The sequence below is a fragment of the Lepidochelys olivacea genome (assembly GCF_965140295.1).
Source record: "Lepidochelys olivacea isolate rLepOli2 genome assembly, chromosome: 14".
Taxonomy (NCBI): domain Eukaryota; kingdom Metazoa; phylum Chordata; order Testudines; family Cheloniidae; genus Lepidochelys; species Lepidochelys olivacea.
Window position 1 is genome coordinate 40429724 of NC_140424.1, and position 120474 is coordinate 40550197.

General features: G+C 50.7%; 3 protein-coding genes across 4 annotated transcripts; 2 read left to right on the forward strand and 1 right to left on the reverse strand.

The window, feature by feature from the left end:
- Positions 1-11120: 11120 nt before the first annotated feature.
- LOC311530919 (zinc finger protein RFP-like) lies at positions 11121-21071 on the forward strand (the record flags this gene model as incomplete). Its single annotated transcript, XM_084647967.1, has 7 exons — positions 11121-11564; positions 13141-13236; positions 15259-15489; positions 15817-15839; positions 16571-16686; positions 19147-19191; positions 20557-21071. The coding sequence occupies exons 1-7, from the start codon at positions 11148-11150 to the stop codon at positions 21069-21071; spliced, it is 1443 nt and encodes a 480-aa protein (XP_084504093.1). The 5' UTR covers positions 11121-11147.
- A 16438-nt stretch (positions 21072-37509) lies between these two features.
- LOC311530810 (uncharacterized protein) lies at positions 37510-47543 on the reverse strand. 2 transcript variants are annotated; one of them, XM_084647748.1, is made up of 5 exons: positions 47295-47543; positions 45083-45170; positions 44414-44540; positions 43794-43907; positions 37510-43458 (listed from the first exon to the last, which is right to left on the reverse strand). In XM_084647748.1, the coding sequence occupies exons 2-5, from the start codon at positions 45104-45106 to the stop codon at positions 41432-41434; spliced, it is 2292 nt and encodes a 763-aa protein (XP_084503874.1). In that variant the 5' UTR covers positions 45107-45170; positions 47295-47543; the 3' UTR covers positions 37510-41431. The 2 variants fall into 2 exon arrangements, with proteins under 2 accessions (XP_084503874.1, XP_084503873.1); XM_084647747.1 differs by having other exon boundaries at positions 37510-43461.
- An 8003-nt stretch (positions 47544-55546) lies between these two features.
- On the forward strand, positions 55547-107969 carry LOC311531002 (uncharacterized protein). The gene is made up of 23 exons (XM_084648063.1): positions 55547-56008; positions 58385-58480; positions 59084-59314; positions 59934-59956; positions 60689-60804; positions 61597-61656; positions 62526-63032; positions 65221-65234; positions 67948-68368; positions 70351-70778; positions 74369-74464; positions 75514-75744; positions 76058-76080; positions 76797-76912; positions 78929-78988; positions 79893-80413; positions 94804-95235; positions 99741-99836; positions 100220-100450; positions 100766-100788; positions 101516-101631; positions 104407-104466; positions 106650-107969. The coding sequence occupies exons 1-23, from the start codon at positions 55592-55594 to the stop codon at positions 107162-107164; spliced, it is 4833 nt and encodes a 1610-aa protein (XP_084504189.1). The 5' UTR covers positions 55547-55591; the 3' UTR covers positions 107165-107969.
- Positions 107970-120474: the final 12505 nt, after the last annotated feature.

A 120474-nucleotide genomic window follows, 5' to 3' on the forward strand; every position in this document is an offset into this window, starting at 1 on the left:
AAAGCAACTTTTCTCTTCTTAGGATCCAATTTGGAGGGATTTGGAGAGTGCGAAAAAGGACGGAGATGAGAATAGGGTGTTTAACAAGAGTGGGAAGAAGGAATATCCAGGAACTGCTGGTAGGTGCCATTGTTACTCACCAATAAATATGCACAGGGATGTTATCAATGCTCAGATCTCTGAGTAACAGGAGAGTAACAGCGAGTTACATGTTCCCCCTGTGAGAGGTTATTTATTGTTTCTTCTGTGCAAAGTATTTTCTGTTCTGGCTTCATGGAAACTAAACAGGAGAAAGGCAAATGGAGGAAATTATATTTGCTTACTGAACAATTGAAAAAGTTTTCTTAAAAATTTGAACAATCTCTGTTAGAGGTTGCTATTCCGCTGTAGCTAAAGTGCTCCGTAATTGGGGCTGACATTTTTCACACAACAATGTCTCTCACCTGAAATTGTGGCATCAGCAAAATCACGGGTTTCCTGGAACTGTTGATTTCACGACATTACCCTAGATTCTGATCAGAAGGCGGAAAATGTAATTTCCAACAGTTGAATCATTTTAATTTCAGTCTAAAATGTCCATCCACATAGTCTGTTTCCACATTTCTGCAGGAAAATATTTCAGAATAGTTCGTTTCGGGAACATTTTCAGTCCCTTCACGTTTCAGTCTGATTCGGAGAGGGAAGTAATTGTGAAAGGTCCGAATTTCACACAACAGGAACATTCTGTTTTCTGACAAACTCTGCCACCACAGTGCAGTTATCGGTCAAGGTGAGGTGACAATTTCCCCTTGAGTTTCTCTGAGATCGTCCCAGCAGGAGAGCGTGTGCGGCTCCCTGCCCTCCCACAAGTGACCTACCCCAGTGACTGTTCTAGGCACTGATCCGATGGTGACCCTGTGCCTGGTCGTACTCTGCTGCTCCCCCTGGTGTTGGAGTGCTCCAGAAGCAGTGTCTACAGTGGCATCTCTTGACTGAGCCTAGGTCACAACCCAAAGAAAGGTAAAAGGTTGAACCCACTGGTTTGCAATAAAACGCTCCCTCCTGCAGGAAAGGGACTATAATTAACTAGCCATTGGAGCAGGGTCCTGCACCTGCATCTTCAACCTCCCTGTGCCAAGGTGATAGAGTCATTGTCACTTTCTCGCTCTGCCCCAGGGACTATTTAATTATTGAGCCAACGTGGAGCAGCTTGATCAGAAGACATTGTGGGAGCCTCACATCAGACTATCCCAGATCCCCATGGTTAGGGCAGTCACCTGAGCGGTGGGACACCTGTGTTCAAACCCTTCCTCCCGATCAGGCAGAGCAGGGAGTAGAACCTGAGTCTCCCATGTGCCAGGCAAGTGCCCTAACCGCTGAGCTCAAAGTTATAAAGGATCCTCTGCCGGCACCTCCCCTGGATTTTGTCAGGAACCCCATGCAGAAGGGGTGCTCAGTGCACTGCTACAGGATTAGGCCCCACCGACAAGGTAGGCTTTCCACTGCCTGCCTTCTGGTTTGAGGATCCTTCTGGGGTTTACCCATGGGGCAGGTGTCTGGACGCCTAGGGTGAGGCAGGAGTGCTCAAACTCAGGAGCAGAGAAATTTAGGAGCCCTGGGAAATGTTCCCGTGGAAATGTTGGTGCTGAGTGAGGTCAGGCGCCTGCAGAGTTCGAGGGAGCCAGGCAGAGGATTTCTGCATGTCAGGGGGGCGGGAAGAGATGGGGCAGAGCAGGCCTTGGAAGAGGTGGGGAGGGAGTGAGGCCTTGGTGGAAGGGGTGGAGTGGGGGCAGAGCAGGGGCCGAGCACCCCCAGGGAAATTAGAAAGATGGCGCCTCTGGGCACTGTTATTGGAGAGCCTCTGCTAAGCAGTCTGGGGATGCTCATGAGCACAGTCGGCTGCAAGTGACAGGGGCTGGAGGATCCATGTCTCCAGCCTCCCCCTCACACCTCCTGGAGACCACTTCTGTTGGCCAAAAATAACTACATGTCACATGTGTGTGACTAATGACTGCAATTTGCAGGCAATATGTTCACCAGCAAAAAAAAACCCCAGCACCAGTGAGATCCTCTGCCTGAGTCCATCCACCAGAGCTGACAGCAGCTGGCTGCCCAGAAGCAGCAAGGCTGGCTAGAAGCAAGTTTACAACCATGTAAGGTTGCATCTGAGGAAGTAAGCTGTAGCTCACGAAAGCTTATGCTCTAATAAATTGGTTAGTCTCTAAGGTGCCACAAGTCCTCCTTTTCTTTTTGCGAATACAGACTAACACGGCTGCTACTCTGAAACCAACCATGTAACCAGTTTGCCTTACACAAGGGTAACAATGTATCTCATCACAATAGGAGTCAGGATCTGTAACAACATTGTACCCAGTTGCTCATGAAGAACCCAGCGGCTTCCCCACCAGCATCTCTGCCCAGCACGCCTTTCCCATCGCAGCTGCAGCTCCTGTTCTGGCTCCAGAAGGCCACTCCCCAGATTCCCTCTTGATCCTGATCTCAGATCCACTCTGCCACAGACGAGTTCTGGCTGCAGGGCCCGGCCACAGGAAACAGCCGCAGAATGAAGGCGTGTGATTGATGGCTACAGATCTCCAGCCATGCATGTGCTGGGTGGGGTTTGGGAGAGGGGAAAGAGCCGTGCCAGACTTCCCTTTAAAGGAAATAATTTCAGCTCACACCGTCCAGCTGCAAAATCATAGGAATTACCCAGTGTAATGCATTAAATAGCTGTACGGCAACTCCTGTAATCAGCCACATGTTTGGTAAATGCTCCCTTATTACCACAGCTGGATTTCCATTTCTGGTCCCAGGTGGCTGCTCCCCAGACTCTCCCAGGCCCCCTCTGTCTGTCCCCAGATCCCCTCCTGCAGCCGGACTGGAAAGGGGCCTGAGAGCCTCGGAGACAGGAGATCTCTGGTTATCCCATCCCCTGTGCAGCGCAGGAGCCCCAGTGTCAGCTCCTCTCACGCCCACTGCCATCTGCAGGGAGCCAGGAGTCCCCGAGAGCTGGGGAGACTGTGCAGGGAAACAGAAGCAGTAGTCACCAGGCTCAGAACAGGTGTGACAGCTGCTCTCTTGGCCAGCACTCCCAGCACTGAACCAGGGACCCCTAGAGCTAAAAGCACAGGCTGCCGCAGCTTATGCTAAATATTCAACCCTTTATAACTGTAACAGCTCCACACACAAACACACACACATCAGTGGGTTCCCCAGGCACCAGAGAGACATGGGTCTGAAAGAGCCTAATGGCCAGGTAGGGAACAGGCAGTAGGAGTCAGCAGCTGTGATTCTCTCCCTCCTTGCCAGGCTGCTCCATCAGATCCTTATGTCAGGCAGTGAAACCCCCAGTCGCTTGTTACCCCTTTTTGACCTGAGTGACTAGTCCAGAGTTTGGGGCCTTGCAGATGTTCCGGAGGAGTTAGTGTCAATTTGGACTCATCACACTTCATTCAAAGGCTCTTTACAGTCCACGGAAAAAGAAATAACTTGAGACCACACCCAGAAAGGAAACACCGAATGATATTCAATCAGTCCATTTCTGAGAAGAAGGAAGGGAAACTAAATTCCTCTCTTGTCTTTTTCCTGCACTAGAAGCCATGGTTGTTATGAATCCAGCAAAAACACTCCAGGATGAACTGACCTGTCCCATCTGTCCGGACTATTTTAAAGATCTGGTGTCTCTAGACTGTGATCACAATTTCTGCCAAGCCTGCTGTGACATTATATGATTATTATATCTCATAAAAATGTGTCACATGGCCAGAAAGGTTAACTAATCAGTAGGCTGTCCTGACCCATGGTTGACCTTTAAAGGCTTGTTAGGAAGCTGTGTAAATAAGAGTTCGGCTCTCCCTTTTAAATCTGCATTGTTAGAGCGTTAGAGTGGGAGGTGTTTGCTCAGGTCTTGAGATGTAAACAAACAATTTTTATCTGTTACTCTAGCATTGATTCAAGATCAAAAGGGAATATTAACAGTTAGGATGACACTTGATTGAAATAGTATTGTCTATATGTCTCTTTAAAGTTTGTGGTAAACTGAATATGAACTGTTTAATGGACAAGTTACCTTGTGCTAAGCTGCATAGCGAATTGCCAGAATATTTGGAAAACAGAAGGTCACATTAAAGGGATATTGTTCACCAGGGACTGAATGGTCAAGAGGCTTCTGGAAATGTATAAAAGTCGGAGGACCTGATTCTGTTTTATCTCATCTCTGCTTGGATGCTCATGGGGAAAGCTGCAAGCCACAAAGAATGAGATCCCAGGATTCCTGGTGCCCCAAAATGGACATTGACTTAATAGGGAGGGTGGATGGCTTACAAGGAATTAAAATCAACAAAGGGGGTGGGTTTGCATAAGGAGAAACACACACAACTGTCACACCGTAGCCTGGCCAGTCATGAAACTGGTTTTCAAAGCTCTCTGATGCACAGCACGCCCGGCTGTGCTCTTCTAACCACCCTGGTGTCTGGCTGCTCAAAATCGAACATCAGGCTATTTGCCTCAACCTCCCAACCCGCCATAAACGTCTCCCCCTTACTCTCACAGATATTATGGACCACACAGCAAGCAGCAATAACAATGGGAATGTTTGTTGCGCTGAGGTCTAACCTAGTCAGCAAACAGCACAAGCGAGCTTTTAAACGTCCAAAGGCACCATTCTACCACCATTCTGCACTTGCTCAGCCTACAGTTGAACTGCTTCTTACTGCTGTCCTGGCTGCCTGTGTATGGCTTCATGAGCCATGGGAGCAAGGAGTAGGCTGGGCCTCCAAGGATAACTCTTGGCATGTCAACGTCACCAATGGTAATTTTCCAGTCTGGGAAGAAAGTTCCTTCTTCCAGCTTTCACAAGAGACCGGAGTTCCTAAAGATGCATGCGTCATACACCTTTCCCGACCATCCCACATTGATGTTGGTGAAACGGCCCTTGTGATCCACCACTGCCTGCAACACCATTGAGAAGTACCCCTTGTGGTTTATGGACTCTTTGGCAAGGTGGTCTGGTGCCAAGATAGGGATATGCATTCCGTTTATCGTCCCATCACAGTTAGGGAACCCAACTGCGTCAAAGCCATCCACTATGTCCTGCATGTTTTTCAGAGTCACCACCCTTCTTAGCAGAAGGGTATTGATTGCCCTGGCTACTTGGATCACAATAGCCCCCACGGTAGATTTATCCACTCCAAATTGATTCCTGACTGTCTGGTGTTGCAATTTTTCAAAGGGGTATCGCCACTCGCTTCTTTACTGTCAAAGCAGGTCTCCTTTTGGTATTGCTGCACTTCAGGGTGGGTGAAAGCAATTTGCAAAGTTCCATGAAAGTGACCTTACGCATGTGAAAGTTTTGAATCCACTGGTCATCATCCCATACCTGCATAACTATGTGGTTCCATCAGTCTGTGCTTGTTTCCCAGGACCAGAATCGGCATTCCACTGTGTCAACATGCCCAAATGCCGCCAGCATATGCCAATTGCTACATTCCATGGTGAGAAGCTATTGACATAAACTGGGACCGTATAGATCATTGTTGCAACCACTGTTATACATTTGCAGCAAATATTCTACAAAGGTTGTCATTGGAGGTGTCTATAAAGAGGTTATGATTTGCTGATTATGATTATGCTGTCTGTACGTGTGTATCATTTTTGTAGTTGAAGTCATGGATATTGGCTATGTACTTGTATCTCAGTGTGTTTTGATTCTAAGTAGTCTCAGTAAAGCATTTGGTCAGCTTCTTGAGAAAGGACTATTCTCAATAAGTGCCCAGTCAAGAAACACTTAACTGACAATGGACTTTGGGAGACACCAGTCCACATCTGAGCTTTCCTGGGAACATTCAAACTAACATGTAAAAATGGCATTGGCCTATAAAGAACTGAGTCATGCATGGACATGTGGCTTGCCCATGTGACTCCAGACTCCATCTTGCTGCTGTGATTTCCACAGTAGGAACGGAGGGATGTCCTTCCACATGGCAAGAGCCTATAAAAGGCTTCTGCATCTCCTCCATCTTGTCTTCAGTCCTGCTTCTGAGCTCTGGAGGGACTTTGTTACAAACTGAAGCTCTGAACAAAGGACTGAATGACTCATCCCAGCTGTGGATGCACTCCAGAGACTTGATTTGAACCTGCAGTTTATTCTACAACTGCTACAAGCCTGAACCAAGAACTTTGCCATCACTGTGTGTAATTGATTCCATTTAACCAATTCTAGCTCTCATCTATATCTTTTTCCTTTTATGAACAAACCTTTAGATTTTAGATTCTAAAGGATTGGCAACAGTGTGATTTGTGGGTAAGATCTGACTGGTATATGTTCCTGGGTCTGGGGCTTGGTCCTTTGGGATCGAGAGAACATTTTTTCTTTTACTGGGCTATTGCTTTTCATAACCATTCCTCCCCATAACAAGTGGCCCTGGTGGTGATACTGGGAAACGGGAGTGTCTAAGGGAATTGTGCCTTGTATGACTTGTGGTTAGCCAGTGGGGTAGAATCAAAGTCTTCTGTGTTTGGCTGGTTTGGTTTGCCTTGGTGTGCAAAAAACCCCCCAGCCTTGGGCTGTAACTGCCCTGCTCTAAGCAATTTGCCCTGAATTAATACTCTCAGTTGTGTCCCACCAAAGCCAGCATCATTACACATGGCTTCCAGCATGTCTGTGTGCGTGGCCTCCTCACATTCTTCCTTACACCGGTGGCTCCTGGCTAGGCTCTGCACATACTGCAGGATAATGTGTGAGGTGTTTGCAATGCTCACAACAGCAGTGTACAGCTGTACGGGCTCCATGCTTGCTGTGGTATGCCGTCTGCGTGGATAACCCAGGCAAAAAGGTGTGAAACGATTGTTTGCCATTGCTTTCAAGGAGGGAAGGAGGGAGGAGGGGAGGCTCACGACATGTACCCAAAACCACCTGCAACAATGTTTTTATCCCATCAGACATTGGGAGCCTGACCCAGAATTCAAATGGGAAGCAGGAACTGTGGGGTGGCTACCCACAGTGCATCGCTCTGTGAGTTGATCCTAGCCATGGTAGTGAGGATGCACTCCGCTGACCTAATGTGCCTAGTGGGGACACGCGCATTCAACTTTATAAAATCGGACGGTAAAAGTTGACTTAAATAAATTTGACCTAATTTCATAGAGTAGATATACCCCTAGCAATGACTCACAGACTTGAGAGGTTCAAGGGACAATTTTGCAGCCACTGAATTTGAGTAATACACAAACACTGAGTTCAACCAGGGCCCTGCATAGGGGGAATTTGTCTCTTCTCATCTTTATAGACTGCAAGCTCTTTGGGGCAGGGACCTTGGTACATGTAAGCCGCTAGTTTATTTTCTTGATATGGTGAGCTGGGCCCATTGCCCTTTTCCATTCATGCCATGCACAGACCCCCAGCTGGGGAGAGGTGGCTGAGCATGCCAGAGCAGTAGTTCTTGGAGGAAACACCCTATTGAGATGAAAGGGGAAGTTTCCTCCTCTCTAACCTATTAGATCAGGCTCTCTGCAGACTCAGGCACACATCACTGTATCAGTTTTGCTTGGGCCACATTTTCAACCTTTTCTTTTCAATCATATGAGCTAGATCCCATGGGGTGGGGACACAGGCAGGGGGCTGCTCTTGGGCCCCCTCCATCTTGGGCAGGTGGAAGGTCAAATTGGAGGCCAGTTGACGAAGGGTTCCCAAGATATGTCTCCCTGGTACTTCTCTAAAAGTGCATAGCTTCTACCACCATTTGTGTTCACTGATAGAGAAAAGCCCAGAGTGGAGCATTTTCCTTCAATGTCTCACTCACTGGAGGGTTACCCTCAGAGAGTGTCTGGGACCAGGGTTGCCAAGTGCGAAAATAATTTTTGTGGACAGTACAGAAAAAAAATTACGGACAACCAAACTCTTTTATGGACACATACTTACATAATATAAAGATGGCTCAAAAGGACAAAAGGGAACAATATTCAGTGTTTTTATTCCTACGTCAAAACAGAAATGTTATTCGGCTACTTTCACCGACTTACTAGCCACATCAGCATCCTCCAAGTTCTCCAGTTTGTGATCATACACACACACGCCCATTCATGAGCAGCTCACAGGCACAGGTATTTCCTGCAAAATTTGCTTTGTCTTTTCAATTCTTTCTGCAGTCTCTGGATCCAGCTCTTCCAGCTGGGCCAGTAGGAGTCGCTCTTGTTCCTCCAGGACATGGTGTAGTTGCTGAAAGTAAGACACAAGTTTCTGCCTTTCAGCTTCTGTCTCTGCCTGTGACATATGACCAGGGAGAGAGCAGAGCAGGGCAGGGACATGGGCAGACTCCAGGGATAACTGATAGACGCTTGCATCCATAGGACAGATCATATCATTGGAAGCCCTTGGGCTTTCCTGAGAATGTGCCTTCAGTTCAGTGGGAAATTCCCCCGTCACTTGCTGTTCCTGCAGCCCTTCCAATCCTGGATATGCAAAGCAGTTGAAGCCTGAGGCCCGCCATGTGGGACTGACAGCCGGAGCCACGTTGTGGGGTTGAAGATGAAGCCCTGTTGTGTGGAGATGAAGTAACAGAGGTCAAATAAAATCGCAGAATCCATGACCTCCATGTTCCACTCATACCAGTGGTTATCATACTATTTTTTATGATCTCATGACCCCCCGTACAAAAGCCTTGCAACCCCCTTTTGGGTCAGGACCCTCCAGTTTGCAAAACACTGGCTGAGTGGTAAGCGCACTCTCCTGAGAAATGGGGGACCCTGGTTCAAATAATGCCCCGACCCCCGGCAGGCAGTGGGAGCATAGACACTGACTTTTATTTTTCCCTGGGGATGCTCTACCCCAACTCTGCCCTGAGGCCACGCCCCCACCATGCCCCTCCCCTGAGGCCCTCCCCTAGCTCCGCCTCTTCTGACCCACTCCGCCTCCTCCCCTAAGGCCTTGCCCTCTGACTGCCTCTTCCCACCCCTGCTCCAACCCCTCCGCCAAAGCCGCAGCCAATCTGCAGCTCGCTGCTCTCTGCCCTCCCACAGGCACCTCCCCCAGCCACCAAACAGCTCATTGGCAGCCCCGCAGAACAGCTGTGGCTGGTGGGTGCTGAGCTCCCCCTGTATTTTTTCCGTGGGGGTTCGAGCTCCAGAGCACCCCTGCGGTCAGCACCTCTGCTGCTTACAAACATGGGACCGAGCAGTGACCAAGTATAAACAGCAACATACAATGAGACTTAGACCACTTCCTGCTGTTAATGGGCAAGTCGGTAAGACCTAAATTTACAGCAGTGGCCTGATTTTGCGTGTCTTGGTTTACCTCCTCGGCATACAGGACTTCAGGGCACATGTTCCACCCGCATCCGCAGCAGCATCTCTGCGCAGGACGGCTTCCCCGTCACAGCTGAATTCCCTCTCCATGTCCCCAATGGCAGCTTTCCAGACTGCCCCAGGCCTCCTCCGTCTGTCCCCACATCCCCTGCTGCAGCCGCAATGGGCAAGTGGCCTGAGAGGTCTCTGTTTATCCCACACCACGTACCCTGCAGGCCCCTAGTGCGAGCTCCCCTCACACCGGCTGCCCTCGGCCATTAGGACCCAGCCCTCACCTGGGGGACAGGAGCTTGGTCTCCCTGCAGTCCCTGGTCTCTCTGCTGGGACGGACAAACAGGGAGAAAATGGGAGCAGGCCTTGCTGGGCGTGGTTGTGTGACAGGTTCACTTGCCCCCCTAGGGCCCAGGCTGAGATCCCAGCACATTCCACAGGCCCCTGAGCCGCCAGCAGATGGACTCTCAGCCTCCGTCCCTGTGGTGGTGGGGGAGGCACTGGGTCATTGCCCTGGGGGAGCTGCTGGGGGAGGGAGGAGATTTACCTGCTCACAGACAATTTTAACGGTTCTAAAGCTTCAACTTTTTGAATCTCAGTGTCTAGTAAAAAGAAAAGGAGTACTTGTGGCACCTTAGAAACTAACCAATTTATTTGAGCATCAGCTTTTGTGAGCTACAGCTCACTTCATCGGATGCATACTGTGGAAAATACAGAAGATGTTTTTATACACACAGACCATGAAAAAAATGGGTGTTTATCACTACAAAAGGTTTTCTCTCCCCCCAACCCACTCTCCTGCTGGTTATAGCTTATCTAAAGTGATCACTCTCCTTACAATGTGTATAATAATCAAGGTGGGCCATTTCCAGCACAAATCCAGGGTTTAACAAGAACATCTGAGGAACAGTTTGGGGGGAAAGGAATAAACAAGGGGAAAAAGGTTACTTTTTATAATGAATCAACCATTCCCAGTCTCTATTCAAGCCTAAGTTAATTGTATCCAATTTGCAAATTAATTCCAATTCAGCAGTCTCTCGTTGGAGTCTGTTTTCGAAGTTTTTTTCTTGAAGGATAGTCACTTTGAGATCAGAAATCGAGTAACCAGAGAGATTGAAGTGTTCTCCAACTGGTTTATGAATAAAGAAAAGGAGTACTTGTGGCACCTTAGAGACTAACCAATTTATTTGAGCATGAGCTTTCGTGAGCTACAGCTCACTTCATCGGATGCGTACCATGGATGTGCAGGTGGACGAGCCTCTGATAGTGTGGCTGATGTTACTAGGCCCTGTGATGGTGTCCCCTGAATAGATATGTGGACACAGTTGGCAACGGGCTTTGTTGCAAGGATAGGTTCCTGGGTTAGTGGTTCTGTTGTGTGGTGTGTGGTTGCTGGTGAGTATTTGCTTCAGGTTGGGGGGCTGTCTGTAGGCAAGGACTGGCCTGTCTCCCAAGATTTGTGAGAGTCATGGGTCGTCCCTCAGGATAGGTTGTAGATCCTTGATGATGCGTTGGAGGGTTTTAGTTGGGGGCTGAAGGTGATGGCTAGTGGCGTTCTGTTATTTTCTTTGTTAGGCCTGTCCTGTAGTAGGTGACTTCTGGGAACTCTTCTGGCTCTGTCAGTCTGTTTCTTCACTTCAGCAGGTGGGTATTGTAGTTGTAATAGTTCTGGTCTGACCAAACTATTGTCTGAAACCCCCAGAATTGATACATTTTTTCACCAAAGCCTCCAGGGGTGAAATTGGTCGGGTCCTTCCTGCTCAGCAAACAGGACGAGTCACTTTCAGGCAAGGAAACACCCAGTTGATGCTGCAGGTGGGGCATAGTGTGAACTCAGGAAACTGAAACTTACCCTGTCCCACTGCCCAGAGGGAGTCATGGCTGCAGCGAGCCCGGTGGAAAGTCTCCAGGAGGAAGCGACATGTCCCCTCTGTCTGGAATATTTCACAGACCCTGTCACTCTGGAGTGTGGGCACAATTTCTGCCGAGCCTGCATCACCCAGTGCTGGGAGGGACCCAACACAGCCGCCTCTTGCCCTCAGTGCAGAGAAACTGTGCAACAGAGAAACCTCAGGACCAACAGGCAGCTGGCAAATATCCTTGAAATCGCCAAGTGGCTGAGTTTCCAGGCAGCAAAGGGAGCAGGAGGGGGTGGGGTGTGTGGGGAACACCAGGAGGCTCTGAAACTGTTCTGTGAAGAGGATCAAACCCCCATCTGTGTGATCTGCATAGAGTCCCGGGCTCACCGTGCTCACGCGGTGGTTCCCATACAGGAAGCTGCCCAGGAGTACAAGGTAGGGAGTTGCTGTCTAGTCTAATGGGTAATAATTTGGATGTTAATTACAGCTTAATGGTGTGACCCTGTCATTCAGCTGTGTGTAGCCTTCATTGCATGAAAGCTGATTGGGGGAGTTACAAGCTGTGGCTGGTATTACTGGTTGTATCACAGTGTTTATTGTTATTTGCATCCCCTGGAGACCCCAGATGAGATCTGACCTCGATTGTGGGGCCTTGCACAAAACCCAGTGGGGGCCAATCCCTGCCCCGAGCCATTTACAGTCTAACCGGACAAGACAGACAAAGGGTGGGAGGGGAAACTGAGGCACAGTGAGAGGAAGTGACTTGTCCAAGGTGACTCAGCAGATCAGTGGCAGAGCTGGATATAAAAACCTGGTTTTCCAAGGCCCACTTCAGTGCTCTAACCACTAGCTACTCTGCCCCTTTCAGCAGCACTGAGCAGTGATGAAGTGCAGACAGTAGGAGGAAAAGACTCCTTGATACAGGTCCTAGGCACGGCAAGGAGAAGAGGTTTCCCACTGGGATTCTGAACTCCTGTCCTGCTCCACGAGGGGTTAAACTCAGATGCTGCCGGCCTGCACTACAGGAGATCACAGGGCTGAACATGGTATGGGACCCCAAGCACCTTCAGTCCACACCCACGAGGGCTCCAGTCAGCGCAGGTCCATGCCACATGCCACTGGGATCAGACTTATCTTCAGCAAAACTAACCCCTGGGCCGCGCGAACCAGTGCCACTCTGACCTGTTCTCGTGTGTTCATGGGCAAGGACCAGCCAACGTGTGTCCGTTAGTCCCACCAGGCAGCCCTTTGAAATCTGCCAGGGACTTTGGGGTCGCTACCCAGAGGCCATTGCCAGGGGAACGGGCTAGGCAAACCCCAGCTGTTCCTAACACAAATCAACACATCTAATGGGGTTTGCCCTAGTCCTTAGGTCAGTGCTGTACAACCCATCCCATCCCCCAGGGTACAGGGCTGAAAGTCAATGGAGTTGGACTCCTTTGAGCATCCCAGCCTACATGGCTGCCCCCGGTGGCTTCTGGGATTGGTATCACTGTTTGCTAAATCTTCTCAAAAACAGCTTTATAGATTCACCACCATGGGACACCAGTTTTCCACTGGTTCAACTCAATGGAGAAAGTGGATGTAATAACTTCAAACAATCTGAATACAAAACCCACCCAATTTCCGTAAATAAGGTTTCATTTCCTTGGTGTCTCTGATGTCCTACCTCGAGAAAGACCCACTGTTATACACACTATTGTTGTAACTGTGTTGGTCTCGGGCTATTAGAAAAACAAGGTAATATCTGCTCATGGGCAGCTTCTGTGGTGAACGAGAAGCTTTCAGGCTTACACAGAGCTCTTCTTCAGGCCTGGGAAAGAGTGTGTTCCCCAGAGCTGAGTTGTGTGTAACTCTTTTACCAACAGGAGCTGGGCCAGCAGAAGGTATTGCCGTACCCAGCTAGTCAATCTAGGAAGACTGACTGTTATGTAGAATTTTGGGTGGAAAACACCTCATCCACCCCCTACAACCCTGAAAATAAACCCACCAAATCATTTCTGTCTGTCAGGAAAAAATACGAGCCCATTTGCAGACTCTGAGGGAAGAGAGAGAAAAGCTGCTGGAATTGAAAGTGGCTGGAGAGGAGAGAAGCCGGGAGTATCTGGTCGGTGCCTGTTGTTCTTCGCCTGCTGGGACATGGAGCTGGGAGGGAAGTTTATTGGTAGATTTCTCTGTGGCCTTGTGTCTGTTTCTCCAGGATCATGAGATTGTGTGTGTTTGTGTGTGTGTGTGTGTGTGTGTGCGTGGGCGTGCGCATATCACAAATATTCTCTCCCTGGAGAAGGACAACAGCGTCTTCTGCAGGATCTAAGATCATAGAATCATAGAATCATAGAATATCAGGGTTGGAAGGGACCCCAGAAGGTCATCTAGTCCAACCCCCTGCTCGAAGCAGGACCAATTCCCAGTTAAATCATCCCAGCCAGGGCTTTGTCAAGCCTGACCTTAAAAACCTCTAAGGAAGGAGATTCTACCACCTCCCTAGGTAACGCATTCCAGTGTTTCACCACCCTCTTAGTAAAAAAGTTTTTCCTAATATCCAATCTAAACCTCCCCCACTGCAACTTGAGACCATTACTCCTCGTTCTGTCATCTGCTACCATTGAGAACAGTCTAGAGCCATCCTCTTTGGAACCCCCTTTCAGGTAGTTGAAAGCAGCTATCAAATCCCCCCTCATTCTTCTCTTCTGCAGGCTAAACAATCCCAGCTCCCTCAGCCTCTCCTCATAAGTCATGTGTTCCAGACCCCTAATCATTTTTGTTGCCCTTCGCTGGACTCTCTCCAATTTATCCACATCCTTCTTGTAGTGTGGGGCCCAAAACTGGACACAGTACTCCAGATGAGGCCTCACCAATGTCGAATAGAGGGGAACGATCACGTCCCTCGATCTGCTCGCTATGCCCCTACTTATACATCCCAAAATGCCATTGGCCTTCTTGGCAACAAGGGCACACTGCTGACTCATATCCAGCTTCTCGTCTACTGTCACCCCTAGGTCCTTTTCCGCAGAACTGCTGCCTAGCCATTCGGTCCCTAGTCTGTAGCTGTGCATTGGGTTCTTCCGTCCTAAGTGCAGGACCCTGCACTTATCCTTATTGAACCTCATCAGATTTCTTTTGGCCCAATCCTCCAATTTCTCTAGGTCCTTCTGTATCCTATCCCTCCCCTCCAGCGTATCTACCACTCCTCCCAGTTTAGTATCATCCGCAAATTTGCTGAGAGTGCAATCCACACCATCCTCCAGATCATTTACGAAGATATTGAACAAAACCGGCCCCAGGACCGACCCTTGGGGCACTCCACTTGATACCGGCTGCCAACTAGACATGGAGCCATTGATCACTACCCGTGATGCATTTTAATGAATGAGTTAATTACGACCCCTTGTGGCATTCACAAAATTTCTCCCAAACCGCACTGACTATATCCCAGTAGACATGGAGACAGCCCTTACAGAGAGATTGGGCCCAAATGGGAAGGGGTAAGAAAATCCTCTCCTTTGTGATCACAGTGTAGAGTCAAGTGTCAGGATGTGAAGAATGGTGGGTTTGGAACCTCAGCCCACAGAGACTCTCATTACAACCCGACCGCTCTCCAGAGCCAGCAGGGGAGGGGCTAGTGGAACTCTGGCCCACCAGCGGATCTGCCTACGAAGCTCCTGATTGGAGCAGACGTTCGGCTGCATGCATTACGCCAGCAGGAGTCACGGGAAGTTGTCCAAACAACTGAGTGAACTCCCGATCTGCTGCTGGACTGGACCCTGATGCTGGCTTGGCCCTGGCGTTGTTTTTCTGACTCAGGTTTGACCTGCAGTACTGCTATCTGACTTTGGCTAGAGCCTTCGCGTGGCTGCCTGACTCCGACACCAGTCCTGATCCCCCTGTGTGACTCCAGACACTGATTCTGGCTCAGCCTTTGGCATGACTTCTGAGCTCGACTGTAGCCCCAACCCCTGGTCAGATCCTGACTTTGACTCCAGCTCTGAGCACTAGGCCTGTCGGCTCATGGCCTGGGCTCTGTACAGATGCGTTAGAGATTGTAAAGAAACTCTCTCTTGTAAGACTGTATGAAAGGTCATCAGGCTCCATCCATGTTCCTGACCAGCCCTTTCCTTATTTCCTCTAGAAACAGACAGAAACCGAGAGGCAGAAGATTGTGTCTGCATTTCAGCAACTGCGGCAGCTCTTGGAGGAACAAGAGCGACTCCTGCTGGCCCAGCTGGAAAAGCTGGACAAGGAGACTGTGAAGATACAGAATGAAAATATCACCAAACTCTCAGAGGGGATTTCCTGTCTCAGTGAGCTGATCAGTGAGATGGAGGGGAAGTGTCAGAAGCCAGCAAGTGAATTCCTGCAAGTGAGACTGAGCTAGAAACATCCCAAATCCCAACACAGGGACAGGACAGCTCCTGAAGTACAGGAACCGGGGTCCAGCAGTCAGAGATCTCAGTGTAACTCAATGTGTGCATTGCTGAAATGTGAATGACTATTGTTCTTTGCAGACTCACAGACACATTGATATTAGAGATGGAAAAGCCCCATTAGCTCAATGAAACCATGGCCCCGGGGCCAGGGCAGGGCTGATTTTCCCTGTATTTACAAAATCCCTTTCCTGGAATCCCAAATGTGTGTCAGGCGGTACTGAGATTTTTTTTAATCTCTCTCTTCTCTCTCTCCCCTCTAGGATGTCAGAAGCACCTTGAGTAGGTACGTGGCTCTCTCTCACTCCCACACACACTTGGCAATGCTGGGGAAGAGCATGGAGATGATGTTAGCACCGCATCTCCACAGCAACATGTGTGGGGATTTTGGATACAAATCTCTCAGATAAACTTAATCCTGAGGTTCTCACCCTGGTACAGAAGACTCTGGAATTGTCCATTCAGTGGGAAAGACTGACCTCATGTGTTTCCTTGAGATGTCACATCCCTGGGGGAGTGGCTGCCTCAGGATTGTGGGGATGGAATATGGGCCTGTCACTACTGGGGCCCTGGTTACCATTCAGCCCAAGGCAGCAGTGGTCAAGAGTCTTTCCCACCTGAGTCTTTCCCAGCCTGAGGACTGTTTGGAGACCTGTATGGAATGAGCTGGGGACGGGGGAGTTGGTGTCTCAGTTTAGTTCCTAGTGGACAGATTTCTACAGCACTTTACATAGGAAACTCCTGTCCCTCAGAGCATGGAGGCCAAGGAGTGAATTGGCCATGGAGACTCAATTCCCCTTTTGTCCCCAGAGCTGAGCTCACCAGACCAGAGTTGAAGAATATTAAGGAGTCCTCAGAAGGGAAGGTTGTTTGGCCATGGGCTGTGTTGCACCTGCTCTGAGGCCGGGAGAAGTCGAGGAATTCGAACTCCAGGCCCATTAGAGCAGCGACTCACTCGCCAGAACTTATCATGAGTCACACAATGAAATATAATCACGTGAAATTGTTTCTCTCCAGGTGTGAGAAGGGGAAGTTCCGGCAGCCAGAGGAGATTTCTCCTGAACTGGAAGAGCGAGTCAGCGATTTCTCCCAGAAAATTATTGAGCTAATGGAGACTCTGAGGAAGTTCAAAGGTACCTAGAAGGGATTGAGGAATGGAAATTGGGAAGAGCCTCTGAGACTGTGGGAAGAGAATGGTGCTGGTCAATTGGTTCACACTTAGATGATGCTTCTATTTAATTGTTGGGTGAGAAAGCCAGACATTTGGGTCCAAGATACTCAGGTTGATGAATTCAAACGTTTCTTTGCAGCAGAAACATGCTTTTCGATTACAGTTACAAAGTAAGAAATGACTCATCGACTTTAAGGTCAGAAGGGACCATCATGATCCATCTACTCTGACCTCCTGCACATTGCAGGCCACAGAACCTCCCCACCCACTCCTGCAATTTACCCGTAAACTCTGGCTGAATTACTAAAGCCCTCATATAATGATTTAAAGACTTCAAGTTACAGAGAATCCACCGTTTTTTCTAGTTGAACATCGGTAAATGATACGTGCCCCATATGGCAGAGGAAGGCAAAAATAAACCCCAGAGTCTCTGGCAATTTGATTTGGTGGAAAATTCCTTCCCTATCCCAAATATGGTGGTCAGTTGGACACTGAGCATTTCAGCAAGACCCAAAAGCCAGACACCTGGGAAAGATTTCTCTCTAACTCAGAGCCCTCCCCGACTCGTGCGCCAACACCAGCCATTGGGATATTTGCTACAAGCCATCGCATATAGAAAGAAGTGCTGGTCAGTTCCCTTCTCCTGGGGCATAGGTGGGTCATGGGGGATTTCTCTTAGGAAGCTCTAATTACCCCTTGCAATGTCTGGAATATTAGACACATCCAAACTGCATATTTACTAGTTCTTTTCCAATCACCTTTGAGTGGTATGAATATTAAGTACCTTATATAGGTCAGATACTACACATGCATGAACACATCATTGGCAGGGCTTTTTTTCTTCAAGTTATTTTCATGTTATTGTTCTCTTCTCTGATTGGTTTATTACCACTGATGATACACACGCCACTCTCACCCTTTTCTCCACACAGGGGGTATTGGACTTTGCTAACTTCTCTGTGGCTGGATGCACAGCCCCCCTCAGCCTGGCTCCAGCCCTTCAGTGACACTCCCCCACCCCACGCCCCCCCAAGCCCATTTCCCTCTAGCCCTTCACTGCCACCCCCCAGTGCACAGCCCTCTCAGCCTAGCTCCAGCCCTTCAAAGCCTCCCCCAACTGCACAATCCCCCTTAGCCAGCTCAAGTCCTTCAGTGCTGCCCCCCCACTGCACAGTCCCCCTCAGACTACCTCCAGCTCTTCAGTGCCACCTCCATATTGCACAGCTCCCCTCAGCCAAGCTCCAGCCCCTCATTGCTACCCCAATCTGCAGAGACCCCCTCAGCCTAGCTTCCCAGGAGCAGCGGGGATGAGGGACAGTGGGAAGCCACTTCTGGGAGCCACCTGAGGTGAGTCCCCCGCACGAAGAATTTGTTCCACCCTGGCCCCTCCTCACAACAGACCCCCGCCCACAGCCAGAGCTTGTCCCTTTGTCCTGGTCAGGAGACAGAGGATGTTCCCATTAACCATGGGATCACCCCTGCCCGGAGAGGGGTGCCCTGGTCACAGTGAGGCGATGGGAAACCCTGCTCCACTGAGAGACCCCCCCTCCTCTGCTTCCCACATCCTGTGACAGGATGGGGGATCTCCCATGTAAGGGACACAGACAGGGGAGAGACATGGGGTAAGCGGTGTAGAGGTGGGACACACACACACACACAGACACAGAGACACTCATCCTCCTGTCAGACATATTATTTAAACAAGAAAAAGAAAAAAGTAGTGACAACAGTGCACTGAAATATGGTTTTAGGAGAAATATTTATTTCAATGCCCCCATCCCAGAAAAAAAATATTGACTGCGGCAGTGAGGGACATTCAAAAACACTCACCTGAGTTGAATTTATTACTATTATTATTGTTTATTATTTATTAACGAGCTAAGTTATGGTTTTTTCAGTGTGGAAAATTGTGCGTTATTTTACGGGTTGAATGATGACTGAATGACATAACCTCCTGCCAATGTCCACCACTAACTCTGGTAATTTTGTCAAGTGTCCGTCGCACAACATGATGCTGCCTGACCCTGGCCAAAGGGACCAAAGTGGGTAAAGTTACTTTTCCGCCAAAGTCTTTGTATGATCTGGGTGTAGGTTATGACAAAAGGCCATGAGAGAATGGGACAAAGCAACTGTAGTTGGAAGGTGGGAGGGGATGAGGAGGGGAAAAGTAAATCTCTCTTACAGATTGTGTGTCCTGGGATGGTTGTGAGGCTGAACGTTGGTTCATTTTGCTGGGAGATGGCTGAATGAGAGAGGAAACAGAAGGCTTCAGTTAGTTTCTATGAAATGCCTGAGTGTGTCTCTCGGCCTCTCAATCTGTTTCTCTGTCATGATGAAAACACAGTTCTATGCGTTCAGAGTGGGGACGCTGTTATAAATATGAAAGTCTGAAATCTCGTCTCTTTCTCCTTTCCCCCGCCAGACACTCTGCCGTCTGCACTGGAATCCCTAGGAGCACACAGACAGGGTGAGTTTGCAGCTGGAGATTGTCTTTACATTAGGAGAAAATTCCAGTCAAAACATCTTCCTGAGATTGTAACGAAAGTTACCAACCAAATGACCAGTGGCCATGACACACACAGCCCTAAAAATAACCTATTCACAGTGAGGAGATCCAGGGGCACTGGAACATGGGGGGCCAGGGGGCCAAGCTCACCCTCTTTTGAACATGGGCATAGTTTGGGGGCAGGGGGCCATGTTGGCCCCCCACACTGCAAGCCTTGGGCAGGCGTGGAGCATCGCAGCATTGGCTGTGCTTCATGGAGGGGCGGCTGATCAACTGCGCCCTGTGTAGTGCAGCTTCTTCCTGGTGCTTGTCCCTCTCAGTGGCCCCACCCCTGCTCCTCTTCCCCCCGGACCCTCCACCTGACCTGGGTGGTGCACGCCGGAGAGTGGGGACATGGGAAGGTGGAGGGTCAGGGGCTCTCCATAGCGGCCAAGGCTCCCAGCCTGGCCAGGGGCAGGGCCTCGGCGGGAAGATGAAGAGTGGGGAGGGCCAGGGAGAGGGCAGGGCCACAGATGTTGGGAACTAGTACCCCCCCTCCCCAACTTCTGCCAAGGTGCCGGAACACCTGGGGAGATCCCAAGCTGACATCACACAAATAATCCTGACACCAACCTGAGTGCTGAGTTCATGCCCATGCTAATGAACAGAAACACTCTCCCTGAGCAGCACCCGAACAGAGCTCAATGCCCTGAGGACTGACACATCCCTCTGCTTTACCCCGGTGCAGTGGGTCTCCCCATTGCTCTTCTCCAACATCCTGCCTTTCCTCTGGGCAGGGCTGGGCTCTCCCATTGGAGCTGCTTCCTGGATTGGGGAGATGCTCTCCCTCTGATGCTGCCAGCTCCTCCCTTCTCTCTGGGCTGGGGATGGGGCTAGCTCACCCAATGCCACCTCCTACTCTCTGGTGTTAATCAGCTCTTCTCCAATGCTGCATCTTCCTCTGTCTTCCCAGCCCTGGGAGTGGAGACCGCATTAGAGGAGGGAGATTTCCTCTGGGCTTCAAAACTGGACCTGCTTCCTCTCCTCCCTCCCCACTAAAACCTTTCTTGGTGTGTCTCTCCTGCTGGGAATGGAGCAGAATCAACAGGGGTAGCTGGGAGCTGATGGTTATGCAAGCAAATGGGAAATTAATGAAGTGGGTCTCCTTACAGAGACTGAGGAAGTGCAGTGACATCTCTGCTCAGTCTCAGGTGCCCAGGACAGAGGCAGCTCCCTGCGATCCAGGCCTGTCCCAGCCAGAACAGGGCTGCTGGGGAAAGCGAGAAATGGTCCCAGCCTCCCCCAGGGCTGAGCTCTCCTCCTAACACTCTGATTCTCTCTCCCCAGCGAATGTGACTCTGGATCCAGACACGGCTCATCCCCAACTCGTCCTGTCTGAGGATGGGAAAAGTGTGAGACGGGGAGACACACGGCAGGATCTGCCCGACAACCCTGAGAGATTTGACACTGAGCGCTGGGTGCTGGGCTGTGGGGGATTCACCGTGGGGAGACATTGCTGGGAGGTAGCGGTGGGGGATGGGCGATACTGGGCTGTGGGGGTGGCCAGAGAGTCTGTGGGGAGGAAGGGACGGATCAGCCTCAGCCCTGAGGAGGGGATCTGGGCTCTGCAGAGGTGGGGGTATCGGTTCCGGGCTCTCACCTCCCCTGAGACCCCCCTGCCCCAGCGCCGGGCCCCCACCAGGATCCAGGTTTGTCTGGACTGTGACCGGGGGCAGGTGACATTTATAGATGCTGGTGACGAGGCCCTGATCTTCACTTTCCCGCTGGGCTCTGTCCCTGGGGAGAGAATCCGCCCCTGGCTCGGGGTGTGGGGGAGATCCCACTTCCGACTGTGTCCCTGAGACCCACAGCAGAGCGGGGAACTGGAAATCAGCCTCTCTAGCCTCACAGACCCCAGTCTCTATGAGCTTGGAAGACTCCCATCTACCCAGCCTCTGGCTCCTCATCTTGATGGCCCATGGAAGCTCCTTCCCCTTCCTCTCTGCAGCCCCAGGCACGGGAGGGGGAGGGGGAGGAACCCCTGGGGCTGCAGAAGGGGCAGAGGGGCCCTGAGGGGCAGAGGTGGGGGCTGGGCAGGGACCCAGCATGAATCAATCAGGGGTTGGGGGGCTGGGGAGAAGCAGCAGCAGGGAGCAGTTTGTGCAGATCTGTGGGATTGGATCTCATGGGGTCTCCCAGCCAGAGCTCCTGCCGCAGCAGCCCAAGTCACTTCAGGAGAACTGGTGACACTGACATGGTCCCACACACATGCGGGGGTGGTGGAGGGGATGGGTAGGGGGTGCAGATTGATGGAAAAACCATTGTATAACCTTTAAAAATCATCGTTCGGTCAGTCTCACGATTTTTTTAAACTCCTGAGGTTGGCAGCACTGTGGCGGGGGGGGGGGGGGGGGGTAGGGACAGGGCGGGTTTAACCAGCGGGAATTAGAAGAAGCAAGAAGGAAAATGTGAATGAAAATAAAACAAGAATAAAGGGAGAGTCCAGGAGAAATGGTGGAAAATACAAATGAGAAGAGTGACAGGAAACTATCCCTGACAGGGGACCCAGCCTGGGGGCGGCAAGAGGGGAGGGGATAAAATTGGGGGTGGAGGGGGGTGGAATGGAGCAGCCATGGGGGCTGATCTGTAACAGGGAGGGGAGGAGAGTGGGAGAAACACAGGAAAATAAACAGGGATCAGAAGTGAGGGAAAGAAAAAGGAATAGAAAAGGAGAGTATGGAAGGAAAGGGAACAGAGAGATTTATGACATGTTACTGAAAGTGAGGCTGTAACTCATTAATTCCCTATATTAATTCCTGGCCATTGGTGCTATTTTAGTGCCATTAAGAAAACTTTTCTCGTAGCTGGGGATCTCCTTTCCATGCTGTGGTTATTAAGGCTCCTTCTCAGCTCCCTTTACTTACCACCTTTAGTAATTACTGTAAATAAACCATTATAAACAATTCTTCTTTTGTTTGTTCCACTTCACTGTCCCAGCTGCAGTTGTCCGGGGCAGAGCCATGGGATTTGCTGCCTGAGTTGATTGTGTCCTCCCAGCCCCCACAGGGAATATCGCGCCTTTAGGAGGAGAGTTTGGGTTTTACTGGGATGTGTCACTCTCCAGCCTGTGCTCTGTCTCTGTCCTGTGCACACCGTTGTCAATCAGGAATTGCTCAGCTGTGCTCTGCAGAGAGGAGAACTGGTTGCACAGGGGGCAATCCATGACTTGGGGTTGCAATGCTGAGCGCCACAGGGCCTAGTTTGTAGGCAACCAGAAAATCACATTCTGCAAAGCTGAGTCAGGTGCCTGAACCCCCTAGACAATGCGTGGGCATCAGAGGCACCTTTCAATGTGATTCACAAAAGCCAGCTCACTAGGCCGGGAGCCATCTAAGCGAGACAAGGGGACATGCTGACAAGGGGGGAGGGGTGTCCTAAGCCCTGCCCCCTCTCACTGACAGATGCCTAAATCAGGGCTGCAGGGGGGCATCGGTCTCTGCTCAGCCGCCCACAGACGGGAACCCAGCGCCTGACGGTCAGCGGCTCAGGCACCTGAGGCGTTTCTTGCTGGAATGAGTCAGGCACCTGCCTCGCTCCACATGCAATGTGAGTGTGGGGGTGGGGAGAAGGTGGAGGTGGGTTTTGTGATGTCACCTGCCTGATAACTTTTACCTCCATGGTGAGAGCCCTCAGGTGGCATGTGGGAGACCCAGGTTTGACTCCACTGTCTAGCGTAGCTCACGAATGTGAGTACCACCCTCAGGGCAAACAGTTACAAACCAGGGTACAAACCCCACGCTAGGTATCAAATGTGAAACTCTCAAGCACCATAACAGCCTGAACATGGAGTCACAGACAGTCCCCTTGGGTTCTCCGGTCTATCTTGCTGCTTTTCTGCCTCCTCCCCTGCTCCATCTCCCCGCTCCCCCTGCCGGGGCTGCCACATTCCCAGCAGCAGAGTCGGGGCAGCTCCTGGCCACAGATGTCTCTGGTTAAAGTCACCAGCTGCTCTATCCTGGCCACAGAGAACAGTGGAAGATGTGGAACAGGAGACAACCTCTCCCCAGCCCTTGAAGAACCATTAATAGAAAACTTCCCACCCCAGGGCAAAGGGAGCAGGAGGTGGCAGCCGTGGAGGGAGAGACTTATCCAGGAACAGGGAGAAGCATCCAGAAAAGAGCCCCCCTCAGCCCAAGGCAAAGGGATGTGGCAGCCCTGATGGGGAGACCTCTCCATTCATGTCTCCAGAACCCACCTGGTCAGAGTTAAGGGGTTTTGGATGCTGGGCACCGAGAGGGTTTCTGTTTAGTGGTGTGTGAGTCTGTATCCCAGACCTGGTGAGGTGCGATCGGACTGCAGTGAGGGGAACCCAAGCATCTGAGCCCCAGGATCCCCAGATAATTCAAGCCTCTGGGACTGGAACAGAGCCCATCCACTGCTCCAGTCTTGGGGTCCCTAGGCACATTCTTTGGGGACTCTCCCCCTATCTGAGGTGTGAAACCCGCTGCCTAACCCCCTGCCTAACCCCCTGGTGTAGAGCTGAGCCTCAGTAATATGTCAGCAGCCCCCCATCAGCTCCCTCCCTCCAGCCCCCAGTGCCTCCCACCTGCCACGGGCCCCACCAATCAGTGCCTCCCCCTCCTCCCCATGCCTCCTCCCTGCCACAATCGGCTGTTTCACATGCACTGGAGGCTTGGGGGGGGGGGGGAAGGGGCAGTGGCCTTGGGGAAAGGGGTGGAGTGGGAGCAGGGCCTGGGTCAGAGCATGGGCTTGAGCAGTGAGCCCCCCCCCCCCCCCCCCCCGGCACATTGGAAAGTTGGCGTCTGTAGCTCCAGCCCTGGAGTCAGGGCCTATGCGCCACCCCTGGTACAGGGAGTCTAGGCCCCTCACTCAGCTTTGTGCATTGCAGGGCTGTTCCTGTGACCCTCTAGTGCCCAGTGTCTCTTGATAAATGTTGTCTCTGATGTCAGGGCCAGCCTTAGGGGTGGGTGGATGGGCGACCAGCCAGGGGTGCCGTTCTATGGGGGGAAACCTCTGGTGCAGGGTGCCCCTCCTCCCGCTGCTGCTCTGCTCCCGTCTGCAGCCACCACTGCTCCTGCACCCCCCCCACCCCCGCCTTGGAGCCGCCCCTGGCCACCCTGTTCCTGGGAACCTCCTGTCTGCTGTGCAGAGTGGTGGTGGTGGGGGTGGACTGATGTTGGGGTGTCCCCCTCTCCCGCCCATGTACCCTGTCTCTGCTGAGCTGGGGTGGGGAGACAGGAGTCTCTGCTGCTGCTTCTGGGTGAGGAGTGGGAGCTGCTGCTGTCTGAACAAGCCTTCACACTAGTGAGTGCTGAGCTTAAAGTGACAGTGCGCTGTCTCTCTCACACACCCACACACTGTCTCTCACTCCCCAGATACACACACTCTCCCCCAACACACACTTGTATTACTGTTGTTGTTACTTCCTGTTGAAATGAGCAAGGCACCTATGTTCTCTGTAATTTTATTCTTTCAAAGTTGGTCAAGGATTGCAGGGCTGTTATTTTAGGGTTTTTTTTGACTGGTCTGCACATTTCATAGTTTTATTTCTCTCTTATGCTTCAATTTAATTCTTTGAGGAGTGAGTTCTAAAATGCCTAACCTGTCCTGGCTGGAGTAATTCTCATGATTACTTTTATTAGCATTTTGTGCTTTGTCATTCATTACTTAGCCCTGGTCTACACTAGGACTTTAGGTCGAATTTAGCAGTGTTAAATCGATGTAAACCTGCACCCGTCCACACGATGAAGCCCTTTATTTCGACTTAAAGGGCTCTTAAAATCGATTTCCGTACTACACCCCTGACAAGTGGATTAGCGCTTAAATCGGCCTTGCCAGGTCGAATTTGGGGTACTGTGGACACAATTCGACTGTATTGGCCTCCGGGAGCTATCCCAGAGTGCTCCATTGTGACCGCTCTGGACAGCACTCTCAACTCAGATGCACTGGCCAGGTAGACAGGAAAAGAACTGCAAACTTTTGAATCTCATTTCCTGTTTGGCCAGCGTGGCAAGCTGCAGGTGACCATGCAGAGCTCATCAGCAGAGGTGACCATGATGGAGTCCCAGAATCACAAAAGAGCTCCAGCATGGACCGAAGGGGAGGTACGGGATCTGATCACTGTATGGGGAGAGGAATCCGTGCTATCAGAACTCCGTTCCAGTTTTCGAAATGCCAAAACCTTTGTCAAAATCTCAGAGGGCATGAAGGACAGAGGCCATAACAGGGACCCGAAACAGTGCCGCGTGAAACTTAAGGAGCTGAGGCAAGCCTACCAGAAAACCAGAGAGGCAAATGGCCGCTCTGGGTCAGAGCCCCAAACATGCCGCTTCTATGATGAGCTGCATGCCATTTTAGGGGATTCAGCCACCACTACCCCAGCCGTGTTGTTTGACTCCTTCAATGGAGATGGAGGCAACATGGAAGCAGGTTTTGGGGACGAAGAAGATGATGATGATGAGGAGGTTGTAGATAGCTCACAGCAAGCAAGCGGAGAAACCAGTTTTCCCGACAGTCAGGAACTGTTTCTCACCCTAGACCTGGAGCCAGTACCCCCCGAACCCACCCAAGGCTGCCTCCTGGACGCGGCAGGTGGAGAAGGTACCTCCGGTGAGTGTACCTTTTAAAATACTATACATGGTTTAAAAGCAAGCATGTGAAAGGATTACTTTGCCCTGGCATTCGCGGTTCTCCTGGATGTACTCCCAAAGCCTTTGCAGAAGGTTTCTGGGGAGGGCAGCCTTATCGCGTCCTCCATGGTAGGACACTTTACCACTCCAGGCCAGTAGCACGTACTCCAGAATCATTGTACAACAAAGCATTGCAGTGTATGTTTGCTGGCATTCTTTATCTCTCTGTGTTATCCTCAGGAGAGTGAGATATCATTCATGGTCACCTGGTTGAAATAGGGTGCTTTTCTTAAGGGGACACTCAGAGGTGCCCGTTCCTGCTGGGCTGTTTGCCTGTGGCTGAACAGAAATGTTCCCCGCTGTTAGCCACGGGGAGGGGGAGGGTTGAGGGGGTAGCCACGCGGTGGGGGGAGGCAAAATGCTACCTTGTAATGAAATCACATGTGCTATGTATGTAATGTTAACAGCAAGGTTTACCCTGAAAGAGTGTAGCCACTGTTTTATAAAATGTGTCTTTTTAAATACCGCTGTCCCTTTTTTTTTCTCCACCAGCTGCATGTGTTTCAATGATCACAGGATCTTCTCCTTCCCAGAGGCTAGTGAAGATTAGAAAGAAAAAAAAATGCACTCGTGATGAAATGTTCTCTGAGCTCATGCTGTCCTCCCACAGTGACAGAGCATAGATGAATGCATGGAGGCAAATAATGTCAGAGTGCAGGAAAGCACAAAATGACCGGGAGGAGAGGTGGCATGCTGAAGAGAGTAAGTGGCGGGCTGAAGAGAGTAAGTGGCGGGCTGAAGACAGGGCTGAAGCTCAAATGTGGTGGCAGCGTGATGAGAGGAGGCAGGATTCAATGCTGAGGCTGCTGGAGGATCAAACCAATATGCTCCAGTGTATGGTTGAGCTGCAGCAAAGGCAGCTGGAGCACAGACTTCCAATACAGCCCCTGTGTAACTAGCCGCCCTCCTCCCCAAGTTCCATAGCCTCCACACCCAGATGCCCAAGAACGCGGTGGGGGGGCCTCCGGCCAACCAGCCACTCCACCACAGAGGATTGCCCAAAAAACAGAAGGCTGGCATTCAATAAATTTTAAAGTTGTAAACTTTTAAAGTGCTGTGTGGCATTTTCCTTCCCTCCTCCACCACCCCTCCTGGGCTACTTTGGTAGTCATCCCCCTATTTGTGTGATGAATGAATAAAGAATGTATGAATGTGAAGCAACAATGACTTTATTGCCTCTGCAAGCGGGGATCGAAGGGAGGAGGGGAGGGTGGTTAGCTTACAGGGGAGTAGAGTGAACCAAGGGGCGGGGGGTTTCATCAAGGAGAAACAAACAGAACTTTCACACGTAGCCTGTCCAGTCATGAAACTGGTTTTCAAAGCTTCTCTGATGCGTACCGCACCCCCTGAGCTCTTCTAACCGCCCTGGTGTCTGGCTGCACGTAACCAGAAGCCAGGCAATTTGCCTCAACCTCCCACCCCACCATAAACGTCTCCCCCTTACTCTCACAGATATTGTGGAGCGCACAGCAAGCAGTAATGACAATGGGAATATTGGTTTCGCTGACGTCTAAGCGAGTCAGTAAACTGCGCCAACGCGCCTTTAAACGTCCAAATGCACATTCTACCACCATTCTGCACTTGCTCAGCCTGTAGTTGAACAGCTCCTGACTACTGTCCAGGCTGCCTGTGTACGGCTTCATGAGCCATGGCATTAAGGGGTAGGATGGGTCCCCAAGGATACATATAGGCATTTCAACATCCCCAACAGTTATTTTCTGGTCTGGGAATAAAGTCCCTTCCTGCAGCTTTGGAAACAGACCAGAGTTCCTGAAGATGCGAGCGTCATGTACCTTTCCCGGCCATCCCACGTTGATGTTGGTGAAATGTCCCTTGTGATCCACCAGAGCTTGCAGCACTATTGAAAAGTACCCCTTGTGGTTTATGTACTCACCGGTTTGGTGCTCCGGTGCCAAGATGGGGATATGGGTTCCGTCTATGGCCCCACCACAGTTAGGGAATCCCATTGCAGCAAAGCCATCCACTATGACCTGCACATTTCCCAGGGTCACTACCCTTGATATCAGCAGATCTTTGATTGCGTTGGCTACTTGCATCACAGCAGCCCCCACAGTAGATTTGCCCACTCCAAATTGATTCCCAACTGACCGGTAGCTGTCTGGCGTTGCAAGCTTCCACAAGGCTATCGCCACTCACTTCTCAACTGTGAGGGCTGCTCTCATCTTGGTATTCATGCGCCTCAGGGCAGGGGAAAGCAAGTCACAAAGTTCCATGAAAGTGCCATTACGCATGCGAAAGTTTCGCAGCCACTGGGAATCGTCCCAGACCTGCAGCACTATGCGGTCCCACCAGCCTGTGCTTATTTCCCGAGCCCAGAATCGGCGTTCCACAGCATGAACCTGCCCCATTAGCACCATGATGCATGCATTGGCAGGGCCCATGCTTTCAGAGAAATCTGTGTCCATGTCCTGATCACTCACGTGACCGCGCTGACGTCGCCTCCTCACCCGGTATCGCTTTGCCAGGTTCTGGTGCTGCATATACTGCTGGATAATGCGTGTGGTGTTTAATGTGCTCCTAATTGCCAAAGTGAGCTGAGCGGCCTCCATGCTTGCCTTGGTATTGCGTCCGCACAGAAAAAAGGCGTGGAACGATTGTCTGCCGTTGCTCTGACGGAGGGAGGGGCAACTGATGACATGGCTTACAAGGTTGGCTTACAGGGAATTAAAATCAACAGAGGGGGTGGCTTTACATCAATGAGCATTTCAGACAGGACTTCACGGAGGGTTCCAATAAGAAATGGTGCACCTAAGTAATTGTTCTTATTGGAACAAACAGGTTGGTCTGGCCTCTGATTGATACATGGCTAGATTTACCTTGCTGCACCTTCTCTGTGAGTGACTGCAGTGTGACCTAGAGGAATGAATCCCCTAGATGGGGGAGTGGGGGAAGCAAATGAGTACAAAACAAATCTGGTCTATTTCTTGTTTTGATCCACTCCATCTATCTTTTACATCTTTGGATGGCAGCAGACGGTGCAGAAGGACTGCAAGCCATCCACATCTCATGGCTGCTCGGCAGAAGATGGTGCAATAGGACTGCTAGAAATCCTCATCTCTTGCCTGCCTGGCAGAAGATGGTACAGTAGGACTGCTAGCAATCCATATTGCCTGCCTGCTCACCATAAGATGGTTCAATAGGACTGACTGCAGGACTAAAGAGAATGACCTGGTCAAGGCACTCCAAATTTAGTCCCTGCGCCCATGTGTGCCCAGGCGCTCCTGGCCGACGTGGCCAGGAGCACCTTGAACATGACGATGACGGCTACCAGTCGTACTGTACCATCTGTTGCCACAAGGCAATGGGTTGATGCTGCTGTGTAGCAATGCAGTACCACGTCTGCGAGCACCCAGGAGACATATGGTGACAGTTACCTGAGTGGGCTCCATGCTTGCCGTGGTATGGCGTCTGCACAGGTAACTCAAGAAAAAAGGCGTGAAACGATTGTCTGCTGTTGCTTTCACGGAGGGAGGGAGGGAACAGGGGCCTGACGATACGTACCCAGAACCACCCGCGACAATGTTTTAGCCCCATCAGGCATTGGGATCTCAACCCAGAATTCCAATGGGCAGCAGAGACTGCAGGAACTGTGGGATAGCTACCCACAGTGCAACGCTCCGGAAGTCGACGCTAGCCTCGGTACTGTGGAAGCACTCCGCCGAGTTAATGCACTTAATGCACTTAGAGCATTTTCTGTGGGGACACACACACTCGAATATATAAAACCGATTTCTAAAAAACTGACTTCTATAAATTCGACCTAATTTCGTAGTGTAGACATACCCTTAGTCTCTAAGGTGACACAAGTCCTCCTTTTCTTTTTGCAGATACAGACTAACACGGCTGCTACTCTGAAACCAGTTTCTTAGTGTAATCCTCAGTGGGATCTGAGGAAAGTGGCCTGTAGAATTTGGTATTGGAGAGTTCTCTGGCAGTCTCCTTTTGGTTGTCAGACCTGTTCATGATGACAACAGCACCTCCTTTATCAGCCTCTTTGATTATAATGTTAGGGATGTTTCCGAGGCTGCAGATGGCATTGCGTTCTGCACGACTTAGGTTATGAGGCAAGCGATGTTGTTTTTTCATAATTTCTGCCTGTGCACGTCGGTGGAAGCATTCTATGTATAGCTCCAGACTGTCATTTCGACCCTCAGGAGGAGTCCATGTAGAGTTCTTCTTCTTGTGCTGTTGGTGGGAGGGTATCGGTGTATCAATGCGCTGTTCAGTGTTATCTTGATCGTATTCTTTGAGTCGGAGACAGCGAAAGTAGGCTTCCAGATCACCGCAGAACTGTATCATGTTCTTGGGAGTGTTGGGGCAAAAAGAGAGTCCCCGAGATAGGACAGACTCTTCTGCCGGGCTGAGTGTGTAGCTGGATATATTGACGATACTGCTGGGTGAGTTAGGGGTACCACTGTTGTGGCCCCATGTGGCAGGTAGGAGTTTAGATAGCTTACAGTCCTTTTTCCTTGGTTGAGAGGTGAAGTGTGTAGTGTAGATCTCCTGTCCTACTTTAGTAAAGTCCATTTGTGTGGAAGGTTGGTTATTTATGAAAGTCTCCAGGTTGGAGAGCTCTTTTTTGATGTTTTCCTGATGCTGATCAGGTGGTTCCTCAGTTTCTTTGATAGTGTGTGGCATAATCTCTCACTGTGGTCTGTGCAGTATGTAGATAGCAATGGATTTTTCACCTTCAGTTCATTTGGTATGATGTCCATCCATTTGCATTTGGAAAGGAAGATGATATCTGTCTGTACTTGTGCAAGTTTCTTCATGAGGTTGATGGATTTCCACTCCGTACGGCTAAATGCAGTGCCTTTCATGGTGTCAAGTATCAGAGGGGTAGCTATGTTAATCTGGATCTGTAAAAAGCAACAAAGAGTCCTTTGGCACCTTATAGACTAAGAGACGTATTGGAGCATAAGCTTTCATGGGTGAATCCCCACTTCGTCAGATGCCTGGAGTGGAAATTTCCAGAGGCAGGTATAAATATGCAGGCAAGAATCAGGCTAGAGATAACGAGGTTAGTTCAATCAGGGAAGATGAGGCCCTCTTCTAGCAGTTGAGGTGTGAACACCACGGGAGGAGAAACTGCTTTTGTCGTTGGCGAGCCAGTCACAGTCTTTGTTTAATCCTGAGCTGATGGTGTCAAATTGGCAAATGAACTGAAGCTCAGCAGTTTCTCTTCGAAGTCTGTGTGTGTGGGCGTGTGTCCCTCTGTCCTCTTCTCCCAGGGTCTGTCGGCAGAGGCAAAGGTTTGCCCAGTAGCGAAGGCGCTAAGGCTACGTCTACACTTGCAGCTGTAGGGCACCTGGAGTTAAACCCGCCCTCAGAGAGACAGCAGCAGGGAAAGCGCTGCCGTGTATTCACACTCTCAGCTCCAACCGCAGTGGCATGGCCGCATTTGCAGCGGCTTTTGGAGCGGTGCATTATGGGCAGCTATCCCACAGAGCACCTCTTCCCATTTTGATGCTGAGACTTGTGGGAAGGGGGAGGGAGGTCACGGGGCATCCTGGGTCCTATCCCAATGCCCCATAGTGCATCACTTCGCATCCCAGAAGTCCGTTCACTTCCTTCCGCATTTGGCGCCATCTTTCAACTTTTTTGGTACAGCGCGCTCCGTCTTGGAATGGATCCCGAACTGTTCAGGACTATGCTGATGGGTCTCGCCAGCACATCACGAATGGCAGTCGAGTTACTCCTTAAGCTACAAAGTGACAGTCAGGAGTCTGACGATGATGTCGACTCGCATAACGCATACGACACGAGATTGCTTGTGGCATTCACGGACATGCTGATCACCAGAGAATGCAGCTTTGGGGCTGGGGAAAGAAGCACCAAGTGGTGGGAATCACATTGTCATGCAAGTCTGGGATGACGAGCAGTGGCTGCAGAACTTTCGGATGAGGAAAGCCACTTTCATGGGACTGTGTGCTCAGCTCGCCCCCACCCTGCAGTGCAAAGACACAATTGAGAGCTGCCCTGCCGGTGGAGAAGCGGGTGGCTATTGCAGTCTAGAAGCTGGCTACTCCAGACAGCTACTGATCGGTCGCTAACCAGTTCAGAGTGGGCAAGTCTACTGTTGGAGTCATGTTGATGCAAGTGTGCAGGGCCATTAATTGCATCCTGCTCAGAAGAAGCGTGACTCTGAGCAATGTGCATGACATTGTGGATGGCTTTGCACAGATGGGTTTCCCTAACTGCGGAAGGGCGATAGATGGGACGCATATTCCAATTCTGGCATCAGACCACCTAGCCTCCGAGTACCTTAATCAGAAGGGGTATTTCTCGATGGTTCTCCAGGCGCCTGTGGATCTCCGTGGGCATTTCACGGAGATTAACGCAGGCTGGTCCAGAAAGGTGCATGATGCACCCATCTTTCGGAACATGGGCCTGTTCAGGAAGCTGCAAGTCATGGGGCAGCACCAGAGCGGCCGTTTGCCACCTACACCTTGTGGTAGGCATTCCGCAGCTCCTTCACGTCAACCCTGCACTGGGTCCCGGTCATGGCGCTTGATATCTGTGCTCTAACTTGCAAGTGTAGACAAGTCCTAAGTTACCCTGAGTAGACCCAGGTTCAGTTCCCTGCTCTGTGTGAACTCAGGCAAGTCCCTTATTCTTCTTCGAGTACTTGCTCGTATCAGTTCCAGTTAGGTGACTCCCAAGCCTGACCTCGGAGGTGGGGTCAGAGTCAAGGTATTGCAGACTGAAGGGTCGCCCTGCCGAAGGCCGCATCCTCACGAGGTTGATGGACAATGGCGTAGCGCGGCGTGAAGGCATGCATCGAGGCCCACGTGGCAGCCCTGCAGATTTCCTGGAGGGGAACGTTTGCCAGAAAGGCTGATGATGCCTGGGTTCTCGTGGAATGAGCCACGGAGGGGGGGGAGACAGCATGGCAGACCGAGACAAACACTCTGTGTGCGTGAGAGAGAGAGATGCGCATTTCCCCTTTAAGTAAGCTGACCTACACTTAAGGACAGTGCCTTGTTAAGTTAATCAGCAAGTTGCTGCCAGGAAGTTCTCTCCGTCCTGAGCCCTGTCATGTGTCCCCCCTGCTCTATGGAAGACAGGGTAAGCAGGGTGCAGGGGGAGGGGGACACCCTGACATTAGCCCCCCTCTTCCTTCCCTCTTAGGGGAGCGGGGAGCTGATGGGGGGCTGCCAGTCCACCCTGGTTCCAAGCCCACACCAGCTCGCTGCAACAGGCTGCTCTTCCTGCAAGCAGTGGACAAAGCAGGCAGCTGCCAAAGGACGTTGGAAGGTAGCATTATACAACTTTAAACAAGCATGTTCCCTAACTGATCAGCAATGTAACAACGTTAACCGGGACGACTTTAAATGAGGAGTTACTGTATTTGCCTTCTGATTTCTCAGAACTTTAAAATGTGACCTGAGTGCAGGTCAGTTTTTCTAAAGTTTTTCTCTGCAACCAAGAAAGCCAGAAACCTCCTTTGTTTAGGAAAGGAAAGCCAAGAGTCTCACCTCATCACATGCTTCCAGGAGCTGGGACTTTAACAAACACAACAAATACAATGAGACTCATTATAGAATCATGAGTGTTGGAAACACCGCATCTTCTTTACACTGAGCCAGAGATGCCTCGGTGTACATGAGAATCGGGCCTTTGAAACATTGATCTCAGCTTAACCTAGGTTTTCTCCTGTGAATTTCATATCACTAGACTTGGCAGGATTAGACTTTTATCGGTGGATGTCAGTAAATGTTGATTTCACGGTATACACACAAACCCAGCAAAAAATACTTGCACTACTAATAACTGAAAGTTACCAATAGGCACAGTAAGAACGATGCTGCCTGAGAACTTATTAGACATTGATTTAAGAATATTTACTTTGCATATTTTGACATGTGATCTTGAAAATCTCTATTTTAATGGTTATGAAGCTTTAACTTTTTGAATCTGTCTCTACGGTCATTAAATAGTTATTGTCTCACCCAAATATTGTCTGATCCCGCTCTAAATCTCCCACCACTATGAACATTTAAATTGATAACTGGAATGAAATGCTTAAAACCCAGATTTTTGTGCAACTGTGAACGTTTAAATCAATAAATATAAAATTGCTTAAAAATAAACATCTGTCAAAATTTTTAATATATATATATATATATATAAATGAATTCTACCAAGCCTGACTATCCGGCCTTAGACACACAGCTCCTGCTCCTACAGGCTCATCCTTACAGGGCGGTTCCTCTGATTGCAGGACCAGAGCCCTAGTGGTACATTTTTCATTAAATGGCCCAGAGGGAGCCATGGCCACAGAGAACCTCCTGGAAAGTCTCCAGGAGGAAGCTCCATGTCCCATTTGTCTGCAGTAGTTCACAGAAGCTGTCACTCTGGTGTGTCGGGCACGTCAGCCAGTGCTGGGAGGGATCCGATACAGTTGTCTCCTGCCCTCAGGAACTGAGCAACACAGAAACGTCAGGCTGAACAGGCAGCTGGCAAACATGGTAGAAATCGCCAGTGGGCTGAGTTTCCAGGCAGCAAAAGGAGCAGGAGGGGACGGGGTGTGTGGGGAACACCAGGAGGCTCCAAAAAGTCTGTGAAGAGGATCAAACTTCGATCTGTCTCATTTGCCATCTGTCCCGGGCTCACAGAGCTCACACAGCGGTTCCCATCGACGAGGCCACCCAGGAGTACAACGTAGGGAATTGCTGTCAAGTTTAATGGGTATTAACTTTGGATTTTAATTACAGGCTAATTTCACAGAAAGTCACCTGGCACAGGCATGAGGCATCATTCAGCTCTGTAAACCCTTCATGGCATGGGAGATGCTGTAACAAAATAACTGATTTGACAGAGTGGCAACAGAGGCAGGTCTTTTACGATACCTGATGTGGGAAAATGTCCTTTGAGATTCTGATGGGGATTCCTGAAAATCTTCACCATATAAAGAATTCTACCAATCCCAATGGATCAGACATGTTACCCACCAAGTTAATGAATACTTCAGTTCTTACCCAAATCCACGCTTACAGCCAATTCTCGTGACCTAAACTACGATTTATTAAAAGAAGAATAGACAGTATTGGCTAAAAGATCATTAGACACAGAGAAGCGAGTAGAGTCCTGAGGTCAGTTTCACCATCGAGATGGCGTGTTAGAATTGGAAAGAGTCCTTTTCAGAATCATTTCTGTTAGGGGGCTTGTTCCTTCACCCTCTCACTTCTTTGGTCCTTCTTGCACGAACGGAGAGCAACAATACCCTCCCACACAGAAACGATACAATATTTTCCTGTGGGGGAGGGTCCCCTCCCTCCAGCAGTACCTCCATGCTGCCCCTACTGCAACCCAGGTTATCCTTCGCCCACACAGGGATGTGTTCCCACCCAGCCGGGGGTGGTGGGAGGGCATGTGCTGCTTTAATGATCGTAGTGGCTATCCCCATAGGAATGGTATCGCCCTGACCGTCCTGCGTCTGCCCCAGTAAACACACCCAATTGGCTAAGTCCAGTACAAGCCCCTGTTTGTGTAAATCTCCTGCCCCCAACAGATGAAGCATATTACAACCCCACATAATCTCCTCTTCCCCCCAGATTCCTTTGATCTGTCCCTACCTCAGGGTTAACTGTGTCTCCCCTCCCGTTGCCCCTACAATTGTCACAGTTCCTTCTGAGGGTCTCCCCTGCCCACCATGTGGTTAAGCTGATGGCTGCTCCAGTGTCTATCAAAAAATCCCTCGTGGGACTCCCTTCGATCGCCCCCTGGAGCGTGGGGTGACCAGATGCGTCCCGTCCTAAACTGAGAACATGGACAGGATGCCTCCCAGGGCACCCCTAAGTCGCAGCACCCACCTCTGTCCCTCCCACAGGGGGACCGGGGGTCCTGGCACCAAACACATTCCTGCTGTTTCCAAGCAAAATTGTGTGTCTGGCATTTCAGGCCGTACCAGTCCCCTGGCCTCTGGGGCCACTTTCCCCCTGATCTGGTAAGATCCTGGGTAGTCAGTTTAGCCTGCAGTCTCTGGATCTGTTGCTGTATAGCTGCCCGCTCGTCCCTGACTACCTCCCCTCCCCCTGCAAAGCCACGGCCTCTCCCTCTACCTCCTCCCCTCCGGGCTGACCCACCCCTTTCCACCTTGTACTGATCCCCCGCAGTAATAACATGGACTGGCTCTCCCCCCGATGCATCTGCCTCCACTCATCTGTCTGTTCCAGAAACTGGGGTAGTTGATTGGGAGCAAGTTCATGATGCTGCAACCTTAAATGCCCCACGAACTGGGGATCGTTCAGCTCCAACCATTTCTCCAGCAACTCCACACCCCTACCCTGCTCCACACCCCCACCAGGTCCCGGTGCCCCTGTCTGGGGCATCACCCATGGATCATCCAGGGGATGCACCCAGCACTGTGCCCAGGCCTGTATGACATTAAGTGTATCCCACCCTGTTTCCCCAGGGCTTCGCTTCATCTTATTCATCCCCGCAGTACGAGAGTACACCCCAAACAACGGTGTTGCCACCTGTCTGGGGATTAGAAATGGATGTGCCACTCCTGCCACATCGATTCCTAAGGTGCCCTGTCCCACAAGACTACGCCATAACATCACCTGGTCCTCACGAGTTAGACCCTCCATCTCCCTGCTCACCTCCACTAGCCACAGCACAAACTGATCCCAATCATCCCGGGGTACCTTTCCCAAGCGGCCCAGTACTGCCTCCCGGTCCTTCAGGGACAAGGGGCGGATTTCTGCCTGTTCTACTACCTGTGGGGCATGGTCCCCCCACCCCGCAACCGGGGCCACTATTCCTGCCTCCTGCAGTTCCTCCCGGGTAGCCTCTCTCGCAGGGGCTGTAACTGTGGATCGCCGGCTTACAACATCCACCGGCAGTGGTGGGGACAGTGATTTTTCAGGGTAGGGTGGTGGAGGTGTCTCCTTCAGTTCCATTAGTGGGGAGGATGGTTTGGGGTCCCCAAGTCCATTGCCCCTATGTTTACATTGATACAATTCCTCCTCTAAGCCTCCTACTCTCCCCAGCAGTTCGTCCCTCTCTCTCCGGATTGCCTCACAAAACTCCTCTGTCTGTGCAGCATCCCGTGCCTTCAAATCTTCAAAACCTCTACTGCTAACACAGATTTTTCTGTTAAAATCCGTTGCTGTTCCACAATTCCCTCCACATCCTTAATGTGTGGGAGGAGATCGGCTTCCCTTTTTACCCAGTATGCCATCCCAGCACACAAACCTTGTCATACCATTCCCTTTTTCCTACACTCCTTTCCCTTGGGTCTCCCAGAAACTCTCCCATCTCCTTCTCAATCTTATCCCAGGTGGACCCCTGCACCTGGTATGGGCCCTGATTCTTCCTTATCCATTTGTTCAAAAAATCCGTTACCCCAGTTTGCCAGAACCCGCAACTACCATCAAGCGTTCGCCATACCCGCTCCAAGCAGCTGCACGGACTGTTGGGGAGGGGGACTTACAGGCTGCCACTCACCTATCCAATGTGATGCATCCGAGTCACAGCACCAAGATGTTAGTGGGCTTATTCCTTCACCCTCTCACTTCCCTGGTCCTTCTCACATGAACAGAGAGCAACACTACCCAAAGTCTGAAGGTGCAAACAATTCGATGTTTATTGGGGTGACCTTCCAGCAAGCTTAAATCCAAGTTCCTTTTCCTTATTTTTGAATCCCAACTTACTTCCTGTTTGCCCCTAATTTATATGTAATATTCTTAGCTATACCTTAACCAGTCAGTCTACTGAAATTTTCCTAACCAATCCTAACATATTGTAAGATGATTAGCTAGCCAATTATATCCCACCACCTTAATTAGTTTACACCCAGCAAAATTAATTAAACAGCAGACAGAAACAATCACAGAACCACACAGAGACCATGCAAATAAACAATAGCAAAATGGGAACTATAATGACAAAACAATACAAAAGTGAGGATTTCACAACTACATCTATAAAGACATAAGGGTTTCCCAGCTGTGTCTATTGATAAGTGAGTTCTTACCAGACAGAAAACTATCAAACTAAATTTCCTTTTACATCTTCTAGGCTCTTCCCTTCCTCTGGAGGTGATAGATCGGATCACCTTTTTATCCCCAGATTGCTTTATTTCAACTAGTTTGGAATGTGAGGAGGTGACCGTTCGCTTCCCAGCTTATGGCTGCCTCTGCTGCTTGGCCAAAGGCCTTAGCCTAAGAACAGGGCCTCAGACCGTCAAGGTCAGAGAAGGCCCTTACACAGATTCTTTCTTTTATACCTCTATAACTAGCTAAATAATAAACATATCCCTAAATTCTTAAAGTATAGGCCTTTACAGACAGGCTTGAATATCTATAGCCTAACAATTTCATCACGTTCTAGTCCAATGTCCAAATGTTCAATATCAGGGCGGTCCAGAGAGGACTGGAGATCTCAGTCTTACGACTCAAACTTCCCACGAATAAAGCTTAAGAAGATCTGAGAGAAACGGATCAGGTCCCAAGAGTTTATATAGACGTTTTTGCAGCCTCTTGACAGCAGGCAGTCCTTGGGTGAACAATAGGTTTTGGAAGTAACCTCCTATTTCCCAAACGTCACAGGTAATAAAACTACATGGATTAATATAAGGTAATTATCCATAAAGCCATTCACAGACAGTTTACCACAAACTTTAAAAAGAGATATATATACAATGACATTATTACACCCAAGTTTCATTTAAATGTTAATATTTCCTTTTGACTTCTGAATTAACAAAATACAGTCCTAGACAGGAACCCCTTGGTTACACTGTTAATCTGTAACAAGATATAGGTAAACAGAGACTTCTACAATTACTGTCTGCTAGGGCAGTCAAGCGATTAAAAAAATTAATTGTGATTAATCATGCTGTTAAACAATAATAGAATACCATTTATTTAAATATTTTGGATGTTTTATACATTTTCAAATATATTGATTTCAATTGTGACACAGAATACACTCCACGCATCTGATAAAGTAGGTTATAGCCCACAAAAGTTTACGCCCAAAGAAATGTGTTAGTCTCTAAGGTTCCACACGGACTCCTCGTTGTTTTCACAGAATACAAAGTGTACAGTGAGCACTTTATATTTTTATTACAAATACTTGCACTGTAAAAAACAAAATAAACAATTTTTAATTCACCTATTGCAATTACTTTAGTGCAATCTCTTTATCATGAAAGGTGAACTTACAAATGTAGAATTATGTACAAAAAAATAACTGCATTCAAAAATTAAACAATGTAAAATTTTAGAGCCTACAATTTTAGAGCCTACAACTTCACTCAGTCCTGCTGAGTCAGTCCCTCAGAAAAACAAGTTTGGTTACAATTTGCAGGAGATCATGCTGCCCACTTCTTGTTTACCAGGTCACCTGAAAGTGAGAACAGGCATTCTCATGGCACTGTTGCAGCCGGCGTCACAAGATATTTATGTGCCAGATGCACTAAAGAGTCATGTGTCCCTTCCTGCTGGAACCACCATTACAGAGGACATGAATTCATGCTAATGATGGGTTCTAATTGATAATGATCCAAAGCAGACCGGACCGACACGTGCTCATTTTCATCAACTGAGTCAGATGCCACCAGCAGAAGGTTGATTTTCTATTTTGGTGATTCAAGTTCTGTAATTTCCCAATCAGGGTGTTCCTCTTTAAAGACTTCTGACAGCATGCTCCACACCTCGTCCCTCTCAGATTTTGGAAGGCACTTCAGATTCTTAAACCTTGGGCCGAATGCTGTCGCTATCTTTAGAAATCTCAGATTGTTACTTTCTTTGCGTTTTGTGAAATCTGCAGTGAAAGTGTCCCGTCATATGCTAGGTCATTATCTGTGACTTCTATATTACGAAATATTTGGCAGAATGTGTGTAAAACAGAACAGGGGACCTACAAGTCTCCTTCAAGGAGTTCAGTCAAAAATGTAATTAATGCTTTTTTTTTTTTTTTAAATGGCCACTGTCAGCATGGAAGCACGTCCACTGGAATGGTGGCCGAAGCATGAACGGACATAGGCATGTTTAGCATATCTTGCACATAAATACCTGCATTGCCAGCTACAAACATGCCATGCGAACACCTTCTCACACTTTCCGGTGACATCATAAATTAGAAGCAAAGCAGCATTCTCTCTCGAAAATGTAAACAAACTTGTTTGGCATAGCGAGTGGCAGAAAAAGAAGTAGCACTGAGTTTTTATTTGTTTTATTTTGGAGCGCACTTATATAATTAAAATCATCTGTGTTTCTAAGTTACACTTTCCTGATAAAGAGATTGCATGGCAGCACTTGTATGAGGGGAACTGAAAAATACTGTTTTTGTTGTGCATGTTTACAGTACAAATATTTGTAATAAAAATAATATAAAGTGAGCACTGTGCACTTTCTATTCTTTGTTGTGATCGAAATCAATAGATATGAAAACGTAGAAAAACATCCAAAAACATTTAACAAATTCCAATTGGTATTCTATTGTTTACCAATGCGATTAATCGAGATTAATTTTTCTAACTACGATGAATTTTTTGGGGTTAATCATCACACGAGTTAACTGCAATTAATCAACAGCCCTACTATCTTCTTCCAGTTTTTTAACAACACCAGTTTACATTTCAAAGTGCTTGTCTCTATTACTTTGAATGGCCCCAAATACCATTTACACACTCTTTTAACATGTCTCTAAAGGTTGAATCTGGGTCAATTAGCCTGCAAGGTTCTTAACTCTTTTGGGCCAGGTGTCACAGAAGTTTAGATCATGTGTGAATTCTCCCGTGTTTAATGAGGTGTGATCTCTGTGTACAACTTTTGCCACAGTCCAAGCACTTATGGAGTCTTATGGATTTTCTGATGTAAAACAAGGACTGATCAGTTTCTGCAATGTTTCCCACAGTCTAAGCAGTTATGGGACCTCTCTCCTGTGTGGATTGGCTTATGTTCTGTAGGGCTGAGGTGTTTCTGAAACCTTTCCCATGGTCCAAGCACTTGACCATGATATGAAACATTCTCCATCGTCTAAGCACTTATGGGGTCTCCTGTGCGGATTCTCTGATGTAAAACATGGGCTGCTCCATATAAAACTTTCCTCACAGCCTAAGCACTGATGGGGTCTCTCTCTCCTGTGTGGATTAGCTGATGTTTAACAAGGTCTGACCACTGTAGGAACATTTTTCCAATCTGAGCACTGATGGGGTCTCTCTCCTGGGTGGATCCTCTGAGTGTAATAAGATTGAATCTTTGTGTGAAACTTTTCACATGGTCCAAACACTCAATTGGGTGTGTTTCTTGTGTGGATTGCCTGATGTGAAACAAGTTCTTTCCTCCATTTAAAAGGTCTTTCACAGGCTAAGCACTTGTGGGGTCACTCCTCTGTGTGGATTCTCTGATGTAAAACAAGGGATGACATATATTTGAAACATTTTTCCATAGTCTAAGCACTTATGGGGGTCTCTTGTGTGTGGATTGCCTGATCTTTAGAAGAGCTGATCTGTTTCTGAAACCTTTCCGAGAGTCTTATGGTATCCCTCTTGTATGAATTGCTTGATGTTTAACAAGGTGGGACCTCTGTCTGAAACTTTTCCCACAGTCTAAGCACTTATGGGGTTTCTCTCCAGTGTGGATTGCCTGATGTATAAGAAGGTCTGACCTCCGTATGAAACTCTTCCCACAGTCCAAGCACTTATGGGGTCTCTCTCCTGTGTGGATTGCCTGATGATTAACAAGGTCTGACCTCCGTATGAAACTTTTCCCACAGTCTAAGCACTTATGGGGTCTCTCTCCAGTGTGGATTGCCTGATGTATAAGAAGGTTTGACCTCTGTATGAAACTCTTCCCACAGTCTAAGCACTTATGGGGTCTCTCTCCTGTGTGGACTGCCTGATGATCAACAAGGTTTGACCTCTGTATGAAACTTTTCCCACAGTCTAAGCACTTATGGGGTCTCTCTCCAGTGTGGATTGCCTGATGTATAAGAAGGTTTGACTTCTGTGTGAAACTCTTCCCACACTCTAAGCACTTATGGGGTCTTTCTCCTGTGTGGATTGCCTGATGTTTAACAAGGTTTGACCTCACTGTGAAACTCTTCCCACAGTCTAAGCACTTATGGGGTCTCTCTCCTGTGTGGATTGCCTGATGATTAACAAGGTCTGACCTCCGTATGAAACTTTTCCCACAGACTAAGCACTTATGGGGTCTCTCTCCTGTGTGGATTGCCTGATGTATAAGAAAGTTTGACCTCTGTATGAAACTCTTCCCACAGTCTAAGCACTTATAGGGTCTCTCTCCTGTGTGGATTGCCTGATGCATAAGAAGGTTTGACCTCTGTGTGAAATTTTTCCCACAGTCTAAGCACTTATGGGGTCTCTCTCCTGTGTGGATTACCTGATGATTAACAAGGTCTGACCTCCGTATGAAACTTTTTCCACACTCCAAGCACTTATGGGGTCTCTCTCCTGTGTGGATTGCCTGATGTTTAACAAGGTCTGACCTCCGTATGTAACTTTTCCCACAGTCTAAGCACTTATGGGGTCTCTCTCCAGTGTGGATTGCCTGATGTATAAGAAGGTTTGACCTCTGTGTGAAACTCTTCCCACAGTCTAAGCACTTATGTCTCTCTCCAGTGTGGATTGCCTGATGTACAACAAGGGTTGACTTCTGTATGAAACTTTTTCCACAGTCTAAGCACTTATGGGGTGTCTCTCCAGTGTGGATTGCCTGATGTATAAGAAGGTGTGATCTCTGTATGAAATTTTTCCCACAGTCTAAGCACTTGTGGGGTCTCTCTCCGGTGTGGATTGCCTGATGTATAAGAAGGTGTGATCTCCGTATGAAACTTTTCCCACAGTCTATGCACTTATGGGGTCTCTCTCCAGTGTGGACTGCCTGATGTCTGACAAGGTCTGACCTCTGTATGAAACTTTTTCCACAGTCTATGCACTTATGGGGTCTCTCTCCAGTGTGGATTGCCTGATGTCTGACAAGGACTGACCTCTGTATGAAACTTTTTCCACAGTCTAAGCACTTATGGGGTCTGTCGTCTGTGCGGATTTTCTGATGTGTAATCAGTGCTGACTTCCAATTCAAACAATTCCTGCCCTCAAGGCACTGAGAGGGTTTCTCTCCCATTTGGCTTCTCCCATGGTTAGTAAGTTGTGAGTGCTTATTATAGTTTTCCCCACAGTCCAAGCATTGAAGTGTTTTCTCTCCAATATTTATTGCCTGAAGTGTAGCAAGCTGTGATCTTAGAACAAATCCTTTCCCATAACCGAGGCATTCATAGTGTTTGTCTTCCTTGGGGGTTGTCTGCCGGGCTGTGGGATTCCTGTGTCCTTCCCCATATATAATAGATTCATCCATTTGCTCCCTTGAGTGGTTTCCCAGCAGCCTCTTTGACCTCTGCCAATTTCCCCAGGCTTCTCCCTGTGCCAAGTACTGGGAAAAAATCCCTTCAGTTCTTCCCACAAAGGTCCCCTGCGGTTCCCCGTCCCATGAAACTTCCTGCTGTTGATTCCCCTCCTTCTTCTCACTCACTCTCTCATCACCTGCTGGGAGAGAGACAATGCAGACAGGAGTCATTGTGCTGAGGAGAAATTAAGAGGAATCACACCGGGGGAAAACCCACCATGCTAAAGCTGCTCAGATGGAGCAATTGGATTCTGCCTCCACTTCCCACCCAAACTTTTACAGAGAAGGAAAGTAGGGAAGGAAACTCCTGCAGGTAACAGGACATGTGGGAAGCGACGTCAGTGACAGATGTTGCCTGCAGCCCTGCTCTGGATGAGATGAGGAAGGAACTGAGGGCACTTACTGATACCTCATTTGGGGGATTCTCAACTTTTTCCTTCATTCACCAGATGGTTTCTGTGTCAGTCCTCACCTGTGTGGGAGCCTCTCGGGATCTCTTTTTTCTCACAGGCCTGAAGATCGGGCACCCATGGCTCTTCCCCTTGTTCCAGCCGCATGATCAGGTCAGGTTTGGGAAGGGGGAATCCTGTGCAGGGGGTGAAATCAGACCAGATCAGGGTTTGTGGAGGATTGAGAGAGCATCTGTCAGAAAGGATATTCCATGGGCAGCACCTGTCCCTTTGCTGTGCTGGGGAAAGTGGAATCTAAGAGGACGGGAACATGGTCACTGAGCCCCCTCGGGGGAGGCAGACGTCTGGGGAAGTGAGGGGAATTGGGACGCACACCCAGCTCCAGTGTTAAACCCCTGCCTATTTCTAAACCTGTGGAGCCCAGAGCCCTCCACATGGCTGGAGCTGTTCCCAAGGAGGAGAGAGAAGAGGGATTCTGTGTGCGACCGAGAAACAACACAGACAGGACAATGCACGGCTTCTCCACCGTGCAAGCTAGGGGGGTTGGGTGGGGATGATTTAGTATGTGCCTTAGGTTTTGACACCCTGGTCTCATTGGAGTGTGATGAAGGAAGAACCTGACCGGTGTCAGACACGCAGACCCCCCCAGCTTCCAATAGCCAAGGGGCCAGGAATCCCTTACCCAGCGAGGTCACCGTCTCGTAGTTCTCCTGCATGACATCCCTGTAGAGGGCTCTCTGAGCAGAGTCCAGCAGAGCCCCCTGACCCTGGGTGAAATACAGAGCCACCTCCTCGAAGGTCACCGGCATCTGAAACAACAAGAGTCCCCCTCTCAGCACCTGCTGCCCCAGCCACAATCCCACTAATCATGGGGGAGGAGGGAGAGAGAAGCAGAATCCTCCCTACACCCTGCTCAGAGCAGCCAGGAGGCTTCAGGGGCTGGGAGACGGTGAGAGCTCCTTGTCCCCCGCAGCACACGGAGCAGGGCAGGGTCTTCTCATTTCCCACATGCCTGCCAGCCACAGACTGACACAGGAAGCAGAGCTCTGAGCCGGGGACGGGGACAGGAATCCCGACAGCTTCCCTTCGTATTTCACAGCAGCCCCAGGCCAGTGGGGTCAGGCTCCAGCACTGGGAGTCTGGTCAGTTTTCCCAGCCCTGCCTAGGGGGCTGTTCCCTAGTTCAGAAATGGAGTTTTCCCCTCCCCCCACCTGCCAATGGGCCTGTTCAGAAAATCAGGCCCAGGTCGATCATGTTCCAGCAGGTTTATCACACCCCGTCCCAAGCCGGGTGATTAACCCCTTTACACTACCCTTCCCCCACCACCAAAAGCCCCCTGAAAATCCCCTACCTGAGCTGGCTCCATCACAGCCATTTCCCTGCCCTGTCTCCTGGAAGACGGGATGATCTGGAGCGAAACGTGGATGCGATTCCTCAGCCTGTCAGAGGAGCAGGGAGATTGATCAGGTTTCATAAGGGGCTGGAGTCCATGTCACTCCCCAAGTCCCCCCAGGCTCTCTCCCTGCAGACAGACGCTCTGATTCTATGACTCTGCCATGCTGGGAACAAACCCAGTTAGTTCATTACCTCCCCGGCCAGCCCCCCCTGCTTAGAACTAACCCACCACGTCCCTTCTAAACCTCCCCAGAGCAGCATCTCTGAGCCAAACGCTGGAAAAAGAGCAGAATCAAAGGAGTCACTTCAGGGTACTGCCCCACAGTGTATTGTGACCCCCTCTAGCTCTCCCCCATCTCCCTAAGTAGCGCGGTGCTCAGCAGAGCGAGCAACTGGCTTTTCCTCTCTCAGCTCCTGCCCTTGTTTCCAGGAGAGCGGACTGCCCCGGGGGTGCAGGGAATGGATCTGGGCAGGGCTGGGAGCTGGGAAGCTCCCTCCCCACTTCTTGTTCCTGCTGCCCTTCAAGTCTCTCCGCTCTCCCTTTTTATCTTCTTCCCTCACCCTGGGAGAACGGGTGACTGTCCCATTGGCGTGAGCCTTTGCTCTCATCAGGCAGCTCAGCCATGGACACTGGTAACAGGGGTTGAACCAGGCTGTGTCACTGAGGGCAGCAACTCTGGGACTCACAGACACAGGGAGCCCCTCCCCTTGTAGGCCAAACTCACCAGCCGGTCCCTGAAAGGTGCCTTGTGTGCATTTCCCTGCCCAGCTCCAGCCCTTTCCCCAAGTCTCTCCATCACCAGCAGGCTCAGGGGCTGGTATGGTCAGAGCGGTTCCAGCCACTGGAGAAAGTGCCCCTGGGCTGGTCTCAGAGGTGGGTGATGAAGCGGGAATGTTCTTAATGTTTTTTCTGAATACTGTGTGTGTGCCTCAGTTTCCCCATGTGTTACACAAGTATCAAACAGGAGGGATACAGGGGTGTGATCATTGTGGAGACCTCTAGAGGGCAGGTGTGACAGCAGAGTGGCTGCCTGGGCGTAGAGAATGCCCCAAATTCTGTATCCTGGCAAGTGATGGTCAGAGCCTGTCCCCTGCAGGGAGCCAGCCGAAGGTGTTGGAGAACAAAGAGAGAGGGGAAGGCCAGATGAACTGCTCTCCTGGGAAAGAGAGAAAGCACGGGGGAGGGCCAGCTGGGCATCACTGAGGATGGGGGGCTGGAAGCAGGATCAGTCTCCCATTTTGGGACTCAGCAGGGAGAGTCCAGGGCTCGGGACTTTGGATTCCCCCCCAGATGGACTTTGCTGAATGCTCCTGATTTCTGTGCTAACTAGCTCTGTTCTATGCTGTCTTCTCAGCGACCAATGAACCCTTCTGTTTTCCAAGCTGGCTGAGAGTCAGAGCCGACTGCGGAGGTGGGGTGCACGGCCCCTGTGGGGGAACGTGTCAGGCTTCTCCTTAGGCTGCCCCTGGGGTTCAGGCTGGGTCCGTATGCACTCCCTGGGCCCCAGGACCGGGAAGGCTGGGGCCACACGCTCAGCGGGTGGGGAAGATGTTGGGGGTGTTTAGGGGCTGGGATCCTGCCCCTACCGTGTGTAGGGGGGCTTGCCTCCCACAGCCCTAGGTTCACCCCCCGCCAGATGTACCTCGTTCTTACCCCCGGCTCCTAGTCCCAGGCAAGGGGGCTGAAACAATCTGGGGGGCACTGAGAGCCATTGAACCAAACTGTAAACCCTGGATAGGATGAAAACCTTTCCAAGCCAGGGGGTGCGGCAGGGCCCCGCTAGCCTAGATCCAGCACCTGTGCTGCCCCCTCCCCCCAGCCCAGATTGTGCCCCTGGGCCCCTCTCCTTCCCCGGCCCCCAGCTGGGGCCCCCCACCCTGCATCCAGTTTGGCCCCGGCCCCCCTTCTGCCCCTCCTTATTTGCCCCCTTCAGATCTCCCTGAGCTGCAGCCTCTGTTCGCACCAGCCCAGCCAGGGGCAGGGAAACAAAGCAGCAAGTGGGGGGGGGGGCGTGATCCTGCCCCCGCCCCGCACACACCGGGAGCTGCGGCAGCTTTCCTGGGCCCGGGGCAGGGAATCGCAGCCGGCTCCGCGGGGAGCAGCCCGGGGCCAAAGCCGCCCCCTGCAGCCCGGGGGTGACCCTGGGGGGGGGGCGGGTCTCTCTTACCTTCCCTCCGAGCGGGGCCCCCCGGGGCAGGGGCAGGGCCCGGGCCGGGAAGGGGCCCTGGCCGGGCTGGGGGCTCTGCCCTGGGAGAGGCTCCCGGGGAGCAGCGGGCAGGGCCCGGCTGGAGGTTCCCCTCTCCCGGCTGCAGCCCGGGCTCCGGGCTCCCAGCACCAGCCGCCGGGGCTCGGGGATCTCGCCGGGAGCCTGGGAGCCAGAGTCCCCGCAGCGGCTGCGAGTCACTTCTTGCGGCTGGGCCTGAGCCCCGCGATCGCTCCCCCCAGAGCCGCCCCCCAGCCGCTCCCGGGTCCTAGCGATCAACCCACCGCCGCTGCAGCATCCCTGTGCCCGGCTCCTGTTACACTCCCAGGCTCCAAGGTCAGAAGGGTGGGACCGTTTTTCATCTAGCCTGGGGAAATAGGTGTCACATTTTCCTAAAATACTTAATTAACTTTAGGAGAAACCAGTAAATATGCAGAGAGGTAAGCAGGGAAATGATCCCGCTATTGTGGGGAACTTTCCTGACAAAAAGAAAAGGAGTACTTGTGGCACTTTAGAGACTAACAAATTTAAACAGCCTCCCTGCCTCCCCGTGGAATCGAATAGCAGAAGGATCTGAGGCCAAGTTTCCTCTTCCCTCACCCAGAGCCTGCCTCACCTTCGGGGCTCCCTTTCCACTCTCCTGTGTGGCAAAGTCCTTATAACCCCGACAAGGCTGGGCCCAGGCTTCCTGAGGGCCTTGCCCCCCAACCTGGTTGTGACCACTCAGGACACGGGCTAGAGCGTCCCCACTCCGGGTCTTCCTCCGCTCTGGATACTTCCCTGACCATTATCTATACCCCAGAACAAATGCAATTTATTAAACAGCAGCTAATAAAAGAAATCAGGAAGCAATGGGAAAGGTGAAAGGAAAACACTTAGCCCCACTCTATGGGCCCTGGGGAAGCACAAACAGTGTCTCTGGAATACCAGGGCAGTTCACAGTCGTCCCTCCCATGTCCCAGGCTTCCTGCCCAGGCCCTGGCTGTGCTGCGGGTCAGACACCTGCTTTGGTGGTGAACACACGCCTTCAGGCTGTAGGTGACAGGACCTTTCTTCCCAGTGTCCCCAGAAAGGAGCAAATCCAGAGGACAAATAAAAAGCCCCTGAACGTGGTAATCTCTGTCAACTGATGGGGAGGGGGCAGGGGGGTGGACGCATGATCTTTGAGCACTTCTGGCTGCTGACCTAGTTCTGTCCCTGCCCTCCCCCAGGGTTCCACGGGGTGCAGGCCATGGACTGGGACACCCCATGGGGGGCGGGGAAATGCCAGTACGACGGGGATGACTTCATCAGCTTCCACGACCAGCCTCAAGCCCCTTACTCCTGTCTGCGTCCCGACTCCCCCCCTCTCAGAGCCATGGCCCTGCTCCCGGCCCCATCTGAAGAAGTTGGGGGGTGCAGACAGGAAGAAGCGGGGGAACCGCACCCCTACTCTAAAAAATGTTCCACTGGGCCCAGAGTAATTCCAGCCTCTCCACCTGTGGTTTGCCGGGCTAAACCCGTCAGGTTAACAGCCGGGATGCTGGGCAGATGCCCATGTTGTGAACTCCTTAACGTGTAACCAGTACAATTTTAATAGTTGAAACAGTTACTTTTCAAATGCTATTTTCATCCCTAGTCAGGATACCTGCCTTGTAGCCTCTGAGCCCTTAGGTGGAAGCCTCCACCAACCCCCAAAACTTCCCTGACTATTTGCAGTAAAAGAATTCCCCTCTGGCTGCTGGGTGGGGCAGCCCCTCCTCCTCTTCTGCCCCATGCGGTGGAGGAGCTGCTCTTGTATCTCTCCCTCTCCTTCTCCCCGACCCCCACCCCCTTTCCCTCCCTTCCCCAGCCAGTCTCCTCTTGCTCCCACAGCCTCCCCTCCCCACATCCCCCCTTTCCTTTGCAGTGACCCCCACACACACTCAGAGTTTCCCTCTATTGCAGCCCTGTTCTCATCTGTCCCCTATGTCTTCCCTGATTCCCCTGCATCTGCCCCTGACCCATCCTTCATCCCCCTTCAATCCCACCTTATCTACATCCCCTTCCCTGCTTCAGCCCGCTTTCAGCTCCCCACCTTGGGAGAAGCTAAAAAAAAAATTAATTGACTCTCCTTCGGCAGGAGGCAGGCAAGTGGGAAATGCCAGCCAGAGGAGGCACATTGTTTTTAAGTGAGCCAAGTAGGCAAGACAGATCAGACTCCTGAAAGAGGTACCGTGGTGGGGAAAGACTGAGAGCCACTGGCATATAGGACCAAGAGAAAGAGCACACTGAAAATCAGACAATGGTGGGCAGACCATTTCAGCAGTTTACTGGACTATAACTGGGGGACAAGAACAGCACCCTGCAGTCCTTCAGGAAGCCAAAAGGAGAGCATGCTTTGCATTCATGAAAAGGGGGATTTCATCAATGGTGGCTGGTGGCCCTAGGAGAATGCTTTAGCCATGGATTTTACCTGTTAAAGTTAAACTTAGCCTATCTGAATCCTGTTATACCTGGCGTTTGGTGTGTAACCTGTTGGTCTTATTGCTTCGCTCACTATCTCTTCAATCTTAGCTAATAAACTCCTGTTTGTTTTCACTAAAAATATATCTCAGTGCTGTGATGTTCTGTTGGCACTGATCCTCAGTTGAATCAAACAAGCTGGTGTTGTCCCGATGGCCTACCTGGGAATTTCTGAGTGTCCAGTGGAGAGGGGGTGGTCACTACAGAAGGACACGTCAGAGGGGCTGGAGACAAGGTTGCGCCCAGTGTTAGTCTGCAAGGCAAAGTTAGGACTGGCAGAGCCCTGATGAGTTTTTGTGGGGAGGTAAAAGGGTGGGCGTGACAGGGAACTGACACCCATTGAAGCAGAAGCACGACTCCCTCGCACTGAGACAGGGGTGGAAACAAGGAGATTCACTGTCCAGGGTGTTGGGACGGTGCTGAATTATTATGAATTACTGCGCTTCCTATTAATGAATGTGGTGAACATGAATGTGGTACGGCTTGACATGTTTGAATTTGCTAGAGGATTCTGGGAGCAGGGCCTTCTGAGCATCAAACGTTTAAAGTGGAAATTCTCTATTCTGCGTGTCTGTTCTGTTACCGACCTTTGTCAGTCAATATGCCGGCTCACTAGGTAAAGAAAACGTATAAACATGAGATCAGTGAGCTTGGCACAAGCTGGCCCAGGGCAAAATGACCAGAATGACCCCTTTGGAAGGCATCGCGCTGACAGCTTATGTGAATGATTGATGAGAGCGTAACCGTGGGGTGATGTCTGGTCGGTACCCCTTCTGCAGTCCCTTCCAAAGTATTAATTAGGAGAAAATTAGTAATAAAAGGTCCACAGGGCATGGGACTCCTTTGGAAACCACTGCCTCGGGGGAATCCTTGATAGACCATGTGCCTGAGACGAGAAGACAATGAAAGAGATAAATCCTCCTCTAGATCGGTAGCTATACCCGCTATGCTAGCCAATCAGAATACTGCATGGGGCCAGCATAAATACTGAGGGTTTGTTTTTGGGGAACTGAGGCTCACTAGGGAGACGTGCATTAGTTAACTTTATACTGTGTCTGTGATTCTTTCTCAAATAAACTGTTTTGCATGGAGTCTACTGAATCTGACTTGTTGACGGGTACCGGGAACATTCTGCCCAGCTGTGAGCCGTTAAAGATCCATTTCAACATTTGGTAGTAGAGGATGGTGACCATGCCAGTGAATAAGTCAACTGTTTCTGAACTGGTTGGATAAGCTAAAATATTGTCTTAAGATATTAGACTCAGTGGCCGGGGAAATGAGGATGGGATCAGATTGGGATCAGATTGGTTACAGATTATTGGGAGAGAGGAAAATACATAGGCACGTGGAGTTGAATTAGTGCTATCTTCAAGTCTATGATGTTCTGCAAGTGTGAGCAAGACGGGTTTACTCCTGAGAAGAAGGGGGACACCCTGAAGCCTCCGGCTATGGTTGATGAGTGCTTGTTAAGATAGGTGTTTAAAAGCTTGGGGTCTATCCATGTGTAACTGCTGCAGTCTCTACACTGCATACAAAAGTGTTGGACAACTTGTTGGGGAATCAAGAGGGCTATTCCCCCAAGAAAGTCCAAACAGCAGCATGAGTCACCTGTGCAATGTCTCAGGCTGTAAATAAGCTCTCAGAAAAGCACAATGCCTGTGAATATGAAATGGAAAATTTGGAACAGGAACAGAAAAGCTAAAATTGCAACGTGAAAATCAGAAACAAAATTTGGGTAGTTGGATGAGGGCGGGGGTCCCAGGGCGTGGTCAGGGAGCAGGTTGGGTTGGATGGCGTTAGGGGTCCCAGGGCATGGTCAGGGAGCAGGGGGTTTGGATGGGGGTGGGGGTGACGGGAGGTGGGCAGGGGGAGTGGATAGGAGGAAGGAGATCCGGGGGGCAATCAAGGGTCAGGGAGTGGGGCGGGGTTGGATAGGGGGCACAGCCTCCCCCAGCCTTCCCTACCTGTCCATACAATTTTGGTACCGGGTGTGGCCCTCAGGCCAAAAACTTTGCCTACCCCTGCTCTAGAGTCATTGTCACCCTCTTGCTCTGACCCAGGAGCTATTTAATTATTTAGCCAAAGTGGAGCACCATGATCAGAAGAGATTGAGGGGGATCCTCACATCAGAATATCCCAGACTCCCATGGTTAGGGCAGTCACCTGAGAGGTGCCAAATCTCTGTTCAAACCCTTCTTTCCCGTCAGGCAGAGCAGGGAGTAGAACCTGAGTCTCCCATATGCCAGGCGAGTGTCCTAACCACTGGACTCAATGTTATAAAGAGCCTCTGCCAGCACCCCCTCTGGGTTTTGCCTGAGCCCTGATCCAAAAGGGGTGCTCAGCACACTCAGCTACAGGATTGGGCCCCACAGGCAAGAGAGGCTTTCCACTGCCGGCCTTCTGCTTGGAGGCTCCTTCTGGGGTTTAGGTGAGAGGCAGGTGTCTGGACGCCGAGAAGGAGGCAGCAGGGCCCAGGCCCAGAAGCAGAAATTTAGGAACCGTGGGAAATTTTCCCCTCGAAATATTGGTGCTGAGTGAGTTTAGGCCCCTGCAGAGTTAGGGGCAGCCAGGCAGAGGTTTTCTGGATTTCAGTGGCACCTAATTCTGGGAGTCAGGGGTCGAAACCTGGGCTTTAGCCACCTAAGTCCCACTGGGGATCTGGGTCGTCACTGCTCTGTGCCTCAGTTTCCCATCTGTGAAATGGGGAGAACGTCACTTGCCTTCACTGTAAAGTGCTTGAGCTCTACAGATGAGAAGTGCTATGTACGCGCTAGGAGAGCACGAGGGTGATGAAATGGCCCATGAGTCTCCACATGACCGTGACCTGCCATCACAGGGAAAGACAGAAGATTAGAGGCAGGAAATTGTTTCTCATTTTGACTCTCTGGGCTTCTGTGTCCGGGACCAAGATCAATTCCTGCTGTCCCATCTGGGGGAACTGGGGGAACTGGACAGGGAGATTGGGAAGAAATTAAGTGAAAATGCCACCAACTTTTCCAAGCCAATATCTCCTCTTTACAAGCCGATCAGTGAGCTGCAGGGGCAGGGCCAGCAGCCAGCGAGTGAATTCCTGTAGGTGAGACTGTTCCAGCCACCCAGACCCCTGCACAGAGACAGGACAGATCCTGAATCCTGGGCGCTGGAGTCCGGCACTCAGAGATCACAGCGTAACTCAGTGTGTGCATGGCAGAGACGGGAATTATTACTGTTCTTTGCAGAGATACAGACGTGCAGATGTTAGAGGTGAAAAGCCCCATTCGCTCAGAGAATCCATGGCTTTGGGTCCAGGGCAGGGCCTCTGTTTCTGGTGTTTGTAAAATCCCTTTTAATCCCTGTTGACGCCTGGCGGTTACCGTTTCACTGGTTTGCTTGTTCTCCCTAATTCTTTCCCTGCAGCCTTTACTGTCCCTGAATAGTCTTGTTTCTTTGGCTCCCTCCCACTTTCCATTCCCAGGACAGGTTGGTTTGTCCTCAGACCTCAGGGCAACCCCTTAGGGAGCCACTGGCTGATTCTCATTCCTGCACTCAGCGTTGTCAGGGCTGTCAGAGGCTGGTGCTGGCCTTGAGTTCAGTGGGCCAGACCCAGCCAGCCATTTTTATGCAGAATTCCCCAGTGTGCTGAGAGCTGCATTGATAACACATGTATCCAGGTGGTCTGCTGGGCTGGGGCCTTTCACGGATTGGATTCAGCAACTGCCAGCACATGGTTTGCTGAAATCTCATCCCCTAATGCTGCTGCAAACTCTGATCCCTTCCCTCATTCTGCATTTGCTGAAAGGAGGATGTAACTTACCAGGCACAGAGCAATCGCCCTGTATCCCAGAGTCCAACAGCCCCACCCCACTGTGAGACATATTAGACCGAGTGCTCTTTTCTCTTCGTTTCCCCTCTAGGACTTCAGAGGCACCTCGACCAGGCACGTGGCTCCTTCTCACTCCCCCTCACAGTTCTTGAGCCTGGGCAGGGGCTTGGCCACCAGGTGAAAGCCATGTCTCCCCAGGGCACCTCAGCACAGTGTGGACAGGAGCCACATTTCCGCTACTTTCATTTTGTTCAAGTTAACCTTGAGGTTCTGGCCCTGTGAACAAAACGGTGGATTTACCCATCCTGTGGGAAAGATTATGAACTTGTTACATCCCTGGGGGACTGGCTGCCTGTAGACACTAGGACCATTAAACCAGGGATGCAGCTCTGGCTGCAGCTTAGGACTTGCCTAGGTGCTGCTAAGGTCTGCATTGGCCCTTGCAGCCACTGAACAGGGGGCCCATAGAACCAGCCCACTCCCTGCCTCAGTTTCCCCATCTATAGAATGCCTGTGTGTCTCTTTGCATTACAGTCTGTGGAGGACAAGGGCCCTATGGTGCTGAGCTCTGAGCAGACCCGAAAAGCTTACGATTCAGTGTCCTGATCCTGAAAGGTCTCAGCATCCCAGTGATGCCAAAGGGACCGGAGTGGGGAAAGTTACAGCCACCATTTACCGCGAAAGGGGAAGAGCACAAAAATGCCACCCCAGCTGTCTGACTGAATGTCTCTAAGTAACCAGCTGCACACAGTACATCCGACAGCCAGGGGAGAGAAATTACAGGTACTATATGTATCATTCCATCTTTTTCCTTTCCGTAACCCTGTACCAAAGCACTGAATCTGCTCTGCTCTGCAACGCTGAGTGAAGACTCAGGTACCTAAGACAGCAGCAGGGGAAAGGTGTTTGAACGATGCTCACAAATCTCAAGCCGCGCGGAGATCAGCAAAAGGGCAGCACTTCACTCCGCTGAGCTGCAACGTCTAGTAACCACGTTGTTAACCTGCTGCGGCGCTGGACCCGGGTAACTAGCTGCATCCGCAGCAGCATCTCTGCGCAGCACGGCTTCCCCGCCACAGCTGAGTTCCCTCTCCGTGTCCCCGATGGCGGCTTCCCGACTGCCCCAGGCCTCCTCCATCTGTCCCCACATCCCCTCCTGCAGTCGCAATGGCAAGTGGCCTGAGAGGTCTCTGTTTATCCCACACCACGTACCCTGCAGGCCCCTAGTGCGAGCTCCCCTCACACCGGCTGCCCTCGGCCATTGGGCCCCAGCCCTCACCTGGGGGACAGGAGCTTGGTCTCCCTGCAGTCCCTGGTCTCTCTGCCGGGACGGACAAACAGGGAGAAAATGGGAGCAGGCCTTGCTGGGCGTGGTTGTGTGACAGGGTCACCTGCCCCCTAGGGCCCAGGCTGAGATCCCAGCACATTCCACAGGCCCCTGAGCCGCCAGCAGATGGACTCTCAGCCTCCGTCCCTGTGGTGGTGGGGGAGGCTCTGGGTCATTGCCCTGGGGGAGCTGCTGCGGGAGGGAGGAGATTTAGCTCCTCACAGACAATTTTAACAGTTCTAAAGCTTCAACTTTTTGAATCTCAGAGTCTACTGTCATTAAATAGTTCTGGTCTGACCAAAATATTGTCTGATTCCTTAACCGCCCCCCGCCCCCTAATTTCTCACAACCATGACAATTTTATTTCGAATGAAAGGCTTAAATCCCAGATTGTTGTGCAACGGTGAAAGTTTTAATCAATAAATGCAAAAATTGCTTAAAATAAACATTATCTGTCACAATTATATAGTATAAAAAAACTCTGCCAAGCCTGATTATCTCGCCTTAGACACACAGCTCCTGCTCCTCCTGGGTCCTAACAGCAGGGGTCATTTTCAGGCAAGGAAACACCCCCTTGCTGCTGCAGGCGGGGCATAGTGTGAACTCAGGAAATGGAAACAAAGCCTGTCCCACTGCCCGGAGGGAGCCATGGCTGCAGAGAGCCCCTTGGAAAGTCTCCAGGAGGAAGCGACATGTCCCGTCTGTCTGGAGTATTTCACACACCCTGTCACTCTGGAGTGTGGGCACAATTTCTGCCAAGCCTGCATCGCCCAGTGCTGGGAGGGACCCGACACAGCCGCCTCCTGCCCTCAGTGCAGAGAAACTGTGCAACAGAGAAACCTCAGGCCCAATGTGCTGCTGGGAGACATGGTAGAAATCGCCAAGCGGCTGAGTTTCCAGGCAGCGAAGGGAGCAGGAGGGGGCGGGGTGTGTGGGGAACACCAGGAGGCTCTGAAACTGTTCTGTGAAGAGGATCAAACCCCCATCTGTGTGGTGTGCGACAGATCCCGGGCTCACCGCGCGCACATGGTGGTTCCCATAGCGGAGGCTGCCCAGGAGTACAAGGTAGGGAATTGCTGTCAGATTTTAGAGGAGCAGCCGTGTTAGTCTGTATTTGCAAAAAGAAAAGGAGGTCTTGTGGCACCTTAGAGACTAACCAATTTATTTGAGCCTAAGCTTTCGTGAGCTACAGCTCACTTCATTCAATGGGTTAACTTTTGGGTTTTAATTACAGGCTAATTTCACTGAGAGTTACCTGTCACAGGTGTGACTCACCATCCAACTTTGTAAAGTCTTCATTGTATGGGGAGATGCGATCACAACATTCAGAGGGGTAGCCGTGTTCTGTATCCACAGAAACAAAGAGGAATTGCAATGGGTTTTTCACCTTCAGTCCATTTGAAGCCCCTCTGAAGAAGTGGGTCTTTACCCACAAAAGCTTATGCCCAAATAAATGTATTCGTCTTTAAGGTGCCACTGGACTCCTTGGTTTTTTTTGATAACAAAATTAATGATCTGGCAGTGTGGAAACAGAGTCAAAATATCAAGTCTTTAAAGCAGGATCTACCCTACCCCTTCCCTGAGGCCCTGCCCCTTCCCCCCAATGCCCCGTTCACTCCATACCCCCCTCTCTCCATTGCTCGCTCTCCCCCACTCTCACTCACTTTTACCAGTTTGGGGCAGGGGGTTGGGTTTGGGGTGCAGGCTCTGGGCTGTGGCCAAGGGGTTTGCAGTGTGGGAGGAGGGATCTGGGCTAAGCCTGGGGCAGGGGGTTGGGATGCATGGTGGGGTGAGGGTGCAAGCTCTGGGAGGGAGTTTGGGTGTAGGGGGGGCTCCGGGCTGGGGCAGAGTGTTGGGGTGCAGAAAATGGTACAGGGTGCTGACTCTGGGAGGAGGGTCAGGGCTGGGGCAGGGGGTATGGGGTGCAGAAGGGGGTGCTGCGTGCAGACGGGTGGCAATGACTTACCTCGGGCGGCTCCCGGTAAGCAGTGCACTGGGGCTAAGGCAGGCTTCCAGCCTGCCCCAGCCCTACGCCACTCCTGGAAGGGGCAAATGTGCCCCTGTGGCCCCTGGGGGGGGCATAAAATCATAGAATTATAGAATATTAGGGTTGGAAGAGACCTCAGGAGTCGTCTAGTCCAACCCCCTGCTTAAAGCAGGACCAATCCCCAACTAAATCATCCCAGTCAGGGCTTTGTCAAGCCGGGCCTTAAAAACCTCTAAGGAAGGGGAATCCACCACCTCCCTAGGTAACCCCTTCCAGCGCTTCACCACCCTCCTGGTGAAAAAGTTTTTCCTAATATCCAACCTAAACCTCCCCCACTGCAACTTGAGACCATTACTCCTTGTTCTGTCATCTGCCACCGCTGAGAATAGCTGAGCTCCATCCTCTTTGGAACCCCCCCATCAGGTAGTTGAAAGCAGCTATCAAATCCCTCCTCACTCTTCTCTTCTGCAGATTAAATAAGCCCAGTTCCCTCAGCTTCTCCTCGTAAGTCATGTGCCCCAGCCCCCTAATCATTTTGGTTCCCCTCCACTGGACTCTCTCCAATTTGTTCTCATCCATTTTGTAAAAGCGGCAAAGAGTCCTGTGGCACCTTATAGACTAACAGACGCATTGGAGCATAAGCTTTGGTGGGTGAATACCCACTTCATTGGATGTATGTAGTGGAAATTTTCCAGAGGCTTATTCCAGAGGTTTATACCTGGCTCTGGAAATTTCTCCTACATGCATCCGACGAGGTGGGTATTCACCCACCAAAGCGTATGCTCCAATACGTCTGCTAGTCTATAAGGTGCCACAGGACTCTTTGCCACTATTACAGATCCAGACTAACACGGCGACCCCTCTGATACTTGATCCTTTCTGTAGTGGGGGGACCAAAACTGGTTGCAATACACCAGGTGTGGCCTAACCAGTACCGAATAGAGGGGAATAATCACATCCCTTGATGTGCTGGCCATGCTCCTACTAATGCAGCCCAATATGCCGTTGGCCTTCTTGGCAACAAGGGCACACTGCTGACTCATATCCAGCTTCTCATCCACTGTAATCCTCAGGTCCTTTTCTGCAGAACTACTGCTTAGCCCAGGGATCACAAACTCAAATCACCAGGACGGCCACATGAGGACTAGTACATTGGCCCGAGGGCCACATCACTGACACCCTCCCCCCGGTGCCCCCAACCCTGCCCCCACTCCACCCCTTCCATAAGGCTCCACCCCGACTCCACCTCTTCCCACCCCTTCCTCGCCCTCATTCCAACCCCTTCCCCAAATCCCTACCTCTGCTCCGCCTCTTCTCTGCCTCCTCCCCTGAGCGGGCGGCTCCCCGCTCCTCCCCTCTCTCTCCTGGAAAACGTTAAGCACCACCAAACACCCACTTCCAACCACCTCTCAAGTATCCAGATGAAACCTCCCAAATCCTTTCTGTTTCCTCAGGAAAGAATCCAGGCCCATTTGAAGACTCTGAGGGAAGAGAGAGAAAAGCTCCTGGGATTGAAAGCGACTAGAGAGGGGAATAGCCGGGAGTATCTGGTAAGGTGCCTGTTGTTATTAACCGGCAGGGACTGGCTGTGGGAGGTCTGTTTGGAGGCAGACTCCTGTGTAGCCTTGGTGAACATGAGCTTGTGTGTGTTTCTCCTTGATCATGGATTGCTGGGTTAGATTCACGTGTAGACAAGCCCTAAGCTTCCATTGCAGTTGATGAGTTAATGTCTAGCCCTTGTGGCTCTCCCAGAAATCCTCCCCAAGTGAACTGAATGTCCCTGTGAGGTGCTGTCCACTATGTCTGGTCATTTTGTGCATTTTTTAAATGTTTGTTTCTTTTAACTCCCCTGGCGTCTCTGTCAGTGTAGTGCTGAGTCCTGCCTCCTGCTGCTCTGGATCTGAATTTCCAGAGACCATAAATAACAGAATAAGCTGACCATGACAAGCATGGAAACATCCCTTTCAGAGGAATACCGGGGCCAAAGGGGAAGGTGTGAGAGAATCCCCTGCCTAGTACCCACAGAATAGAGTCAAACGTCAGAAATCTTAGGATTTTCAAAGCAATTCAGCCTCCTGCACACTCAGCTCTCCATGAAAGGACCCCGGGCTCCATCCATGTCCCTGACCATCCCTTGCCCTATTTTCATACAGAAACAAACACAAACCAAGAGGCAGAAGATTGTGTCTGAATTTCAGCAACTGCGGCAGTTCCTGGGGGAACAAGAGCAACTCCTGCGGGCCCAGCTGGAGAAGCTGGAGGAGGAGATTGTGAGGATCCAGAAAGAAAATGTCAGTAAACTCTCCAAACAGATTTCCCGTCTCAGCGAGCTGATCAGTGAGATGGAGGGGAAGTGTCAGAAGCCAGCGAGTGAATTCCTGCAGGTCAGACTGAACGAGAAACAGAGGCGGGTGCTCCAGGGCAGCCAGCTCCCCCACTCAGTGCTGCCCACCAGCAGCCCCGCTGATCAACTCTTCCCCCTCCCTCCAGCACCTCCCGCCTGCCGCGATTTGTGTGCAGCAGAGGTTGGGAGGGAGGGGGAAGAGCGAGGAGGGAGTGTGCTCACGGGAGGAGAAAGGGTGGAGTGGGAGCGAGAAGATTTGGGTTGGGAGGTGGCATTGTGGGAAGGTTTGGAGTGGGGGTGGGGCATGGGATTGAGCACCTCCAGGGACAATTGGAAACTGGCACTTGTCATTAGAAACATGCCAGATCCCCACACAGGGAAGGGAGGGCTCCTAAATCACAAGCAAGTGGAGTCCAGCAGTTGGAGACCATGGTGTTATTCGGCGCGTGCATTGCTGACATGTGACTAACTATTATTCTTTGCAGAGTCACAGACACAGAGATATCAGAGATGGAAAAGCCCCATTAGCTCAGAGAATCCATGACCCTGGGCCAGGGCAGGGCCTCTCTTCCTCATACTTCCTAAATCCCTTCCCTAGAATCCCCTGTGTGTGTGTGCCAGAGGGGACTGAAATTCTTTTGTCTCTCTCTCTCTTCTAGGATATTAGAAGCACCTTGAGCAGGTAAGTGGCTCTCTCACACTCCCCCTCATACTCCACAGTGCGGGCAAAGAGCTTGGTGGTAATGTTAGCACCACATCTCCCCAGAGCTCTACTGCAAAATGTGTGGGGAATGTCACATGTTGGATACAAATCTCGCTGATCAACTTCATCCTGAGGTTCCCACCCTTGTACAGAAGACTCTGGAATTCTCCATTCGCTGGGAAAGACTGACCTCAAGTATTTCCTAGAGATGTCACCTCCCGGAGGGACTGTCTGCCTCAGCATTGTAGGGATGGAATATGGGCCTGCCACTGCTGGGGCACCGGTCACTATTCAGCCCAGGGCAGCCGTGGTCAAGAGTCTTTCCCACCTGAGGACTGTTTGGAGACCTGTGTGGAATGAGCTGGGGAGGGGGAGTTGGTGTCTCAGTCTAGTTCCTAGAGGGCAGATTTCTACAGCACTTCACCTGGGAACCTCCTGTGCCTCAGAGCATGGAGGCCAAGGAGTGAGTTGCCCATGGAAACTCAATTTCCCTTTTGTCCCCAGAGCTGGTCTCTCCAGACCAGAGTAGAAGAGTATTAATGAGCCCTTTGAAGGGAAGGTTGTACGGCCATGGGCAGTGTTGCACCCTGCTCTGAGGCTGGGAGAAGTCGAGGAATTCTATCTCCAGGCCGTTAGAGCAGCGACTCACTAGCAAAAACATATAATCCGTCACACAATAAAATATAATCACGTGAAATTGTTTCTCTCCAGGTGTGAGAAGGGGCAGTTCCAACAGCCAGAGGAGATTTCTCCTGAACTGGAAGAGGGAGTCAGCGATTTCTCCTGGAAAATGATTGTGCTATCGGAGACTCTGGGGAAGTTCAAAGGTACCTAGAAGGGATCTAGGAGGGGAAACTGGGATGAGCCTCTGAGACTGAGGGAGGTGGCCAATTGGTTCACATTTAGATGGTGCTTCTGTTTAATTGTTGGGTGAGAATGTCACGCACTTGGGGTCCAAGTCACTCAGGTTGATTAATTCAAACCTTTATTTCTACCAAAAATATGTCTTGCCATGACAATTCCTGTTAAAGAAATAAATGACTCAGACTTTTGCCAGTACAGGGGTGAATCGGACTCATTGAGTCAACCTTCCCCCACCTCAATTTCCACATTTATAAAATGGTTTTATTATTATTCCTATTCCTGCCTAAGGAGGACAAGGCCCCGGCGTGCTGCTCTCCGTAGAGACGCTGAGTAAACAGCCCCAACAGCTCACAGTTAGAGTCAGGATTTAGGAAACTCTCAACATCTCATTAGTGTCAAAGGGAGCAAAGTGGGTAAAGTTACTTTTATGCCAAAGTTTTGCAGTCTCTAGGTTTAGGTTATGACAAAAGGCAGCAAGTGAATGAGACAAACCAACTGGAGTTTGAAGGGTGGGAGGGGAAAAGTAAATGTCACTGACAGATTATCCTGGGATGGTTGTGAGGCTGCAAGGATGTTGGTTCCATTGCTGGGAGATGCCTGAATGAGAAAGGAAAGAGACGGTTTCAGACCTTTTCATATTAAATATCTCAGTGTTTCTCTGTCATAATTAAGACAGTTCTACGAGTTGAGAGTGGGAATGCTGTTATAAACATGAAAGCCTGAAATCTCACCTCCTTTCTCCTTCCCCCCTCCAGACACTTTGCCATCTGCACTAGAGATGAAAAGAGGAGGATCCCTAGGAACATTCAGAGAGGGTGAGTTTGCAGCTGGAGATTGTCTTTGAATTATCCGAAAACGTCTTCATGAGATTGCAGCTAAAGTTACCAACCAAACCAATGCCGCCCACGACACACACAGCCCTAAAAACAACACACTGAGCAGTGAGGAGCTCCCACGCTGAAGTCACACAAACACTCCTGACACCAACCTGAGTGCTGAGTTTCTGCCCATGCTTATGAATAGAAACACTCTCCCTGAGCAGCACCCGAACACAGCTCTCTGCCCTGAGGGCTGAAACATCCCTCTGCTTCACCCCAGTGCAGGGGGTCTCCCCCCTTGTGCTTCTCCAACATCCTGCCTTTCCCCTGGGCAGGGCTGGGCTCTCCCATTAGAGCTGCTTCCTGGATTGGGTAGATGCTCTCCCTGTGATTCTGGCAGCTCCTCCCTTCTCTCTAGGCTGGGGATGGGGCTCCTCCACCCAATGCCATTTCCTACTCTCTTTTCTTAATTGGCTCTTCCTACTCTGGCTGGCGAGTGGAGGCTGCATTTAGGGGATGGACCTTCCCTCTGGGGTTCAAAGCTGGTACCTGCCTCCTCTGCTCCCTCCTCACTAAAATCTTCCTTGCTGTGTCTCTGATGCTGGGAATGGAGCAACCCCAGGAGAGGGAGCAGGGAGCTGAAGCCTCAGCAAGCAAATGAAAAACCAATGAAGTGGCTCCACTTACACAGATTGAGGAGCTTCAGTGACATCTCTGCTCAGTCTCAGGTGCCCAGGACAGAGGCAGCTCCCTGGGATCCAGGCTTGTCCCAGCCAGATCAGGGCTGCTGGGGAGAGTGAGAAATGGCCCCAGCCTCCCCCCGGGCTGAGCTCTGCCACTCACGCTCTGATTCTCTCTCTCCCCAGAGAATGTGACTCTGGATCCAGACACGGCTCATCCCCACCTCATCCTGACTGAGGACTGGAAAAGTGTGAGACGGGGAGAGACACGGCAGCATCTGCCCAACACCCCTGAGAGATTTGACACTAAGCCCTGTGTGCTGGGCTGTGAGGGATTCACCTCAGGGAGACATTGCTGGGAGGTGGAGGTGGTGGGTGGGGGAGGTTGGGCTGTGGGGGTGGCCAGAGAGTCTGTGAGGAGGAAGGGATGGATCAGCTGTAGCCCTGACGGGGGGATCTGGGCTGTTGGGTGGTTGGGGGATCAGTTCTGGGCTCTCACCTCCCCTGAGACCCCCCTGCCCCGGCGTCGATTCCCCAGCAGGATCCGGGTTTGTCTGGACTGTGACCGGGGGCAGGTGACATTTATCGATGCTGGAGATGAGGCCCCGATCTTCACTTTCCCTCCGGGCTCCGTCCCTGGGGGGAGAATCCGCCCCTGGCTCTGGGTGTGGCTGGGATCCCAGCTCAGACTGTGTCCCTGAGGGAGGGCGGGGGGTGTAATCCCACTGCAGAACCAGAAATCAGCCTTTCTAGTGTCACACACGCCAGTCTTTGTGACCTTGGAGGACTCCTGTCTACCCAGCCCCTTGCTTCTCATATCTATGACCTGTGGAAGCCCCCCCTTCCCTACAGCCCCAGGGATGGGAGCGGGAGAGGGGAAGAACCCCTGGGGCTGCAGGCGGAGTGAGTGGCAGAGGCGGGGGCTGGGCAGGGGGCAGAACTAACAGCCGGGCTGGGGACAGGCAGAGGTGGGGGCTGGGCAGGGACCCAGCATGAATCAATCAGGGGTTGGGGGGCTGGGGAGAAGCAGCAGCAGGGAGCGGTTTGTGCAGATCTGTGGGATTGGATCTCATGGGGTCTCCCAGAGAGAACTCCTGACGCAGGGGCCCAAGTCACCTTTCCCCTGTAACTACAGGACAGCTGGTAACCCTGTAATTGTCACACTCAGGTGGGAGGGGGAGATGGGTAGGGGTGCAGATTGACCAAAAAACCCATTATATAACCTTAAAACAATCATCATTGTGTCAATCTTATGATTTTTTTTAAAACCTCCTGAGGTTGGCAGCACTGGGGGAGGCAGGGACAAGGCGGGTTGAACCAGAGGGAATTAGAAGAAGCAAGAAGAAAAATGTGAATGAAAATAAACGAAGAATAAAGGGAGAGTCTATGAGAAATGGTGGAAAACGGAAATGAGAAGAGTGACAGTTAAAAATCCCTGACGGGGAACCAGCCGGGGCAGCAAGAGGGGAAGGGATAAAATCAGGGGAAAGAAGGGAGCAGCCATGGGGGATGATCTGTGACAGGGAGGGGAGGAGAGTGGGAGAGTTACAGGGGTGGGAAGTGAGGACTAGAAAAATGATGAGTAGAAAAGTACAGTGTGGAAGAAAAAGGAGAAGGAACGGGAATGTGAGAGGGATGGAGAGACTTATTACAAGTTACTGAAAGTGAGACTGTAACTCATTAATTCCCGGACAACTGTATGGTTGTTGTGCCATTAAGAAAACTGTGCTCGGTAGCTGGGGATCTCCTTGCTGTGCTATGGTTCTTAAGGCTCCTTCTCAGCTGTCAGGCTGGGACAAGGGTGGTCGTGAGAAAGTTGGCAACCCTAATTCTGTAAATAAAACATTACAAACAGTTCTTCTTGTTTGTTCCACTGTACTGTCCCAGCTGCAGCTGCTGAGGGCAGCATCATGGGATTTGCTTCCAGACTTGGTTTTGTCCCCCCAACCCCCACAGGGAATATTGTGCCTGTAGGAGGAGAGTTTGGGGTTTATGGGATGTGTTACTAACCAGCCTGTGCTCTGCCTCTGTCCTGTGCACACCCGTGTCAATCAGGAATTGCTCAGCTGTGCTCTGCGGAGAGGTGACTGGTTGCACAGGGGACAATCCATGAAGGGACTTGGTGTTGCAATGCTGAGCGTCACAGGGCCTAGTTTGTAGGCAACTAGAAAATCACATTCTGCAGAGCTGAGGTGGGCCCTGAACTCCCTAGACAATGCGTGGGCATCACAGATACCGTACAGTGCGATTCACAAAAGCCAGCTCGGTGTGTGGCGGGGGAGCCACCTGAGCTAGCCCATGGGAGAGGCGACAAGGGGGGAGGGGTGTCCTAAGCCCTGCCCCCTCTCACCGACAGGTGCCTAAATTGGGGCTGCAGGGGGGCGTCGGTCTCTGCTCAGCCACCCACAGATGGGAACCCAGCGCCTGACGGTCACTGGCTCAGGCTCCTACAGCGTTTCTTGCTGGAATGAGGTGGGCACCTGCCTCGCTCCACACACAATGTGAGGGGCGGGGGGGAAGGGGAATGTGGTTTTGGTGATGTCACCCGGCTTGTAACGTTCACCCCCGTGGTGAGAGCACTCGGCTGGCACGTGGGAGACCCAGGTTCAGTTCTCTACCTAGAGCAGGGGGTTTTCAAGGTATGGGTCACGGCTGGTCAGGGGAAGGGGAACGACAAACTGCGGCCACTCGGTGCTGCGAACGGTGGTGCCTGCGGACGCTCAGTTAAAGGAAGCATCTTTCCAGCGGCTTTCCCTGACCAGCCATGACCCAGACTTTGAAAACCCCTGGGTCTAGAGTAGCTGAGGAATGTGAGGACCAACCTCAGGGCAGTTACAAAGCAGGGCACAAACCCCCCACTGGTTGTCTGTTCTGTATTTAGATTTCACTCGCCAGGTATCGAGTGTGATCCCCTCCAGCACTAAAACAGTCTTAACACGGGTGGTGGGTGAAGCTTCCCCTGGGGGAGGCTAGTTCCCTGTCCCACCTCTTGCACCCACATGCTACTCCAGGCCACCATCCTGCCCCCGTGAGGGTGGGGGTTGAGAAGGGATGCAGCGAGGTGGGGCGGGATCGCGAAGGGAAAGAGGGGTGAGGAGGGATGCGGCAACTGGTGGGCGGGTCGCCCAGGGATGAGGGTGTGAGGAGGGATGTGACAAGCAGGCGGGGGGGGGGGGAGGTGTCTCGTGGGGAGAGGGTGGGGGAGGGGCTGGACATGGCAGGTGGGGTGTTAAAAGTCACCAGCTGCTCTATCCTAGCTTCAGAAATGGTGGAAGATGTAGAAGGGGAGGTAGTCTCTCCCCAGCCCAGGAAGACCCCTTCCCAACCCAAGGCAAAGGGAGCAGGAGGTGTCAGCCCTGGAGGGAGAGACTCTCCCTAATATAGAAACCGGGAGAAGCATCCAGGAAAGAGCCCCCTTCAGCCGAAGGGAAAGGGATGTGACAGCCCTGAGTGGGAGTCCTCTCCATTCATGTCTCTGCATTCAATATGATATGTAGAAATATTCGCCAGAACTAACATGGTCAGAGATAAGAGTGTTTGGATGCTAGGCAGTGAGAAGGTTTCTGTTTCCCGGAGCATGTGTCCCAGAAATTGTTAGGTGCCACTGGACTGCTGTAAGGGGAATCCTAGAATCTGACCCCCAGGATCCCCAAATAATTCAAGCTTCTGGGACTGGAAGAGGAATAGCTCCCTCTCCTGGAATCCACTACCTTATTCCTTGGTGCAGAGCTGACTCTCCAGACAGCCACATGCTTAAACACACATCTCCCAGAACTCCGCACCAAGGTGAGAGCCTACTGGTTTCAGCTGAACTCTCTCTCTGGAGGCAGGCAGTAGTTGTGAAGCTTTTCACACACAGAGAGACTCTTTGCACATGTCCAACACACTATTGCTCTTTCACTTAACCAGATAAAGCCAAAGAGAGTTCAGATCACATAGCACAAAACAACCAACCTAACTGCAGTGTCCCTCATTACCTCATTACCAGTTTGCCTTACACAATGCTCAAATAAATTGGTTAGTCTCTAAGGTGCCACAAGTACTCCTTTTCTTTTTGGGAATAAAGACTAACACGGCTGCTACTCTGAAACCTAACATTGTATCCAGTTGCTCATGAAGTATCCAGCGGCTTCCCCAGCAGCATCTCTGCCCAGCTCGCCTTTCCCATCGCAGTTGCAGCCCCTGTTCTGGATCCAGAAGGCCACTCCCCAGATTCCCTCTTGATCCTGATCTCAGATCCACTCTGCCACAAACGAGTCCTGACTGCAGGGCCCGGCCACAGGAAACAGCCGCAGAATGAAGGCGCGTGACTGATAGCTATGGATCTCCAGCCATGCATTCCCCAGCAAAACAAAAAGCAGTGCCAGCCTTCCCCTGAAAGAAAATAATTTCAGCTCACACCATCCAGCTGCAAGATAATAGGAATCCCTCAGTGTAATGCATTAAATAGCTGCAACATTGTATCCAGCTGTAGGGCAGCCCCTGTAACCAGGCACATCCATGGCAAGCACTCCTTTCTCACCACAGCTGGATTTCCATTTCTGGTCCCAGGTGGCTGCTCCCCAGACTCTCCCAGGCCCCCTGTGTCTGTCCCCAGATCCCCTCCTGCAGCCAGACTGGACAAGTGGCCTGAGAGCCTTGGAGATAGGAGATCTCTGGTTATCCCATCCCCTGTACAGCGCAGGAGCCCCAGTGTCAGCTCCTCTCACACCCGCTGCCATCTGCAGGGAGCCAGGAGTCCCCGAGAGCTGGGGAGACTGTGCAGGGAAACAGAAGCAGTAGCCACCAGGCTAAGAACCGGTGTAACAGCTGCTCTCTTGGCCAGCACTCCCAGCACTGAACCAGGGACCCCTAGAGCTAAAAGCACAGGCTGCCGCAGCTTATGCTAAATATTCAACCCTTTATAACTGTAACAGCTCCACACACAAACACACACACATCAGTGGGTTCCCCAGGCACCAGAGAGACATGGGTCTGAAAGAGCCTAATGGCCAGGTAGGGAACAGGCAGTAGGAGTCAGCAGCTGTGATTCTCTCCCTCCTTGCCAGGCTGCTCCATCAGATCCTTATGTCAGGCAGTGAAACCCCCAGTCGCTTGTTACCCCTTTTTGACCTAAGTGACTAGTCCAGAGTTTGGGGCCTGGCAGATGTTCTGGACAAGTTCGTGTCAATTTGGACTCATCACACTTCATTCAAAGGCTCTTTACAGTCCACAGAAAAGAAATCATGAGCCCACACCCAGAAAGGAAACGCCGAATGATATTCCATCAGCCCATGTCTGAGCAGGGAATGAAACTAAACTCCTCTCTTGTCTCTGTAGTGGGACTGCTGGCCCCCTACTAACACTCAGAGGGGGTGTTCTGGTTGGCTGGCTCCCAGTACCAAAAGAAAGGGGGAAGGGTCTATGAGAAACCAGGACCCTGAGACTGACAGTCCCCAGGGGCAATGGGGAGAGGCCACTGCTCCAGATCACCCTGATTGACAGGGCGGGCAGGCGAATGAGGCAGGCAGGTGATCAGGGAGATCCCGTCCTCTGTGTGAGCTGGAATCGCCCTGGGTCAGGCAGACAGAGTGGGGCCAGCTAAGGAGAGAGAAGGGGCCCAAGCTGAGCTGGGAGCAGAGCTGGGCCAGCCAGAGATATGGCCCAGGGAGAGCGGATCCTGGGCTGGGCCAGCCGGAGACACGGCCCAGGGAGAGCGGATCCTGGACTGGGAGCAGGGCTGGGCCAGCCGGAGACACGGCCCAGGGAGAGCGGATCCTGGGCTGGGAGCAGGGCTGGGCCAGCCGGAGACACGGCCCAGGGAGAGCGGATCCTGGGCTGGGAGCAGGGCTGGGCCAGCCGGAGACACGGCCCAGGGAGAGCGGATCCTGGGCTGGGAGCAGGGCTGGGCCAGCCGGAGACACGGCCCAGGGAGAGCGGATCCTGGGCTGGGAGCAGGGCTGCAGCCACAAAGCCAGAGGGGCCAGAGAAGCTGCCCAGGGGGCTGGAGGCAGAACAGCAGAGAGTGGAGCAGTCTGGAGCAGGGTGTTGTGAGTAGCTGGGGAGATCAAGGGGGGCTCTGGGCAGCCAAGGGTCCTGCAGGCCGGAGGGGGATCATAACCGGCTGGGGGCTGACGCTGGTCCCCGGAGGGGCCAGGCGGCCTTGGCCACGTGCAGACCGACCCCCGCCCCAGCCCTTTCCGCCAGGTGGAGGGGGAGAGGCAAGACAGTCCCGCCTTTCGGCCCCAACGCAGAAGAGGGAGGCAGGGTAGCCCAGTGGTGAGCTGCAGCTGGTTCGCTCCGGTTGGCTAGAACCGGTTGTTAAATTTAGAAGCCCTTTTAGAACGGGTTGTTCGGCGAGGGAGAACCGGTTCTAAACCGGCTTCTAAATTTAACAACCGGCCCAAAGTGGCTCTTAGGTGCCGACTCCACGGGTGCTCCAGCCCTGGAGCACCCACGGGGAAAATTTGGTGGGTGCAGAGCAGCTCCCCAACCCCAGCTCACCTCCACCTCCTCCTCCCCTGAAGGAGCCGCCCCACTCTGCTTCTCCGCGCCCCCCCTTCCCCCAATCAGCTGTTCGGTGGGAAGCCGGGGAGGGCTGAGAAGCAGGCGGTGGCTTCCCGCTCAAGCCCAGGGAGGCAGAGCGGAGATGGGGGGGGGGGGGGCATGAGGAGGGCCGCCCGCGCCACAGCAGGTAAGGGGGGCCGCGCAGGGGAACTGCTCCCTGCCCCAGCTCCCCTCCGCCACCCTCGGCCTGCTTCTCGGCCCTCCTCCACTTCCCGCCAAACAGCTGATTCGTGGGAAGGGGGGGTGGAGAAGCAGAGTGGGGCAGTGGGTTCAGGGGAGGAGGTGGGGGGTGGCGCGGAGAAGCAGAGTCGGGTGGTCGGTTCAGGAGAGGAGGCAGAGCGGAGGAGAGCTGGGGCTGGGCGTGGGGAGCTGCCCGTGGGGGCTCTACACCCACCAATTTTCCCTGTGGGTGCTCCAGCCCCAGAGCACACAGGGAGTCAGAGCCGAAGGTGCCACTTTTGATGTGATCAGTGGGGGAGCAGCCGCTCCCCCTGCTCCCCGCCTAGCTATGCTCCCCCGCCCCTAGGAGCCAGAGGGACCTGCTGGATGCTTCCTGGAAGCTGCCCCAGGTAAGCACCACCGGGACTCCCCACCTCGCCTCCCAGCAGGTGCCTCTGGCTCTTAGGGGTAGGGTGGCCACCCACTATGGTGGCCCATGAGGCCCTCCTGCCCAGTTCTGGGGGCAGTTAGGGGACAGGGATGGATGGGGCAGGGGTCCTGCGGGGAGGGGGCATCAAGGAACGCGGGGGGGGGGGGTTGGATGGGGCAGGAGTCCCGGGGGCCGGGGGTGGGCAACGACCCCCTCATGGGGTGAGGAGGGAACCTGTTGTTAAGATTTTGGTAGCTCATCACTGGGGTATCCCCTTTCCATCCTGGCTTCCCGTGACAGGGGGCGGTTGGGGTCACCACCAGAGCATGTGTCCAACCTGCAGCATCCCTGCAGCACAGCCAGGGCCTGGGCAGGAGGCCTGGGACATGGGAGGGACAGTGTGTGAACTGCCCAGGCATTCCAGAGACCCTGCTTGTGATGTTCCCTGCCACAGAGCAGTGTGATGTGTTTACCTTTAACCTTTCCCATTTGTTTCCTCCTTCTTTTTTTTTATTGATTGCTGTTTAAATAAATTGTATTTGCTTTAAATTGTATGTAATGATCAGTGGGTCAGAGAAGTGCCCAGTGCAGAGAGAGCCCCCTGGAGTGGGGACACCCTAGCCCCTGCCCTAAGTGACCACAGCAGAGTTGGGGGTCAAGCCCCCCCAGGTATCCTGGGCCCAGCTTTGTTGGGGTTACGAGGACTCTGCCACACAGGAGTGTGGAAGGGGAGCCCTCAAGGTCAGGCAGGCCTCCGGGTAAAGGGAGTGAGGGCGAGGACTCAGATCCTTTGCTAGCCCATTTCACCGGGATAGTGTATAAGCCAAAAAAGTTCCCCACAATAGTGGGACCATTCACCCACTTGTCTCTTTCCAGCACTAGAAGCCATGGCTGCTGCAAATCCAGCAAAAACTCTCCAGGATGAACTGACCTGTCCCATCTGTCTGGAGTATTTTAAAGATCCAGTGTCTCTAGGCTGTGATCACAGTTTCTGCCGAGCCTGCATCACCCAGTGCCGGGGGGGATTCGCTACACACATCTCCTGCCCTCAGTGCAGAAAGACCTTTCCCCAGAGGAACCTCAGGCTGAACAGACAGCTCAGGAATATTGTGGAAGCAGCCAGAAAACTCAGGTTGCAGACAGGGAGAGAACCAGCACCAGAGAGACTGTGTGAGAAACACAAGGAGCCTTTCAAACTCTTCTGCGAAGAGGACAAAATCCCCATCTGCCTGGTGTGTGACAGATCCAAGGAGCACAAAGATCACACTGTGATTCCTGCAGAGGAAGCTGCCGAAGAATTCAAGGTAGGAAATCACCAACTGTTATTTTTATAACCAGAGCCTTGGGGAATTCACCTTCCCCCAGCATTAGAGTTTCCTTTAGCCCCAGACAGCCACTCAGTGAACTCCATTGGAGAGGAATGAGGGGTTTCAGGCTTAAGTAGGTTTCCCAGCAACTGGGAATCCTCCAAAGACTCATGCAGATGGAGAATTTTAGTCCTTGATAAACATCCTAAGTAAGGCTTACACATTGGAGTGAGGGGGAGTGAGGAACCCACACTGCACCCCACCCCTCCTGCTCCCCATACACAGAGTCCTGGGCACTGAATGACCCCCCTTCTCTGCCCTTCCCACTTCCAGCCCTTCCCCAAGCTATAAACACCATGTCTGGGCTCCTCCTCCTTAGAGCTGAGGCAGCAGGAGGTTGCAGCTGGGGCTGTCCTCTTGGCAGACATCCCCTTCGCCCTTTTCCTGCAGAGCTCCTCACGCGGAGAAGAAGAGAGCCTGACCCTCATGAAACTTGGGGAGCGGGAGGCACACAGGAGTGGCGCTCCCATCTTGCAAACCCTAGCAAGTCTGCTTGATATAATTAGAGATGGGATTGCAGGAAGCAGGGATTGGGTGGAAGGGGGCAACAGAGCAATGGGGCACTGTAGCAGGGTCATTGTTTCCAGACTGTCCCCTCATGGCATGGGGTTGCCCTACCTCATTTTCCCTCTGAGGTTCCCAGAAATAATCCACGAAGGCTTTTCTGTGGCCAGTAACACCCCTGCTCTCCCAGCAGTGACTCCCAAGACTTCTAGTCTGGAGTTTGGCCTAATCACCCTGAACAAGATCCCAAGGCCTCCTCTGCCTTCTCCATGGGTCTCCTCCCTCTATTTTACCTACCCCAGGCCTGGTTGGATTACATGACACTCCCCTCTCCCCCAGTCACTGCTCCTTCATTCTCCCCACCTGGGGATGAGAACTGGTTTCTTGCAGGTGGGGCTGAGACTTCTCTCTCTTTCTAGGGCCGGCCAGCCACCCTGTGACCGGCATTGTCCCTCTTCCACATCTCCTGAGGACACGGGGAGACAGTCCCCATCTTTCAGAGTAACAGCCGTGTTAGTCTGTATTCGCAAAAAGAAAAGGAGTACTTGTGGCACCTTAGAGACTAACCAATTTATTAGAGTATAAACTTTCGTGAGCTACAGCTCACTTCCTCAGATGCATATCGTGGAAACTGCAGCAGGCTTTATATATACACAGAGAATATGAAACAATACCTACTCCCACCCCACTGTCCTGCTGGTAATAGCTTATCTAAAGTGATCATCAGGTGGGCCATTTCCAGCACAAATCCAGGTTTTCTCACCCTCCACCCCCCCACACAAATTCACTCTCCTGCTGGTGATAGCCCATCCAAAGTGACAACTCTTTACACAATGTGCATGACAATCAAGCTGGGCCATCTCCCGCACAAATCCAGGCCCTCTCACATCCCCCCCACCCCCATACACACACAAATTCTATGGGGGTGGGGGGGATGTGAGAGGGCCTGGATTTGTGCGGGAGATGGCCCAGCTTGATTGTCATGCACATTGTGTAAAGAGTTGTCACTTTGGATGGGCTATCACCAGCAGGAGAGTGAATTTGTGTGGGGGGGTGGAGGGTGAGAAAACCTGGATTTGTGCTGGAAATGGCCCACCTGATGATCACTTTAGATAAGCTATTACCAGCAGGACAGTGGGGTGGGAGTAGGTATTGTTTCATATTCTCTGTGTATATATAAAGCCTGCTGCAGTTTCCACGATATGCATCTGAGGAAGTGAGCTGTAGCTCACGAAAGCTTATACTCTAATAAATTGGTTAGTCTCTAAGGTGCCACAAGTCCCCATCTTGCAATTTTCAGTTTGGAAATTTGTGGGAACCTTGTGGCCATAAAGGTTTCCATGCTGACATCAATAACAATAATAAGAATTCATAACCAATAGAATGTCCTGATTTCTACTGCGGTAGCATCTCCAGGCCCCGATGAGGGATTAGGGCCCCTTTGTGCCAGGCTCTGTACAGACAAAGTCAGGCAAAGAGCCCACAGTCCCAGTCCCATGAGGACAATATGTAGCAAGTGGATAAAGAAAGAACCAGGGCTGGGAGCGGGGGACAATTAAAGAGGGTTGCGTTTTCATGCACTGGCAGTCGCAATAGGTCATCCATATTTCAAACCTGTCCATTTTCCATGGTGCAGACTTAATTGCCTGTACTTTTCTATGGGGAATGTTTTAGGTGATGGAGTGGCAGCAGGCATGAGGGGGAGTCCATGGCCCAGTCTCTCCTCCCTCCTGTGGGCTTGGGGGGGACTTCGGAATCAGGGTTAGGGAGTTGAGACCCCTTTGGGTGCTGTTTCCCAAATGGTGGCTTGTCACCCACCAGTGAGTCGTGGGAAGATGTAGATGGGTTGTGGGCTTGGTGTGGAGGGGCAGCCCTGTGGGGACAGGAGTGGTAACTCCTGTCCCACAGGGCTGAGTCCAGCTCTCCACAGAGGGAGCCTGTGGAGAAATTCCAGCATGAACCTACTTGTCCTATCTGTCTGGAGTATTTCAGAGAACCTGCCACTCTCGAGAGTGGGACCATTTTCTGCCAAACCTCCATCACCCAAAACTGGGAGTAATCCGATATAGCTGTTTCCTGACCGAGCAATAATTAAGAAAGGCCATTAGGAGGGAAAGATGCCTTGATACAGGACCTAGGCCCAGCAGGGAGAGGTTGTTTCCCACTGGGATTCTGAACTCCTGTGTTGCTCCATGAGGGGTTAAACTCAAATGCTACCGGCCTGCATTAGAGGAGATCACTGGGCTAAACACCCTGTGGACTCCAAGCACCTTGAGTCCTCACACAAAAGGGCTCAAGACAGTGCAGGTCCATGCCAAATACCATGGGGATTAGACTGGGTTGCAGCAAAACTAACCCCTGGGCGGCGGTGACCAATGTCAGGCCGAAGAACTAGCCAAAGTGGTTCCATTAATGGTTCCATTGCTCTCCCACAGTGCGGCATTTTGAAATCTCTCGAACTCTCTGCTTCTGGGAGCTGGGGAACAGGTACCCAGCCCTGCCTCTGTAAGGGTCCAGGACAGAGCTAGGGCAACCCCAGGTGTTCTTGAGAAAAATGAACACATCTATTGTGGTTTGCCCAGATGCCCAAGCCAATTCTATCCAACCAGTCCAGTCCCCAGGGGTTCAGGGCTGAAATTCAGTGGAAATCAGGCTCCTTTGAGAATCCCAGACCATATTTCAAACCCTGGAGGTTTCTGGGATTTGTATCACTTTGAGTGTTAAGCCTCCTCAAAAACAGAATATTTCACACAGTGAAAGAAAAATCCAAGGATGTGATGCCAGAGTCATGTTGGTATAAATCAATGGGGGGGGGAAAGGTCAAAAAATTTTCAGGGAGTCTGAAAATGAAACACTCCCAGCGTCCATTAATATGACTTCACTTCCTTGGTATCTCTGATGTCGGGAACCTACTGCGTTCTCCAGTCATCAATAGAGTGTTGGCTTGTGTTGGAAAAGGTCCCACCCACACTCTCACTCCTAACAAACAGTAACACCACTCAAATCAGTTTCTGTTTCTTCAGGAAAAGATTCAGGCCCATTTGAAGACGCTGAGGGAAGAGAGAGAAATGCTTCTGGGATTTAAAGTGAGTGGAGAGAAGAGAAGCCGGGAGTATCTGGTAGGTGCCTGTCATTCTTAACCTGCATTTGCAATGAACCAGATGGAGGGGCGTTCTGAACCAGAGCAATAATGAGAGGCACGGACAATCTAGAGGCCCAATTATGTTTTATCTCAATCAGTTGGGGGTAAAGCAGAAATCCATTAAGTGGGGAATAATCACAAGTAAATAAAAATTAGTTGTTTTAGCAGAAATTACAAGTTAGGCCTACACCATAAACCAGTGGGTTTCAACCTTTTTGCATTTGATGATTTTGAATTAGGGGTGCAGAGACCCCTTTGGAAATCTATTATCTGTATGGACCACAGGTTGAAACCCATTGCCATAAGCTACTGTAACTATTATTCTTATCTATTGTATATTAACTACTGTTAGCTTAATTAAACTCTCTTCATAGGAAACAATTTACATTAATGAAATAACAGAATTTTGAATTAGAAAATCCAGTGCACTAAAACAAACCCCCGCTGTTACACATTCACACCTCAGTGTCACAGTTTTCATCGTCTGTTAGCTCAGAGTTTGGGGGATGTTCAGTTATATCTTGAGGAATCCCCTTGTGCAATCTTTGTTTACTGTTTTGAGTTCCAGCTTAAAAAGAGACATGTATCCCAGGCTGCGAAGTCTTGGTTACTTGACTAAACAATTATCCCTCTGCTCATTTCTGACTTACAGTCCCGTTGTGCTCTGACAATCTCTCCATTCCTGTAATTCACCTTTTATGCCTGAGGGTGTTGTCCAGATGTGTTGTCTTACAGTCCTTAGTATTTTCTTATTTTCACCTCCCGCTGCTTTGGATCTCCATCTCCAAGGCCATCGATAACGTGCTATTCAGAGCATGTCAGACATAGAAATGTCCCGTTAAGAGATTCTGGAACCAAATGGAAAGATGTGAGATAATTTTCTCTCTAGTAACCACAGGATTGTTCAGAGTCAGATGACTTAGAATTTGGAAAAAAATTCTCCCTCCTACACACTCAGTGCTCTATGAAAGGCCCCCAGGCTCCATCCATGTCCCTGACCAGCCCTTTCCCTATTTTCCTTCACAGAGAAATACACAAACAGAGAGACAGAAGATTGTGTCTGAATTCCAGCAACTGCGGCAGTTCCTGGAGGAACAAGAGCGACTCTTGCAGGCTCAGCTGGAGAAACTGGACAAGGAGATTGTGAAGATACAGAATGAAAGTGTCAGCAAACTATCTGAGGAAATTTCCCGTCTCAGTGACCTGATCCGTGAGCTGGAGGGGAAGTGTCAGAAGCCAGTGACTGAATTGTTGCTGGTGAGACTGAGTTAGAAATACTCCAGATCCCAACACAGGGACAAGACTGCTCCTAAAACATGGGCATGGCCGTCCAGCAGTCAGAGATCACTGTGTAACTCAATGTGTATTGCAGAGATGTGAATGACTACTAGTTTTGAAAAGTTACAGACACTGTGATGTAAAAGATGGAAAAGCCTCATTACCTCAGCTAACGCATGGCCCTGCGGCCAGAACACAGCCTCTTTTCCCCATAGTTGCTAAATCCCTTCTTCTGGAATTCTAAGTGTGTCAGGTGGGACTAAAATTCCCTCTCTCTCTTTCTCTCCTCTAGGATGTCAGAAGCACCTTGATCAGGTACGTGGCTCTCTCTTACTCTCCCAGCATTGCTAAGTGTGAGGGGAAGAGCTTGGAGATGATGTTACCACTGCCTCTCCCCAGGGCTCTACAGCCAAATGGGTGGGGAAGATCATGTTGTTTTAGATACAAATATCTCTGATCAGCTTCATCTTGAGGTTCTCACCCTTTTATAGAAGACTCTGGAATTATCCATTCATTGGGAAAGACTGACCTCCAGTGTTTCCTAGAGATGTCACGTCCCTGGGGGACTGGCTGCCCCAGGATTGTGCGGATGGAATGTGGGCCTGTCACTACTGGGGCCCTGGTTACCATTCAGCCCAAGGCAGCAGTGGTCAAGAGTCTTTCCCACCTGAGGACTATTTGGAGACCTGTGTGGAATGAGCTGGGGAGGGGGAAGTTGGTATCTGTCTAGTTCCTAGTGGACAGATTTCTACAACACTTCACCTGGGAAGCTCCTGTCCCTCATGGAGGGCAAGGAGTGAATTGGCCATGGAGACTCAATTCCCCTTTTGTCACCAGAGCTGGACTCTCCAGGCCAGAGCTGAAGAATAATAATGGGACCTTTGGCGGGGGAAGGTTTCACTGCCAAGGCCTTGCTCTGAGGCTGGGAGCAGTAGAGGAATTCTAATTCCAGACCCATTAGAACAGTGATTCACTACCAAGAATTTGAGTCAATAAATGAAATATAACCATGTGAAATCGTTTCTCTCTAGGTCTGCGAAGGGGAAGTTCCAGCAGCCAGAGGAGATTTCTACTAATCTAGAATTAAGACTCGGTGATTTTTCCCAGAAAATTGTTGCTCTAATGGATACTCTGAGGAAGTTCAAAGGTACTGAGAAGGGATCTAGGAGGGGAAATTGGGATGAGCCGCTGAGACTGGGAATAGAATGGGTCTGGCCAATTGGTTGATAATTAGATGATGGATCTATTTAATTATTTGTACCAAAAGCATGCCTTGCCATTACAATTACTATTAAAGTAAGAAATTACAGACATACTGAAAGAAGTATTGGCCAGTTACCTTCTTCTGGGGCATAGGTGGGTCACAGAGAATTTCCTGTGATGTTCAGATTCCTCTTTACAGATCCACATTAGATATTTATTAGTTTTTTCAATCAATATTTGTAACAATCAAAGATAAGCATCTTCTATAACTAACTCATACAATAAACATGCATGAACATTTTAATTGGCAGGGCTTTTGCTATACAAGCTATTTCCATGTTGTTCTCTTTTCTGATAGGTTTATTGCCACTGATTATGCATAGGTCACTTTGACCCTGTTCTCTGCACAGGGATTTTTGGACTTTGCTAACTACTCCTGGGCGGTACATTTTGGGTGTCTGCTGTCTTTAACACATGGTATGCTCAAAACATCTTTGTCCCACATAGCAACGATTGAACACATCGCTTAATAACAAAGTCACTTAAGGCAACATTTCCCTTATGTCAAGCAAATTGCTCACCAGGCCAAAGCCAAGTCAGTCAGCACAGTCTCGGTCTGTCAAATTTATGTATAAGAAATGACCCTTGTACCAATTCTCAATACTTAACTTAATAACTAGTGAAAAGCAGACAAATGGAGCAGATGTAGCAGGGACCCAGGCATCAGGAAGTCTCACATGAATTCATGATTTACCAAAGGTCACAGCATTCAGTCCCAAATTCCCCAAAATGGCCTAATTTGGGGCACCTGGGTTTCTCTCTCCCAGCTAGAGAGCTGCAGGGCAGGTGCTCCAGAGCCGTGTAGCCTCCACAGCTGCAGGGGGAGTCAGTGGGAGCTGCAAGTGCCCAACCCCTCTGAGAACCAGGCCCCAGGGGCCTAAAGGTCGGCACCCAAAATCTAGACCCTAAATTAAAGGTCATTTGTTAAAGCTGGATCCAGCCCATCACTGTGCCCGGGTCCTGTGTGGTAGCTAGTCATGGCCAAATGGGCGGTAGGGAAGGAGAAAGCCCCTCTCCCACGGTGAGGGATCCCTCCAGCACAGGAGCTTCTTGTGCCTCCTCCCCAGCAGCTGCAGGCACAAGGCGGGTTCCTGAGAGGGCTGGGAATGGGGCAGGTGGATGAGGGACGGAGGGAGGTGGGCAGTGTAAAGCTGGGCCTCTGACACTCTGCCCGCTGGGCAAGGCACACGGGGGCCACTGTCAGAGGGAGGTAGCTCTGGCTGGCTTCAGAACTTCCTCAGCCTGGGCCAAGGTCTGCACCGGCCCCTGCAGCCAGTGAACAGCAGAGTCACAAATGGCCCCTCCCCTCTCTCCTTTTGTCGGTACAAGGGTGAATCTGGCCCATGGAGCCAACCTTCCCCCTGCCTCAGTTTCCACACTGATAAAGTGATTTTATTATTATTCCTATTTCTGCCTGTGGAGGACGAGGCCCTGTCGTGCTGCTCTCCGTAGAGACTCTGAGTAGACAGACCCAACAGCTCACAATTAGAGCCAGGATTTAGGAAACTCTCAATGTCCCGTTAGTGTCAAAGGGTCTAAAGTGGGTAAAGTTATTTTTATACCAAAGTCTTTACAAGCTCTGGGTCTAGGTTACGACAAAAGACAGTAAGTGAACGAGACAAACCAACTGGAGTCTAAAGGGTGGGAGGGGTGATGAGGGGAAAAGTAAATCACACTTACAGATTGTGTGTCCTGGGATGATTGTGAGGATTCATGGATGTTGGTTCCATTGCTGGGAGATGCCTGAATGAGAGAGGAAATAGATGGTTTCAGATTAATACCTGAGTGTGTCTCTGGGCCTCTGCCATAATTAAAACATGGTTCTGTGAGTTCAGAGTGGGGATGCTGTTATAAATATGAGAGTCTGAAATCTCATCTCTTTTCTCCTTTCTCCCTCCAGACACTCTGCCGTCTGCACTGGAGACACAAATTGGGGAATCCCTAGGAGCACACAGACAGGGTGAGTTTACAGCTGGAGACTGTCTTTAAATGATCAGAAAATTCCCATGAAAACATTTTCATGAAATTGTAGCTAAAGTTAAAAACCAATCCAACACCATACTTGACCGCACAGCCCCAAATATAAAACCACTAAGAAGATCCCAAGCTGAAGTCACACAAGCAATCCTGACACCCTTCTTGGTGCCGAGTTCAGGCCCAGGCTGATGACCAGAAACGCTCTCCCTGAGCAACATCCAAACACCCTTAACTCAGACTGTGGCATTTTCATAGAAAACCACAGGACTTTTTAATCCTAAATTGAGAGGACAGTGTAGAGCGATCTCTCCCCTATGGGCTAACGCATCTTGGGCAGGGATGGGCTCTCCCATTAGAGCTCCTTACTTTTTCATGAACTGGGGAGATGCTCTGTCTGCTGGCAGCTCCTCCCCTCTCTTTGGGCTGGTGATGGAGTACCCCACCCAATTCTACCTCCTACACTCTGGTCTTAATTGGCTCTTCCCCTGTGTTGCAGCTCCCTCTCTGTTCCCTGGCCTGGGAGTGGAGGCTTCACTGGGGTGGGAGTTTCCCTCTGGGGTTTAAAGCTTGTACCTGCCTCCTCTGCTCCCTCCTCATTAAAACCTTCCTTGCTGTGTCTCTGATGCTGGGAATGGAGCAGCCCCAGCAGGGGGAGCAGGGAGCTGAAGCCTCAGCAATCCAATGAAAATCTAACGAAGAGGGTCCCATTACACGGACTGAGGAACTGAAGTGACATCCCTGCTCAGTCTCAGGTGCCCAGAACAGAGGCAGCTCCCTGGGACCCAGGCCTGTCCCAGTCAGGACGGTGCTGCTGGGGAGTGTGAGAAATGACCCCAGCCTCCCCAGGGCCGAGCTCTGCCCCTAACGCTCTGATTCTCTCTCCCTAGCGAATGTGACTCTGGATCCAGACACGGCTCATCCCATCCTCGTCCTGTCTGAGGATCGGAAAAATGTGAGATGGGGATACAAACCGAGTCAAATGCCCAAGAACGCAGAGAGATTTGACTCTTGGGCCTGTGTGCTGGGCTGTGAGGGATTCACCTCGGGGAGACATTGCTGGGAAGTGGAGGTGGATGTGGGGGGTGAGGAATGCTGGGCTGTGGGGGTGGCCAGAGCGTCTATGATGAGGAAAGGACGGATTAACCTTAGCCCTGATGAGGGAATCTGGGCTGTGGGGCTGTGGCTGGGTAAGTTCCGGGCTCTCACTTCCCCTGAGGAGACTTCCCTGCCCCTGAGCCAATTCCCCAACAGCATCCAGGTTTGTCTGGATTGTGATAGGGGTCAGGTGACATTTATCGATGCTGATGATGGGGCCCAGATCTTCACTTTCCCGCCGGGCTCTGTCCCTAGGGAGAGACTCCAACCCTGGTTCTGGTTGGGGCAGGAATCCCAGCTCAGCCTGTGTCTCTGATACACTCAGGGATGGGGTGGGGAGTGGGAGGAAATATCCCACTGGGGACCCTGAAATCAGCCTCTGTAGCCTCTCACAATCTAGTCTCTATGACCTCCTCTGGTGGACTTTCTCTCATGCCATCACTACTACCCTGGAGCAAGGTTGCTTCACCCCTCAACTCCTGCAGCCGCTGGACTGTGAAATCATAGAGACCATTCAGTGATTGAGGTAGAAAAGCCAATCTCATTTGATCCAGGAGGATTCTGGGGATCCTAGGTCAGACAGTGTCCTGGAAACATGCAGGGGAACACACCCTGGGCATAGAAAAAGGGGGTTTCTCTAGCCACAGTGATCCTAATCTCTGTGACCTGAGCATTCCCATCTACTCAGCAGCATTCTGGCTTCTCTATGCCCCTGTAGGGCTCCTGTCTACCCAGCCATTGATCTCTATGCAGCACCAGCAATGGGAAGGGGAGGGGTGAAGAACTAATTTGGGGTCAGGTGCAGAAGTGACGTGGCAATTGAGGGGCAGAATTAACAGCTGGGCTGGGAATGGGCAGATGTGGGGGTGGCAGGGACACAGTTATTAATTAGGATGGGGGGGGAAGGGGTAGGGAGAAGGTGGAGCCTCTGCACCAGCAGGGAGTCTAGGAGAGGGAGACCCAGGGCCTGGGGAGTCTGACCTACAGGCCACCAGGGAAGGGATGGTGCAGTGGGAAGGAGTTGGGAGAGGTCATCTGAATGAAGAGCTTTGCAGAGGGGGGGAATTAGGCACCGGGCAGGTTTAACCGGAAGGGAGAGAAGAAATGAAATGGGAAAAGATTAAAATAAAGTAAAACAACAGTAAACAGAAAAAGTGTGGGGGAAGTTGAAATGAGAATAGTGAAGGCAAAACAATCCTGAGAAGGGAAATGCTCAGGTGGCAGCTAGAGGGGAGGGGATAAATTCAGCAGAGAGATCTGGGGGCCTGAGTCAGAATGATCAGTGACATGGACTAAAATAGAGTTAGGGACACTCAGAGAAATAAACAGATGGAGAACGAGTGCTAGAGAAAACAATGCATAAAACTGGATTAAATGAAGCAGGCAAGACAATGCGAGCGTGACCTGGAAATCTATAAAATGTTTCTGAAAGTGAGACTGTAACATTAATTTCACCCCCTAGTTCATGGACAGTATTTCCACTTTGGCACCTTTCAGAACAACACTTCTCCAAACGTGTGGATGTTTTTGTGGTCTGGTTATGAAAGTTCCCTCTCAGGTCCTTTTAAGACTATTTAATTTACTTTTAAGGTAAATTAAACATAAAACATTCTCCTAGTCAGTTTCCCTTTAAGTTCCCAGCTGGGATTTCCCCTCCCCAAATTGGTTGTGTCGACCCAACACCAGTGAGGGTATCTGGGTATGTCAGTATGATCACTTGGACCTCACTGTAATATGTTGCTATCCATCCTGCACTCTGAGTTATGTGCTTTATATAAACATGTAGGTCAAGAATTGTCCAGCTGTGCTCTGGAGAGAGCTGGCTTAGTCATTTTACTTCTCAGCTTCCAAACCTGCCCGTGTGTGACGGATGTTCACAATCTAGAATACCTGGGTTTTATCGCACATCCCCTCACAGTCAACAGTAACTAATTACACTATTTTAAAAAATAACCCAAAAATATCTAGCAAATGGAACCACTCAATCCCCACTCACACAGCAGCAGGGTTTGTAGCATGGCCTCCCAGGTCCCCAGCACCCCCCCCCCCCACCACTACTTGAACTTCAGTAGGAATTGCCTTTATTTCTGAGGCCAAGCACCAGAGCGGGACTTGACACACACTGCCAGCAAGTACCCAAATGCTTACTAGACACATTAGAATATTAGAGGTCAGAGCTCCAGCGTTCTCTTCCTAGGGCCACGGTACAGTGGTGGGTAGTGACGGGTAACCGATCCTATCTATTTCATCCATTCATCCCAAAAGGCAGTAGGAATAAATGGCTTGTACCTGGGCTTTCTGTATTGGAGACCTGGTTTCTCTTCCCAGTTCCACCTGAACTGACTTTGTTCAGACTCCCTAATACCTTGTACACAGGGTGAGAAAGTGTCTGATAGTTTGCTGCTTTGTAGGGTACGGAGATTAAGGGTTATGAAATATGTAAAAAGGTGTGTGGGGTACTCTGTACCTCAAAGCAGCACTCGGGAACCCCCATATTGACCATCATATAATTATGATATTGCATACAAAGCATGCCATGTAAGAGGTCATATGAAAAATCATGATTTGCTGAAATGCACTGTTTTGTTAAAAGAAAAGGAGTACTTGTGGCACCTGTCATAAATTTAAATGGAAGGGTAAACCCCTTTAAAATCCCTCCTGGCCAGAGGAAAAATCCTCTCACCTGTAAAGGGTTAAGAAGCTAAAGGTAACCTCGCTGGGACCTGACCAAAATGACCAATGAGGAGACAAGATACTTTCAAAAGCTGGGAGGAGGGAGAAAAACAAAGAGTCTCTGTCTGTCTGTCTGTATGCTGCTTTTGCCAGGGATAGAACAGGAATGGAGTCTTAGAACTTTTAGTAAGTAATCTAGCTAGGTATGTGTTAGCCATTTAAAGAAATCATAATCTGAGAAGAGTTGTGCTGAATAGAATGACTATTCCTGTCTGTGTGTCTCTTTTGTAACTTAAGGTTTTGCCTAGAGGGATTCTCTATGTTTTGAATCTAACTACCTTGTAAGGTATCTACCATCCTGATTTTACAGAGGTGATTCCTTTACTTCTATTAAAAGTCTTCTTCCAAGAAAACTGAATGTTTTTTTATTGTTCTAAGATCCAAGGGTTTGGGTCTGTGGTCACCTATGCAAATTGGTGAGGATTTTTACCAAATCTTCCCCAGGAAGTGGGGTGCAAGGGTTGGGAGGATTTTGGGGGGAAAGATGTGTCCAAACTACGTTTCCCAGTAAACCCAGATAAAGTTTGGTGGTGGCAGTGGAAATCCAGGGGCAAAGGGTAAAATTAATTTGTACCTTGGGGAAGTTTTAACCTAAGCTGCTGAAAGTAAGCTTAGGAGGTTTTCATGCAGGTCCCCACATCTGTACCCTAGAGTTCAGAGTGGGAAAGGAACCTTGACAGCACCTTAGAGACTAACCAATTTATTTGAGCATAAGCTTTCGTGAGCTATGAAGTGAGCTGTAGCTCACGAAAGCTTATGCTCAAATAAATTGGTTAGTCTCTAAGGTGCCACAAGTCCTCCTTTTCTTTTTGCAAATACAGACTAACACAGCTGCTGCTCTGTTCTGTTAAAATTTATATAGCATTCATGTGTATGAAGTTATTAGATTCTGCTGTATGGTTGTTACTGAAATATGTTGTAAGTTTGAGAGTCGCGGAGTGCCAGTTCTCCAGGGACAACAGAGAAGGTGATCCACTCCCAGGAGGGTGTTAAATGACCATTAATCAGCAGGGGAGTTGTAAAGAAGGGATTTAGAAATCTGTAAGAGAGCTGTGCAAGCATCACATAATGGAGGATTGCTCAACTGAACTCTGTGACTCAGCAAAGCCCACCAGGAAATGTCTCGGGCTAGTGTTTTCCGGGAACATGGACTGGATATAAAATAGGGGACAGTGGCATCATGCTTTTACCTTTCGCCGCCTCCACCTATGCCAGAAGCAACAAGAATGATGGGAAAACCAAGACTTGACAAGACCAGTGGGGTGAGGAAAAACGGCTTGATCCAAAAAGTACTTGATCCCAATACTGCCTAGTGCAGGGGTCCCCAATGCGGTGCCCATGGGTGCTCTGGCGCCCGCCGGGGCATTTTTGTGTGCCCACAGGACACCCCGCCGCCAAAATGCCACCGAGAAGCGTTGCCACTTCTCAGCGGTATTTTGGTGGCGACGCTTATTGCCACTGCTGCTTTTCGGCAGTGGGGTGTCTGGCGCCTGCCACAGTCTTCTGGGAATAGCAATATGCTATTCCCAGAAGAAAGGTTGGGGACCGCTGGCCTAGTGTAATAAGGCTGAAGATTTAGACTGCACGCTTACTTTTTATTTTATTTCGCAACGATCTCTGACCTATTGTGCCTACCGCTTAAAACCGATCTTTCTGGAGTTAGTAAATCTGTTTTATATTTTACCTAAAGCAGTGTGTTTTGGTTGAAGTGCTTGGGAAATCTCAGCTCAGGCTTCAAAGGCCAGTGCGTGTCCTCTCCGCACTGAGGGAGGAACAGACGGGGTAATAAAATTACACAGGGTCAGGCTTCTGACTTGGGCAGGGCAAGATTGTATATTTTGGGGGTTCAAGCATGGGGGCTTGGCAGATTTGCTGGTGTCTTTCTCTTTGTGATTCAGGAGCATTCATGCAATTTAGCTGGCTGTGAGCCTAGAGCAAGAGATTTTTGCTCTGAATGTTTAGGATTTAAATACTGCAGAAAAATTCCACCTCTCCCAGTTGACATGGTGATGGTATCAGGACCCTTTGATGGGCATAAAACAGTCATTAGTTTTAAGATTAAGGCTCTAAATAAGTAGAAATTAATGATCATTTACATTTAGAAAATCCACTATGGTGGACCAAAATGGCAGAGACAGAGATGACGTAGTTTAAATTTAGAGAGAGGAAAATTCCAGAATCACAGCAGACCTCGTGCCCCCTTGCCACGCTCGCTGCTGTTCCACCTCCCAGTGCAGGATTCCTTAGGAATCATAGAATATCATGATTGGAAGAGACCTCAGGAGGTCATCTAGTCCAACCCCCTGCTCAAAGCAGGACCAATCCCCAATTTTTGCCCCAGATCCCGCATGGGCCCCCTCAAGGATTGAACTCACAACCCTGGGTTTAACAGGCAATGCTCAAACCACTGAGCTATCGGGGGAGGGAGGGAAGGAGAGCCCAAGTCCAGCTTGCCTCCCGGTGAGGGATTGGTGGAGGGAGGAGAGCTTGAGCGCAGGCGCCAGGGGTCTGGCTGTCCCCTGTATCGCCGCCTCCCAGCTGTGCACGCCCCTCTGTGAGCTGCAGCCACTTTGTCAAGCTCTCTCAAGTGCTTTACAGCTATGAGTGCCGATGTCTGGGCAGACTGGCAGAAAACTAGGCAGCCATCCCAACCTGGTGGTGCATTCTGTCATTAGATTTCACCAAGCCAATGACCAATGTGAACTCTTGGATCATTATCCCAGTCTTATCCTGGACTCCAGACGCTTCCCTTTGACTCTCCAGTCTGTCTTGTTACCCAGAGAATCAGGATTTTGTGATAAAAGGTCGCTTACACCAAAAATCACATCACATCAGGCTGCTCCCAGTCCCAGGAGACCAGACATTTACCCCACATCAAGTGGTACCCTAGATCTGACACCAAAGACAAGGCTGGGAGACAATTCTATAGTAAACTCACTAAAGGATCATTCGCTAAGGAGAGTTATGGAGAGGTTAAAGCAGGGACAATATAGGCCCAGATGAGTCACAGTTTGTCATTCCAAATGGTGGCAGTGATGTAATAAACTACCAGTTCCCAGAAGCTTTTTCACAGTACCCCCATTGTCCCTGGGGAGCTCCGCTTTGTAGTCAGTACTGTTCCCTGTAAGAGTCCACACAGTCCAGAAATGAAGGACTTTTCCTTGAATCCATACTCACGGCTTCCTCTCACAGAAAAGAGGCAGACTGGGTCACTACCGACGTGGGCTTTTCCTCTGATGGCGGAGAGTAAAGAACATATTTTGAGTTTTTGACCTCCGATCCTGACGCACAACGTTCACTTGCTTTGAAATTAGCACTTTTCTGTTAACGTTCTTCACTTGCATTCCACAAGGCTTCTTTCTCGTTGGATGGGCAATTTAGTTACAGGGGTATACACAATGGAAACGTTCACTACCACATCATAAGAGGATAAAGATAAGTGAAATCAATGCAAGTAACATCCCATTACTTGTCATGAAGTTTAAACACCAAATCACTTTAATGTAGCCTAATACGCAAGTGAACTGGCCTAGGGCTCTGGCATGAGCTGGTGCATCTGGTCTGCCAGCGTCACATAGTTTGCACCAGGAAACCTGGGGGAGGATCACAGAGATGGGCTGGCTAATCAGCCACATAAACCAGTAAACCAATAAGGCTAATAAACCACATTTCCTACCACAGAGAAACCACTGAGGGTGATGCTATGGAGGCAGAGGTGGGATCTCCAGGCCTGCCACAAAGGGTCCTGTGGGAATCAGCCCTGCTCAGTGGCACTGTCTCAATACAAAGGGGGCAGGGAGAAGGGGCAGAGGGGGTGAGTGAGGAGAGGCAGCACCTCTCTGCCCCTGTGCTCTCCCTCTGCACTTATCCCATGATCCCCAAACACTCGATAGCCCAACACCCAGCTCCCCCTGCTTCCTAGCTCCACCAGACCCAACCATTCCATCCCCAGTGTCCTCCCCAGAACCCATCTCCTAGTCTCTGAATATTTTCTCCCCCAGAGCCCAGTGCCCTGGGGGATTTGGGGAGGGGAGGAGTTACCAGCCCCCAGGGACACTCGCCCTGCAGGGAAGAACTCCAGGTAAGTGCGGGAGCCCAGCCCAGGGGCTGGTGGAAGATGGGGCTGGAGACAGGTGTCTAGAGTGAAGGTGGGGCCGGGCCCAAATGTCCTTCTCATCTCCATAGAAGGGGGATCCCGGCTGGGAGGGGAAGGGAGGGGGGGTGAACTTCAGCCAGGCAGAGGGAGCCTCTGGAGGAGTTTCTCTCTCCCTTCCCCCACCTGTGGCCCATCAGCTCAGCAGCCAGGGCTGCAGCAGGGAGGAGGGGCCGATGGGGGCTTGTCCTCTTCTTCCTGGGGTTTGCTTAAACCAGGCAGAGCCAGAGGGTCACTGACCAGCTGATGCTCGGCTGCTGCTGGATCCTCACCCCAGCGATGAGCAGCTGGATCCTTGGAAGCAAACACCCCTGATGTGTGTGGGAATGAGGAAATGGGTTTGTTACTATGACCTAGTCAGGGCCCTGAGAGAATTTCCCTGCTGTGTGGAGGAGTCTCTGATGTCCCACATGGTGTTAGTTCCACTTAGAGCATTTTCCACACTGAAAACATCTCAGGTTACTTCCCTGTGCGGATTTGCTCATGCCTGATATTCCGGAGGACACCAAAGGAAGCTTCTCCCACATTTAAGGTCCCTCTGTTGTACGGGTCACTGATGTGTGAGCTCGCATTGAATCTTTTCCTGCAGTCAGGCAATTCCTAGAGTCTCTCACACTTTTGTGGATTCTCTGATGTTTAATGAGGTGTGAGCACTGAATGAAACTTTTCCCACAGGCAAGACATTTATGAAATTGTGACCAGTGTTTCCGGGGGGACCCACTGAGATTGCTCAGTTAGAGCAAACTGCAAAGAATGGGGCCGACAATCCGCAAAACTGGTGGCTATTCCGATACTTTAGATTCACCAAGCCAGCAACAAAACAGCTTCTGCAAAACCTTACCGGGCTACACAGAGGCCAAAACACAGTTCCCTTAAAGCACAGTTAGTCAATTATTTTTTTGTCAAGTTCAAAATGTATTGCTCAAGATACAGTCAAGGTCCAGACTCCAGAGAAAATAGTAATCATTAAAAACCCCAGTAATAATAAGAAGTAAATAAAAAGATCCTGGGGGTCCATTTAAAAGCATCCAGTGGTCTAGATTTCACCCCGGTCTGCCTATTGATTGCCCCTGCTGTACAGCAACCTGGCTTTGGGCTCCCTCCTAGACAGCCCAGTTAAATATAATGGGGATTACTGAAAATCTTGTTCATCATACAAATCATTTTACCAGTCTCAAAGGATCAAACACATCACCCACCAAGTTAATGAATACTTCAGCTCTTACCCAAATACAGGCTTACAGCCAATTCTTATTAACTAAAATAAGATTTATTAAAAGAAGAAAAGACAGTATTGGTTAAAAGATCATTATACATAGAGACATGAATAGAGTCCTTAGGTCAGTTTCACCATAGAGATGGTGCTTTAGAATTGAGAAAAGTGTTTTTCAGAATCATTTCATAAGGTTCTAGTCCAATATCCAAATGTTCAATATCAGGGTGGTCCAGATGGGACTGGAAATCTCAGTGTTATGACTCAACGCCCCCCCAAATAAAGTTTAAAAAGATCTGAGATAAAAGGATCAGGTCCCAAGAGTTTATATAGACATTTTTGCAGCCTCTTGACAGCACACAGTCCTTGGGTGAACAATAGGTTTTAGAAGTAACCTCCTATTTCCTAAACATCACAGGTAATAAAACTACATGGATTAACATAAGGTAATTATCCATAAAGCCATTCATAGACAGTTTACCACAAACTTTACAGAGATAGATATACAATGACATTATTACACCCAAGTTTAATCTAAATGTTAATATTTCCTTTTGACTTCTGAATTAACAAAATACAGTCCTAGACAGGAACCCTTTGGTTACACTGTTAATCTAACAAGATACAGGTAAACAGAGACTACTACAATTACTATCTTCTAGGGCTGTCAAGCGATTAAAAAATTTAATCGTGATTAATTGTGCTGTTAAACAATAATAGAATACCATTTATTTAAATATTTTGGATGTTTTATACATTTTCAAATATACTGTTTTCAATTGCAACACAGAATACACGCCATGAATCTGGTGAAGTGGGTTATAACCCATAAAAATTTATGCCCAAATAAATTTGTGAATTTCTAAAATGTCACAAGGACTCCTCATTGTTTTTACAGAATACAAAGTGTACAGTGAGCACTTTATATTTTATTACAAATACTTGCACTGTAAAAAACAAACAATTTTTCAATTCACCTACTGCAAGTAATCTCTTTATGGTGAAAGTTGAATTTACAAATTTAGAATTATGGACAAAAAATACCTGCATTCAAAAATAAAATAATGTAAAACTTGAGAGCCTACAACTCCACTCAGTCCTACTTCTTTTTCAGCCAATTACTCAGATGTCCCCAGGTGTCCCATCCAGGTGGACTCCCTGCAGGGAGCTCTCGGTGTGAACAGGGGTTCTGAGCACACCAGTGTCAAACCCAGGAAGCTTTTTGCCCTGGTGAAAGGGTGTCCTGAAGGGACACACGCTGCACCAGAGTCCTGCCTGTGACTCTGTGACACAGGGCTGTCGTAAACACCTACCTCCCCTCCAAGCTCTGATGGCCTCAGCTCTCAGGTGAGTAAAGCGGGAACGGCCGGGCCAGGTGGCATGTGCCCAATGAAAACATCTGATGCAGCTTTGTAAACAAATACAGAGCATGTCTGGTAACCGCCCCTCCCTGCTTCTGGATGCTTTGGAGCAAGATCAGCCCTGTGCCGAGACACAGCATGACAATGCGTGAAGCGAGCTTAGTGTATTTTTTTACACCTGCCAGACCCTGCCTCACACCTTTGTGAACATCGCAGTCAGACTCACCAATATGACCATCCTCACGTACGACAGGGGTAACAGACAATGCTGCCTGTCCAAGCTACATTTTCGCGGCAGTGCCTAATTAGGAAGAGATACAGGTAGAGCGCCTGGCGTTAAACCCGCCCTCAGAGACAGCAGCAGGGAAAGTGCTGCCGTGTGTTCACACTCTCAGCTCCTACCGCAGTGCCATGGCCACATTTGCAGCGGCTTTTGGAGCGGTGCATTATGGGCAGCTATCCCATAGAGTACCTCTTCCCATTCTGATGCTGAGACTTGTGGGAAGTGGGAGGGGTGCACGGGCCATCACAGGTCCTGTCCCAATGCCCCGTCGTGCATCGCTTCACATGCCAGCGCTCCCTGTGCTTCCTTCCACATTTGGCACCATCTTTCAATGGGTTGTGTCCTGCGTGCTCTGTCTTCCCTTTCGGTCTGCGGGAATGGATGCCCAACTGGTGAGGACTATGCTGATGGGTCTCGCCAGCACATCACGAATGGCAGTCGAGTTACTCCTTAAGCTACAAAGTGACAGTCAGGAGTCCGACGATGATGTCGACTTGCATAATGCATACGGCACGAGATTGCTTGCATCATTCACAGACATGCTGACCACCGTGAAATGCCACTTTTGGGCTCGGGAAACAATCACTGAGTGGTGGGATCACATCATCATGCAAGTCTGGGATGATGAGCAGTGGCTGCAGAACTTTCATAGAATCATAGAATCTCAGGGTTGGAAGGGACCTCAGGAAGTCATCTAGTCCAGCCCCCTGCCCAGAGCAGGACTAATCCCCAATTAAATCATCCCAGCCAGGGCTCTGTCAAGCCTGACCTTAAAAACTTCTAAGGAAGGAGATTCCACCTCCTCCCTAGGTAACGCATTCCAGTGTTTCACCACGCTCCTAGTGAACAAGTTTTTCCTAATATCCAACCTAAACCTCCCCCACTGCAACTTGAGACCATTATTCCTTGTCCTTCTTGTAGTGTGGGGCCCAAAGGAAAGCTACTTTTCTGATGAGAAAAGCTACTTTTATGGGACTGTGTGCTGAGCTCGCCCCCAACCTGCGGTGCTAGGACACGAGATTGAGAGCTGCCCTGCCAGTGGAGAAGTGGTTGGCGATTGCAGTCTGGAAGCTGGCTACTTCAGACAGCTACCGATTAGTCACTAACCAGTTTGGAGTGGGCAAGTCGATCGTTGGACTCATGTTGATGGAAGTGTGCAGGGCCATTAATCACATCCTGCTCAGAAGAACGGTGACTCTGGGCAACATGCGTGATGTGAATGGCTTTGCACAGGTGGGCTACCCTAACTGTGGAGGGGCGATAGATGGGACGCATATTCCAATTCTGGCACCAGACCATCTACCCTCCCAGTACATTAATCGCAAGGGGTATTGCTTAATGGTTTCAGGCGCTTGTGGATCACTGTGGGTGTTTCACAGACATTAATGCAGGCAGGTCCAGAAAGGTGCATGACGCATGCATCTTTCGGAACACTGGCCTGTTCAAAAAGCTGCAAGCTGGGACTTTCTTCCTGGACCAGAAGATCACTGAAGGGGAAGTCAAAATGCCTATTGTGATCCTCGGAGACACTGCTTACCTTTGTTACGAATTACACCTGAGAGGACACGCACACCAATGCTGCGAATTATACCTGATAGGACACGCACACCAATGCTGCGAATTATACCTGATAGGACACGCACAGTTCGAATCTAGGCTGAGGCACATAAACAAAGTCCACAACTGCAGAGTTCCCAAAAGACACTAAGTTTATTACGCTCGAACGTGGTGCCCCCCTGCTAGCCAGGGGGGGACCCTGAATACAGATTATACAAAGGTTATATACTTTTTAGCAAAGCATGTTGCCCTCGTGCATCGGAAACCTTAGCCAATAAACAAACCCTTGTCTTATCTACCACCTATCCCTGCTTGGTGCATTCCTCATGCTATACCAGTATGTTAATTACACAGCATGGTCCTAAAGCCATGCATCAGTAACCTTTATTATCAGGATGGGAGGCCTCACATCAAAGGCCAAGAGATAGGGAGTTAGAGACTGACAAAAAACAGATACTGGGAGTCAAGGCAGGCTGGAGACAAGGAGGAGGATTTTCACAGGGATTCAGTATCTAAGGATCACTCCTCCTGGTGTATGATGTGCTGGCATTTAAACAATGGTGGGCCCCAAACCAAAATGGAGTCACATGTGCTAACTTTTCCTTAACACCTTTTAATGCCATGGCTCATGAAACCCTACACAGGGAGCCTTGACAGCAACAAGGAGCGGTTCAACAACAGGTTGAGCCAGTGCAGAATGACTGTGGAGCGTGCTTTTGGCTGTTTAAAGGCCCGCTGGCACGGTCTGTATGGGAAGCTGGACCTGGCCGATGACAACATCGCTACAGTTATAGCCACGTGCTGAACATAACATGGAGGGTACAAGCTCCACTCTGGCATGGACCACTGAGGTTCAGCGCTGGGAAGCTGAATTTGAACAGCCAGAGACTAGGGCTATTAGAGGGGCACAGCACGGGGCCGCAAGGATTAGGGATGCCTTGAGGCAGCAATTCGATGCTGAAAGCCAGTAATGTCTGGTGCTCTGCACGGGAGTGCAGTGGTTCCAGTGCTAGTAGGCATCTGTGTTTGCTACATATGATGCACTGACTTGCAGTGCCTGTTGCTTTTCTGGGCGATGCATGCTTTTAATTAATGCAACAGAGAATGTTTCCAAAACCAAACAAAAATCATTTATTGAAAAGAAACACAACTGCTGGAGAAACACACATGGCATGGTACATCTGTACTGTGTGGGAGGAGGGAAGGGCGTGGGGTGGGGAACGGAACAATCTCAGATTTGCATATGTTCTGGTATCATATTCAGCCTTCCTGTCTGTGTGGTGCACTTCAGGATGGCTAAACTGCATGGGGATGGGGGTTGAGTGCAGTGGGTATGGGTTGGAATTTGCAGGGGTGGACGGTGAAGGTAAAGGTGATGGAGGCAGCTGGTGGAGATAAGAAACCAGATGTTGGGGAAAGTGGGTTGGAGGTGACATGGGGGCGCAAGGGAAAGAATTTTGGGACAAGGGCTGCAGAGGTGGGGGTGGGCACAGATCTGCTCCCTATGCAGTGCTACGAGCACCTGCATCGAGTCCGCTTGGTGCTCCATGATGCTTAGGAGCTGCTCCGTGCTTTGTTCCTGGTGATCCGCAGTTTCCTGGTGGACCCTCCTTTCGCTTTCCTGTCACACCTGTACTTTTTCATTTTCAGTAAGGGACTGTGGCATGACTTCATGCAGAAGGTCCTTGCTTCTTCGCAGTTGCTTCCTGAGGCTGTGCAGCCGTTCGGCCGTTAATAACAGGAACAGTTGGGATCTCAAGGTTGCATCTGTGAAGCCAAAATGCAACATTTTACAGAGGCAGCATTGTTACCACTAGACAGAGCAATGATTCAGCAGAACTTAAAGACAAGCACAGTTCATACAATAGCACAAACTGCCTGTCCCAGGACAAGTGCACATAACCCATAAGAGCCCCGAAATGGTGAGTAACCACACGGACGGACGGACGGGGGGGGGGGGGGGGATGACTGATTGTTCCAGGGCCGTAATGTTCTCTGGGGTCCTGTGTCTTGGGGAGAGCCAACAGCTGCAGGGAGCCCCTATACTCAACACTGTCCCCACATTTTCCACAGGCTGGGTTCATCCTGGAAGATATCTCACTGCTGAGGGTGACCTGGGAAGCAAGGGAGGATCTTCTGCAACAATGCGGCTTCCGCCCTGGCCCTTATGTGGCTCTGCCTCCCCCCGCACACACCCAGCAATCAGATCACAGTTTGTATAGTTTTTTTCTCTGCAACCAAGAAAACTGAAAACTTCCTTTGTTTAGGAAACAAAAGCCAAGAGTCTCACCTCATCACATGCTTCCAGGAGCTGGGGCTTTAACAAACACACCAAATATCATAGAATATCAGGGTTGGAAGGGATCTATGATCATCTAGTCCAACCCCCTGCTCAAAGCAGGACCAATCCCCAATTTCTGCCCCAGATCCCTAAATGGCTCCCTCAAGGATTGAGCTCCCAACCTGGGGTTTAGTAGGCTAATGCTCAAACCACTGAGCTGTCCCTCCCCCCTTATGAGTGTTGGTGACACTGTGGCTCCTTTACATTGAGCCAGACCAGCCTCAGTATACATGAGAATCAGGCTTTGAAATGTTGATACCAGTGTAACCAAGGTTTTGGCCTGTGAATTTCATATCGCTAGACTTGGAAGGATTAGACTTTATTGGTCGATGTCTGCAAATGTCGATTTACACACACAGACCATGACAAAATACTTCCAGTGATAATAATTAAAATTTACCAATAGGCACAGTAAGAACAATGCTGCATGAGACCTTATTAGACATTGATTAAAGAATATTTACTTTGCATATCTTGACATGTGATGTTGACAATCTCTATTTTAATGATTATGAAGCTTTAACTTTTTGAATCTGTCTCTACTGTCCTTAAATATTTAAAATACTGTCTGATCCCACCCTAAATTTCCCACCAATGAAAATTTAAATTGATAAAAATTGGAATAAAATGCTTAAAACCCACATTTTTGTGCACTTGTGAAAGTTTAAATCGATAAGCATAAAAATTGCTTAGAAATAAACATCTGTCAAAATTTTATATTAAAAAACGAATTCTACCAAGCCTGACTATCACTCCTTAGACACACAGACCCACCCTGCTCCTGCAAGCTCATCAGGACAGGGGGATGCTGATGTCCACGTGGAGCCCCGGTGACCCTCCACACCAGCACAGGGGGCTGACTGCAGGACCAGAACACTAGTGGTCTATTTTTCACGAAACCCACACAGCTGAATTGTTACCAGTGGGCTCCTTCCAATTCAGCGAACAGTGTGCATCAGTTCCAGGAAGGGAAACACCCAATTGTTGCTGCAGGCGGGGCAGAGTGTGAACTCAGGAGGAAATTGAAACTTCTTAGTTCTTACCCGGTTACACTGCCGAGAGGGAGCCATGGCTGCAGAGAACCCCGTGGAAAGTCTGCAGGAGGAAGCGACATGTCCCATCTGTCTCGAGTATTTTAAGGACCCAGTGATTACAAACTGTGGGCACAATTTCTGCCTAGCCTGCATCAGCCAGTGCTGGGATGGACCCGACACAGCCACCGCCTGCCCTCAGTGCAGAGAAACTGTGCAACAGAGAAACCTCAGGCCCAACAGGCAGCTGGCAAACATGGTAGAAATCGCCAATCGGCTGAGTTTACAGGCAAATGAGGCAGCGAAGGGAGCAGGAGGAGATGGGGTGTGTGGGGAACACCAGGAAGCTCTGAAACTGTTCTGTAAAGAGGATGAAACTTCGATCTGTCTGGTTTGCCATCTGTCCCGGACTCACAGAGCTCACACGGTGGTTCCCATAGAGGAAGCTGCCCAGGAGTACAAGGTAGGGAATTGCTGTCAAGTTTAATGGGTAACAACTTTGGATTTTAATTACAGGCTAATTTCACTGAAAGTTACATTGAACAGGTCAGCTCTGTAAAGCCTTCATGGTATGGGAGATGCTGTAACAAAATAATTAATTTGGCAGTTTGGCAACAGAGGCAAAATATAAAACTCTTTACAGACACCTCCTGATGTGGGAAACTTTTCTGAGATGCAGAATCCTTTGCAAACCCAGCTTTTTTTTTTTTTTTTAACACAACGGAAGCTGTGAAATGCTCAGTGAAGCTTGACTCAGAAGAGCTGCAGACCGATCTATATGAATATGTTGCCCTCAGCCTGGAGAAGGGGAAGTTACAAGCTGTTCTTGTTACTGATTTGTTTAATTGAGTGACCAAAGAGATTGAAGTGTTCTCCGACTGGTTTTTGAATGTTATAATTCTTGACATCTGATTTGCGTCCATTTATTCTTTTACATAGAAACTGTCCAGTTTGGCCAATTCACCTGTGCATCTACCAATGTGATATATGCCATCATGTGCCAGCAATGCCCCTCTGCCATGTACATTGGCCAAACTGGACAGTCTCTACGTAAAAGAATAAATGGACACAAATCAGACGTCAAGAATTATAACATTCAAAAACCAGTCGGAGCACACTTCAATCTCTTTGGTCACTCGATTACAGACCTAAAAGTGGCAATTCTTCAACAAAAAAACTTCAAAAACAGACTCTAACGAGAGACTGCTGAATTGGAATTCATTTGCAAACTGGATACTATTAACTTAGGCTTGAAAAAGACTGGGAGTGGATGTGTCACTACACAAAGTAAAACTATTTCCCCTTGTTTATTTCCCCTCCTACTGTTCTTGAAAAGTGCTGGAAATGGCCCACCTTGATTATCACTACAAAAGGTCCGTCCCCTCCCCCGCTCTCTTGCTGGTAATAGCTCACCTTTCCTGATCACTCTGGTTACAGTCTGTATGGTAACACCCATTGTTTCATGTTCTCTGTGTATATAAAATCTCCCCAGTATATTTTCCACTGTATGCATCCGATGAAGTGAGCTGTAGCTCACGAAAGCTCATGCTCAAATAAATGGGTTAGTCTCTAAGGTGCCACAAGTCCTCCTTTTCTTTTTGCGAATACAGACTAACTCGGCTGCTACTCTGAAACCTGAGGCCCAGAGAGTTGCCCAGGGTCATCAGTAGATGGGAACAGAACTGAGGTCTTCCTAGACCAGATCCAGGGCCCTAACTGCTAGACCATGCTGCTACCCTAGTGTCAGTCCCACCCCCGATGAAGTGTGTCCATTAGCAGGGAAAAGTACCTTGATAAAGGCCCCAGACCCAGCAGGGAGATTAAATTTCTCACAGGGATTCTGAATTCCCGTGCTGCTCCATGGGGGGTTAAACTCAGATGCTGCTGGCCTGCACTAGAGGAGATCACTGGGCTCAACATTGTGTGGGACCCCGAGCACCTTCAGTCCGCACACAACAGGGTTCCAGACAGCTCAGGTCCATGCCAAGTCACACTGGGATTAGACTGGATAGCAGCAAAATTAACTCCTGGGAGGTGCTGACGGGTGCCAGTCTGACCTGTTCTGTTGTGTACGTGGGCAAGGCCCAGCCAGAGTGGTTCCATGAGTCCCACCAGGCAGCCTTTTGAAATCTCCCAGAGTCCACTGCTTCCGGGATCTTTACCAGGCAATGGGACAGAGGGGGACCTGCCCAGGGGGATTGCCACGGAAAGGAGTCAGGACAGCACTGGGCCAAACCCCAACCCGTTCTTCATACAAATCTGCATCATGTCTAATTAGGGAGGTCACCGAGGCTTCCACAAAGCATGGGACATCCCCATGCCTGCCTGCCTGGGCCCATCCTCACCAGTATCAGTTGCCCTGTGTGGGCCCCACCACCGCCTTTGTGAGTGGACCACCCATCTGCATCACTGTGCATGGAGGTGCCACCCCCAGCCCCACCCCCACCTCAGAGGTTTCCTCCTGCATCCTCAGTCTCCTCCTCTTTCTTTTGCACCAGACAAAGCCACGTCCAGTGCTGGGTCCCTGCCGGACAGGGATAGGGCTCCACAGAACTGGGACCGCGCAGCTTCAAACCAGACGAGTGGCCTCCCGACGTCTCATGGGCTTTGCCCTGGTGCTTAGACCAGCTCTGTCCAACCAGTGCAGTCCCCAGGGCTGCAGGGCTGAAATCCCAGCCCATATTGAAACCCTGGTGGCTTCTGGGATTTGTATCACTTTGTTCATTAAACCTTCTCAAAAACAGATATATTGATTCTCCCCCATGTGACTCCAGTGCCCTGGTATGTGCTGTACCACTGATCAATTCATAAACACCAGTAAAGCTTAGTTATAATTGAGATCTCTCTCATTACTAAAGAGAGTATAAAAGAGTATAAAAATATTGCTCGGGCATGTAGGAATGAAATCAGGAGGGCCAAATCACACCTGGAGCTGCAGCTAGCAAGAGATGTTAAGAGTAACAAGAAGGGTTTCTTCAGGTATGTTGGCAACAAGAAGAAAGCCAAGGAAAGTGTGGGCCCCTTACTGAATGAGGGAGGCAACCTAGTGACAGAGGATGTGGAAAAAGCTAATGTACTTAATGCTTTTTTTGCCTCTGTCTTCACGAACAAGGTCAGCTCCCAGACTGCTGCTCTGGGTATCACAGCATGGGGAGTAGGTGGCCAGCCCTCTGTGGAGAAAGAGGTGGTTAGGGACTATTTAGAAAAGCTGGACGTGCACAAGTCCATGGGGCCGGACGCGTTGCCTCCGAGAGTGCTAAAGGAATTGGCGGCTGTGATTGCAGAGCCATTGGCCATTATCTTTGAAAACTCGTGGCGAACGGGGGAAGTCCCGGATGACTGGAAAAAGGCTAATGTAGTGCCAATCTTTAAAAAAGGGAAGAAGGAGGATCCTGGGAACTACAGGCCAGTCAGTCTCACCTCAGTCCACGGAAAAATCATGGAGCAGGTCCTCAAGGAATCAATCCTGAAGCACTTAGACGAGAGGAAAGTGATCAGGAACAGTCAGCATGGATTCACCAAGGGAAGGTCATGCCTGACTAATCTAATCGCCTTTTATGATGAGATTACTGGTTCTGTGGATGAAGGGAAAGCAGTGGATGTATTGTTTCTTGACTTTAGCAAAGCTTTTGACATGGTCTCCCACAGTATTCTTGTCAGCAAGTTAAAGAAGTATGGGCTGGATGAATGCACTATAAGGTGGGTAGAAAGTTGGCTAGATTGTCGGGCTCAACGGGTAGTGATCAATGGCTCCATGTCTAGTTGGCAGCTGGTATCAAGTGGAGTGCCCCAAGGGTCGGTCTTGGGGCCGGTTTTGTTCAATATCTTCATAAATGATCTGGAGGATGGTGTGGATTGCACTCTCAGCAAATTTGCGGATGATACTAAACTAGGAGGAGTGGTAGATACGCTGGAGGGCAGGGATAGGATACAGAGGGACCTAGACAAATTGGAGGATTGGGCCAAAAGAAATCTGATGTGGTTCAACAAGGATAAGTGCCGGGTCCTGCACTTAGGACGGAAGAACCCAATGCACCGCTGCAGACTAGGGACCGAAAGGCTAGGCAGCAGTTCTGCAGAAAAGGACCTAGGAGTGACAGTGGACAAGAAGCTGGATATGAGTCAACAGTGTGCCCTTGTTGCCAAGAAGGCCAATGGCATTTTGGGATGTATAAGTAGGGGCATAGCCAGCAGATCGAGGGACGTGATCGTTCCCCTCTATTCGACATTGGTGAGGCCTCATCTGGAGTACTGTGTCCAGTTTTGGGCCCCGCACTACAAGAAGGATGTGGAAAAATTGGAGAGAGTCCAGCGAAGGGCAACAAAAATGATTAGGGGTCTGGAACACATGACTTATGAGGAGAGGCTGAGGGAACTGGGATTGTTTAGTCTGCAGAAGAGAAGAATGAGGGGGGATTTGATAGCTGCTTTCAACTACCTGAAAGGTGGTTCCAAAGAGGATGGTTCTAGACTATTCTCAGTGGTAGAAGAGGACAGGACAAGGAGTAATGGTCTCAAGTTGCAGTGGGGGAGATTTAGGTTGGATATTAGGAAAAACTTGTTCACTAGGAGGGTGGTGAAACACTGGAATACGTTACCTAGGGAGATGGTAGAATCTCCTTGCTTAGAAGTTTTTAAGGTCAGGCTTGACAAAGCCCTGGCTGGGATGATTTAATTGGGGATTGATCCTGCTTTGAGCAGGGGGTTGGACTGGATGGCCTCCTGAGGTCCCTTCCGGCCCTGATATTCTATGATTCTATGATTCTATGAGACTGACCCTGATTTGGTAACAAGTCTGAATATGACACGCTCCCAGTCTCTATTAATGAGGTTTTATCTCCTTGGTGGCCCTGATGTCACAAATCAATTAGAACCAACAGTCATCTTAGGTTTGGGTGCAAAAACACTCAGTTCACATCCCTCTCAACCCTCAAAATGAAACCTCTTGAATCCTTTCTGTTTCTTCAGGAAAAACTTCAGGCCCATTTGAAGACTCTGAGGGAAGAGAGAGAAAAGCTGCTGGAATCAAAAGTGACTGGAGGAGGGAAAAGCTGGGAGTATTTGGTAGGTGCCTGTTGTTATTAAGCAGCAGGGACTGGCCGTGGGAGGTCTGTTTGGAGGCAGATTCCCCTGTGGCCTTGATGAATGTGGGCTTGTGTGTGTTCATCCCTGATCATGGATTGCTAGGTTAGATCTATGTGTAGACAAGCCCTAAGCTTCCATTGCAGTTATGAGTTAATGTCTAGCCCTTGTGGCTTTCACATAAATCCTCCCCAAGTGAACTGAATGTCCCTGTGAGGTGCTGTCCACTGTGTCTGGTCATTTCTTGCACTAACATGATCTTAGAATTTTCAAAGAAGATCTTCCTCTTGCACACTCAGCTTTCCATTAAAGGGCCCCAGGATCCATCCGTGTCCCTGACCAGCCCTTTCCCTATTTTCGTACAGATACAGACACAAACCGAGAGGCAGAAGATTGTGTCTGAATTTCAGCAACTGCGGCAGTTCCTGGAGGAACAAGAGCGACTCCTGCTGGGCCAGCTGGACAAGTTGGATGAGGAGATTGTGTGCATCCAGAATGAAAATGTCAGTATATTCTCTGAGGAGATTTCCCATCTCAGTGAGCTGATCAGTGAGCTGGAGGGGAAGTGTCAGAAGCCAGCAAGTGTATTCCTGCAGGTGAGACTGAGTGAGAAACACCCCAGATCCCCACACAGAGAAGGGAGGGCTCCTGAATCATAAGCACTGGGGTCCAGCAGTCAGAGATCTTGGTGTAACTCGGCGTGTCCATTGCTGACATGTGAAGTACTATTGTTCTTTGCAGAGACACAGACACAGAGATATGAGAGAAGGAAAAGTCCCATTAATTCAGGGAATCCATGGCCCTGGGGCCAGGGTAGGGTCTCTCTTCCCCCAAACTTCCTAAATCCCTTCCCTGTGATCCCCTGTGTGTATCAGAGGGGACTGATATTCTTTTCTCTCTCTCTCCTCTAGGATGTCAGAAGCACCTTGAGCAGGTATGTGGCTTTCTCTCACTCCCCCTCACACTTCACAGTGCTGGGAAAGAGCTTGGAGATTATGTTAGCACCACATCTCCCCAGGGCTCTATAGCAAAATGTGTGGGGAAGGTCACATGCTGGATACAAATCTCTCTGAACAACTTTATCCAGAGGTTCTCACCCTTACACAGAAGACTCTGGAATTATCCATTCAGTGGGAAAGACTGACCTCAAGTATTTCCTAAGGATGTCACATCCCTGGGGGACTGGCTGCCTCAGGATTGTGGGGATGGAATATGGGCCTGTCACTGCTGGGGGCCCTGGTTACCATTCAGCCCAGGGCAGCCATGGTCAAGAGTCTTTCCCACCTGAGGACTGTCTGGAGACCTGTGTGGAATGAGCTGCAGAGAGGGGAGTTGGTGTCTTAGTCTAGTGGACCGATTTCTACAGCACTTCACGTGGGAACCTCCTGTCCATCAGAGCATGGAGGCCAAGGAGTGAATTGGCCATGGAGACTCAATTCCCCTTTTGTCCCCAGAGCTGATCTCTCCAGGCCAGAGTTGAAGAACATTTATGGGTCCTTTGAGGGGAACATTTCATGGCCATGGCCTGTGCTGCACCTGCTCTGAGACTGGGAGAAGTCGAGGAATTCTAACTCCAGGCCCATTAGAGCAGCGACTCACTAACAAAAGCTTATAATCAGTCACTAAATGCAACATAATCATGTGAAATTTTTTCTCTCCAGGTGTAAGAAGGGGAAGTTCCAGCAGCCAGAGGAGATTTCTCCTGAACTGGAAGAGCAGGTCCGTGGTTACTTCCAGAAAACTCTTGCGCTATTGGAGACTCTGAGGAAGTTCAAAGGTACCTAAAAGGGATCTAGGCGGGGAAACTGGGTTAAGCATCTGAGACTGTGGGAAGAGAATGGCGCTGGTCAGTTGGGTCATAATTAGTTTATCACCTTGATTACCTTGTTTGACCATTCTTTTAGTATCCTGGGCTTCCTTCTCCATGTGTGGCAATATCTTTTCAGGACGAAATCTTCCCATCTCTTCTGAGGGCGGCTGAGTGGTTGTTTCAGTTCCCATGGGTTATATGATGCTTCTATTTAAAATTGTTGGGTGAGAAGGCTACGCACTTGGGGTCCAAGACTCTCAGGTTGATTAATTCAACCTCTTATTTGCTCCAAAAGTATGTCTTGCCATGACAATTACTGCTCAAGTAAGAAATGACGGACATGCTGAAAGAAATACTGCCCAGTTACCTTCTCCTGGGGCAAAGGTCGGTCATGATGCATTTCTCCTTTGATGCTCTGACTACTCCATACAATGTCCGACATATTATACACATCCAGATTATATACAGTATTTATTAGTTCTTTTTCAGTCACCTTTGTGTGTTATGAATAGTAAGTGTCTTGCCTAAATCATTTACTGCACCTGCATGAACTTTTTAATTGGCAGGGCTTTTGCTGTCCAAGCTATTTTCATGTTATTCTCTTTTCTGATTCATTCATCACCACCCAATACACTGATGTGCACAGATAACTTTGACCTTTTCTCCACATAGGGGTTTTTGGACTTTGCCAACTGCTCCTGGGCGGTACATTTTGGGTGTCTGTTGTCTTTAAGCACATTGTGTGGTCAAAACATCTCTTTGTCCCACATAGCAACTTATGAACACATCACTTAATAACAAGGACACTTAAGGCAACGTTTCCCTTATGTCAAGTAAACCGCTCACCAGGCCAAAGCCAAGTCAGTCAGTACAAACGCACAGTCTCGGTCTGTCCAAACTTATGTATAAGAAATGACCCTTGTACCAATTCTCGATACTTAATATAATAACTCGTGGAAAGCAGACAAATGGAGCGGATGTAGCAAGGAGATGTCTCACGTTAATTCATGATTTACCAAAGGTCACAACCAGTGATGAGCTGCCAAAATCTTAACAACGGGTTCCCTCCTCACTCCATGAGGGGGTTGTTGCCCACCCCCCCCCCGGGACTCCTGCCCCATCCACCCCCCTCCCCTGTCCCCTGACTGCGCCCAGAACTGGGCAAGAGGGTCTCGTGGGCCACCGTAGTGGGTGCCCACCCCACCCCTAAGTGCCGGAGGGACTTGCTGGGGGGCGAGGTGGGGATTCCCGGCGGTGCTTACCTGGGGCAGCTCCCAGGAAGCATCCGGCAGGTCCCTCTGGCTCCTAGGGACTGGGGAGCGTAGCTGGGGGGGAACAGGGGGAGCTGCTGGAGCACCCACGGGGAAAATTTGGTGGGTGCAGAGCCTCCACCGGCAGCTCTCCGCCCTGCGCCCGGCCCCAGCTCGCCTCCACTCCGCCTCCGCCTCCTCCCCTGAACCAACCATCCTGCTCTGCTTCTCCGCGCGCCCCGCTTCCCGCGAATCAGCTGTTCAGTGGGAAGCCAGGGAGGGCTGAGAAGCAGGCCGCAACTTCCTGCTCAGGCCAAGGGTGGCGGAGGCGAGCTGGGGCAGGGAGCAGTTCCCCTGCGCCCGCCCCCCCCCCACCCCCAGTTACCTGCTGCGGCGCGGGCGGCCCTCTTCGCGCTCCCTCCCCCCGCCCGAGCTCACCTCCTCTCTGCCTCCCTGGCCCAGAGCGGGAAGGCGCCGCTTGCTTCTCAGCCCGCCCCGGCTTCCCACCGAACAGCTGATTCGCGGGAAGCGGGGGGCGCGGAGAAGCAGAGCGGGGCAGCGCGTTCAGGGGAGGAGGCGGAGCGGAGGTGAGCTGGGGCCGGGGATGGGGCAGGGAGCTGCCGGTGGGGGCTCTGCACCCACCAAATTTTCCCCGTGGGTGCTCCAGGCCTGGAGCACCCGTGGAGTCGGCACCTAAGAGCCACTTTGGGCCGGTTGTTAAATTTAGAAGCCCGTTTAGAACCGGTTCTCCCTCACAGAACAACCGGTTCTAAAAGGGCTTCTAAATTTAACAACCGGTTCTAGCGAACCAGTGCGAACCGGCTCCAGCTCACCACTGGTCACAACATTCAACACTCAGTCCCAAATTCAGGAAAATGGCCTAAGTTGGGGCACCCGAGTTTCCCTCTCCCAGCTGGAGAGCTGCAGGGCAGCTGCCCAGAGCCGTGTAGCCTCCAGAGCTGCAGGTGGAGTCAGTGGAAGCCGCAGGAGACCAGCCCCTCTGAGAACCAGGCCCCAGGTGCCTAAAGGTCGGCACCCAAAATTAAAGATCAATTGTTACACCTGGACCCAGCCCAGCTCTGGTCCCGTACGCAGCTAGTCTGGGCCAAATGGGCGGTAGGGAAGAAGAAGCCCCCCCCGCGGTGAGGGATCCCTCCAGCACCGGAGCTTCTGGTGCCTCCTCCCCAGCAGCTGCAGGCACAAGGCGGGGTCCTGAGAGGGCTGGGAATGGGGTGGGGGTGGCGAGGGCGGGTGGAAGAGGGAGGGGGGTGGATGAGGGATAGAGGGCCGTGGGCCGTGTAAAGCTGGGCCTCTGACACTCTGCACCCTGGGCAAGACCCATGGTTTCAGACCTTTTTATATTAAATACCTGAGTGTCTCTCTGCCTGTCTCTCTGTCACGATGAAAACACAGTGCTAGGAGTTCAGAGTGGGGATGCTGTTGTAAATATGAAAGCCTGAAATCTCCCCCCTCTTCTCCTTTCCCCCTGCAGACACTCTGCCGTCCGAACTGGAGACAAAAAGAGGGGAACCACTCGGAGCACACAGACAGGGTGAGACTGCAGCCTCTTTCCAGCCCTGGCCCCTCTCAGACCCCACCCCTACTCCCCTTCCCCCGAGGCCCAGAGCCCAGCTGTCACCCAGGGCGCTCGGGCAGCCCTGGGGAACCCTGCACCCTCCACCTGTCCTGGGGTGGTGCGCTCTGGGGAGTGGAAACATGGGCCGGGGGCTGCTCCCAGGCCCCCCAGACACCAGCCCAGGGCAGGTGGAGGGTCAGGGGCTCCCCACAGTGGCCAAGGCTCCCAGCATGGCGAGGGGTCAGGGCCTCGGTGGGAAGAGGAGTCATGGGGCAGGGCCACGGAGTGGGCAGGACCGCAGGCAATGGGCCCTTGTGCCCCCCCCAAACTTCTACCAAGGTTCCAGAACACCTAGGGGGGATCCCAAGCCGACATCACACAAATAATCCTGGTTTCAGAGTAGCAGCCGTGTTAGTCGGTATCCGCAAAAAGAACAAGAGGACTTGTGGCACCTTAGAGACTAACCAATTTATTTGAGCATGAACTTTTGTGGGCTACAGCCCACTTCATGCATGCGTCCGACGAAGCAGGCTGTAGCCCACGAAAGCTTATGCTTTGTTACGAATTACACCTGATAGGACACGCACACAACTGCTGCGAATTACACCTTGTAGAACACGCACACAAATGCTATGAATTACACCTGGTAGGACATGCACACAACTGCTGCGAATTATACCTGATAGGACACGCACAGTTCGAATCTAGGCTGAGGCACATAAACAAAGTCCACAACTGCAGAGTTCCCAAAAGACACTAAGTTTATTACGCTCGAGCGTGGTGCCCCCCTGCTAGCCAGGGGGGGACCCTGAATACAGATTATACAAAGGTTATATACTTTTTAGCAAAGCATGTTGCCCTCGTGCATCGGAAACCTTAGCCAATAAACAAACCCTTGTCTTATCTACCACCTATCCCTGCTTGGTGCATTCCTCGTGCTATACCAGTATGTTAATTACACAGCATGGTCCTAAAGCCATGCATCAGTAACTTTTATTATCAGGATGGGAGGCCTCACATCAAGGCCAAGAGACAGGGAGTTAGAGACTGACAAAAATCAGATACTGGGAGTCAAGGCAGGCTGGAGACAAGGAGGAGGATTTTCACAGGGATTCAGTATCTAAGGATCACTCCTCCTGGTGTATGATGTGCTGGCATTTAAACAATGGTGGGCCCCAAACCAAAATGGAGTCACATGTGCTAACTTTTCCTTAACAGTTTAAATAAATTTGTTAGTCTCTAAGATGCCACAAGTCCTCTTGTTCTTTTTACAAATAATCCTGACACCAACCTGAGTGCTGAGTTCATGCCCAGCCCAGGCTGCTGAACTGAAACACTCTCCCTGAGCAGCACCCGAACAGAGCTCCCTGCCCTGAGGCCTGACACACCCCTCCACTTTACCCAGAGACTCCCCATCGCGCTTCTCCAACATCTGGCCTTTCCTTTGGGCAGGGCTGGGCTCTCCCATTGGGGCTGCTCCCTGCTTCCTGGATTGGGGAGATTCTCCCCCTCTGATGCTGGCAGCTCCTCCTTTCACTCTAGGCTGGGGATGGGGCTATCTCACCCAATGCCGCCTCCTACTCTGGTCTTAAGCAGCTCTTCCCCAATGACAGGTTTCAGAGTAACAGCCGTGTTAGTCTGTATTCGCAAAAAGAAAAGGAGTACTTGTGGCACCTTAGAGACTAACCAATTTATTTGAGCATGAGCTTTCGTGAGCTACAGCTCACTTCATTAAGGTGCCACAAGTATTCCTTCTCTTCTTCCCCAATGCTGCACCTTCCTCTCTGTTCCCTGGCCTGGGAGTGAAGGCTGCCTTAAGGGATGGAGTTTCTCTCTGGGTTTTTAAACTGGTACCTGCCTCCTCTGTTCCCTCCTCAATAAAAGCTTCTGATCCCTTCCTCGCTGTGTCTCTGCCGCTGGGAATGCATCAGCCCCAGCAGGGGGAGCTGGGAGCTGAAGTTTTTACAAGCAAATGAGAAACAGGCTGAGGAAGTGCAGTGACATCCCTGCTCAGCCTCAGGTGCCCAGGACAGAGGCAGCTCCCTGGGATCCAGGCCTGTCCCAGCCAGAATAGGGCTGCTGGGGAGTGTGAGAAATGGCCCCAGCTGCCCCCAGGGCCGAGCTCTGCCCCTCACGCTCTGATTCTCTCTCCCCCACAGCGAATGTGACTCTGGATCCAGACACGGCTCAGCCTGACCTCATTCTGTCTGCGGACTGGAAGAGTGTGAGATGGGAATACACACGGCAGGATCTTCCTCACAACCCTGAGAGATTTGACACTGCTCTCTGTGTGCTGGGCTGTGAGGGATTCACCTTGGGGAGACATTGCTGGGAGGTGGAGGTGAGGGGTGGGGAACGCTGGGCTGTGGGGGTGGCCAGAGAGTCTGTGAGGAGGAAGGGGGTGATCAGCCTCAGCCCTGAAGGGGGGATCTGGGCTGTGGAGCGGTGGTGGGGTCAGTTCCGGGCTCTCACCTCCCCTGAGACCTCCCTGCCATGGTACCGGGCCCCCAGCAGGATCCGGGTTTGTCTGGACTGTGACCAGGGGCAGGTGACATTTATTGATGCTGGTGACGAGGCCCCGATCTTCACTTTCCCACCGGGCTCCGTCCCTGGGGAGAGAATCCTCCCCTGGCTCTGGGTGGGGCCAGGATCCCAGCTCCGCCTGTGTCCCTGAGACACAGGGTGGAGTGTCAGGGTGTGTGTGTGTGTAATATCCCACTGGGGGTCCTGAGATCAGCCTCTCTAGCCTCACAGTCTGTATGACCCTGGAGGTTGCTTCGGGTCTCAACTCTGTGCAGCCTCAGGACTGTCAAACCATAGAGAGCATTCAGTGAGCGAGGCAGAGAAGCCGATCTCATTGCGCTAGAAAAAAATGCTGATCACGCACTGGGGGGACGACTCCTTTTCCCCCGCCCATCGGCCGCCCAGCCAATCAGCTCATCAGTATCCCCTCCAGAGCCTCCCACCCGCCACCATCCGCTGTTTCGTGGCATGCCGAAGGCGATGGGTGGGGCGGGCCTGGGCAATGCATGCCAGGCTAGTCGCCGAGACAGTGCTCTGCATCTGTGCGCAGCAGCTGCCCGAGAAAGCCTGGCTGGGGAGGTGATTTCTCCTCCCAACTTGGGCTCAGCTGCCAGAGTTTGGCACCCGAGCCCAGGTAGGGAACGGAAGCGGCCTTTCCAGCCAGACTCTCTCAGGCAGCTGCCCCAGCAAGAGGGGCTGGTGTTAAAAGGCATCTTCTTCCTGCTCCTCCCTGGGCTCCTGCCCGCCAGGGACAGCGGCAGAACATGCCGTGAGGAGGGGCCAATGCAGCGGGAGGAAAAAGCACACACACACCCCACAGGTAGCATGGGGCCGGGAGAGCGCGGTGGCCCCGAGGCTGGGTGCAGGAGCACGAGACCTGCCCTTTAGATCGTGCCCCCCCCCCCATTACGGGGAGACAGCAGTTGAATATGGAACACCCTGGGGGAGGGGGTGAGAAGGGGTGGAGTGGGGGGTGGGGTATAGGATGGAGTAGGGGGGGGGTTTGAGCACCCTCCGGAAAATCTAGAGGTCGGTGCCTAAGTAGACAAGCCGACCTCATCACTGCCCCAGGAATTGTGCAGCCTGTTTGCCACTGTTCTCTATGGTCCAGGAGGACTCTGGGGATCCTGGGTCAGACAGTGACACTGAAACATGAGGGGGAACAGCCCACTGGGCATGGAAAAATGGGTTTCTCTAGCCAAGTTATCCTAGCCCCTATGGCCTGGAGGACTCCTGTCTACCCAGCCCTCTGGCCTCTTAGCTCAGTGACCCCTGGAAGCTCCTCCCCACTCCCTCCCTGCAGCACCAGGGATGAAGGGATGGGGGCGGGAAGGGCCAGTGGAACTACAGGAGGAGAAGAGGGGCAGAGGTGGGGGCTGGGCAGGGGGTAGAATTAAGAGCCGGGCTGGGGACAGGCAGGTGTGGGGTGGAGGGACGCAGATTTAATTAATTGTGGTTTTGGGGAGAAGCTGGCCCAAGAGGGGTTTCCCTGGAGCTAGCTGGAAACACAGGGGCTGAGGGATTGGCTGGCTGGTGTGCGGGAGGCAGGAAGCCAGGAGACGCAGTCGTGAGCCTGGTCTCAGCAGGAAACTGAGAGACAGAACTTGCTTCAGGGACAGGGAGCCCTGGAAAGGCAGACGTGCATTTCTGAGTAAGGAAACTGCCGGCTGCTGTTTGTCTCTACTGTGTTCAGGGCACAGGAATGTGCGGACATTGTAAATAATAAAGATGCCACCAAAGAAATACCTGACTCCAATAATCCATCCCCCTGCCAGTGGAAGAACCTAGCAAGGCCCCAACGCTGGGTAACGGCTCAGGTCAAAGGAGCGATGGTGCAACCCGGGTCAGAATCCAGACCTGTGGTGGCAACTGCGTTGGTGGGAAACATTTGCGGGGAGCTCCAGCAGCGAAGAGCCTGTGCAGAGGGGTGGATTGCTGCTCATTGTGGACGTGAGCATGTCCGGCTTTGTGTGCTTAGCAGGCCCCACTGGGGCTCCTCTCCGAGTTGACACGCCTCTCCCCAGAGTCAGACAAAACCCAAACATGGATCCCTGGCTCATATTTCCCCCCAGCAGAACCAGCCCACACAGTGATGATGGGCTCAGTATTGGCCCAAGGAGAAAAAATGGCTGGAAGAGACTGGGGCAGCTGGAATGGGCTGGGGGTGGGGGAAGGGTAGGATTGTTCCCTTCTTCTGTCTATGGAGTTTTACAAAGTTTAAACCTAAAAATCTTCTTTCCAGCTCTTATCTGGTATTGTGAACAGGCTGGGCTGTGTAACCTTTAACGGCAATGTCATAGAGCTGTTGTTTTCGTGCCTTGTCATTAGCACATGCCAGCTGCCTCTGACCTTAACCCAGGGAGCCCCTGTTGCCCAGCTGGTCCCAGGCGGGTGGTTGGATGTTCAGCAAGACACAGCCAAGCCGAGGCTCCTCCGCACACACATTGTCACTGAAATCACTCAATGGGGTTTAGGTCCCACCTACTGAGTTTCAGTGCAAGTCTGCCTGTAGCTGTGGATGCCCTCACTGTGAATGAAGAATGTCCTAGTTCGTTTAAATGGCAAAGAGTCCTGTGGCACCTTATAGACTAACAGACGTATTGGAGCCTAAGCTTTCGTGGGTGAATCCCCACTTCGTCGGATGCAGGTAGTGGAAATTCCCAGAGGCAGGTATAAGTATGCAAGGAAGAATCAGGCTAGGGATAACCAGGTTAGTTCCATCAGGGAGGATGAGGCCCTGTTCTAGCAGTTGAGGTGTGACCACCAAGGGAGGTGGTCACCAACGGCTTTTGTAGTTGGCGAGCTAGTTCGTTTGAGGGCATGTCTACCCAACACCGGGGCGGTGTGATTCCCAGCTGATGGCTGGAGCTAGCCTACAACTACTAGCAGAGCAGCTGCAGAAGCCAGGAGGCCGCTTGAGCTAGCCCCGGGAGTACAAGCCGGCTCAACCCCCACCTGAACGTGTACTATGTAGAAATGAAGCTTTTATGTGCTTGTTGTTTTGTTTGTTTCCCCCCTTTTCCTTTCATTCCTTTTCGGCTTCTTTATACCCCAATTGCTCCCATTCCTTGCCTAGGTAGTTCCTGCTTCCTTCTTTGCGTATCTTTCTCCTGCTCTACCTCCTGGGCTCTCCTTTCTCTTCACCTCATTCTGCACCTGTGCAGCTGATAGGAGGTGGGGCAGGGACTGCCCATTATCAGCAAAACCATTTCTGGTGCAGAGAGAACAGAAGCCCAGACATCCCAGCAGCCATGGCCTCAGCAACTCCTGTACAGGAAATCTAAGAGGAAACCAAATGTCCCATCTGTCTGGAATATCTGACAGATCAGTGACCATATACTGTGGGCACAACTTCTGCCGAGGCTGCATCACTCAGCGCTGTGAGACATGGGAAGAGCTGGACTCTGATCCCTTGTGCTGCCCCAGTTGCAGAGCCCGAATCCAGAAAGGGGCTCTCCTGCATAATTATCAGCAAGCAAATATTGTGGAAAAAATCAGACAGCTGGATTTCAAACCAGGAAAAGAGAAGCTGTGTGAGAGACACGGCAAAGCCCTGGATCTGTTCTGTGGAGAGGACGGGGAAGCCGTGTGTGTGGTTTGTGAGAGATCCGGTGCTTCTCCCGGACGAGGCTGCCCAGAAATACAAGGTAGGAACACTCTGGATCCGGGTTAATTCAGTCCTTCCCTTTTCAGATTCAGTCTCTCAGAGCTACCGAATCTCCTAGTTTCCCATATTTTCTCCCTGATCTCTGGCTCCACCTAAATCTCTCCCCTACAGGCTCCTTCCTCTGGGCAGGTGCAGGGAGCCCTGGCCACTGGTGGTGCCCCAGCCTGTCAACCCCGCACTGTTCACTGGGGGGACGTGGGCACTAGAGCTCCATGCGAGGCACTTTCCTTGCACGCAGGACTGAAGCAAGATGTGTCCATGCTGCTGCCAGGCTAGGAATGAGCTGTTCCCACCACACCCCTGACAGCCCAGGCACCACCAGCAGGACATTCACATGAATCATGCACGCAGCAGCCCTCACTCTGCTGCATGGAACATCCAGGAGTGGGTTTAAACACAGGTGCTATGGGTTATTCCCTACGGACCCATCTCTAGGGTCACATGAGGTTTCATAATAAAAAAAATCAGCAAACAAAAAGTAACTTTCTAGCCCACATGATTGAAAAGAAAAGTTTGATAACGTAGCCCGAGCTTAACTGATATAGTGACTTGTGCCTGAGTTTGCAGAGAGCCTGAGCCAATAGTCTGAGAAGAGGGAATCTCCATGCGGTTATCTACACTACAAAATTAGGTCAACTTGAGTTAGGTCGACCTCCAGCACCACAGTAATTAAATCGCCTGTTAATGTTCACACTACCCTCCTTCTGCCACTGATACATGTCTTCACCAGGAGCACTTTCACCAACTGAAGTAGGGCATTGTGGGGTAAGGACAGCCAGAGTGTGAGGCACTGACAGCTACTCGGGGATCACAGCCAGAGCCCCCACGCCCCACCCAGGGTCTGACAGCTGGCACCAGAGAGGAAATGTGAAACAATTGCAGCTGTGAAACTGTGCGGGTAGGCTCCCTGCTGTGAAATTGAGCCCTGACTGACAGCTGAGAGGCCCAGCTGTGAGCCCAGATCTCAGCTGACATCCCAGGCAGTCAGCACTGGGGCGGGGGAGGAGGGGCTCCATCAGTGAGCCCAGCTGTCAGCGCTGTGGTGGAGGTGGGCCAGCTGTCAGCCCCACACCGATGTAAGTTATGCAGTGGCTACATGGATGCGGCGTCATCCTATCTACACTGACATAAGCACTACGCCTCTCGTGGAAGTGAAGTGATTATGTCAGCAAAGCAGGCCGCTTCTTTCAGCAGAAGCAGCATTGCAGTGTAGACACTGACATAATTATGTCTATACAAGGCAGCCTGACGTCGACCTCACTCTGTAGTGCAAACTAAGTTAATGGAGTGTCCCCCCAAGAACAACTGCTCTGGGGTCCTCATTCACTTTTCTCCAGCTGGGGGCTCTGTGTGTGCAGCAGGCGGGGAAGAAGGCAGTGGGCCCAGCTCTCCATTCCAAGAAAATAAAAATGATACACAAATCGGCAGCTTAAATGTACTGAGGTCCCTGCCCCAAAGAGCTTGCAGTCTATAAAGATGAGTAGAGACAAATTCCCCCTCCCCTCCAAATAAGCATTTGTGTGTGTACTTTATTTTCAAACATAGTTTGAGAACCTTCTGAATTTTCTGCTGTACTCAGATGGCATTTACCCAAAATAAATAATAGCCCTTTGACAGAGGCAGACCTTTTTAAAAAAATCTGATTTCTACCCAGGACCATGGTTGAACTCGGTGTCTGTGTATTACTCAGGTTCAACGGCTCGCAAAATTCACCTTTGAACCTCTCAACTCTGCAAGTCATTGCTAGCTAGCTTTCAACCCTCTTAGTTTCTCTCTCTCTCCACACGTTCCATGTAGTTTTTTGGGGCTTGACCCTTAGCAAACAGCAGAGTCAGTCCCAGGAAGGGAAACAACCAGTTGTGCTGCAGATGGGGCATATTTCTGAGCTCAGAAAAGTGAACTTTACCTTGTTCCGCTGCCCAGCGGGAGCCAGGGCCACAGAGAACCCCGTGGAAAGTCTCCAGGATGAAGCAACTTGTCCTGTCTGTGTGGAGTATTTCAGAGAACCTGCCACTCTGGAGCATGGGCAAAATTTCAGCCAACCCTGAATGGACTGGCCCTGGGAGGGATGGCATACAGGTGTGTCCTTCCTGCCCCCAGTAAAGAGAAACTGTGAAATAGAGAAATCTCAGGCCAGACAGGCAGTTGGCAAAAGACATAGAAACAGCCAAACTGCTGCGTTTAGAGGCAGCGAAGGGATCAGGAGAGGATGGGATGTGTGAGGAACACCAAGAGGCTCTGAAACTGTTCTTTGAAGAGAATCAAACTTCTCCCTGTCTGGTTTGCCATCTGTCCTGGGCTCACAGAGCTCACACGGTGGTTTCCCTAGACAAGAATGCCTAGGACTACAAGGTAAGGAATTGCTATTAAGTTGAATAACTTTCGATTTTGGGTAACTTATTAAGTTATTAATAGAGTAATAACTTTGGCTTTTAATTACAGATTAATTTCATAGCAAGTTGCCTACCATGGCTATTAGTCTGACTGCATCACTGAGCTCTGTAAAGCCTTCGTTGCATGAAACATGCTATAAAAAGAAAATTATGCAGCACGAAGACTTTAGAGATGCCCTGTGCGAGAAACATGTCTCTGAGAAGTTGAATTCTTTTCCATACCATTTTCCGCTTGGGGACATTTGAGCAAGAGGGTCCTGTGGCTGCAGAGAACACAGTGTAACTGCATTATTTAGCTGTGTAAAGCCATCGATGCTAGAAAAAGTAAAAGATATGGCAGTGTTTCAAGAGAGACCAAGAACCAAAACCTGAAGAACGTAAAGATGTCTCATGTGAGAGAATTTGTGTGTGGGAAGCTGACTCCTCTTCAAACCCAGCTCCCACTGGTGGCAGAAGGGAACTTTCTAACAGAACAAAAAGAAAAGGAGTACTTGTGGCACCTTAGAGACTAACCAATTTATTTGAGCATAAGCTCACGAAAGCTTATGCTCAAATAAATTGGTTAGTCTCTAAGGTGCCACAAGTCCTCCTCTTCTTTTTGCGAATACAGACTAACACGGCTGTTACTCTGAAATCTAACAGAACAGAAGGTGTTAAATGACCAGTGAGGTTAAAATCACATGAGTTGCAGGCCAGTCTACGTGGGAGCGCTGCCTTCGGAGTGGAGAATGGGAAGTTACAAGCTGTTGTTGTTACTGGTTTGTACCATAGTGTTTATCATTACTATTTTCCTCCCAGTAGCCACAACAGATGTCAAACTAGACCTGACCTTCGTCGTACAGGGCCCTTCACAAAACCCAGTGAGGGACAATCCCTTCCCTCAGCAGGTGACAGTCTAACTCAGGGGTGGCCAATCTGTGGCTCCCGAGAGGTTAATATGCGGTTCCTTGCACAGGCGCTAACTCCGGGGCTGGAGCTTCAGATGCCAACTTTCCAATGTCGGAGTGGGGGGGTGTCATGCTCACTGCTCAACCTCTGCCTCTGCCCCAGACCCTTCCCGCACAACACCCCTTCCCCAAGCCTGCCATGTCCTCATTCTTCCCCTCTCCCCCTCCCCACCCGTCCCCAGCCTCCTGCACATGCGAAACAGCTGACTGTGGAGGGTGGGAGGCATGGGGAGGGAGGTTGAGGTGCTGATTGGAGGAGCTGCCGCCAGGTGGGATGCATTGGGGGCTTGAGGTGGGGGAGCTGATGTGGGGCTGTTGACGTATTACTGTGGCTCTTTGGGAATGTACATTGGTAAATTCTGGCTCCTTCTGAGGCTCAGGTTGGCCACCCCTAGTCTAACTGGACAAGACAGACAAAGGGTGGGAGGGGAAACAGAGGCACAGACTTGCCCATAGCAGCTCAGCGGCAGAGCTGGGAATAGCACGCATGCCTCCCAAGGCCCAGACCAGGGGACTAATCATTAGGCCATGCTGCCTCCATAGCACCACTGAGCAGCAATGAAGTGTGTCCTTAAGGAGGGAAAGATGCCTTGATAAAGGTCCCAGGCCCAGCAGGGAGAGGAGGTTTCCCACTGGGATTCTGAACTCCTGTGTGGCTCCATGACGGGTTAAACTCATCTGCCAGCCTGCACTAGAGGGGATCACTGGGCTAAACACCATGTGGGACCCCGAGCACCTTGGGTCCTCACACAAAAGGGATTCAGACAGCGCAGGTCCATGCCAAATACCACTGGGATTAGACTGGATTGCAGCAAAACTAACCTCTGGGCGGTGCTGACCTGTGTCAGTCTGACCTGTTCTATTGTGTATGTGGGCAAAGACCAGACAAAGTGGTTCCATGAGTCCCACCAGGCAGCCTTTTGAAATCTCTCAGAATGAACTGCTTCTGGGATCTTTACTAGGAGTGGGACTGTAGGTACCTTCCCAGAAGGGATTGCTACTGAAAGTGTTCAGGACAGCTCTGGGGCAAACCTGCACTGTTCTTACGACAAACCAACCTGTCTAATGGTGTTTGCCCTCATGCTCAGACCAGTTCTGTCCAACCAGTGCAATCCCCAGGGCTTCAGAGCTGGAATTCAATTGGGAGTTGGGCTCGTCGGAGAATCCCAGCCCATACTTTGAGCCCTGCTGGTGTATGAGATTTGAATCACATGTGACTCCAGTTTCCTGTTATGTGCTGTACTATTAATTAGTTAATAAGTACCAGTCACACTTATACAGGGTAAACTCATAAATTGTTCGCCCTCTATAACACCGATAGAGAGATATGCACAGCTGTTTGCTCCCCCAGGTATTAATACTTGCTCTGGGTTAATTAATAAGCAAAAAGTGATTTTATTAATTATAAAAAGTAGGATTTAAGTGGTTCCAAGTAATAACAGACAGAACAAAGTAAATTGCCAAGCAAAATAAAACAAAAACATGCAAGTCTAAGCGTAATACAGTAGGGAACTAAATGCAGGTAAATCTCACCCTCAGAGATGTTCGAATAAGCTTCTTTCACAGACTAGACTCCTTCCTAGTCTGGGTCCAGCAATCACTCACACCCCTGTAGTTACTGTCCTTTGTTCAAGTTTCTTTCAGGCATCTCTTTGGGATGGAGAAGCTATCTTTTTTGAATCCTGTTATAGTAGCTAATTGAAATCGTAGCTAAAGTTAAAAACAAAATCAACTCTGGCCTGATGTGCAAAGCCCCAAAGATAAAAGCATCAAATACTAAGGGAGATTCCAAGCTGAAGTCGCACAAATGATCCTGACACCAACGTCAATGATGAACAAGCTGATGCACAGAAACACTCCTAGAGCAGAATCCAAACACCCTTAACTCTGACCCTGGTGTTTTCAAAGACATTCACAGACCTTTGTAACAACAAAGTGAGATGAATGAGCAGAGAACTCTCTCCCCTGAGGGCTGACACATCCCTCTCCTTCACCCTGTTTCGGAGGCAGTGTCTGTGTGTGTCTGCCATGGCTGTTCTCCAACATCCCACCTTTCCTTTGGGCAGGGCTGGGCTCCCCCATTGGAGCTGCTCATGGCTTCCTGGACTGGGGAGATGCTCTTTCTGTGATGCTGGCAGCTCCTCCCTTCTCTCTGGGCTGGGGATGGGGCTACCCCACCCAATGCCACCTCCTACTCTCTGGTCTTAAATGGTTCTTCGCCAATGCTGCCCTTCCTCTCTGTTCTCTGGCTTGAAAGTGGAGACTGTATTTAGGGGAGGGAGCTTTTCTCTCCGGTTTTAAGCTGGTACCAGCACCCTCTTGCTCTCTTCTCTCTAAAAGCTTCTGACACCTTCCTTGCTGCATCTCTGCTGCTGGGAATAGAGCAGCCCCAGCTCAGGGATCTGGGACTGAAGCCTCTGGAAGCAAATGAGAAAGGACGGAAGTCACTCCAATTAGACAGAATGAGAAACTGCAGTGACATCTCTGCTCAGCCTCAGGTGCCCAGGACCGAAGTAGCTCTCTGGGATCCAGGACTGTCCCAGCAAGTGCAGGGCTGCTGGGACACTTGAGGAAATGGTCCCTGTCATAAATATAAAGGGAAAGGTAACCACCTTTCTGTATACAGTGCTATAAAATCCCTCCTGGCCAGAGGCAAAATCCTTTCACCTGTAAAGGGTTAAGAAGCTAAGGTAATCCTGCTAGCACCTGACCCAAAATGGCCAATGAGGGGACAATATTCTTTTAAATCTGGAGGGGGAAAAACAAAGGTTTTGGTCTGTCAGTGTTATGCTTTTGCCAGGAACAGATCAGGAAATGCAAGCCTTATAACTCCTGTAAAGTTAGTAAGTAATCTAGCTAGAAAATGCGTTAGATTTTCTTTTGTTTAATGGCTGGTAAAATAAGCTGTGCTGGAGGGAATGTATATTCCTGTTTTTGTGTCTTTTTGTAACTTAAGGTTTTGTCTAGAGGGATTCTCTGTGTTTTTAATCTGATTACCTTGTAAGGTATTTACCATCCTGATTTTACAGAGGTGATTCTTTTATCTTTTCTTTAATTAAAGTTCTGTTTTTTTTAAGAATCTGATTGGGTTTTTAAGGTCCTAAGAAATCCAAGCTGGTCTGTGCTTAACTTGCTTATTCTCAAGCTTCCCCAGGAAAGAGGGTGTAAGGGCTTGGGGAGATAGCTGGGGGAAGAGGCACTCCAAGTGGTCCTTTCCCCTGGTTCTTTGTTAAAGCGCTTGGTGGTGGCAGCATACTGTTCAAGGACAAGGCAAAGTTTGTACCTTGGGGAAGTTTTTAACCTAAGTTGGTAAGAATAAGCTTAGGGGGTCTTTCATGCAGGTCCCCACATCTGTACCCTAGAGTTCAGAGTGAGGAAGGAACCTTGACAGTGCCAGACACCCCCAGGGCCAAGCTCTGCCCCGAATGCTCTGATTTTCTCTCATTCCCCAGCGAAAGTGACTCTGGATCCAGACACGGCTCATCCCTAACTCGTCCTGTCTGAGGATTGGGAAGGTGTGATATGAGCAGGCACGCAGCAGGCTCTACCTGACACCAATCCCTGTGTGCTGGGCTGTGAGGAATTCACCTGGGAGACACATTAGTGAGAAGTGGAGGTGGGGAGCAGGTGATGCTGGGTTTTAGGGGTGGCCGGAAAGTCTGTGAGCAGGAAGGGATTGATCCAGGTTTGTCTGAACTGTGAATGGGGGGCAGCTGACATTTTTCAGTGCTGATAACAAGGCCCTGATCTTTGCTTTCCCACAAGCCTCTGTCACTGTGGGGGAGAATCAGCCCCTGGCTCTGGGTGGCGGCAGGATCCTGGCTCAGACTGACACACAGGGGAACATCCCACTGGGGACCCTGAAATCAGCCTCTTTAGCCTCAGACACCCTCGTCCCTATGACTCCAGAGGCTGCATGGAGTCTGCGCGGTCAAACCATAGGGGGCAGGGAGAGATGGAGACAGAAAACCAAACTCATTGCTCCCAGGGATTGTGCAACCTTTTCGTCACTGTGCTCTATGGTCCAGGAGGACTCTGGGGATTACTGTGTCACTGTGATTGTGTGTGTGTGGGAGGGGAGGGGGAAATAGGCCACTGTTGTGCCAAAGGGGGGGCTCGGATACACTCAATGAAGCCACACCAGGTGTATAAGTACAACCAGTTTTATTGCCAAAGTATAATAAGCTTCCCAGCCTTCACGCGTTACTAAATACGTGCTTTCCAGCAACCAAGCAAGCAAGAATCAGTGCTTATGCCCCTTCTGCTACGGACAGTCCCGGACCCTCCAGCCTTGTCCTTGAGGGCTCATAGCAGGCGCTGCTCCAGCGAGGGGGAATTCCTGGGCACTCACAAGGCCTAGGTCCGCAGGTCAGACTGTTCGTCTAAAGCAATTCTCATAGTTGTTTTTATCATCTCTTCCTCAGGGGGTGTATACATCCACAAGCAGGCTCTGGCAGGAAACACTACTGATTTCTATTCCCCTCACACGTAACCCTCTCAGGCCCTCCTTAGCTCTTTTCTCGTTTATCCAGTCGAGTGGCTGCAAGCCAGCCTGGCCAGTCAAAGCCAGTTCACTACTAGTTCTCCCCCGCGCGCCCCCCCCCCCACCAACCATTCTGTAACAACAGGCTAAGGTAACTTGCGGTCAGCCCCAACAGCCACCGAGAATGAAAGCTTCTCTAGCCTTAGTAATCCAGGTCTCTCTGACCCTGGAGGACTCATAGGCACCGGAACTAGGAATGCAGGGGTGCTGCAGCACCCCCAGTTTTTGTGTGGGGTCCTGCCTGCCCCACTGTACCCAGGGTCCTGGGCCTGCCAGTCCAGCACCTGGGGCTCTGCTCCTGGCCCTGCACCTGTGGTCCCGACTGTTCCTGCCTTCCCAGCCCCGCACACAGGACCCTGGCGGCTGCTGGACCTGCGCCTGGGGTACTGTTCCCAGCCCCGCACACAGGACCCTGGCGGCTGCTGGACCTACGCCTGAGGCTGTCCCCAGCCCCGCATGCGGGACCCCCGCTGCCGCCAGCCCTGCACACAGGGCTCTGGATATAGGGTACCATCTTCCGCTGGCCCCACACTCAGGGGCTCAGCTCCTGGCTGCTGTGGGCCCATACCCAGGGCTCTGTTCATGGCCCTTCACCTGGAGTCCACAGGCGGGGTCCCAGCCTTGGCCCCTTACCCCTGTCCACGTCCCCCACCCCAGCCACAGCCCTGCTCCTGGCCCCAGCTCTGGGGGGAGGGGAGGACATGGACAGGAGTAAAGGGGGGTGAGGTAAAAAGTTTGGGGTAGGGACCACTGGCTTTCAGCACCGCTGGGAGGACTCCCATCTTCCCAGCCACCTGGCACCTGACTTGTGGGAGTCCTAGCTCGAGGTGGGGGCAGGATCTCGTCTCATTGTGTCCCTGAGACATGGGTGGGGGAATATCCCACTGGAGACCCTGAAATCAGCTTGAGACACAGGGACAGTAGCCCACTGAGGGCTTGTCTACACTACCCGCCAGATCAACAAGCAGCGATCGATCCAGCAGGGGTCGATTTATCACATCCAGACGCGATAAATCGACCGCTGAGTGCTCTCCTGTCAACGGGAGAGTGTCAGCTGTCGACTTACTGCAGTGAAGACACCGCAGCGAGGAGATCGAGGTATGTCGACTTCAGCTATGCCTTTCACATATCTGAAGTTAAGTAACTTAGATCGATCTCCCGCAGTACTGTAGACAAGCCCCAATGGGATGGGGAGCAGGAAGGGTTGGATAGGGGGCAGGGAAAGCAAGGGGGCGGGGGTGTGCATAGGGGGCGGGGCAGTCAGGGGGCTGCAAACAGGGGGTTGGATAGGGGGCAGGTGTCCCGGGGGTCAGTTAGGGGACAGGGAGCGGGTGGGTTGGATGGGGCAAGAGTCCGGTGGGGCAGAAAGCAGGGAGATTGGATAGCAGGCGGGGGCTTGGCCGCACCCGGCCCACCATACCATTTCGGAACCCCGATGTGGCCCTCAGGCCAAAAAGTTTGCCCACCCCTAACCTAGGAGGAAGGAGGCCTCAGTGAAAGACAGCGGAGCATCCCTCGTGCTACCTCCTACTCAGAAGTGTCTGTGGGAAGAATTGAGTGTCGTCAGAGTAGAATAAATTTGTTAATTTTACATATATAAATAATATGTAAATATGTATGTAGAGAAATGTTTGATGACATAATTTTTTTGCAATATGTAATTCATATTTAGGCCCTTCCCTTGCATTAGCCTTAGGTCCCTCATAACCCTAATCCAGCTCTGGCTCTAGGATAGAGCAGCTGGTGGCTTTAACCAGAGATACCTGTGGCCAGGAGCTCCCCCGACTCTGCTGCTGGGAACGTGGCAGCCCCGGCAGGGGGAGCAGGGAGATGCAGCAGGGGAGGAGGCAGAAAAGTAGTAAGATAGACCAGAGAACCCAAGGGGACTGTCTGTGACTCCATGTTCAGGCT

Coding starts and splice junctions, on each gene's coding strand:
- LOC311531002 (XM_084648063.1), top strand. CDS start 55,592: ATGGCTGCAGAGAGCCCCTTGGAAAGTCTCCAGGAGGAAGCGACATGT. Junction 56,009..58,384: donor AGGCTGCCCAGGAGTACAAG/GTAGGGAATTGC, acceptor CTGTTTCCTCAG/GAAAGAATCCAGGCCCATTT. Junction 60,805..61,596: donor GACTCTGGGGAAGTTCAAAG/GTACCTAGAAGG, acceptor TCCCCCCTCCAG/ACACTTTGCCATCTGCACTA.
- LOC311530810 (XM_084647747.1), bottom strand. CDS start 45,106: ATGGCTGTGATGGAGCCAGCTCAG. Junction 44,541..45,082: donor CTGTGATGGAGCCAGCTCAG/GTAGGGGATTTT, acceptor TTGTTGTTTCAG/ATGCCGGTGACCTTCGAGGA. Junction 43,908..44,413: donor CGAGACGGTGACCTCGCTGG/GTAAGGGATTCC, acceptor CCCCCTGCACAG/GATTCCCCCTTCCCAAACCT.